At 36.1% G+C, this 143,069-nt stretch overlaps 13 protein-coding genes and 2 pseudogenes across 23 annotated transcripts; 7 read left to right on the top strand and 8 right to left on the bottom strand.

The window, feature by feature from the left end:
• The first annotated feature begins 7,533 nt into the window (after nucleotides 1-7,533).
• On the top strand, nucleotides 7,534-8,458 carry LOC121234738. Its single transcript, XM_041130816.1, has one exon. The coding sequence runs from the start codon at nucleotides 7,534-7,536 to the stop codon at nucleotides 8,326-8,328; it is 795 nt and encodes a 264-aa protein (XP_040986750.1). The 3' UTR covers nucleotides 8,329-8,458.
• A 2,532-nt stretch (nucleotides 8,459-10,990) lies between these two features.
• On the top strand, nucleotides 10,991-27,903 carry LOC121234734 (serine/threonine-protein kinase BLUS1-like). Of its 3 annotated transcripts, none has more exons than XM_041130810.1 (21): nucleotides 10,991-11,356; nucleotides 13,361-13,615; nucleotides 13,732-13,856; nucleotides 14,007-14,051; nucleotides 14,818-14,899; nucleotides 15,023-15,091; nucleotides 15,219-15,389; nucleotides 15,476-15,541; nucleotides 16,303-16,371; nucleotides 16,494-16,562; nucleotides 16,675-17,033; nucleotides 17,162-17,298; nucleotides 17,423-17,517; nucleotides 17,620-17,655; nucleotides 17,742-17,801; nucleotides 18,518-18,619; nucleotides 18,752-18,803; nucleotides 18,897-18,952; nucleotides 26,785-26,849; nucleotides 26,944-26,995; nucleotides 27,330-27,903. In XM_041130810.1, the coding sequence occupies exons 1-21, from the start codon at nucleotides 11,183-11,185 to the stop codon at nucleotides 27,396-27,398; spliced, it is 2,208 nt and encodes a 735-aa protein (XP_040986744.1). In that variant the 5' UTR covers nucleotides 10,991-11,182; the 3' UTR covers nucleotides 27,399-27,903. The 3 variants fall into 3 exon arrangements, with proteins under 3 accessions (XP_040986744.1, XP_040986746.1, XP_040986745.1); XM_041130811.1 differs by having other exon boundaries at nucleotides 10,992-11,356; nucleotides 16,675-17,024; XM_041130812.1 differs by lacking the exons at nucleotides 17,620-17,655; nucleotides 17,742-17,801.
• Nucleotides 27,904-29,536: 1,633 nt separating this feature from the next.
• LOC121234736 lies at nucleotides 29,537-33,251 on the top strand (annotated as a pseudogene).
• A 1,905-nt stretch (nucleotides 33,252-35,156) lies between these two features.
• Nucleotides 35,157-38,251, bottom strand: LOC121234740. Of its 2 annotated transcripts, none has more exons than XR_005934442.1 (4): nucleotides 37,954-38,251; nucleotides 37,762-37,849; nucleotides 35,758-35,882; nucleotides 35,157-35,167 (listed from the first exon to the last, which is right to left on the bottom strand). XR_005934442.1 is itself a non-coding variant. In XM_041130818.1 (4 exons), the coding sequence occupies exons 1-4, from the start codon at nucleotides 38,165-38,167 to the stop codon at nucleotides 35,818-35,820; spliced, it is 336 nt and encodes a 111-aa protein (XP_040986752.1). In that variant the 5' UTR covers nucleotides 38,168-38,250; the 3' UTR covers nucleotides 35,726-35,817. The 2 variants fall into 2 exon arrangements, 1 of the variants encoding a protein (XP_040986752.1); XM_041130818.1 differs by lacking the exon at nucleotides 35,157-35,167 and having other exon boundaries at nucleotides 35,726-35,835; nucleotides 35,867-35,882; nucleotides 37,954-38,250.
• Nucleotides 38,252-48,157: 9,906 nt separating this feature from the next.
• On the top strand, nucleotides 48,158-49,237 carry LOC121234737 (2-keto-3-deoxy-L-rhamnonate aldolase-like). The gene has a single exon (XM_041130815.1). The coding sequence runs from the start codon at nucleotides 48,285-48,287 to the stop codon at nucleotides 49,092-49,094; it is 810 nt and encodes a 269-aa protein (XP_040986749.1). The 5' UTR covers nucleotides 48,158-48,284; the 3' UTR covers nucleotides 49,095-49,237.
• An 884-nt stretch (nucleotides 49,238-50,121) lies between these two features.
• LOC121234735 (molybdate-anion transporter-like) lies at nucleotides 50,122-53,865 on the top strand. Its single transcript, XM_041130814.1, has 8 exons — nucleotides 50,122-50,421; nucleotides 51,225-51,369; nucleotides 51,450-51,618; nucleotides 51,890-52,160; nucleotides 52,459-52,724; nucleotides 52,829-53,044; nucleotides 53,171-53,279; nucleotides 53,468-53,865. The coding sequence occupies exons 1-8, from the start codon at nucleotides 50,271-50,273 to the stop codon at nucleotides 53,524-53,526; spliced, it is 1,386 nt and encodes a 461-aa protein (XP_040986748.1). The 5' UTR covers nucleotides 50,122-50,270; the 3' UTR covers nucleotides 53,527-53,865.
• A 1,146-nt stretch (nucleotides 53,866-55,011) lies between these two features.
• LOC121234739 (mavicyanin-like) lies at nucleotides 55,012-56,101 on the top strand. The gene is made up of 2 exons (XM_041130817.1): nucleotides 55,012-55,438; nucleotides 55,568-56,101. Exons 1-2 carry the CDS (start codon nucleotides 55,243-55,245, stop codon nucleotides 55,957-55,959), a joined length of 588 nt encoding a protein of 195 aa, XP_040986751.1. The 5' UTR covers nucleotides 55,012-55,242; the 3' UTR covers nucleotides 55,960-56,101.
• Nucleotides 56,102-56,327: 226 nt separating this feature from the next.
• On the bottom strand, nucleotides 56,328-62,291 carry LOC121234732 (oligopeptide transporter 7-like). Its single transcript, XM_041130809.1, is given in 8 exon segments — nucleotides 56,328-57,142; nucleotides 57,239-57,421; nucleotides 57,668-57,923; nucleotides 58,017-58,221; nucleotides 58,224-58,585; nucleotides 61,113-61,210; nucleotides 61,334-61,875; nucleotides 61,980-62,291. Coding segments are annotated over 8 exon segments (2,289 nt in total). The 5' UTR covers nucleotides 62,017-62,291; the 3' UTR covers nucleotides 56,328-56,536.
• Nucleotides 62,292-64,706: 2,415 nt separating this feature from the next.
• On the bottom strand, nucleotides 64,707-65,645 carry LOC121235503 (annotated as a pseudogene).
• A 2,836-nt stretch (nucleotides 65,646-68,481) lies between these two features.
• On the bottom strand, nucleotides 68,482-69,717 carry LOC121235504 (uncharacterized mitochondrial protein AtMg00810-like; the record flags this gene model as incomplete). Its single annotated transcript, XM_041131851.1, has 1 exon — nucleotides 68,482-69,717. A coding segment is annotated over one exon (1,236 nt), but the record flags the coding sequence as incomplete, so codon positions are not given.
• Nucleotides 69,718-78,360: 8,643 nt separating this feature from the next.
• On the top strand, nucleotides 78,361-80,263 carry LOC121235771 (protein yippee-like At4g27745). 4 transcript variants are annotated; one of them, XM_041132168.1, is made up of 4 exons: nucleotides 78,361-78,518; nucleotides 79,136-79,197; nucleotides 79,290-79,420; nucleotides 79,735-80,263. In XM_041132168.1, exons 3-4 carry the CDS (start codon nucleotides 79,328-79,330, stop codon nucleotides 79,960-79,962), a joined length of 321 nt encoding a protein of 106 aa, XP_040988102.1. In that variant the 5' UTR covers nucleotides 78,361-78,518; nucleotides 79,136-79,197; nucleotides 79,290-79,327; the 3' UTR covers nucleotides 79,963-80,263. The 4 variants fall into 4 exon arrangements, with proteins under 4 accessions (XP_040988102.1, XP_040988103.1, XP_040988104.1 ...); XM_041132169.1 differs by having other exon boundaries at nucleotides 78,375-78,518; nucleotides 79,053-79,197; XM_041132170.1 differs by having other exon boundaries at nucleotides 78,388-78,518; nucleotides 79,091-79,197.
• Nucleotides 80,264-81,720: 1,457 nt separating this feature from the next.
• On the bottom strand, nucleotides 81,721-85,438 carry LOC121234860 (serine/threonine-protein kinase WNK8-like). 2 transcript variants are annotated; one of them, XM_041130985.1, is made up of 7 exons: nucleotides 84,885-85,438; nucleotides 84,072-84,109; nucleotides 83,701-83,928; nucleotides 83,388-83,608; nucleotides 83,142-83,299; nucleotides 82,663-83,047; nucleotides 81,721-82,586 (listed from the first exon to the last, which is right to left on the bottom strand). In XM_041130985.1, exons 1-7 carry the CDS (start codon nucleotides 84,963-84,965, stop codon nucleotides 81,847-81,849), a joined length of 1,851 nt encoding a protein of 616 aa, XP_040986919.1. In that variant the 5' UTR covers nucleotides 84,966-85,438; the 3' UTR covers nucleotides 81,721-81,846. The 2 variants fall into 2 exon arrangements, with proteins under 2 accessions (XP_040986919.1, XP_040986921.1); XM_041130987.1 differs by lacking the exon at nucleotides 84,072-84,109 and having other exon boundaries at nucleotides 84,885-85,429.
• A 13,289-nt stretch (nucleotides 85,439-98,727) lies between these two features.
• On the bottom strand, nucleotides 98,728-103,874 carry LOC121234925 (plant UBX domain-containing protein 10-like). Its single transcript, XM_041131067.1, has 4 exons — nucleotides 102,852-103,874; nucleotides 99,862-100,032; nucleotides 99,491-99,694; nucleotides 98,728-99,162 (listed from the first exon to the last, which is right to left on the bottom strand). Exons 1-4 carry the CDS (start codon nucleotides 103,668-103,670, stop codon nucleotides 98,935-98,937), a joined length of 1,422 nt encoding a protein of 473 aa, XP_040987001.1. The 5' UTR covers nucleotides 103,671-103,874; the 3' UTR covers nucleotides 98,728-98,934.
• Nucleotides 103,875-109,289: 5,415 nt separating this feature from the next.
• Nucleotides 109,290-114,111, bottom strand: LOC121235025 (zinc finger HIT domain-containing protein 2). 4 transcript variants are annotated; one of them, XM_041131220.1, is made up of 7 exons: nucleotides 113,905-114,044; nucleotides 113,669-113,750; nucleotides 113,443-113,529; nucleotides 113,144-113,216; nucleotides 112,637-112,790; nucleotides 111,060-111,101; nucleotides 109,290-110,295 (listed from the first exon to the last, which is right to left on the bottom strand). In XM_041131220.1, the coding sequence occupies exons 3-7, from the start codon at nucleotides 113,451-113,453 to the stop codon at nucleotides 109,415-109,417; spliced, it is 1,161 nt and encodes a 386-aa protein (XP_040987154.1). In that variant the 5' UTR covers nucleotides 113,454-113,529; nucleotides 113,669-113,750; nucleotides 113,905-114,044; the 3' UTR covers nucleotides 109,290-109,414. The 4 variants fall into 4 exon arrangements, with proteins under 4 accessions (XP_040987154.1, XP_040987152.1, XP_040987156.1 ...); XM_041131218.1 differs by lacking the exons at nucleotides 113,443-113,529; nucleotides 113,669-113,750 and having other exon boundaries at nucleotides 113,905-114,111; XM_041131222.1 differs by lacking the exons at nucleotides 113,443-113,529; nucleotides 113,905-114,044 and having other exon boundaries at nucleotides 113,669-113,687.
• A 2,469-nt stretch (nucleotides 114,112-116,580) lies between these two features.
• Nucleotides 116,581-118,934, bottom strand: LOC121235980 (aluminum-activated malate transporter 10-like). The gene is made up of 6 exons (XM_041132447.1): nucleotides 118,583-118,934; nucleotides 118,035-118,175; nucleotides 117,646-117,918; nucleotides 117,419-117,549; nucleotides 117,178-117,319; nucleotides 116,581-117,086 (listed from the first exon to the last, which is right to left on the bottom strand). Exons 1-6 carry the CDS (start codon nucleotides 118,932-118,934, stop codon nucleotides 116,581-116,583), a joined length of 1,545 nt encoding a protein of 514 aa, XP_040988381.1.
• Between the last annotated feature and the right edge of the window lie 24,135 nt (nucleotides 118,935-143,069).

Consider the following 143,069-nt stretch of genomic DNA (forward strand, 5'->3'; position numbering starts at 1 on the left):
CAATTTCATGAATTTTTGTTCAAATTGAATTTGAGTCGAGATTCTCGAAACTTTGAATGCAACTTGCATCCTAAGTCATTTGGTTGAAACTTTCTTTTTTAAAAAAAAAAAAACTGAATCATATTCATTTCATTAATGGGTCACATTACAACTTTTGTCTTTTACAATCAAAGGATAAATGTTCTCGGGGACCGCTTCTATCCAGCACTGCTCTCCTTCCATTTGTAATCCCATCTTTGCAAGTTGGTGTGCAACTTCATTTCCTTCTTTACGGTTGAAATCCAATGTTCACTGCCTATTATTTTGCCATAGCTTCCTAATATCCTCTGTAATTTGCTCTCTCCAAGATTCATCTTCATCTTCAAACTTGACAGCATCAATTACTTTCTTTGCATCTCCTTCAAATATCATATCCTGGAGTCTTAATTCTTAGCACAACAGCATAGCCCTCCATAAAGCATTGCACCCTGCCAGAAAAGGGGAGTTTACATCTTCTTGCAGTAAACATCGACGCTAGGACATCTTCCTTATAATGTCTTATCACAATTCTCAATCCCATCTTTTGCTTCCCCACATTTAGGGCCCTATAAAAATTAGCTTTGTACCTATTACCTTCAGGTTTCTCCCAACGACCCCTTCTCACACCATTTCATCTTATTTCATACTTCCCACCCTCTCCATATTTGCGTTATGGTAATATTCAAGCCCTGCAATAGCTATCTACACAATCCTATTTAGACCAGTAAATTTGTTTTTAAAAACATATTTATTCCTTATGTGCCATATGCTTTTCATAATGACCACTACTTCTTCTAGTTTTTCTTTCTTTATCTTTCTACATATTTCTATCCACAACTGTACAAAATCCCTACTACATGTTAGGCACTTGTTAACAAGGCTCTTTTTTTCACGCCACACATCAGTTGCTGCTTCGCAGTTCCATTAGGCATGAATCATAGATTCTTCTTCAATTCGACATATAGGACATTTTGGATCTTCAATAATTCTTCTCTGCCACATACTCACCCTTGTAGGCAGAATGCTACTTGTATTTTTCTATTAAAAAAAAAAAAAATGCTTGACAGCATTAGGAACATCAAGGTTCCACATCTCTTTCCACATTTCACTACTCTCTCCATCATAGGAAGGACCACATTCCCCTGCCTTATTCCTCTGTTGCACCATATGGTAAGCACTCCTGACCGAGAGCTTACCATTTTTTTATGGATCCCATATTTGCTTGTCTGCAGCCCAAGTCGACTAATAAGAATAGTGCATATTACCTTAGCTTATCTTCATTGAACATTGCAGATACTAAGTCTTCCTTCCAAGCCCCTTCTTATTCATCAATTAGATCACATACTCTAGAGTCAGCATGTAAAATTCTTTTGGGTGACTGGACATAGTGAGTGGTAGGTGTGGGTAGCCACTTTTGACCACAAATATGTATATCCTTCCCATTCCCAACCCTCCACAACAGGCCCTCCCTAACCACATCCAGACTTGACCAAATGCTTCTTCATATTAAGGAAGGTGATCTCCCAAGTGGAGCCTTAAAAATCTGGGAATTCTTATGGTATTTCTTCTTGAACACTTTGGCAACTAAAGATTGGGGTTCCTTTAATAGTGTCCATCCTGTTTAGCTAACATAGCTATATTAAAAAGTTCCAGATCTTTAAACCCCATTATCCCCTTAGACTTTGCCATTTCCAAATAGCTTCACTTCTTCTAATGGATCCCCTTATCCTTCTTGTGGCGACTCCATCGAAATTTGGATATCAAAGCTTCAATTTCTCTACTCAGCTTCTTTGGCAACTGAAAGACACTCATTATATACGTAGGGATAGCTTGAAGTACAACCTTTATGAGTACTTCCTTCCCAGCTCTTGAAAGAAAACTATTCTTCTAGTTTTGAATCTTCAACCACACTCTCTCCTTAATGCTTCAGAAAGCATTATATTTTGACTTCCCAACTACAATCGGCAAGCCCAAATACTTCACATAGCTATCACAAATCATTGTCCCAGCATCAAGGAATATCCTCCTGCTCACTTCATTTGTCTTGTTGGAGCTAAAAAATATTGAAGTCTCCTGTTTATTTAAGACCTGCCCTGAGGCTTTCTCTTAGACACCAAGAATTGAATAGATATTTCTCCATTATTCCTCCTTAGTTTTACAAAACAACACACAATCATCTGCAAATAGGAGATAGTTCACTCTCAAGCCACCTCTGCTAATAATAATTCCCCTTATTTCACCCTTCATTTCTGAATCCAATAGCAACTGACTGAGTCCCTCAGCACATATAATAAACATGCAATGGAATAAAGGGTCCCTTTGCCTTGTACCTCTTGAGGGTAAAGAATTCTTTCCAGCTTTGCCATTTACCAGAACTGAGTAGCTTACTAAATAAATGCATTTCATGATCAAGCTATTTATTTTCTCCCCAAACCTAATCCTTCTCAACATAGTTTCAAGGAAATGCCACTTTACCCTATCATAGACTTTTGACATATCCAACTTAATTTTCATGCTCCCAACTCTACCATTTTGCTTTGTCTTCATAGAGTGCAACATCTCAAAGTCAATCATTACGTTATCAGTTATTAGCCTTCCTGGGATAAAAGCACTTTGATTTGAAGAGATAATCTTGGGTAATACCTTCTTGATTATGTTAGTCAGCACTTTTGAAATTAGTTTGTATAGCACATTACACAAGCTAATTGGTCTATAATCCTTCACTGTTATAGGGGACTTCACCTTTGGTATAAGAGCAATAAAGGTGTGATTTAGGCTCTAGCTCATATTACCACCATTTAGGAATTCCAGCACAGCTAAACATGTTTCCTCTCCTACTATGTTCAAGTAGTTTTGATAGAAACCTGCCCCAAACCCATCGGGCCCAGGTGACTTTAGAGCAGACATCTGTTTTAGAGCCACCACTGCTTCATCTACTGTAAACTCCCTCTCCAAACCCCCTTTCATCCCTTCTGTGACCCTGGATTCAGCTTTCAGCACATACTTTTAATATCATTAGCAGTAGGATACGAAGAAGAGAAGATCCCATTAAAATAGTTCTAGAAAGCTTCTTTAATCTCTCACTCTTCATTTACAATCCTTCCACATTAGCCCATAATTGACTTGATAGTATTTTTTCTTCTTCTTTGATTATCACATGCATGAAAGGATTTAGTGTTCCCAAGCCCCGACAGTTCCAACTAAGAATTTTCATTGCACCTGGCAGGGTTGTTGTGCAGCCTCCGCCACTTCATTGATTGCCATATCATCCATAGCACCTCCCCTTAATTTGAGTTTCTTTGATCCCTCTGCTCCCACATCTACACCCTTATTCTTCGTACCACCTCTCTTCTTGCCTCAAATGACAAGAGGGTTTTATCGACATACCTCTTTCCCTAGCTTGATGCTTCCATCTTTTAGTCTTCGTGGTTCCCTGCAACACAATTAGAACCTCCTCACTGCCATCATCTTTTGTCCTCTCCCCATTGCTAATCTACCAGCAGAGATGCTGCTGTCTGTCACTGGAGCCCGAATCCAACTCTTGTTCAAATGTGGGTTTTGACCCATTCCAATTTGCATGTTCTTCATTGCCCTTTATGCCTCCTTTTGCGCCTTTGTAAGCAGTTCTACATCCACCAATAAATAGTTATCCTTCACATTCTCTCTAACCTCCTCTGATCCCCCATTTTTCCTTTCCTTCCCATCACTTTCTGTGCCCTTATAGTTTCCTTCCCTCACATCTGCAAACCTACTTTTCTCCCCCACACTCACATAGCTACTAGGAAAATTCTCTCTCCTCTCCGGCTCTCTAGACTCCTTGGCCCATATTTATAAGCTCTTCTTTTTGTAACTACATCTGCTCGCAGCCATGCCCCGAATTGATTATTTGGCTCCCCCTTCGCCACCCTTTGGCCAGCTTCCACACCACACCCTGTCTCACCGTGTAAGATCCAACCACATTGACAACATATTCATGGCAACTTCTCGTACTTGAGGCTTACCCAAATACTGCTACCATTTACTATGATTGTGCGTCCCCTTGATATTATTTTGTGTAGAGGAATTTCAACTTTCACCCTTAGGTACTGCCCCCACCCAACCCCATCGTCAGGGACCTCCACCTCCATTACCTTCCCTAACAATTTGCCAATTAAAACCCTACAGTCCCTCGTCATAATGCCATTGGTAGGTTATGGATTTGAATCCATAAGACTTCACTTATGAACCTCCACCTGTGTGATTGGGTAAATCCGTCAAACACTTGTAAGATGAATGGATGGTTATCAAATAACCATGGACATCCATCTATCAGCCTTATTTTATCTGCATGGGTCTTGAAAGTGACAATGAAAGTATTGTTTCCCACCTCATGAAATAACGTTGAGTTGCTTACTCTCTAGATCTTAGCCATAGTAGAGGCTATCACCGCTTTCCCGATCACCCGCTCCATACAAACTCTTCCAATTAAACTTCTATCACCTTTCTCCTTGGCCACTTCCACCGATCCCCCTTCTAATTTGATATCAATCTTTCTATTTTTCCGTTAATCGTAAATTCCAGTCTAACCTCCCCCCCCCCCCCTCCCCCCCCACCCCACGCCTTCCACAAGGTCTCAGTAGCTTGTCCTTCTCGAGGTTTAAGACTCTTCCACACCACCTTTGTTTTCACAAGAGAAAACAGAGAGGAGACTCGTAGACAACAATAGCATTTGGTTGAAACTTGAGGATACATTTGCCTAGGTGTCACGTATAGTTAAAAAATAAAAGGAAAAAAATATGATTGAGCAAAACTTGAAAATTTTCCTGAATAATTTCGTTCATTCAAAGCATTAATCATCAATATTCGCACTAGTTGTATCATGTTGGTAATAAAATAAACGAAAAAAATATTTATCTCATTACTGATCATTAAAAACGAAAGTAAAATCAAACAAGTGAAAGATGAATGAAAAAAAAAAAAAAAAAAAAAAACCTTCCGGGGAAATGACCTCTCAATCGTACGAAGTAATAAAGAATTCTTTGACAATACAACTGTTTTAAAATATTTTTAATACTTTTATATATTCTTCTATATTTCTTTTTCAAACATAACTCCAATAAGATAAAATATTTTTAATTTTTAATTTTTAATTTTTTTATCTAATCATTACAACTTTTCGAAACTCTCAAATAACACATAAAATACAAAAAACAAAAAATAATACTATATTTTCAAATTTTAAAATAAGCATAATATTAAAAAACTATTTTTAAACAATTTTTTTAATTTTATAATATTCTTATTCAATTTTTTCTCTCTCATTTTTCAAAATTCAATAAAATATCTTAACTCAAATAATTTTACTACTATTCACAGATGGAAAATTATACTCAACAGCCTTACACCACACACATACTTTTATTTTTTATTTTTTTATTTCAACAGGTATGTAGTGTATGACTGCTGAATAGAAAAACTCTTCATAAATATATTAATATATTTTAAGTATCGAAACGGACGCTAACTAAAAGATTAAGGCCCATTTGGATAGTGAGATGGGATAAGATACTTTTAGATAAAAGTTGAAAGTTTAAGAAAATATTATTAGAATATTTTTTTTAATATTATTATTGTTTTGAGATTTGAAAAAATTGAATTATTTTTTACATTTTGTGTAAAATTTGAAAAAATTATAATGATTAAATGAAATGAGATAAAATCGTTTCAGTATCAGAGCCTAAGAAAGCCGGGGATACGCCATACCAAGATGTGACAGATCATGTAGATGAGAGGAATCCACCATAAAACTCTTTAGAGCATTAGCATAAGATTATGAATATGCAAATGTAAAATTTACATAATATAATATGATTTTGCATTTAGTTATTCCACTCAAAACTTATTCTTACATTGGATTATTCATCTATTAGTTAAAATAATAATAAAATATTATAAATTTAATAATTATTTTTTTCAATTTTTTTGGTTCTATTAGTTTTTTTCCTAAATTAAAGTTACATGGAAATATTAATGTTTTACAATATTAATTTTTTTGTTCTATGTTAATACTTGTTCCTTTACTGAACTTGATGCACTTTGTATAGAGATTGGACTAGAAAAGAAACTACTTCACATTGGAAAAATTGAGAGAAGAGAGAGATGAAGAAAATAATAAACAAACATTTAGTTGAAGTATAGTATTAAGTCAAATATGATCGAAAGAGTTAAATCGCTGTAACTAAAAGTTATTTAGTTTTACACTTTCATAATCTAATGCAATCTGTTTTCATGTTTTCTTAGCCATTTGAGCTTTTTGTATTTGGATTTGGATATTCCAATGCAAATGCTCTTATTACAGGGAATTTGGAGCCTTTTCCAAGTTGAAACATTGAATGAATTAGTTTTGCTCCCCTTTTTGTTCTTATTATTTCCAGCCAAAATACATTGAACTGAAAACAGGTACATCGCATGCCCGTGTGCCATCTCATGGGAGTTGCAAAATATGCAAAAGTAATGAAGTATCATACTATCGACGACAGTTGCCTTTAAAAATAAAGAGCAAATAGACAAAAATCAACCCCCATTCGTGTACAAAAGAAAATAGTAAACCAGCTCAATTCATGTACCTCCCCAGCAACCACACGCTATGTATTCTCTATCAATCCTAGAATAATTCTCAATCTGTGTGCATATATATATATATATAATGATTTTTACAATATATACTTATTTATTTATATTTATATTATTTAATTTGTTATTATTTTCTAATAATTCATCTAATGCTCTTAAAAAGATCTTAAAAAAAAAAAAAAATGCTCTTAAAAAGATGTTGAGAATTTCCGATCCCTCGCTGCTGAACACAATCAACAATCTTGAAATCTTCATATAATTAAATGATGATGATAATTTATAAAAATGAATTTGAAAGAAGTTATTTCAAGTAGTGATTCCTACTGCATCCATAATATTTGTTCTTAAGAAAAATTTTATTCATTATTCTTATACTACATATCACACAATTTTTTAATTTTTAATTTTTTTCTCTTATCAAATATATAGTGTATGAATGATGAATAGAAAAATTCAATTAGCTTAAAATAATAAAACTAAAAAAACTCTTCAACAAAAACTAAAAAATATTAAAAATAAATTAAAAATATTAAAAATAAATGAGGTATATAATATGAATAGCAAAACTCAATCCCGGCCCTCAGATATCGTCAAAGTCTCAAATCCACGTACTCCCCCCCGCCACAGAAAGTGTCGACAAATCTTTAAAAAAAAAATCACTTTCTTTGGCGTATTGTCCGTCCACGATGGCATAAAAGGGCCAAAAACCGTGTGCTCCTCCGCCTCTATTTCCGACGACGAAATCAAAACCGACGGCCCAGCTGGCCATAGCCACCATGCAGAGAAATTGATTGATAATACCCAACCTGGCTGCCCCCCCCCCTCTTCTCTCTCTCTCTCTCTCTCTCTCTCTATATATATATATATATAAGCCGTTCCGTATCTTTCTTGTTCATCCAGAAGATGTGTAGGTCGACGGACTATCACCGATACCTATCTTACGGTCGAGATTGCCGCCTGAGAATCAGAGCATTCTTCGTCCAGTTTTCCGGTCTGAATGCCCGGATACCGTTTCCGGAATCGGTCACTCTCCTCTACCTACCACGAATCAACGAGAACGCGCTCGATGTCGACGGGGCAAGTATTAGACCGGGCTCACCAGCGTTTGTTACTCTGCACCGGGTCGTGACAGCGAAGACGAAGGAGGGGGAGGCAGTGTTCGGGAGCAGAGAGCGGGTTCGGGCCAGCGAAGGGGTGCGGTTCGAGGTGTACCTGAGGGAGGAGAAAGTATTGAAGGGGATTTTTAGAAAAGACGGGGACGACGAGTGGAAACTGGAGTGTAAGTGCGCAGTGGAGGTCGGCGAGGTTGAGGTTTCGGAGGCGGAAGTTTGCGTGGAGGTGGAGGGTCACGTGATGATGAGTGAGAGGGTGGAGATGGTGGTGAGGAGGAGGAAGAATAAAAGAAGGGGTTGTGGATGGTTGGAGGAGATTCCGGAAGAGAGAGAGGAGGAGGAGGATACCACTCATGAATCGGACGGGTGCTGGTGTTCTTGTGGGGAAGAGGAGATCAGTGGATGGGACGGTGGAGAAGTAGGGGAGAAGTGGGACGAAGAAGATAGTAAGGTGGCGGGGATGGAGATGGAAATGGAAGGAGTGAGATGGGCCGTTGATGTGGGGATATGGGCCATGTGTTTGGGGGTTGGCTTCTTGGTTTCTAAAGCTTCAGCGAGGAGATTGAGAAACAGGAAAATATTATGAGGCTTTCGTTTACCCAATTTTGAAAAGCTTTACTATGAATTTTTGGTTTTGATCAATTCTTTCTCTTTCTTGTTTTTAGTCCGCTTGCCATTCTGATCGGATGGGTAAGATTTTTTCAATTCGGTTCTAACTCGAATCATCCTCGGAATCTGGTACTTTAGGCTTGGTCCGATCCGTTCGAGCCTTTGCCTTGGGTCAACAGCGAGCCTTTACCTTAGGTCAACCTTTCGGGCTCCTCGCAAGGTTGCTAGATGTTGAGCTGATATTAGATAAATTTTTTATAAATAATAATGAAGTAAGATGAAAGAATAAGTTTTATCAAATCTATCTAAAATGAATTTAGATAAATTTATATATTAAGATGAATTTATATATATTTATATAAAAGTAATTATAAAACATCTATTATTTTACTATTTGCCTATAATCTTATAATAAAATAATATATTTTTAAATGTATATTTTAATTTTGATTTTGATTTGATGTATTTAAATGATAAAAAAGTATTTTTTTTTATTAATAAGTTCTAAATGAATGGTAGATAGGTTGTTATTGTATCATTCTTTTTATAAAAAGTTAAAAAAAAATTGTGATGTCGTTTATAAAAATATTTTGAATTGAGTGATGTTTAGTAATTTAGGAGTTGTGTGTTTGAATATTAGGTTAGGCTTAAATTTAAACTTAACTCAAAATATCTCAGCTGTTTTCATATTCCAAACACAGTCATAAATAGTGAATTGAGTTGAATTAATATAAGATAAGATGAAAATTAAATAAATATTGTTATAATATAATTTATTTTTATTATTTTTATTTTGAAATTTAAAAAAGTTGAATTGTTTATTATATTTTGTTTCAAAATTTGGAAAAATTTTAATAATTTAATAATTTGATAAAATGAGTTAAGATGAATGGATAATATTTTTTAATCCAAACAAGGCCTAGTCGATTAATAACCTAAGCATGTATTTTAATTAAAAAATTCATACTTTATCCCATCTATGTAGTTAAATGATTTAGATGGTTTCCTATCAATATATCTTTTTTGTTACAAGAGAACAATCTCACTCTAAATTTTTAGGAATTGATTGAAGTAGTAAAAGTCTTGGACTTGAGGATATGTTTTCTCACATCTAAGGTTTTAATCCTCTTAACCGTAAATAATCTCTAGAGATTATTAGAACGATAGATTTTTACAATTGCAAGAAATACCTTATAATGAGTTCGTGCAGCCCGAAATTAGTTAGAATGATGTTCTCGAATACCCGATGCTAAAAAAACAAAAAAACAAAATGATTCTCACTCTAATATTAAAGTAATACTACTTACAACATCACCTGCGTAGCATTTATGTAATATTATTAACGTAGCCATCATGTATTAATTGTAAAAATAAATTGAAGTTTATCAAGTCATAACCTTTAATATGAGAAGTAGTACTAGGTAAAGTGAGATGTACGACATCATTTTATGTCACTATGTAAAATAATTATTTATAAGTTAAATACTGATCTTCATATTAATAACTGTGAATGAAAATATTTAAAATGAAAATATATTATTTTATTTATAATTCTTTTTATGAATCAAATATATTTTTTTCTAAGATATATCTAGCACTTCCATTCCATGAATCCTATGCAGAGTGCAAATAGGTCTGGAAACTAAGATGAGATGAAAATTTTAAAAATAATAATAAGATGGTTTATGAATAGTAATAAAATAGTTATGAGTTATGCTTGGATAGTGAGTAGAGATGAGATAGAAGTTAAAAGTTGAATAAAATATTATTAGAATATTAGTTTTTAATATTATTTTTATTTTAAGATTTGAAAAAATTGAATTATTTATTATCTTTTAGATGAGAGTTTGAAAAATTTGTAATGATTAGATGAGTTGAGTTATGCCTCATTTGGTTACACATATGAGATAAAACGAGATGAAAGTTAAAAGTTAAATAAAATATAATTTTTTAATATAATTTTTGTTTTAGGATTTGAAAAAGTTTGAATTACTTTTTATTTTTTGTTTTAAAAATTAGAAAAATTGTAATGATTAGTTTGAAAGTATTTATATTTGAGTGATATTTAAGAAGAAAATAAGGTAAAGTGAGATGAGATAGAATGAGATGAGACAAAGAAGAGTAATGCTAGATATTATCGTAGAGTGTACAAACGTCGTGCAATCTTATTAAAAAAAAGTAGGATTCATTATTAAAAATCAAATTTTTTTTTCATGCAAATATCGTATTTATTCATTTTTTTTAAAAACAAATTTGCAACACTTGCATCCCATGCTCCAAATATCATTTATCAACAAAAAATATTTCCAAATATCACACTCTATCTAGTAAGAGGAATTTTATATATGAGTTACTATTTACTTTCATACTACATATCTATAAGTTTTTTTTAATAGGATATGAGAATATTTTTTAAAAAATGTGAGGTATGTAATAGTAAATAGTGAATAATTTGAAAAAATTTTTATCTAGTAATGACGTAATATGGTTGATCCATTTATCTAAAATAGTGGTAGCAATTCTTCGAGTGTGCTCGGAAAACGAGATCCCAGTCGTCCATTATGACGATGTACCCACGTGTCAACATCCAAAACACCCAGCTAGACTCCGACACGTCAGCAACCACACCTCTCTCGCGCTTGCTGCCTCACTCTCTCCCATCCGAAGCAGCAGTCCAATCTCTGTCCATCTTTATAGTATATACCTTTTCATGGCGGTCAACGACTCGATATTCCAACACACTCCGTGAATACTGAATTACTGAATCCAGATAGCTGTGGAGAGCGGCTTTCGATCTGTTTAGGCGGGTTCACGAGCTGTATTTTAGGGACATGGGGAAGACGGGAGGTAATCAGAGGACATACTCGACGAATCCCGGTGACTACAAGCTTCTGGAAGAGGTAGGGTACGGTGCGACCGCCACGGTCTACAGAGCAATCTATCTTCCTCTCAATGAAGTCGTGGCTGTCAAGTGCTTGGATCTCGATCGCTGCAATAGCAATCTGGTTAACTTCTTCGTTCACTTTCTCATAGTTTGCTCGGTTTTTCCCTTTTGGAATATTTCTTTACCGTTTGGTTTCATTAGTTTCCAGTGAATTTGGTTTTATATGAGATCTTGCTTAGTTACTGCGATTTGGTTTTATTTGTGAAGTTGAAGCTTGGAGGTGACGTGGATTTTTTTTAGATGAAAATAGCGAGCGATTGAGGTTTGAGGAAATATTATTACTCTTTATTGAAATGGCTCATTTGAATTTACTGTTCGTCTGCTTAGAATTCATCGAGAGCAATTTTTTTTAGAGTATTTATGCCTCAGACCCTGGGTTGGTTTAATTAGGCGGGGGTATTGAGTAAGCTAATAATCTTGTTTTCAGCCTAGAAGCTGTTCTTTTGGCCCTTGAGTCGAGTTATTCGTTTTTTTTTCTCTTTTTGTTTTTCTCTTGAATCTTGATTGTATCCTGGTGCGTGCACGATCCATGATGTGTGCACGGAGTGTAAAAGGAAGATTACACTATAAAATAGAAAAGATTATTCGGTTTGGCAGGAAAACCTACGGATTGCTAATATTTTCAAGGCTTTTTTTTTTTTTTTTTTTTTTTTGGGTTTTGGGTAGAAAAATAGCACATCTTTTTTGTGTTATGATGTTATCAAGGACGAAAGTGCATTTAAAATTGTTCTCGAAATGATAGTAGTAGGATACTTGGCTTGTCGCTTTTGTATCATGCTCACCCACTGAGCCCTCAAAAGTAATATCTACTTTTAATTTTCCACTTATGTGTGCTTTTAAGAACTTCATCAATGCATGCCTGATGTGATTTTTTTGGATGTTGAGATTGGATACTTTTATAGAAAGAAATTGGATCTGTGAACATTGTTAGAGATCTGTCTACGTAGTTTAGTGGTGGAATGAATTTTGGGAAGATTGTATTGTAGGATTTGGGTTACTTTTTTGCCTTGTAGTTTGAGTATGGGTCCCCAAGGTTTAGTTCTATTTCTGGAAATTGCTGAGAGTTTTCCAATGGTCTTGAGACCAAAAGACATCTCTTAGCTCTATTAACAAGGTGATTTTATGGGTCCATTTTCATATGGGCGCCTGTGTTGTGTTTGGCTGTCCAGGAGAAAATTAATAAAGGTCTAGATAGGTTGGATGAATATTTCAGAAAATTGAAAATTGTGCCTGTAGCAAATTCTTGACAGTGCCTGGTTGTGTTTCAAAATGTGTTTTGATGAGATATTTGGTGGCTACATGCTAGGGAAAGTAAGGGCTTTTATGAGGTTTCACCTTGATGCAACGACTCGTCTAGAGTGAATTTCCTAGGGCTGGCAATTCATGTTGCCGTGTCAAGTTTGGCTCATGTCAAGTTGGATTCAGCTTGCATGAGTCAACCCTAACCCTACCCATTTAATTAAAGGGGCCAAATCCCAAACCTAATCTGCTAATTTCATGTCGAGCCGTGGATAATGACAAAAATTGTTAGTTCTTGATGTCATAGAATGGGTTTGGGTCGTGTCAAATTGAGTTAGATCATATATGAGTCAATATAACCCAATTGATTTAATTAATGGATTAAATTCCTCAACCCTTACTGTTATTTTTGTGTCAGGTCGTAGGTCGTGTAAAAAATTCTTGGACCTAGAATTTGTTGAACTGGGTGGTCATTTTTTTTTAAAAAAAAAATGTTACATGAAACAACCTCTAAATGTCAGGGTAGGGGGAGAAGCTTTTGGTTGTTCAGGGGCTGTGTAAGAACTCTTAAAACAATTGCAAACATTCCATTTATTCATTTCTAATAATCTCCAGCAGTACAAATATAAATGCATTTGTTGCCTTTATTCATTTCTAATAGTCCATTTATTCATTCCCTGTCTTATTGTTCTCTCTGACGTTTATAATTTTATTTGGTTGCCTTTTTGTGTAACTTTAAATTGTTTGTCTATTTGGTTCCTTTTTCGGTCAATTACTTGTTCTTCTAAATGGTGTTTTACTTGCTATCGATTTTATTGTTTTGCAGGATGATATACGTAGGGAGGCTCAAACGATGAGTTTGATAGACCATCAAAATGTTGTTAGAGCATATTGTTCATTTGTTGTTGAACAGAACCTTTGGGTGGTCATGCCATTCATGGCAGAAGGTTCTTGTTTGCACCTCATGAAGATAGCTTATCCAGATGGGTTTGAAGAAGCTGCCATTGGTTCTATACTGAAGGAAACTTTGAAGGCTTTGGAGTACCTACATCGACAAGGACATATTCATAGGGATGTGAAGGTCCGTGAATCTGGAACTTCAACATTATCTCATCATATAGTTTGTTTTTGTTCTTTTGTTTTAAAGATATGCCGGGAGGGTTTCAAGGGAGTTTATTTTGATATTTGTGTTTACAGGCTGGAAACATATTACTTGATGACAATGGGGTGGTAAAGCTTGCTGACTTTGGTGTTTCAGCTTGCATGTTTGATACCGGTGATAGACGGCGTTCGCGAAATACTTTTGTAGGGACTCCATGCTGGTAAGACATTGTGTCAATAGGCTTACTCGTTTTTTTAATATCTTATTGATAGGTAATTGATATTTTTAATATTTCTTGGTTTATGATTGTATCTTATGCTAATTTTCACTATCCATTTGTTTTATATTTCGACTTATCTTTTCTTTCTAGGATGGCACCAGAGGTATTGCAGCCAGGAAGTGGATATAACTCCAAGTGAGTTTCATTCCATCTTGTAACTTCATAGAAACATTGAGGGACTTTGAGGGGTTGGGGTTGGAGTTTGTACATTTATGGTGTCACTACTGTTGATTACAGCGCCAAATTGAACTCGATTTGAGCACTGGAACTTATAGCATGAGGAAATATACTTTGCACCGTCCAATTACTAGTAGTTTTACACTTTGTACCCCAAACTACCAAAACTGACATGTATACCCTATGCCCTCCAATTACCAGCACTTGAAAAATAGTATGCTCATCCAATTCTGGCTTTTAAGGTAGATGAAAAATAGGTGACATGGCACGTCTTGACAATTGAATCTTAAAAGGAGGGAGCAAACTGTTTTTTATTATAGCACTTAATGATTGTCAATTATGGAATATATGATCATGCCTATTCTTATGATCAATAAAATCTTGTTTACCGATAAAAAAATGATTGTCATTATTTAATATATTTGACACTACCTACTTATATGTTTAAAAGCTGCTATGGTAGTTTGGGCATGCCCTTTTCTAGGTCATTTGCACTTGGCCAAGAATAGGATTTGTGTTTGGCATGGGACATGAGGCAGGCTTCCATTATGTGTAACCCCAGTAATAGATAGTTCTTTAAACTACATTTCTTCTTCTGCGCCTACTTTTATTGAACAGAAGCAGATCACCTTCTTATGATAGCTGTCCAAGTGTCTTCTTTGCATAAAGTGAAATTAGAAAATGTCTTTAACACTTGGTTGTTTGTTTTATCACTCTTGTACAGGGCTGATATTTGGTCATTTGGGATAACGGCACTTGAGTTGGCTCATGGTCATGCACCATTTTCAAAATATCCTCCAATGAAGGTAATGCATTTTAACAGTTCAATAAGACATTATACACAGATCAGGCATGAGCTTGAGAAGGCTTCCTTGGAAGTGCTTTCGTAAAACACCTCAAATACAACTGACCTATTCTTGTTCTGATAGGTTCTCCTGATGACCATACAGAATGCCCCTCCGGGACTTGATTATGATCGTGATAAACGGTTCTCTAAGGTACTGATGTTCTTTCTGGCTAAAGTAGAAAAATAAATATGTGCTTTGCACTTAGGTAGTTGCTATCTTTAAATCTCTTCCTATTATAGAATGATATTCTAATTGGAGGATTTCCAGTTGTGATCAGTCGTTTAAAGAAATGGTTGCAATGTGTCTGGTGAAAGATCAGACAAAGAGACCGACGGCAGATAAATTATTGAAACACTCCTTCTTCAAGAATGTGAAGCCTCCAGAACTTTCTGTGAAGAAATTATTTGCTGACCTGCCACCCCTCTGGAGTCGTGTAAAAGCACTCCAGGTTAGCCACTATACTGCTGTGATGCAGCTTTCACGCTTTGACATTCTCTGGTACGCTTATCTGATGGATGTCTTCAAATTTGGCAGCTTAAAGATGCAGCACAACTAGCTCTAAAGAAAATGCCTTCAGCTGAACAAGAGGCAATATCACAGGTCATAAGAATACTTTAGTTAGTTTTCTTTCATAATATGTCCATTTGTGAAACATCAATGAACATGATCCAGTAATTATCAGTGACAAGTGCCTCCCATTTTGAAGAATATTCATGCTGCCTTATTATTGTTAATCTGAAATTACAATCTTGTTCCTTAATCTGGAGTTTCCCAGACCATCCCTTCCATCCTAAATTCTCAATCAATGAGAAGCCGTTACATATGAAGAAAGCACCCTTTCTTTCCTTGATTTGTGAGACCCCTAGTCCACAGAAAACATTATGTTCCTGGTAAGTGATAGAATTTTATTTTATTTTTTAAAGGAGTAACAATAATTTAACAAAGAATAACGCCTGTATTAGAGGGTAGGGTTTTCAAAGGAGAGATTTGCTGTGGTTGATGTATGTTAGAACCTCGTTCTCTTATTGTGAATTTGCTCTTTCATCCTGCTTAGATCTGTTTTGTTACAATTTCTGCCAGCTGCTAATAATGATATAATCAACAATATAGGTATCTTTTTTCTTTTTCTTTCTTGGTGGAGTTTGTCATTCATATACCAGAGACTTAATCTCTATTATGTCATGAGTTATTCCCTCTAACTAGAATTAATATAAATAAGTTGGGAAAATGTTACTTTTCAATATAGACAAGTTTCTAAGATCTTACATTCAGCTGTCGGAGATATCTGAACTTTCTAATTTATGCATGTGTCCTTTGATTATTTCTTATCTTTAGTTGTTATTTCTTGTTTAACCCACCAGAGTGAGTACCAACGAGGAGTTAGTGCTTGGAACTTTGATATTGAGGATTTAAAAGTGCAAGCATCACTGGTAAGAAACAGGTTTTTAGTATTTATCAATTATCATGATATTGAATATTGATATGGTATCTTCCCGGTGGTCGTTGTTTGTTAGATATATTTGCCAGCTACCTTAAGTAATTTTTTTATTAGGTGCAAGATGATGATATGCCAGAGATGAGCGAAGAAGATGAAGGCGTAAAGTCTTTGGTCGGTGAGAAGGTATTAGTTTTTAAAATCATATAGTGCATATCATTCTGATTTTGAATTTGGGTGAGTTCTTTTGAAAGTTTGGATCCTAGTGAACTTTTGGTTTCTCGTCTTTCACTGGCAGTATTCACCTGATTGCCAATCCAGTTTGGCGAAATTGAATTTAAACAACAAATTAGTGCAACCTGAGTGCGGGGAACAAACTAGTGGTGAAGAATTACCACAGGTTGACTGCTTGAATAGAAAGGGAAAGAATCTGGAAAGTGATTTACTGGAATCTGGATGCCAAGAGAAAGTTGGTTGGAAGAAAGATGTTTCAAGCCCTGAGGCATCGTCCTCTATGACAGAAAAGGAAATGTTACAGGCCAAGACTAAAGCTCAAATGTTGAAAATTCGTCATACTCAGAGTGGCCCACTCATGCCTGGTGCTGTGCTTGGTCATTCATTATCAGAGAGGGGACAAAGCTCTGAAAGGTTTGTAAGGTCCAGTGCGATGTATTCCATGAAGACAAATTAACCTCTGTTTCTTTGTTTGCTGTATGCTTTAGTCATTTTGGATGTTTTCTTTTCTTTTTCTGTGGATAAGTGGCTCATGGTCAATTAATTACTAGGAATGAGAATGAAATTCAACAATGTACTGAGAAAGCTTACCGTGAAGTACGGCGGGCACCAAACTTTAGTGGTCCTTTGATGCTTCCAAACCGAGCTTCGGCAAACAGTTTATCAGCTCCAATAAAGCCTACTGGAGGTAATTAAGTTATTCAATGTGCACTAAAGATCTTTATTGTTGTCATCAATGTTGCTATTGCTATTAATATTGATATAATACAGGCTTAAAGATTAAATGGCACTAATTGTTTTTCTCTTAATAGGGTTTAGAGAATCTTTAGATGACAAGTCAAAGGCTAATCTGGTGCAAATTAAAGGACGATTTTCAGTAACATCAGAGAATTTAGATCTTGTAAAGGTAAGGTTTATAATGATGACATTTTGCGTCTCTCCCCTTTACCCCCCCCCCCCCCCCCCTTCTCTCTCTCATGAGTGTCGCTAACTTGAATGTGTGTGCTAGGATATTCCATTAAGTACTCCACGTCGGTCCTCTCAGGTAGGTGGCCAATTTTGATTTAAAAATTTTGTTCAACTAACTAATTTGCTTTTTTACTTACTTGGTGTTCTGTTCGTTGGTTTTAGGGATCTCCACTTAGAAAGTCGGCTAGTGTTGGTGAATGGATTTTTGAATCCAAACAGATGGTTTGTATATTGACCTACTGCTCCAACATAGTTCAAGTTTTTATTAAACAGTTATTTTGTTTATCACCACCATGATCTTGTTGGTACAGCCTCTTAAAATCTCTATGAATATGGTAGATTCTCAAAAGAAGACAATGTTTGATGGCCGCGTTTCTCTGTCCTAATTTATGACTTATTTTCCTTTGGAGAGTCCCAAAACAATCCACTTGCCAAAAGTGAAGTATGTGCTAAAAAATTGTCTTAAACTACCCTCATCTATATACATATATATATATATATATATATGTATATATATATATATTTCTCGTCTTAAAAAAAAATCATCAAATTCGTTTTTTACTTCTGATAAAGAGTGACGAATATTTTGGAATTTTTTGAACTTTTCTCCATTTCATTAATGGTTTTCAGATTTTTTTTTTGTTCTAAGCAGTTTTTCAGATTTCTCGCATGGTTTAGTTACTGAATTATTATTTCCATATATTTACACACACACGGGGCCACATAAGTATGATTTTGTCATTTGAAATGTTCACGTTCTATACATCACATTTTTTTATAGGTAAAAAAAATCAATTTTTGTATAGCAAATTATGTTGCCAAATTAATTCTAGCTTCCAAGCAGCAAACATTTTGGAAGATTAAACCCCATATTATGTCAGTTTGATAGTGTTTGTTTCCTCTTTAAATTAGTACATTGTGATATTCTGTGTTCTCAGCCTGTTAATCAGTCCCCAAATGACTTTAGCAACGGCAATTTACCTGCATCACTTCTCATGCCGCACCTTCAGAATCTATTTCAGCAGACTGCAATTCAACAGGTGAAAAAAGCAATCTTAGAATGAGTTTACGATTTTTGGTTTGATTTTGACAATGAAAATTTTATTTTCCTTGATGAACTTAAAATCTCTTATCAACAAATTTTTCATAAAAAAATTTTACTTGTATACCAGGAGCTTATTATGAACTTGTTGAATAGTTTGCAACCACCTGAGGTAGCAGATGGTGAGTATGATACTTCATACAGTTGAATGTGCTTATATTGGAAAACGAGGTATCAAACAAGTTTGTGAGGAACTCCAATTTTTTTTTTATCAGCTTCTCAAAATGGAAAATTGCCCCCACTGCCTCGCGGTTCAGAGAATAATGTAATTGTGAGTTTTCCTGTCTAGTCGGAGACTTTCCTGAAATCATTTTCATTTTATAAAAGGATCATTGGAATTTGCAGAGAATGTGGTTATCATGACCGTAATAAGCTCTTAGCTTTTAATAGCTTTGGAAGTTTGTAGACTTAAAAATTATTGGTACAGGCTATTTGATTAGATTTCACACGTTGTACTTCAATTGCGCCTTCTACAATTTTTAAGGAAATTCCTTTTACTTGTAAAAAATGTGTAGGGTTCACTTTTTAGTTTTGGACACAGGAAAAATAAACGTGTAGGTTCTCAGACTAACTTCACCAAATTGAAGATCCCTGATAATTGATTTTTTAAATATGTTCAGATAAGAGATGTTGATTATTGTAAATATATTTATGTAATCGATTAATGTTATTGAGAGCAATGGGAGTTTTCCTAATGAAGAGCTTCCATGAGTTCTCTCCAAGCAATTTAGCATGAAAATCAAACTAACCAAAATTATTGCATGAGGATCCCTTGGCCAAGGTTGAAATTGAGATGAAAGCAAGTAAGTGGATCAAAGCTGGCACTTTCTATTATTTCATCGTGTGTTGGCAGACATGATTCCATCAAATGTAGAGCATGTAATCAGATCTGGATTTTGTTTTTTCCAGTTATTTAGCCCGTAAGAAGTAATAAGAAATAATTATTTCTTACGGGAATAATTGGAAAAAAGCTTTAAGAAATAATTTGTTATGTGAGGCAGAACAAAACCAATTGCGGGCACTGAGGGCACTCTTACTTTGCTTTGAAGCGGGGGGTTGAAAGTGAACCTTGAAAAATCAGAATTGGTGCCAGTTGGTAATGTTCGTAATATCAGACAACTGGCTAACACTCTAGGATGTAAGGTGGCTGCCCTACCTATGAGTTACCTAGGCTTACCGTTGGAGGTTGCCTTAAGGACTGCAACAATATGGAATACAGTGATCGAGAAGATCGAACGTAGATTGGCTGGTTGGAAGAGACTGTACTTGTCGAAATGGGGTAGGATCACTTTAATAAAAAGTACTCGCTCTAATCTACCAACGTATTTTTTAACTCTATTCCCAATTCCAGTAAGTGTAGCGACTTGGATTGAGAAACTTTATAGGGAATTCCTTTGGGGTGGCATGGGGGATGACTTTAAATTTCATCTTGTAAAATGGAATAAGGTATGTTCCCCACTTCTCGTGGGAGGGCGGGGTATTCGAAACCTAAAGATTTTCAACGGGGCATTACTTTGGAAATGGTTGTGGCGATATAACATGGAACCGGAAGCTCTATGGAAGTCGATAATTGATTATAAATATGGAAGTTGGGGGGGGGGGGGGGGGGGTTTGGTGTAGTAGAGGTAAATGGGCCTCACGGAATGGGGACTTGGAAGCATATTAGTCGAGGATGGGAGGTGTTTTTTCGTCACACTAGACTTGTGTTGGGAGATGGTTTTAGAATAAAATTCTGGAGCAACATATGGTGTGGAAATAATACACTAAAAGATTTATTCCCCTTAATATTTAGGATTGCATGTGAGAAAGAAGCTTCAGTGGCTGATTTTATGGTGATAGCTAGAGATTAAGTACAGTGGAACATCGTCTTAGTAGGGCGGCTCAAGACTGGGAAGTTGGTAGCTTTGAGGAGTTCTTCCGACTTTTATATTCCGTGAAACCGAGCATCTAAGGAAATGAGAAGTTGTGGTGGGTACCGGCTGGTAAAGGCACATTCTCAATTCAATCATTCTATAAGTCTCTCACGCAGGTGCAGAACACTCAGTTTCCATGGAAGAGGATCTGGCGGAATAAGGCGCCTCCCAAAGCAACTTTCTTTGCATGGACAATTTTACTGGGAAAGATCTTGACGATGGATAATCTGAGAAGACGTGGGGTGATCATAATAGATTGGTGCTGCATGTGCAAAAAGAGTGGTGAAATTGTGGATCATCTTTTACTGCATTGTGACGTTGCTAGTGTCAACGGACAGCTTTGCTGTCCACACTTCTTTCCTTATTTTAGCCCACAATTGTTTCCTTATTTCTCCATTCATTATTCTGTACAGTTAGCATACATTATTTGACAGATTATAGTTTATATGTATAGGGCTAGAATCATGCGGGAACTTATTTGCTTTCCATGTATAGCATTCTTGTAAAGTCTATATATATAATATACAGAACTCAAGGCCATTCAATTTCGGCCATTCTCACGAACTTGACATGGTTTCAAGAGCCGTCGACTAAAAACTCAAGCATCTTTTGAATTTTTTTTCTCTTATCTCGGCTTTGGTGTCTCTGTGCAGTTTCAACGTGCACTTCTTCTTCTCAGTGGCTTCTGTGCTAGTTCCGACGTGAACCTTCTCTGTTTCGGTGGTCTCTGTGTTGTTTTTGGGTGTCTCCGACGTCATCTTCTCTGTCTTTCGGTGCAAGTCTATTCTCTGGGTCGTTTTTTTTCTGTGCAACTCTTTCGGTGGTCTCTCGTTTCTGTTTCGGTGGTCTCTATTGGTTGTCTATAGACACGGTGGCCGTCGGTGTAGTCTTTCCTGGTCTTTTTCGGCATCTCTGTGGCTGAGTGGCTCTTGGAATAGTCCTATGTGGCTGTTAGCAGGTGTTGTGCGACGCATCTTGCAGGTTTTGGTTCTTCGGTCTCACGTTTGTTTGTTGCTTACAATTTTTTTTTGGTGCTCTTGCTTCTCGGAACCATTAATATTGGGTGCTATTTGCTTCTCGGCTTTGGTTCTTGTTTGGTTATTTTGGCCTTTTAGTTATTTTTTGGCTTTTGTCTCGGCTTTCATTTATTTACCATGGATTCTGCACCCGTGTGCGTCAAGTTTACGAGCAAAAATTACTCTACTTGGGCTTTTTAATTTGAACTTTTCCTCAAGGGAAAAGATCTTTGGGGCCATATTGATGGCACAGATTGTGCACCTAATCCTGATAAATCCAAGGATCTAGTCTCTTCTCCTTCATGGGCTGTGCTTGATGCTAGGATTATGTCTTGGCTTCTTTGCTCGGTCGAGCCACATATTGTCACCAACTTGCGGCTTCATCGCACCGCACAATCCATGTGGACTTACTTAAAGAGGGTTTATCATCAAGATAATGCTGCTCGTCGTTTTCAGTTAGAGCATGTGATTGCCACATTTCAACATGACACTCTTTCCATCCAAGATTACTATTCAGGTTTTCTGACACTTTGGAATGAATATGCTGATCTGGTTACTACGTATGTTTTTGATGCCGCTCTTTCCATTATTCAGAAACTTCACGAGACCAGTCGTCGTGATCAGTTTCTTATGAAACTACGTCCTGAATTTGAATTTGTTCGTTCCTCCCTGCTGAATCGCTCTCCTGTTCCCTCTCGATGTGTGTTTTGGCGAGTTACTTCGCGAAGAAGAACGTCTTAATACTCAAGCTACTATGGAGCATTCCCATGGTAGTTCAGGATCGACCACTGTGGCTTATGCTGCCCAAAGACGAGGACCACCTATGAATTCTAAAAACTTGCAGTGCTTCTGTTGCAAGGAATATGGACATATTGCTGCCAATTGTCCTAAGAAATACTGCTCTTATTGCAAGAAGGGTCACATTATCAAAGAATGTCGCATCCGCCCCTAGAATCGTCAGGCCAAGGTATTTCAGACTTCTGTTATTGTACCCCTGCAGCTCTTGGCTCTCCTTCCGATGATTCCTCAGTTCCTGCACCTCCTGCTACGAATTACTGCACACCCGACATGGTGCAACAGATGCTGATTTCAGCTTTATCAGCAATGGGGTTCCAAGGTAACACTTCTACTAAACTTTGGTACATGGACTCGGGTGCCTCTAATCATATGACGAATACTCCCACTGCTCTATGTCATGTTCGGCCCTACGCTGGTCAATCTGCTATTTAGACTGCAAATGGCAATTCTTTGCCAATCGCAGTTGTCAGAGATGTCTCTTCTAAGTTCACTAATGTGTTTCTTGCTCCTCAGCTTTCCACGAATCTTATTTCAGTTGGTCAATTAGTTGATAACAATTGTGCTGTTAATTTTCTGGTGATGATTGTGTTGTGCAGGACCAGGTAACGGGGGAGCCGATCGCGAAAGGACCTAAAGTGGGGCGCTTGTTTCCACTATTTTTGCTTGTTCCAGCTTTTTCTTCAGTTTCTTCTATTAAGTCTTTTGCTTGTAATAATGTTTCAGATCTTAGTATGGTGTGGCATGGCCATTTAGGCCATCCCAATACTCGGATATTATCTCATGTATTGAACTCTGGTTTACTTGGTAATAAAGATCGTTCTTCTTTATCTCTTGAGTGTGCTTCTTGCAAACTTGGTAAAAGCAAAACCCTTCCCTTCCCTTTGCATGCTAGTAGAGCATCGCATTGCTTTGATCTTATCCATAGTGATGTTTGGCGACCTTCCCCAGTTAATTCACATGAGAAATTTAAATACTATGTGACTTTCATTGATGATCATAGTAGCTTTACTTGGGTCTACTTTCTTCGCTCCAAATCTGAGGTCTTTCGTACTTTCACTGAGTTTTCAGTGTATGTTGACAATCAATTTTCTGCTTCTATTAAGACATTACGCACAGATTCTGGTGGTGAATATTTGTCTACTAAGTTTCAGGCATTCTTGGCTTCTAAGGGTATTATTCATCAACGTTCATGTCCCTCTACTCCTCAACAAAATGGAGTAGCCGAACGAAAAAATCGTCATCTCCTAGATGTGGTACGTACTCTCTTGTTAGAATCTTCTGTTCCATCCATGTTTTGGGTAGAGGCTCTGAAAACTGCTACTCACTTGATTAATCGTTTACCTTCTCAAGTCCTAAATATGGAGTCTCCTTATTTCCGCCTATTTGCTAAGCAACCTAGTTATGATAACCTCCTTATCTTTGGTTGTGTATGTTTTGTTCATTTACCTCCTCATAAGCGACATAAATTATCTGCTCAATCTGTCTTATGTGCTTTCTTGGGATATAATGTGTCAAAAGGGATTTGTTTGCTACGATCCTACATTACATCGTACACGCATTTCTAGGAATGTTATTTTCTTTGAAGATCAACATTTCTTTCCTGTGTCCTCAGTGCCCTCTTCTTCTACTGTGGTTCTTCCCTCCTTTGAGCAACAGTTCTCGGATCTTCATCCAGTCAGATTTCGCTTTAAACCATGTATTGTGTATACGAGACGCTCCCGCCCACAGTCTCTTCCAGTGGCTCACCCAATATCTGATCCTACCACGCTCCAGATTCAGTCAGTTGCAGCACTTCCAGCGCCTTTGGTACGTCTCTCTCCTCAAGTGTCTGTACCCCCGGATAGGTATGGATTTCCCTCTTCCAGTTCTGGCAATTCTATTTCAGCTCTCACTACTGCATTGTCCAATTTTGATATTCCCACATGCTACTCACACACTGCCAAGCATGATTGTTGGCGACAAGCTATGCAGGAAGAAATTGCCGCTCTAGAGGTCAATTACACTTGGGACATTGAGCCATGTCCTCCCACTATTGTTCCTTTGGGTTGCAAATGGGTTTACTCAGTCAAGGTCCGATCTGATGGATACAAAGCTCGACTTGTTGCACTTGGGAATAATCAGGAATATGGCGTCAATTATGAAGAGACATCTGCTCTTGTGGCTAAAATGACTACTGTTTGTACGATTTTAGCTCTTGCTGCTTCCAGTGATTGGCCACTACATCAGATGGATGTCAAAAATGCTTTTCTTCGGGGGATCTTAAAGAGTGTATTTATATGAAGCCACCCCCGGGATTGTTTCCCTCTCCGATTTCACATGTGTGTAAGCTTCGTCGTTCTCTTTATGGTCTCAAACAGGCTTCGAGGGCTTGGTTTGATAAATTCCGCACCACTTTATTACAATTTTCAAGCAGAGCAAGTATGACACTTCCTTGTTTCTTCGGAAATCAGACATGGGTATTGTTATTCTTTTGGTTTAATGATATTGTGATCATTGGTTCTGATTCTGCTTTACTTGGCCAGCTCAAGACTCATCTCTCATAGTCCTTTCATATAAAAGATCTTGGGTCTCTCACATATTTTCTTGGTCTTGAGGTCCATCGTAGTCCTTCTTCTGGTATTTCCCTCAATCAACATAAGTATGCTAGTGACTTGGTGGCTACAACTGGCCTACAAGAGGCTACTTCTGTTGATACTCCCATGGAATTAAATGTAAAGCTTTGCAAAGAGGAGGGTGACTTACTTGCTGATCCCAGTTTATACTGAAAGTTGGTGGGTAGCCTTGTTTATCTCACCATTACTAGACTGGACATTTATTTTGCTATACAGCAAGTCAGCCAGTTTCTTCAAACTCCACGTCATCTTCATTTGGCTACTGTCTGTAGGATCATACGCTATGTTCACGACACTTCTGCCCATGGCTTATTCTTCCCTGCAAGCAATTCTACTCGCCTTGCTGCTTATAATGATACTGATTGGGCTGGTTGTGCAGATACCCGTTGCTCCATCACTGGTTGGTGTGTGTTCTTAGGTGATGCATTGATCTCCTGGAAGAGTAAGAAGCAAGACAGAGTCTCTAAGTCATCTACGGAATCTGAGTACCGGGCGATGTCTCTTGCTTGTTCTGAAATAATTTGGCTTCGAGGTTTGCTTGCTGAGAGATGTTGCTGAAACCGATCCTACACCTCTACATGCCGATAATACAAGTGCTATTCAGATCACGGCCAATCCTGTCTATCATGAGCGCACAAAGCATATTGAAGTGGACTGTCACTCTATTCGTGAAGCCTTTGAAGCTCGTGTTATCACTCTTCCACATATTTCCACTGAACTACAAATTGCTGATATCTTCACCCAAGGCTCTCACTCATCATCGACATTGCTTCCTAAGTAGCAAATTGATGCTTGTTGATCAACTTGCATCAATTTGAGGGGGGCTGTCAACAGACAGCTTTGCTGTCCACACTTCTTTCCTTATTTTAGCCCACAATTGTTTCCTTATTTCTCCATTCATTATTCTGTACAGTTAGCATACATTATTTGACTGATTATAGTTTACATGTATATGGCTAGAATCATGCAGGAACTTATTTGCTTTCCATGTATAGCATTCTTGTAAAGTCTATATATATAATATACAGAACTCAAGGCCATTCAATTTCGGCCATTCTCACGAACTTGACAGCTAGGGTGCTATGGGTTGAGGTGTTCAACAGGTTAGAGTTAGCTTGGGTTATGCCCGCCACAATGGAGGCGCTCTTGGCTTGTTGGACAAATCTAGGAGGTATTCTAGAAATCAAAGCTGTGGAAGATGGTTCCTATTTGTATTCTATGGTGCTTATGGCAGAAGCGAAATGACAGGATGTTCGAAGACAAGGAGAGATCTTTTGAGGATCTTAAATCTTTTTTTATTAGAATGTTATTCATATGGGCCATAGCTATAGATTTTAATGGTTTAGACCTGACTGAATTTCTTGTTTCCTCTTCTTCATCCTAGATAGGTTTTTTCCTCTTGTATACCATCTTATGTACTTTGGGCTAATGCCTATTCTATTAATACAATCATTTACTTATAAAAAAAAAGAAAAAAATTATATAGCCTATTCAATCACTTTAAGATAATAGATTTGATGACGTGGTATGCATGGTATTAGGTGCCAAAATTTATCAATGTGAAGGCAGAGGTGGGGACAAGGCCCATGAGAGCACCTTTATGGAACCTTGTTTCCTAACTTATCAATTCTAGAGAAAAATCCTGTGTTTTATGAATAACTACTTTTTTTTCTTTGCTTGTCACCTGAAAACAGTTTGACTTGCCTGTCGTGATTAATGGTTTGCTGGGTATTCTTGTCATTTTTCTCTGTATCTGTTCGACAGATTGAACTAGCTGCTTCTGAGAGGGAGCGTTTACTACTTATCAAGATCTCAGAGCTTCAAGCTAGGTTGGTCATCATGTGTACTTCTGATGCGTTTTTCTTTCTTTGTTTTCCTTTTGTGCATGGTTGTTTCTCTTATTCTCTCTCCTCCCCCCGGCAGGATGATCAATTTGAATGATGAGCTGACAGCTGAAAAGTTGAAATATACCCAAGTGAGTAGCTCAAGGGTGTTTATATTTAGTCCTTTCTGTTTCGAGTTACCTGTCTCCGTGTCTTAGGGCTGGGCCTAACAAGGAGTTGTTTAAACATGACAACTCTGAAAACTGGTTGGTTTTAGTTGAAGTGATTTGGCTGTTGACATAGGATTACCATTAGATTAACATAAACCGTAGATATGTTCCTCTCAGCCTTGCTCCATGTGCCACATCTTATTTTTGTTATTTTACCCATTGATAAATACAAAGAGGGTGAGATTGTTGTTGTGTATGTAGGAATAAATTATCAAAGTAATTTTAAGCTTACGTTGATGATTTTATTGCTCAACAGTTGCAATGGCAGCTAAATGCTGCGTCCCGTCAGGAAGAAAATGGGGACAAGAGGGAAGGGGATGCCTGAAACTCAGATATTGTGGTCAGTGTAAGGTAAAATAATCATGTACATCCAGGCAAGATATCTGAGATGCACATCATATGCAGAAAGTGTTTTCCTACAAATTCTTTATCAGTGCCAAAACGGGACTGTTCTGGCTGTCGACAGCGATAGATATGAGCCGAAGTGTGGCAATGCATGTGTCTGGATCACTTTCACCACTGTGTTTAATAAGTTTCTTTAGAGATCTCAGCCACCAAAGATGATGAGCAACAGCTCAAGTCGTTCAGTCAGTTGCTCTCATACAAAGATAAATGAGCTCCTCACGCAATGCCATGTTAATTGTAGCTTGCGAAATTGGCAGCTGATTCTTTTTCTTTTTCATTTGTGCCCTTATAGTTATGGGTGTTAATTTATAATTGACAGTTTTTGTGGTTATAATGCTCAATTGTAATAATAAATTTTTTTATTGTGTAAAATATGACTTATGAGCTTGTAAATTTGGCGATAAATATATTTTTACTTTTTTTTTGGGTCTCCTGGGAATTTTGACTTCGTTACACACACACACAAATATGTGTATTACGGCCAAATAAATTACATTGCTTAAGGTAAGAGAAAAATGGTACTAAATAATTAGTTTGGTCCCGTAATTATTCTCGTTGGAGGCGAATGTTGGAGATTCATTGGTTGGATTGTTTTGAAACATCTATTGCATGTGAATCTCGCAAGAAGATGCAAACTAGGTATGACTATTTTGAGGCATAGTCGATGGATTCTAATCTTCAATCCGGCATAGTTAGATAAGGATAGATGGATAAATTTTGATAAAAGAGAGCATTGATGTAGTCTCAAAAGAGTGGAGACAAAAAGTGACAGATAAACAAGTTTGGAGGAGGGGAAGAGCCCTCGCCCGTTCAGTCATCGTGTATAGCTTATGCCTTGTTTATAAAGAGAAAATATATTCGTAACTGTAAATTGTGTAATCACTGCGTAATTATTTTAAAAAAATGAATAAAATATAAAATTCACATGAAAAAAATTAATTTTTAATAGTGAATCTTACTATTTTTTAAAGCGATTACGTGGCGTTTACATATTTCATGGTTATATGTAGAAGGAAAATTTTAAACACCATACTATCATATCACTTTTATCCCATTAAGTAAGATGTGACACATTTATCACTATTAAATGATCATTTATTACATGCTTCTTTAATAGTGATGAATGTACCACATACGAATTAATATAATTAAAATAGGATAAGAGAGTAGTATAGAGCATTACTCGGTTACAAATGGGCATAAATTGGTCTGACTCGGCACATTACAATGGCTCCGCAGGCATTTGTCTGTTTCCATCTTCTCCTCCGATCTCTTTGCTTGGTTGCCCGACCTTTGCTACTGTATAGACACAACTTAACATTCTACTATGCGTAGGTCTGACTCGGCACATTAAAATATAAAAAAAAAATTAAAAAAAAAAAAGACAAAATACTTCAACACTCTCGATACAAAATCTCTGTGGCTTCTGTCATGGCGTAGCAGCGTGACAGCGTCCAACAAAAATATGTAGAAATGAGTTTATTGTTTGAAAAGATTTTGATAAAATAAATGATAGCTTTTATAGTTGATTTCGTCTTCTTCAATACCATCAATTGATGTATTATAATTAAACTAATTTTTTTTTATTTAAATAGTTAACTTATAAAAGAATTTAAAATATATCATTAAAGTGAAAGAATATTTTACTCATCATCCTTATATTATATACTAAATATACTTTTTTTTTCTCTTAACAGATATGTGGCGTAGAGATAATATGTAGAATAATCCAATGAGTTTAGCATGAATAAAATCAAAAGAAATAAAAATAAAAATAATATGTGATATGTAAGATGATGAGTAGCAAAACTCGTAAAGTAAATATGATAAAATTTAAGATGGAAAAGAACAATACTATTTAAGTAGAATAAAATAAAAAATTAGTAATTGTTGTTACAAGAGAAAATAGGTTGAATAGTAATTTTCTTCACAACAATAAAAATTGTTGTATATTTAAATCAAAACTACAAGGAAAATATCGATTTTTTATTTATTAAATTCTTTATGTTTTTTATTCATCCATTATAATTCCCAATTTAACGTTTCTTAAGAGAAGAAGTTGAGGGGGAAAGTAGAACTGTAGAAGACGCCATCAACGGTTCAAGACTCCAAGTCATGCTCGCACTGACCAGAGGGTTTAGCCATGGGCTTTTTACCATCCACAGGCACCTTACTCGTCATCTCATGGCCACCAACGCTCCCCTGAAGCGCGTCGGCACTCACAACGGGAGCTTCCACTGCGACGAGGCCCTCGGTTGCTTCATGATTCGCCTCACCGATAAGTTCTGCAACGCCGAAATCGTCCGCACCCGCGACATCCAGGTTCATTCCCCGAAATGGTTTCCTGCTTGGTTACCTAGAGATAACGACGGAAATAGACAAGTAAATGGAAAGAATACGGCTGTTTTTTGAATTGGTTGTTCTTAGGATTCTAATGAACTTTTATTAGTTTAATGGGTTCTCCTGCGTAGCCCAAGTCCGGATTTTCTTGGTTAGAGAGAAAACGGTTGAAAAATAAGACGATATAGAAAGAGAAGCTGGAATATTTTTGTAGGAGCCTCTTGTTTGAATCTGCTGTTCTTATGATTTTCGCATTTTTCGTTATCTCAAGGGGTACTCAGTACGTATAAGTGGACCATTGTTTAGCTCAGAATCAAAATGCTCTATCTTGTTACTGAGGAATTTTAGTTCGAAGGTTTCCAAGGAATAATTGGGTTCAATCGGTTAACGCAGAATTAGAAGTTTTGGTTTTAAGGATAATCTCTGACGGAGGTTTGGTTTTAGTGGGATCTGAATGGAGATGTTTTTCATTTCTCTATGTGAATTTAATTTTTCTTTTTTCAATCGTTTTGAGGGTTGTAGGTGCTGGAGGGTCTCGATGCCGTTCTTGATGTTGGGGGTGTGTATGATCCAATTCAAAATCGGTATGATCATCACCAGAAAGGGTTTGATGAGGTTTTTGGGCACGGATCTTTTACCAAGCTCAGTAGTGCTGGTCTTGTCTACAAGGTAATCCTCTGTTCAAGTGCACATTGGTAGTTTATATGTGGGAGATGGAAGTTTGGAAGTATCTACACGGTTTGTGTTAGTTTTATTTGACCTGATTTGGTTTAATTTCTTTTCGCCATTTTTTTTGTTAGAATCCAATTTGCATTTCTTTTACGTTGTTGGCATCTAGCATTTTGGAAAGGAAATAATAGCCAAGGAACTTCAAGTTGATGAAGGGCACCCGGATGTGCATCGGTTATTTTTGGCTGTATACAAGAGCTTCATGGAGGTACTAATTTATATATATTGGGATGGCTGTGCACCTATGGGATAGGATTATTTTCAGCGAAGTTTTGTTACTTCCTGTATTTTGAATGAAGATGTTCATTTAATGCGATGTTGAATATCTTCAAAAAGAAAGGTGACTGATTTCAGATTTATTGCGTGCAGACAGCTTCAGATGTGTAGATTCTTCTTGTTCGTAACTGGTGGCGAATGAAGTGTCCATTAAGTTTTTATATATTCTTGCAGGCAATCGATGCTATTGATTTGGGATCAATCAGTTTGATACGGAGAAAACTCCAAGATACTTGAATAATTCAAACTTGTCTTCAAGAGTTGGAAGATTCAATTTGGATTGGATAGACCCTGATCAATCACCTGAGAAGGAGAATGAGGCCTTTCAATAAGCTATGTCTCTGGCTGGCCATGAGTTTTTAGATGTGAGGTTTTTATAACGTTACTGGTTAAGCTTCAATTTTGTTCTTTTATTCGTTAAATTATTTACTTTACCATACACCTGCAAAAGCATAGAGATTAAAATGGGCCATAGTTATTGAATTTTTTCTTTGATGTGTTTACACTTTTAATTTGACAGCCCTCTCCTACTCTCAGAGTGTTAGGTGTCATGCAAAATCATGGTTGCCAGCGAGGTCAATTGTAGTGGAGTGTCTTTTAGCAAGACAGGATATTGATCCTTCTGGAGAAATTATGGTTTTGACTAGATCCTGTCCTGTAAGTTGGCAATGCTTGTCTTTCTCCTTGCCTACACAATGTTGTTAGTCTAAAGCTGCTTCATACCCATATTCTATTCGATCTGCAGCATGTTTCATCCGTTTGATCTGTCATATGCCACATACTGTTTTTTTCCTCTCTGTTTTATGTTAATTTATATAATTTGTTGTTTTCTGTGTCTTTTTTATCCGGTAATGGGTAGAGAAGTTTAATAGCTACTACATTTGGATTGCCCTTAATTTTTCTTAAATAAAGCATGTTGCTTAGGATATGAGCTTCCATGTTATGGCAAACAATGGTCTCTACATTACTACATCAATTACATACTTTATGTTCATAATCTCTAATCTGGTTTTATGTGCTACAGTGATTTTTCTTGAATAAAAGCATGCTGCTAAGAATATAAATTACTCTATTATGTCAAACAATAACATATGCATCAATCATCATGTTCAGAAGACTTTAATGTGATTTTTTGCCTTGCAGTGGAAGCTTCACTTGTTCGAGCTTGAGGAAGAGATGAAGATTGACCCTCTCATCAAATATGTTGTCTATCAGGTAGTTATACCTATCTTGTGAAATTTTTATGCTTTTTTTGGTTTCCTGCAGACAGATAGATGGCTTTGTTCACAGGTAGGTTTGTTAGGATGATATTTTTCCTATCATTTTTTTCAGAAATGCTATTCATCATTCTCTCATCATCTTATTATGTAGCATCAAATGATTGGAGAAGTATCTGTTACTTTTCAGTTATCTACCAATCATTTGATATCATATTAGGGGATGATGAAAAGATGATGGTTAAAATGATGATAAATGATATTTTCCCTTTTTTTCCATATCAAGTTCAGAGATTCTGTCCTTATAAAGAGGCAAGTAGTTTTTCTCTAGCATGGTAATTTTTAGTGTATTTTTTTTCTTCTAAACGTAAAGCCTGGAGCGCTTGGAGTTAGAGAGAGAGAGAGAGAGAGAGAGAGAGAGAGAGAGAGAGAGAGTTTGGGGAATTTGTTTGCGTAATGGTGTTCTGCCTCTTTTTTTTGCACGTGACTACTTTCTGAGTCTCCTGGTTACAAATATCTTTAAAATGAAGGTTGCTATAATACGTGTCAGGCATACCCTATTGAAAGTGATGTTAGTTTTGAGTAGTGCAACGGTCCCAGCGGGGCACTTTTCTGTTGTTTTTCTCAGATTACTCTCTCCCTACCATCAGTAAGGATATCAAATAAATGTCACTATCTTTTGAACATCTTGTTTAGCAAGTTCATTTTATTCCAGTTTACCGACCTAAATTTTATGTTTTTCCGAGGAGACTTCTGAATGTGTATATATTGCAACACAATCTCCAGGATGACAGGAACAAAACTTGGAGAGTGCAGGCAGTAGCCGTGTCCCCTGATAGGTTTGAGAGCAGAAAGCCTCTTCCTTCTCAATGGCGAGGACTAACGGATGATGAACTCTCGAGGAAGGTGGGTATTCCTGGCTGTGTTTTTGTCCATATGAGTGGGTTTATTGGTGGGAATCGAAGTTATGAGGGTGCTCTGGCCATGGCAAAAGCTGCTTTGAAGCTCTAACTGAAGAAAAGTGTTCTAAGTCAGTGATTTTGTTAGTTCGGATTCTGAGAGATTTTTGGCATTTCTGCGGGATCTACCTATTATTTTTTACTCTTTCCATTTTATGTGCCTTGGGCAGCAATTTTGTAGTCCCAACTCCAAGTGGTTTCTCAGAGCTTGTTTTGGGATGCATTTGGAAGATTTTAGCGTTTGGTTAATAACTTTTATCCATTTCCGATTTCAGCATATATAAATAGCTGTGTTTTCTTACATAAAAACCAACGCAGGCCAGTGTTCATCAGCTTGGAATGACCAAAAAATCAAATGCAGAATACCTTAACACAATAATCGAATAGCCAACAATAAATGATAAATTGATCTCAAGGGCAAGCCCATAACATAACCGGTGGGCCGGATTGAAAACTCATTTCAATTAATCTCATCTTTTCATTACAATTCTTTTAAATTTTCATACAAAATATAATAAATAATTCAACTTTTTCAAATTCTAAAATAATAATAATATTAAAAATAATATTCTAATAATATTTTATTCAACTCATCTAGAATCATCTCTGAATCCAAACAGAACAAGTTATTAAGAGTTATATTGCCTCTTTTATACTTAAGCTTCGTTTGGTAAGTAAACTCATCTCAACTCATCATTATAATTTTTTCAAATCCCAACATAAAATATAATAAATAATTTAACTTTTTCAAATCTCAAAATAATAATAATATTAAAAAATAATATTCTAACAATATTTTATCAACTCAACTCAATTCAACTCAACATTCAAGCGTAGCCTTAGAAGAAAAATTATAGACATAAATCCTACATTTCTATACACCACTTAAAAATATGTAATTTTACTATTTGAACCTCATATTTTCTTGAGCATTAGTATTCTATGTATATGCATATGCAGAATCATATATTTTGCATATTCATTTTGCCATTCAAGCAAAACTTTCAAATTGGCTTATGCATATTTGAGACAAAATAATTATTAATTTTTTTCTAAAATCAAATTTTTTATATATATTTTGCGATTAGCATTCACTACATACATTTGACATTAATAATAAAAATGTAAAAAATATAATAAAATGAAAAAATATATATAATATATTATAATAATAAAATGAATTTGCAGGTGAAGATTTGTTGTGTTGTTGAATAAGGGAGAAGAGGAAATGATTGTGAGAATGAGAATGAGAGGAAAAAAATAATATTTAAAATATGTTTTGTAGAGTGAATAGTAACTCTTCAAATTTAGATAAATATTATTTATAACTAGCTAAATATTTAGATATATATATATCTTCTATATATATAAGTGGCTATTTAACGGAGCCTAACGGAAATTCTTGTTTTCCGTTAGTGCTCTGTTAAATCATCGTTGGTGCTCAGCTGATTCCACTGATTCAGCTTGCAGAGCAACACCTGACAGCTGATTCAACCTGCAGAGCAACAGCTGATTCCTGTTTATGCATTTGAAAGAGACTTGTCATTAACAGTGCAGAAAAAGTACACAGGAAAACATAAAAAAAGTTGTTCAACCCAAATAAAAAGCATGCAATGAAAATACATGAAAGTGATGCACTGCATAACTGAAAGCAGGAAAATAATAAACTCAAAATAATCTAATACTCAATGGATAAAGTGGAAAACTGCAAAACTGAGCTTTCACATCTTTGAAGTCTGTTTGTTGGCAGTGTGGCACGCCAATAAACAAATGAGTAGAATTTGTATGAGGAGCAAAAGCAGAATTTGTTTAGTCTGCATAATATGGAATTTTTTCCTAGCTAACATGAGTATATGAGTAGTTTGTAAATCACTTTTACCACTTTCATATGTCACAGTAGTTTCAAGATAATCAACATATTTTAAACTACTAAGCTTATCTAAATCAAATAACCAACAGGAAAACATAAAAAAAGTTGTTCAACCCAAATAAAAAGCATGCAACGAAAATACATGAAAGTGCTGGACTGCATAACTGAAAGCAGAAAAATAATAAACTCAAAATAATCTAATACTCAATGGATAATGTGAAAAATTGCAAAACTGAGCTGCAGAGCAACAGTTGACAGCTGATTCCACTGATTCAACCTGCATAGCAACAGCTGATTCCTATTTATGCATTTGAAAGGGACTTGTCATTAACAGTGCAGAAAAAGTACACAGGAAAACATAAAAAAAGTTGTTCAACCCAAATAAAAAGCATGCAACGAAAATACATGAAAGTGCTGCACTGCATAACTGAAAGCAGAAAAATAATAAACTCAAAATAATTTAATACTCAATGGATAATGTGAAAAATTGCAAAACTAAGCTTTCACATCTTTGAAGTCTGTTTGTTGGCAGTGTGGCACGCCAATAAACAAATGAGTAGAATTTGTATGAGGAGCAAAAGCAGAATTTGTTTAATCTGCATAATATGGAATTTTTTCCTAGCTAACATGAGTATATGAGTAGTTTCTATGTCACAGTAAAAATAATTTATTTGAAACTAAGCTTAACTAAATCAAATAACCATCATAAACAATGCTTCCTAAAAAATAATTTATTTGAAGTCAGTTTATTGGCACCTCAAATACACTACTGATATGGAATCTTTTTTCTAGCTAATATGAGTATATGAGTAGTTTCTTTGCATGATCATGATCATGAGTATGTACATATACTATGATTGAGGTCGTGTCCTCATGATCATGCTTTACCTTTGATAAAAATGCATGGAACCCAACTGCACTGCAGTTTATGCATTTGAAAGGGACTTGTCAAATTTGCTGCTTTTCTGTCATCCAATTTGCTGGTGCCTGTTTACTGAGAAAGCAGGTTCAACCTGCAGATCAGAAAAAGTAGACAGGAAAACATAAAAATCTTGTGCTGACATATCTGCCAAATTATAAAGGATAAAAATAATAAACCCAAATAAAAAAATACAACGAAAAAACATGAAAATAGTCAACTGGTATAACTGTCAAAACCTAAAGGAGAACTGCAAAATTGACTAAAGGATATGAAAAACATGAAAGTGGTGGACTGACATTACTGTGAAAACATAAAGGTGAAAAATAATAAACTTAAAATAACCTAATACTCAGTGGATAAGAAAACAAAAGCTGCCAAAGAAAACAAAATAACCTAATATTCTGGATTAAAAGATAAGAAAAAGTAGGCATACAACAAAGAAGCTGCCAAACAAAAGCTGCCAAAAAACAACACTGCCAACAGGAAAAAAATTGCACGTTGTGATTTTGTGCCGTTATCAGGCAGCCATACTTTCTTAAAAAAAAAAACAAAAAATTCATGTCAGAAAGATTTTTAAGGAGAAAGATAAAATAAAAATGTACACAAAAACTGTACTCTTGCTGAAAACAAAAGAACATATCCATGCATATTTGATAGTTTTTTCCATATATGGTTTGAGAGTTTTTTTTCCTTGTGTCTGGCTTGGTTGGTTTTGCAGTTTTTACTTGGTCTTGGAGTGGTCGTATGGGAGGAGGCGAGACATTGCAGTTTATATATAAACATAATGTCTTTTGAGAGGCCAAACTTAACCAAACCCAACCACATATATGCAGCCTCATTTCCAACTAACCAAATTCTGATCTTTGCTCCTCATACAACTTCACTTCCAACTAAACAAATTCTGATCTTTACTAAGGATCAAGCAAATTGTCATAGGTAAATAAGAATCAAGCAGATTCTGGTCTTCTCTTCTCTTCCATTTTTTCCTTTTACTGTTTTTTTATGTTTACTGCTGGTTTTTACTGGTGATGATTTGTTTTCAGCTGATTTCCCAGTTCTGTGAGGTGTTCTTGGGTGAGGATCAACTGCACATTTCTAGCTCTTATCTTAGTAAGTGTATGGTATTATTTATTTCTTTCCATATATTTGGGATACGTCTTTTTGTAATTTTAAAAAATATTTATTACTTATGAATTTTTTGTTTTTAATATTGGCAGGGAGATTGTGAGCTGCCCGTACTGCAAAGGTAAGTTTGCGACTTCTCATAAGGCATTTTCTTTTTGTACTTAATTCATTTGTCATGCAGTTTATAAACAATTTATTTAAATATATTAGTTTTTTTTTTCATTTTATTTTTTGGTAGTTGCTGCTTATATATTTTTGAATTTGTAGTTGTCTCTCCTCAACATCATGAATTCCTATACACTTCACTTAGCAACCTAGATTGTTTACTGAACTTTATCATAAGGCCTTTTCTTTTTGTACTTAATTCATTTGTCATGCAGTTTATAAACAATTTGTTTAAATATTAGTTTTTTTTTTCATTTTTTTTTTGGTAGTTGCTGCTTATATATTTTTGAATTTGTAGTTGTCTCTCCTCAGCATCATGAATTCCTATACACTTCACTTAGCAACCTAGATTGTTTACTGAACTTTATTATATTTGTACAACTACCAAATTGTTGCCAAGTTTTGAAAAAAATTACAAAGTGCACTTTTTAAATGTTAGGGTATTACACAAATTCGTGCTGCTTTTGCTGTATTTGTATGTTCATGGATATTCTTCTATTAATGGCTATATATACAGATTTCACCAGTTAACAACATATAAATAATTACAAAACCCTAATAACACAAACACAATAACAAAAATCTTAAATTAAAATTCCTAATAAAATAATTACATAATATCATCAACCAGATTTAGATTTTGAAGTATTTTAAAAAAAAAAAAAAAAAAAAAAACTTACCATGGGAATCGAAGACAAAGGGTGACGTGAGGCCGACGGTCCGCGCGAGGGTGGGTGAGTTCCGGGAGATGGATATGGCGGCGCAACCCTAATAAAACAATTAGGGTTTTTTCATCAACCAGATTTAGATTTTGAAGTATTTAAAAAAAAAAAAAAAAAAAAAAAAAAAAAAAAAAAAAAAAAAAAACTTACCATGAATCGAAGACAAAGGGTGAGGTGAGGTCGATGGTCCACGCGAGGGTGGGTGAATAGCGGCGCAAGGTTCAACAACAACAACAAGAAGAAGAAGGAGAAGAAAGAAGAAAGAAGAAGAAGAAGAAGAAGAAGAAGAAGAAAAAAAAAAAAGAAATGGCAGAAGGGAGGGGAGGATTCGTGCGACGCCGTTTCCGAAGGGTTTCGGCAACATGAAGAAGAAGAAGAAAGAAGAAGAAGAAGAAGAACAAAGAAGAAGAAGAAGAAATGGGAGGGCTCGGGCTCGTGCGGCGCATTACAGATCGGAAGAGAGAAATATGAAACCGTAGGGTTTCATTTGATCTGTGCAAAAACGACGCAGTTTCAGAAGGGCTAGGCTCCCCTTTCTCTCATACGGGCTGGGCTTAAAATCATACCCACAAAGCCCAATTCAAATAGATCATTATATAAAACCACTGTAAGGCTGGGCTCCCATTTCACTCATACGGGCTAGGCATAAAATCATACCCACAAAACCCAATTCAAATAGATAATTATAAAACCACTATAAAAAGCCCAAACTCAAAGAAAAAAAACAATACCAACAATAATAATAATTAAATCAAAATAAAAGCCAATAATATATAAAAGACTATCACAAATTATATTTATAATTGTAAAGTAAACAAACACTTCGCAATTTTTAAAAAAATAATAAATAATTACAAGATTTATATAAAAAACATTAAGTTTTTAATAACAGATCTTCCTCTTATATAAAATAATTACATTACATTTAGACACTCATAACGGTATATAACATTACTTTTACTTAATTCAATTTGGTCTTTCATGTTTTGTTTTTGATAAATTATATATGAGTATCAAATAGATAAATTTGTCTAAATTTTTATAAAAAAATTATATATTTTAAAAAAATTATATTTTTAATATGGTTCACTTTTTTTTATAAATGACTTAGGTGTAACTTATCTATTTGGAGCCAAGATTATTATCCTTTAATTTTTCGTCAACCTAAAAAAGAGGCAAAGAATACATATCTTTGTTAGTTGAAAGTGAGCTTTATTGGACCTACTCAAAGAAAAAAAACAATACCAAGAATAATAATAATTAAATCAAAATAAGAGGCAATAATATATAAAAGACTATCACAAATTATATTTATAATTGTAAAGTAAACAAACACTTCGTAATTTTTAAAAAAATAATAAATAATTACAAGATTTATATAAAAAAAATTAAATTTTTAATAACAAATCTTACTTTTTATAAGATAATTGCATTACGTTTAGACACTCATAACAGTATATAACATTACTTTTATTTAATTCGATTTGGTCTTTCATGTTTTGTTTTTGATAAATTATATATGAGTATCAAATAGATAAATTTGTCTAAATTTTTATAAAAAAATATATATTTTAAAAAAATTATATTTTTAATATGGTTCACTTTTTTTTATAAATGACTTAGGTATAACTTATCTATTTGGAGCCAAGATTATTATCCTTTAATTTTTCCTCAACCTAAAAAAGAAGCAATAATATATAATAATTATTCATAATAATAAATAAAATGAAATTACAGAGGCAATAATAATATAAAATATTATTTAAAAATTGAAGTTTATCTAATATATATATTATTATAATACAGAAGACCCAATTCCAAGAAAACATCTTAATCCAAAATATACAATAAATAATTATTTATTACTCTATTTAAATGTTATTCTTGTTATTTAAAATGTTATTCATGTTATTTTACGTTTTGAATAAAATACTAGAAACAAATTTTAAAAACGGTTTAAATTTTTTTTCATCGTTCCAAAATGTTTGCAAAAGACATATTTGAATGATCTTTTTGTGCTTATATGTGTGTGTATGTATACAATATAATCAAAACTTACAATATCATTTGTGTCTAAGCAGGAATTATCCTCCTTATCAAGAGATCTAAATATATAAAAGATTCAACTATTCGTTACAAGACCTGTAAGTGCCTTTTTATATAATATATATTCCTTTCTTTGTTGGACCCTGCTTGCAATTTTTAGTCGATAGTTACTTTGTTGGACCCTGCTTGCAATTTTTAGTCGATAGTTACTAATAGAAATTTAATTGTTTATAGCATTTAAAATGCACTATGGATGTATGTATTTCGCATTAAGTAGTTATTAATTATTCATTTAGTTTTGGTTGTGTGGAACAGCATCCAACGTTTCGAAGAATTGTTGACTTCATTAACATAATGAGAAGTGGTAAGATTGTGTTAGTGAGTTATGTAGTATTTATTTTTAAATAATAATATTAATTTCATAAAAGTTAAGCTTAAAAAGTATTTTTTGAAGATCATGGAAAATAACCAGCAAAGAAAATCCCGTATAAAGATTTACCAGAAGAGAAAAAGGAAGAAGTCCGTAGAAAACAGAGAGAAAGATATGCTAAAAAAAAAGTGTCTAGAAGAAATTCTATTCAGTTAAAAGAGCCAGCTTCATTTAGGGATGATCAAATGACTACGTCAATTGATGGACCTTCAAATGATGATGCCCAACATATAAACATCATTCAGGACTTCAATGTTCTACAAAAAGTGTCAAAGAGACAACGAGTTTTTCGTGTTGATCCTGACATCGAAGAATCGGCTTCATCTCATAAAGTATGCGTTCCTCCTGATGTTAATGTCTGTGTGGTTGATTCAGAGGCGACTTCATCATTAAACAATGTGACGAATCGTTCTGATTGTCCGAGTGATTCTATGGATTTCTTGACACGTAAATCAGGAAACACATACATAGATGAAACAACCATCTCTAATCAACTTTTGATTCAACAGGTTTTCCTGAAATTATTTTTTTATTTTCCTTAAATTGAGCAGTCTTATATTATTTTTCATTGAAATCTGGAAACATCATATTCAAATAGGCTCCATGTGTTGTTCGGGAAGAGTCAACCTTTGAAACAAGTATACCGCCACCATGTAGGGGTAAGAAATAAGTATAATTATACTATTCGTTCTTCTGATTCTATTATCAACTCTTGCCACTCTCCCAATAGTGTCTTTAGTTAGATCATTCAAAGAATTCAATGGGTTTACACCTATTGTCTTGTGTTTATTTTTTAACTTAATAGGTGGAAGGCATCGCCGCTCTGTTGGACTTAGACAATTATTACAAGTCGTGCCATCTGAAGCATATTCTTTGCCATATGTGCCTTGTTGCAGACATTGTAAAGCAAAAGGTTTCTATCATGAAACAAAAGGATTTTGTTGTGCTGATGGGACAATTTCTTTGGTCACAAATGATGTCCCTGATTAGTTTTATGATCTTTTTACCTCCGACATAGATGAAGCCGTGCATTTTAAGACTTATGTTCGTACTTATAATAACAAGTTTGCCTTTACATCTTTTGGAGTTAAATTCGATAGAGATCTTTGCAGACGGAATAGAGGGATTTATACATTCCGAACTCAGGGACAGATCTATCACTATATCAATGATTTAGTTCCTTTAAACAGCCGTCATTCTTATCTCCAATTGTATTTCTATGATACTGAGCATGAATTGGAAAATCGCATTTCTGATTCAGACAGAATGAATCCATCAATTATATCTCAACTCATCGATATTCTTCCCATCAATCCATACTCTGTGTTCTTTCGGTCTCTTGGTGATTTGCCAAATTTGGAAAATCAAGTAATTCATATAAAATCAGATACTGGCCTAGATCAGCGTGTATTCAATGCCCCGACATCTTCACAAGTTGTAGCAATATGGGTTGAAAATGAAGATGCAGATCAGTTGGGAGGACGGGACATTTGTGTCTTCAGTCATTTTGGTGGAAGTCATATAGTTCAGTATTATTTTGGCTGTTATGATCCACTTCAGTATCCACTGTTATTTCCTTTTGGGGATACTGGTTGGCATCAAAGCATTCGTAGGGTGAATAGAGGAAGTGTATTAATACGTGATGAAACAGCTCAATCAATAGATCCTCACCAATCAATGTCAGTAGAAGAGTTACTTACAAGAGAACAACGAGGTGAGAGTATAATCTTAATCTTCTTATTTTGTACTTAGTTTGTAGACGTCTAATTTTGTAATATTTCATTCTTCTTCAACTTTTGTAGCATTAAACAGAAAAATAAAGGATCCCATTGTTTCGTGTCGTGAATATTATTGCTACAAATTGCAAATCAGAGAGAATATCAGATCAATTTTGTTGTTGTCTGGTCGTCTATTGCAACAATATGTTGTTGATATGTATGTTAAGATTGAGACGTCATGATTAGATTATTTTCGTGCCAAACAACAACATATTCGATCTGAGTTATATCAAGGTATTGTCGATACCATTACGCTTGGGGAAACTAATGCTTCTAATATTGGAAAACGAATCATTCTGCCTTCGTCATTTATTGGAGGTCCAAGAGACATGCGAAAAAGATATATGGAAGCAATGGCTTTAGTTCAACGTTATGGGAAACCAGACATTTTTTTAACAATGACATGCAATCCAAACTGGCAAGAAATTTCAAATGAATTACGCCCCCATGAGAAGAGTCAAAATCGGCCTGATTTGGTTGTTTGGGTCTTTCGTGCAAAATTAGAAGAATTAAAGGATCGATTATTCAAACGGCAGATATTTGGAAAAGTCTCAGCATATGTTTATGTTATTGAGCACCAAAAAAGAGGGCTTCCACATGCTCATTTTTTAATTATATTACAGAGGGATTGGAAACTCTATGCGCTTGAATCTTTTGATGAGATTGTATCGGCAGAAATACCTGATAAAAATGTGAATTTGCACTTACATAATACTGTTGTCAAGCATATGATGCATGGACCATGTGGGGTGCTGAATCCAACAAATGTTTGCATGAAGAAAAATGGTTGTTGCAAAAATCAGTATCCAAGAAATTTTGCATCGGGTACGACTGTTGGAAATGACTGTTTCCCAATATATAGGCGTTCTGACAATGGAATAACTGTCAATGTGAGAGGTCATAATTTGGATAATCGCTGGGTCGTTCCATATAATCTATATTTGCTTGCAACATTTGACTGTCACATTAACGTCGAAATTTGTTCCACGGTAAAAACAGTCAAATATCTATATAAGTACATTTACAAAGAGCATGATCGTGTTGCTTTTAATTTGGTTTCTGAACAAAACCATCAATAAATTGATGAAATTCAACAATTTCAATTGGCCCGATGGATTGCTCCGCCTGAAGCTATGTGGAGAATATATGGCTTCATTGTTAATGAAATGTCTCCAGCAGTGTATAGCTTACATTTACATCTTGAGGATCAACACCAAGTAACTTTTCGAGCAAATGAAGACTTAATCAACGTTCTCAACTCTGATCGGTCTGCAAAATCGATGTTAACAGAATTCTTTGCATTAAAGCGAGTGAATGAGAATGCGAGGACGTTGTTGTACAAAGAATTTCCAGAATTCTATGTTTGGAACCAACAATACAAAGAGTGGACTTGTCGAAAAAATAAAACTGTTATAGGTCGAATTGTTACAGTAAATCCATTTGAAGGTGAGAGGTATTATCTACGGATATTGCTAAATCATGTAAGAGGACCTTTATCATTTCAAGATCTTAGGACAGTTGATGGTGTTGTGGCTCCAACATTTCGTGAGGCTGCAGCTATGCGTGGTTTGCTACAGAGAGACAACGGTTTAGAAGATTGTTTACATGAAGCATCTGTATATCAAATGCCATCCAGTTTGAGACGGATTTTTGCAATTATATTAGTTTATTGTAATACAGCCAATCCGAGAGAACTTTGGGAACGTTTTGAACAAGATATGTCAATTGATTTTAGGTCAACTGAAGATTCTATGTTCAATGTAAGAATGCAAGTTTTGCGCTCAATCTCTTTTACACTTGAATCAATGGGAAAAGACATTAATTCGTTCCATCTTCTTGATGACAATATTTGTTTCGATGAAGACCAATTCGAATCTAGGGAAATTGATGATGAATTGGCTGTTGAAATTCCAGAAGAAGATATTGCTGCATTAGAAATCCTTAATAGTGAAAAACAACATGTTTATAATGAAGTTTTGGGAAAGGTTTTTTCAAATAGAGCTGCCACATTCTTTATTGATGGCCCTGGTGGGACAGGGAAGACATTCCTGTACAAGGCACTTCTAACAGCAGTAAGATCAAGAAAATTAGTTGCTCTTGCAACTGTTTCATCTGGTGTTGCTGCATCTATCCTTCCTGGAGGTCGAACAGCACACTCACGCTTTAAGATTCTATTAGATACTGATGAACATAGCATGTGTTGTGTCAGTAAACAAAGTGCCCTTGCAAAGCTGTTGCGTGTAGCAAAGTTAATTATATGGGATGAGGCCCCAATGTCAAGAAAACAACACATCGAAGCATTAGATAAAATGCTACGAGACATTAATGATTCAGAGTTAACATTCGGTGGAAAAGTTATCCTTTTTGGTGGAGATTTTCGCCAAGTTTTACCTGTGGTTCGTAAAGGAACAAGACAAGAGCAAATAGACGCCAGTTTGGTTTCTTCCTATTTGTGGCCTACATTCATCAAGTTTCATTTAATTGAAAATATGCGAGCGAGATTGGATCCAATTTTTTCAGAGTATGTGTTAGAATTAGGCAACGGAATGCCACCAATCACAGTTAATGAAACTATAAAAGTTCCTGATGGCATGCTTATTTCGTATGAAGATGACTGCACTTCTTTGAATCATTTAATAGATGTTGTTTTCCATGATATTCATGAATATTCAATAAATATTTCAGCTATGATGAATCGGGCCATATTAACACCAAAGAACAGTTATGTTGATGAAATAAATGCATCACTAATTCATAGGTTTCTTGGTGAGCTTAGACGATATTATAGCTTTGATGAAGCAATAGATGCATCTGAACAGTCAATCATGGAGGATTTCTTGAATACTCTAACTCTAAATGGACTTCTTCCTCATGAATTGTTACTGAAGATAAATTGTCCCATCATGCTGCTTAGAAACATTAATCCTTCAGAAGGACTTTGCAACGGAACACGCCTAATTTGTCGGGCTTTTGATCAAAATGTCATTGATGCAGAAATCGCAGTTGGACACCATAGCGGAAAAAGAGTCTTTATTCCAATGATCCCATTCTTATCAAATGTTGATGAAAATAGTGGTTTTCCATTCAAACGAACCCAGTTCCCTATCAGATTAAGTTTTGCAATGACTATAAATAAGTCACAAGGGCAAACGTTGGATTTTGTTGGGATATATTTACCTCAACCTGTTTTCTCACATGGTCAATTATATGTGGCTTTATCAAGGGCTAAGACTACATCTACAGTAAGGGTTTTAATACGGCCAGTATCGACTGAACGATCAGAAAAGAACTACACAAAAAATATTGTGTATACGAAATTATTAAAATTAGCATGTTCAGATTAATATTATATAGGTAATTATTCAATTGTATAATTTGAGTTTAACTACTTAAACCAAACTACACATTTAATAGAATTCTCTTTTCTTTATGTTTAATATTGTATTCTTGATATATTTATTGTATTCTTTGATTTTCTTTGCAATTTTCTTTTTAAATATAGTATTGAGTTTATTACACTTACATGTTTAATATATTTGTATATGAACAGCTTTAAAGATGAGGACGATTTATATATCGATAAAAGATATCACTCCAAATACAAGAAATTGGAAAATAAAAATGATCGTGGCAGACAAGTCACCCAAGCGAACAGGGCAACGCTCACCAGTAAAGTACCAAAACCTAACATTGATTGATCCAGAGGTATAGATAAATGTTGATGGTGTTCCTTTCATTTAATTATTTTCTTGTAACACATTTAAAAAAATATTATTTTTTTAAAACACAAAAACAATTTAAAATTAAACAAAATTATTATGCTCAATTATTCATAAAAAATTTTTGTTCGTTTCAATTTCTTATATTGTGCAGGGAAATCGAGTGCAAGCGACAATGTTTGATAAAGATATTGATTCACAGGATGATACTTTACATATTTTTCAGTCATATTACATCAGTAATGCATACGTGAAGCCACTGGATCCAAAGTATAGAATTGAAAAATATGAATACCAATGGATCCTAAATTCTAGAACAATAATTGAGGAAGTTCTGAAGGATGAAGAACAATTGGAGCCACCAAAGTATCAACTCATTCCGTTCAATGAATTAGATGCTTACAAAAACTCAATTGCAGAAATAGGTAATTGACTCTTTATTTTAGAATATTTAATTATCAATTTATTAAAAATTTAAATCTCATCTCTCAGATATTCTGGCTGTTGCAATCCACATCAAGCCATGTAGAGAGATAACTTCAGCGCATGGACCAACAACTATTCAGAAAATTTATGTCATTGATCAAAGGTAAAAATATATTTTTGGTCGGTCACTATATATAGGTAATTATGTTTCATCATTTATTTCTTACATATTCTGTTAATTCTTTTTTTATTCTAATTTTGTAGCTTAAACCCCATATGTTTAACTATATGGGGTCAATTTGTGCAAGATGAATGCAAAAAAATATCAGAAATGATAAAGACAAAGCCAATTATACTTGGAACAGGAATAAGAGTTAGTTCTTATAATGGTATTTTTAAATATTAACAATATTATATTTTATTTTATATTGTATATGTTTGCGTTAATTATGATCTCTATTTCCAATGAAGGATTGTCTCTTTCATCGCGTCCAAAAAGTAAATTTGTGATCAATCCTGTTCTTCCTGAAGCAACTTCATTGCAAGAGTGGTAATTATCACAAATAAGTCATTATTTGTTTCATGCCACTTGAATATTGAAATCTTTTTATTTTTATTTCTTATGTCATATTTGTTTTTATGAATTTTAAGGTCAGTGATTAATGACTTATTACTTGAAAGTATTATTGCAAAAAGCTTGACATACCCGTCAACATCTCTGTCTTCTATTGGTATTCGAGAAATAATCAAGAATTGTGATGTTACTGAGATCATCAAAAGTTTACAACCCATGCAGGTAAAATCCTATTCTTTGTAACAAATTCAAATATTTATAGAATCAATTCACCTAAAAAATTGTTTATAATGTAATGTAGAAAGCAAGATTTTGGATAAAGGCAAAGATATTTGTGGTTGACTTGCGCCAAATATTTTTTTATATGTCATGCATTGGCTGCAATAAAGGAACTGGGTATGATTACAATGATACTTTCCTTTGTTACCATTGCAAACACTAAAGCATTTCCCAGCCACGGTATGTATCTTTCAAATTTTTTGTTTTACACAATAAGTGATGTAATAGATTTAATGTATAACTTTTGTTAATTCTAACTTAAAATGACATTTCTATCAAATTTATAGTTGTTGAGCATATGTTGAACTCGACGATGGTACAGGAAGACTGTCTGCTGTTATGTTTGGTGAAGTTGTAGAGCAAGCATTTGGTTGTTCGGCAGTTGAGCTTATGAAGCACACTGGTGATGTATGTTTTCTTGTTTTCCATTGTCTTTATCATTGTGAGCAAAAAAGTTCATCTTAAAATTTTTAACATGTTTACTACATTATCTATGAGCACATTGAGCTTTATATTAAAAAACTATTAAAAACAAATTATAACAAAAATCATTTAAATTGATTTTTATATACTTGTTTATTATGCCAATTTTATTTTTATTTATAACATGCATAGTAATTTAATTAAGAACATTGCATTCAAAGATTTGTGTTAATTTATAAGACATCAATTTTTAGCATATTTGTTCTTTAAATTTTTATTAATCATGGAAACCTATTAAAAATTTCTTTTACAGGAGCATCTACCATATATAGAAAATCTTGTAGCAGAAGTTTCGCAAAAAAAAATGGATGATTGAACTTTTGGTAGATTCTAATCGACTCAACCAACAGCAACACAAGAATTTCAACGTCGTCTCTATTGATGCAGTACAAGATGACACAGAATGATGTATCACAGTAAATATGTGTTGGATTATGTTATATTCTAAACTAATATTTTATAAATATCGATATTTTACTGAACTAGGCAAACGTGCTTTGCACGATATCCCGACCCAATATATATATATATATATATATAAAAGCTAATATAAATGAATTTAACCTCATATAAATATAATTTTGCATACGTATATATAGATCAACGTGGACAAGGTTTGGTTAAGATTAGATTGCGATGTGACTCATCATCAAACAAAATCTTCAACAAGGATGAGTGGCAATCGAAGCTAGAGCAGGCCTAACTGAGCAGTGAGCACTCCAATCACGTCTCTTTATACAACTCCCATGGCCTCCGCCACCCCCAGATCCCTCAAAGCTCGTCTCAACAACGGTGAAGGGCCCTTCTATGGCCTCTTCCTCCTCAGCTTCTCACCCACCCTCGCCGAGATCGCTGGCCATGCAGGCTATGACTTTGTCGTCGTCGACATGGAGCACGGCTCCGGTGGTATTTCCGATGCCCTCCCTTGTCTGCTCGCCCTTGCCGCCACTGGTACCCCTGCCATCCTCAGGATCCCCGATAACTCTCCCACCTGGGCCAAGAAAGCCCTCGACTTAGGCCCTCAGGGCATCATGATTCCCATGATTGACTGCCCACTTTCCGCCCAGCAAGCCGTCTCCCATTGCCGATACCCACCCGCCGGAGTTCGAGGAGCAGCCTACCCGATCGTGAGAGCCTCCAAGTACGGTATCGACGAAGATTACATAAACAAGTGTGAGAGCGAGCTCTTGATAATGTGCCAGGTGGAGTCGGAGGAAGCCGTGAGAAAGGTAAAGGAGATTGCTGCTGTTGATGGGGTTGACTGCATCATGATTGGGCCGTTGGATTTGAGCGTGAGCATGGGGTACCTGGGGGACCCAGGAAACGGGAAGGTGAAGGAGATAATTAGGGTGGCGGAGAAGGCGGTGCTGGAGACGAAAGCCGAGAAAGGAAGCGATGGCGGGCGTGCAGGAGCTTATCTGGCTGGTTTTGCAATGCCACAGGATGGGCCTGAGGAGCTTAAGAAGCGTGGATACAACATGGTGTGTGGTGCTGTTGATGTGGGCTTGTTCAAGTCTGCTGCTGTTGAGGATGTGAAAAGGTTTAAGATGAAATGACTTCTCATGATCACTCAGGACCCATCCATTTTCTTTTCGATTTCCTGTTTGGTTTTGGGTTGTTCTTGTTGTTTTGTTTGAGGGGGAATAGATGAAGAGATGAACTATTGATCTTACCTTCAAATAAAGTTAATATTTCATCATGAATCATGTCCTATAATGACCTACCTAACAAGAAATCTTATGCATATATTGGTCTGTTAATTTGTTTGGTGAACCTTTTCATGAAAGAATATTGAGACATGACAAGTTGGACATGTTTTACCGTGCAATGCTCCTGACACCTTTACTTCTGAGTGCACATAAAAGGATATGCAGGTTGCCTTTCAACAACAATATGCATATTGTCTCATTATTAATATGTATTTTATATATTTATTTCATAGCTGAAAACATAAATCATGTTTATTTATTCATTTGATACATTATATAGCATAAATGGATCTAATATAGATCCGAAATGAAATGCTAACACTTGTTCCTTTCAAATCTTTGTGATCAAAATCTATATAATTCTTGACCATGTTGCCAACAAGGAGGTGCTATACGTGATAAACCATACATAAATGTTTAGTATATATTCAAATCACATTAGTATTGCATTAAGTAGAAGATTGTAAGTAGTGAATTAAACAAGCTATATGGATTGGATTATGAGATACTCTATTTGTAACGAATCTTTATAAAAGACTAGTCAATAATATAATTAAGATTCTTTAAAATCATTATAGAGGGCTAACAACGCAATTTGGAGTATTATATCATTCTATCTAGGTGCATTCTAATTAGATATTAAAGTCGGAACTAGATGTTTATTTAAATTACTTGTTATATGGTGAGATTATAAATTTGGATTTACTCTATAATAATGAAAGAAATACCTTAACTAAGAAATATTATCTCATTTTCATTTTAACATTCCAAATTCCAAATGAGGCATTGACCAAAGCTAAACTAGTATTTTGTTCTTTTATTTGACGTTGGAAAAATGGAATCCCGGGAAATCATGAAATCGAGTGCCAAATTGCCATATTATTTCCACTAAAATGAAAATCCACCCGAAACCATGATAATGACCTTCGACGACAACTTTTTAACTACACCACCCATTTCTTCTTCCTCACCTTCTGCCACTCTCTCTCTCTCTCTCTCTGAAATTGATCTGCGAGACTGCGAATGGAGCTCTTCTACTTCTTGGTGTTCGGTGCTCTAACGGCAGTAGTGGCAGCGTTGGAGCTGAGCAAAACTGGCAAAGATCGCATGAACACTTCCTCTGCGTTCAATGCATTCAAAAACAACTACATCCTCGTTTACTCTCTCATGATGGGTACGCTTTAGATCTGAACCGGCACTTGTTCTTGTACCTCATATGAGTGTCCTCTATTCATGCAAAGATTACTGTAATGTGGTCCTTCTTCTTATTTATCCATGCGGGTTTGTTCCGGACTATTGGTGTTTTTGGCGATGATTATTGGGTGAGTCAATTCTGTTTGCAAATTCTTGATCTAGGATCCTTTTTTTTTTTTTTTAACATTGCAAATGTGTGTTTTCTCTCTTGACACAGAATGGAAAAGAAAAGAAAGAGAGAAATATGAGAGTAAATTGTCCGCCAGAGAAATGATAAACCTGCTCAAGTTGTTTTGGGCTCAGTTGAGAGAGTCTTTATTTATTTTTATTACGAGAGATTCACTATAGTTAATAATCTCTATTTCTTTTTCTCTTTTTTGTTTCTTGTTTGTTTTTGTTGAATAATGTTCCAGCTCAAATGGGCATTAAAGTTTTGGGCAGTAATCATCCTAAAGAACTTGCTATTTCTTTCATGAGTACGAATCATCCAATTGTTTTCTTATCGGGAGAAACCCTTGGCCATTGATTTGTCGTTGCTTCTGCCTTTTGGCACTTCTTCATATTAATTTACATTTATTAATACTTTCGTTGGCATGTTTCCTTTTTGAGTGGTGCCGAGATCTGTTGGCCGTAATGAAGCTTACTCTATATATTCTTGGGAAAGTAGTTGAGGATCAAAAGTTGTCACGATAATTGAATTGCTTGAATTGACGGAGATTGCTGATTTTGGAAATTTCAATATTTTCCATGTTTTCCTGGATCTAATCAAATTGGTGGCAACAGCTGGGGATTGGTTGCAGGGTCCATATGTTTACTACCTTTACAGTCAGTATGGGTTTGGAAAGGGGGACATTGGGCAACTCTTCATTGCTGGGTTTGGATCCTCTATGTTGTTTGGGACAATTGTTGGATCTTTAGCTGATAAACAGTAAGATCTCATATTTGATGCATTTTTGTTTTACTTTTGATCCTACGACTAGTTTGTAATCAATCACATGCCAAATTCAGGGGTAGGAAGAGGGCATGTGTTACTTACTGCATAGCTTATATTCTAAGCTGCATCACTAAACATTCTCCTGAGTACAAAGTTTTAATGTTGGGACGTATATTGGGAGGCATCGCCACTTCTCTTCTATTTTCAGCTTTTGAATCTTGGCTTGTTGCAGAACACAATAAGGTGCGCCACTGCTCTGATGATGATTTAAGCTCTGCAGATCAAATAGATAGAAGTATTAAAGCATCTGGTTCATTCTCCAAAAATCTTGATTAACATATCCTTGTGCTGTTTTTGTCGATTCACATGTGTGGCTTGGACCCTGTCACTGATAAGATCCTAGAAGCGATATTTCCCCTGCTATTACTTTCTCATTTTTATAAAAGCATGTGACAGTTTAAATGGGCTCTTCTATGTTGCTATTTTGGGTCATCACGTTACCTGTTATTTGCAGAGGGGTTTTGAGCAACAATGGCTTTCAATTACATTTTCTAAGGCAATATTTCTTGGCAATGGTCTGGTTGCCATTGTATCTGGGTTGTTCGGAAATCTTTTAGTTGATACATTGGGATTTGGCCCTGTTTCTCCATTTGACGCCGCTGCATGCTTTCTGGCAATTGGCATGGCAATTATAATGTCATCATGGAGTGAAAACTATGGAGACCCTTCAGAAAACAAGGACTTGCTTGCCCAGTTCAAGGCTGCTGCTGTGGCCATTGCTTCTGGTGAATTCCTAGTCTTGTATTTTCATCCTATTTTAATCCTTTATCTTTTGTTATGAAAAATGAATTCATTACATTTCCATAACCTAGGATGGGGTCTGGACTAACTCTTGGGAACCATTTTGGATTATTATCCGCAAAAATTGACCAATTTTGGTTTGTCATAGTCATTTTGAATGAAAAATTAAAATATTATGAAGATGCTTTCATTATGGTCGATCCTAATTTTTCTGTGCCTTTTCTCTACTACTCTTTTCTCTTTGGAATTTCATTCAATGTTTATGCTTCCATATGGGATCAGATGAGAAAATCGCATTACTGGGTGCTATACAATCCCTGTTTGAAGGCTCAATGTACACCTTTGTGTTCCTTTGGACTCCGGCTCTGAGCCCAAATGAAGAGGAGATTCCACATGGTTTCATTTTTGCAACATTCATGTTGGCTTCAATGTTGGGAAGCTCCATTGCATCTCGACTGTTGGCTCGTTCATCTCCCAAAGTTGAGAGCTACATGCAGATTGTTTTTGTAATCTCATCAGCATCCCTTCTGCTTCCCATTTTAACCAATGTATGTTGTAACTTCCGATTCCTCTAACTTCTTTCTACATAGAAGTCCCATATGTTTTTCCTTTTCTAAGATCTTGTTTCTGTGGAAATAATTTGTCCGAACAGTTCTTGATAGCACCTTCCAAAGTGAAAGGTGGAAGTATCTCGTTTTCTGGTTGTATTCTGGTTGCTGGCTTCTGCGCATTTGAGGCCTGTGTGGGGATATTCTGGCCATCAATGATGAAGATGAGGTCCCAATACATTCCTGAGGAGGCAAGAAGCACCATAATGAACTTCTTTCGCATTCCTCTGAACATCTTTGTGTGTGTTGTGCTGTACAATGTGAGTGGCACTTGCTCTTTTATGAGATTGGATGCACAATTTGAGCTTGGATGATAAGTGTACCATGCTCTATAAGTGGCATTCTCTTTATTACTTAATAGCATTTGTATTCTTTCCCTTTCGAAGGTCGATGCATTTCCCATGACGATCATGTTTGGCATGTGCTCAATTTTTCTCTTTGTGGCTGCTGTACTGCAGCGGCGGCTCATGATGATTGCAGAAAGCCAAAAGCCAAGTATGTTCTGCAATTTCTATCAGAAATATATCATTCTGAGTTTAGAAAGTGCTAAAAAATGATAACATTAGAAGTTTTAAGTATTACATGTCTTGCACCTAGAAGCTGTAACTTCATGATTTGGAGTTCCCTTTTAAAAACCCTTGGTTTTGCGATATGATCATATGATGATATGTGTTTCCTCATAGAACCACAAGACTGGACGGCACTGGAGAGGTCCACAGAGGCAGAGCCATTACATATCTGATTTATTTGAAGAACAAACTCTGGAAGTTTTGATGATTAAAGCCAGCTACATTGTCTTATTTGGAATTGGTGGATGTGCATTCTGATTGATGTTTGCTATCCAATAAATAAGGAAATGGAGAATGTGGATTGAGTCTTGATAAGAAGGCATAAAGATTTTCTGGGGAGCAACCAGCTGGTGGCCATGACATAAAGAAATGAATAGGTAAAAGAATGGTATAGTCAGTACTCTTAGATCATGCCTTCTGCAATTAATGTATATTGGTGCTGCATAATCGCGGGTGTTTCAGGATTCAAGGCATTTGCCCTAGTATATATAGTGGTGATGGTTTCTCAGTCATTATCATTCTACATTTTTTTCTGTTCTTAATTTATTTTCATTTTTAATTATTTTTCTCCCCCTTCTGTGCCTCGATTTTTGTTAAAAAATGATGCCACAAAAAAGCAACTATTGTCGCATGTTCTTACCTCACCTGGGTAAATAGATATTACCTGGAATTCATGATAGTTACTTTTGATTGCTTTTCTGTGGGTAATGCAACAATGTTTTCCAATTATAAATTTGCTTGTAGATAGTAATGATGATGGAGAGAAGAGGATGATTTTATAGAATTTAGAAAGAACCTACCAAATTCGTCTGTATAATTGTTAGAAAAACTTCCATGAAATGGCCATTATACAAGTAATTGTTCCCTTGTAAATTGAAACAAAAAGGTAAAGAAAGGAAAAACATATGAAAATGGAGTAAAAAATATGGATTCGAATTGATTCATAACTAACCAATGGTCCATGCACAACATCTTCCCATTTACTCGAGCCTTCTTTGACGTGGAGGTCATTTCTATTCCTAAAATCTCGATCGATTCTTTTAACAAAGAGGAATGTATATAAAGCACTACTAAAGGTGAAGCCCCAAAGTTCTGTGAAAGTCATGCTTCTTCATTAGACTTTACCTGAAACACAAGCCGAGTTTCACGCATTTGCTGTTTTTCCTCATGTCAACCAAAGTACTGAAATGAGCTTTTTACCCTACCCGAATGGTTCGGATTGGGTCGGTTTAGATTTTCCTGGCCAAGTCGGGTCGGCCCAAAAGTTTATTGGACGGGCCAATTGTGCAGGCCTAGGTACAACTAAGAAGGGGCCTGGAATTTCAGTCTTGCCAGCTGATTATAGATTGAAGCTAAAATATGCTATTTTCTTCAAAATTGACAGGATTTAACCCCAGTCGACCAACCATGTGAGGGGGAGGGGGAGACAGGCTGCACAGCTATCTCGTCTTCTCCACCTGATGATGACATTACAAAAGAGAATCTTGTACCTCCTAATGGTATTTGAGAAAACATCCCAAGTCTCCTTCCAGGCTTCCACCTTCTGTCCAAATTTACATGCAAATTCTGAGCTGCACTCAACTGGCCCACGTGCTAATAATGGCACCATGATTGATTTCTTTCTCATATTTTAACCTGCTTGAAAATCAGTTAAATTTCCACATCTACCCAAAGTCTTTTGGGTGGGTATAAACGCAAAATTCAAAAGGAATAATCCAAGCAGATGCTTTGTCCTGCTATATGGGTCTGAGTCTCTGACCGTCCAACGTCAGATTTAAAATCTCCTTCAAGTCGTTGCCTTTTGCTAAACCAATCACGCTAAAGACACTCGAGCCAAAAAGCTTCAGCTTCCCCAGTGATTTGGGAAAGAGAGGGAGTGAGAAGTTAAGATGGCCACCAATCTTGGAAGTACCAGGTACCCCTTCCTGTTGGCCTTTCTGTTCCTTGTATTGTTGCAAACCAGAGTCTCGTGTTACCAGTACAAGGTTGGAGATTTAGATGCTTGGGGAATACCCACTTCAGCAAAACCACAAATTTACACACAATGGTCCAGGTACCACACCTTCAAAATCGGAGATTCTCTCTGTAAGTTTCTGATAACCCTCTTTCTTTCCAATCCAGTGTGCATCCATAGTTTCTCATTCCTAAACAACAAGATTGAATAAGTGGTCATATTGTTCATGTTCATACTCATTTCCTTTTCTATTTATTCAGTGTTTTTATACCCACCAAGTCAAGATTCTGTGATACAAGTCGGGGAAGAATCCTACAACAGCTGCAACCTGAAAGATCCAATCTTGTACATGAACAATGGCAACTCTCTTTTCAACATCACCGCCCATGGGGAGTTCTACTTCACCAGTGGAGAGCAGGGCACCTGCGAAAAGAAGCAGAAGCTCTACATTTCTGTGATTTCAGGCAATGGATCTGCATATTCTCCTTCCTACGGTCCCAGCGCATTGCCAGAGACTTCATCCTCTTACCCCACTGTTTTTGGTGCAATCCCACAACCGCCTTCCTCTTCCCCTTCTCCTCTAAGCTATCCGGTCTTCATGGCTGCCCTCACCGGATTTTCTGTATCTGTACTTGTCGGCGGCATCATGTGAGGAACATAATTTACTCTTTTTCAGATCCCAAATGAGTAAGATTCTTTTATATATGTTCCACTTGGTATTATTTTTTCTTCGGCATATTGGTTAATATTAAATTTTTGGGGTAACAAATTTAATTGGAAGATGTAGTTCTAAATGTTACATGTACTTTTTTATGAATTCCAAAGAAGAGAGCGATCGAGAGCATCAATAAACTGTAGAATTATCAGTCTCTTTTGCTCTTTTTAGAAGGAAAGGATCGACACCCAGGTTCATTATTGAATGATTGATTCATTTCATTGTTTTTAAAATTACGAGTAAAAAGATCGATTAAGAAAACAAGAAATAATTTAATTTTCAGACAAATCATATAGACTAATTTCATACTTAAGCCCGAAACAAATTCTGCGTTTATTCCTCGTTTCACTTTTACATCCAATTCATTAGAGGCCAGTTCTGTTGCATTAACCTCGTATAACATTTGAATTTTGGTCACCGACTTTCTCCGAGTTGATCAAGAATTATATGTATGAATTGAACTTGACAGAAACTACTACATACACAGAAAACAATTGGTTTCTTTTTCCTCATCTCAGTAAACAACAGGGCAACCTTCTACCACAACTCCTTTGGCGGTTGGGCAGGAAGCCAAGGGACACCCATCAAGGTCGTTTCCCCACCAACTGAGGCTAATGCCCTCCAACCCCAAGCAAAAATACAGAAGCACCCCCATAAAGGCAAGGCCAGCATCGAGTGCCCCAGACAGAACATAATTGTGGCGCTGCCACCAATCCGGCATATACCTATAGGCCACAAATCCAGACAGAAAACCTGCGATAACCCAAGTAGTGTAGTTTACTGCAGTCGCCGGCGGCATACTTCCTGTGGCCCCGATCAAGACCGGCATGTTGATGAGCCTGATCCATTCTTGTTGTGGGAACGCCTTCGCTGCTAACCAAACAAGAATAGGAGCAACTGCTCCACCTAGGAAGAACCAGTTGACTGCCTCGTACGTTCCCAGGTCCCCAAAGATTCTGCGAGGTCCGATTAAACCCCATATCACAGATGCATCGTAGAACACAGTATCACTTGGGCATGTCCACACCGAGGATGTGTCCTCGCATATGTCGGGAATGGTTTCCATCAGCCACCAAGCTGTACTGAGGTACACCAATCCAGCTATAAGGGTTCCGACAACCTAAGTGGAGGTTGAGAGTCATTAAGAGTGATGCATAGAAATAAATTTGGAGGAAATAGGGTTAACAGTGATGGTTGATATTGATGATTAAGTAACCTGTGCCATGAACATTGTTCTGGGAGGGATTTTCATGTAGTGACCGAGCTTGAAGTCTTGCAAAAAGGTTATGGCCTGTGTCATACTTATGTACCCGTACACCTTGAAGCACATGTTAGCAACGGGATATCCCGGGTAGATATACCCAATTATATATTCTGTGATGATGTTCAGGCCTGGTGTCTGCATCAGAGAAAGAGGAATGTAATCCCATTGATGCATGCAAAGATACTTAACAATAACAATAGATGACAGGGAAATGCAGCCCTCCAAGCTAAAGGGCACGCTGAGAATCTGAGTACTAGAAAACATAAGTTGGTCGTTTGTTCAACAGAAACAGTTGTCAACATTTCTATCTTCTCAAGAGCAATATGTCGGGGTGAAGTTCTGGTTTCAAATAAGTGTCCAAATGTGAAAAGGAATTATTACCTGATTTGTAATAGCAGTGATGATTCCAATTGGAAGAGTGAAGAGAATGGCAATACCACAGGCAAGCAAAACGCCCCACCAAGGCAGCTGAAGTTGCTCATTGTAATACTCACAGGCAAATATTGTCAAAGCGATGTTTCCTATAAGAATAACCACAAACCACCACTCAGGGACTTGCCTATACTTCCTCATGAGTTTTGTGTGGATATCCATTGATTGCTTTTGAAAACTTGATTTGCTTTGCTCCCATATTTCTCTGCATTAATTCATAGCTAAAACATAAACTTCAAAGTGCTGCCTCAGCCGGAAAAGATGGACATGATAATATTTCATAAAACTCGTTACGTACCTTCCATGGAACAGCGCAACATGTGCAATTGTAGCAGTAAGTGCAGCAAAACCAACACCATATGTCATTGCAAAAAACGTGCTGAGGTAAAGAGGCCCTTCACGTTCATAGGCCTCAAGGTCAAGGTGGAAATTAGAGTCAACGATGGATGAAATGTTGTACTCTTGGCCAGTTGAGGTGAAGAGATCGTCAGAGAATATTGGAAGGTTTTGGCCTTGTAGACATTGAGCCAGTAGCATAAGGGGGTCAAAATGTACATGACAAAAGCGAATCCTGCAGCAACATTTGCTGTGGCAAACCATGGGCTTGCAAGTGGGCTTCCGAGGTAGGCAGAGATGGTGGACCAGTCAAGCCCAACGGCAGCGATTCCAAGCCCATAAAGACCAGAGCCGAGCTGTTGGGCCAGGACTGATTTAGGGAATATCCAGCATATCCAAGAGAGGGAAGTTAACATTTCAAAGAGGTAGCCTGGGAAGACATAGTAAGCAAAGCTACACATGAAGGCAATCAAGAAGAATTGGGTTCTAGTCATTCCACCTTTCTGCCGTTTTTCTTTCTCATGTAGAGCCCTGCAACAGCACATGTATTGCTTGATTAGTTAATCCAAAGCCCACAAAAGAAAGTTGTTTTTTTTTTATCTATTTTTTTTTTAAGAAATTAGTATAGTAATTCAGATTTTATTAACCATAAAAAAATAGTTAATAGATGTTGTTTTCCACATTAGATGTTTTTTTTTAATCTCTGATCATATTTGCTATATAATACATTCTAAATAGTTGTCATTAAGGTGGTTAACACGTAAAGCCAGATAAAATGTATCATATCAATATAATTGAAGATGATAAAATTTAAAATAAATTCAAAATTATATATATATATATATGCAAATATTTTGATACATTTGGAAACTCCGACCATCTCGATTTGATTTTGAAAACCTTGTATATAATTTGTATCTGTATTTTTTTTTTCTTGATCTCAATTAGAAGTATTTTAAAAGGTAATTTAATAAATTGATATGATTTTATGTATTAGATTTTATTTACGATAAAAATAATTTTATAATTTAACAAATTATATCATCTAATTATTTTTTCGTAATTTATTTATAGTTATTGTATTTTTTTACAAATATATATACAGGCATTTTTTGTTATAAAAAAAGAATGGAAACAAATGTCTGACACTTTTGACTGATTAGTACAGCAGCAGCTACAGCTACCACCGTTGTTCCAGTAGAAATGCTGCAAGTTGAAGCCAACTTGAAATTTTGCTTCGAGAAAATAAGGTTCGGTTTATATTCACAATCTATCTCAATTTATCTCATTATTATTCATTATTATTTAATAATTTTAATTTATAAATCTCACTACTATTCACAATCCATTTCACTATTATTTACAATTTATCTCAACTCATCTTCAAATCCAAACTATACCTAAATCTACCCGATTGAAAGCTCCCGACACTTCAAATAAATCTAATACGGATGGCAGCCACGGCTCACAGCTCCCGTGAGAGCTACCGTTAGTCTTAGAATTTTTTATTATTATTTTATTCATATATATATTTTTTAATACTTTTAAATATTTTAAAAAAATAAAAATAATTATAATATTATTAAAAAATACATCCTTAATTATTAAATAAAAAATAATATTAAAAAAAATAAAAGCAGGAGATACCAGCGTTAACCCCAGCAGAAAGTGTATCTTCCCAATCCAATTTATTCAATTTGGTGCAAACTTCAGTGTGCGATGGTTTGGAAGCTACGAGAATTTAAAATTCTCACAATTTTATTTTCTTACGTCCCTTAAATATAAAATATTTTTTTTAACTTAATAAAATATCTATTTTAAAATTATTTTACTATTATTTACAAAATTCTAACAAATCTATAAACATGCAGTTCAACCAAGACTTGAAAAACAATGAAACATACAGCACAACCATGACTTTAAAAACAGAAAAAAAAAAAAATTGAAAAGAACGAACTCTTGAGCTTGATGTGTATATATATATATATATATATATATATATATATATATATATATGGATTCAATGTTAAAATAGTTTATTTGGTTTGGTTTCAAGATATATTACTCCCTAATTTTTAGAAGTAAATTTTTTTATCCTTAAATTCTCAATTTCGATTGTTTCGTTATAAATATATATATTAGATCCACTTCAGGCCCTAAGGCCATCTATGTGGCTCTAAAGCGGCACAGTTCAAATAATTTTATCTCATCTCATTTTATATAATTATTATAATTTTTTTAAATTTTCATGCAAAATAATAAATAATTTAATTTTTTTAAATCTAAAAAATTATATTAAAAATTTCTATTCTAACAACATTTTATTTAATTTTTAAATTTTATCCCATCTTATTTCATCTCATTTTATTTATATAACCCAACGAAAACTAAGTCAAATTACTTCCGTAAAAAAAAAAAAAAAAAAAAAAAAAAAGTTACCTCTAATACAAATGTCACGTGTAATATGTTTAGCAACGTGTGCTTTCGCGTGTCACAATAAATAAAAAATAAGAATATTTAAAAATAAAAAATAAAAAAGAACATTTCGATAGTTCTCATTTGAAGGCCTATCATACACAGCTAACAGCCCTTGACCAACAGGTAGACCAAAAAGTAAAAACTCCTCATCTACAACGACGAACAGACTAATTTTAAGTAAAAATTCAATGGCAAGAATCGAACCACGAATATGCACTATTCGAGAATTTCTTGGCCCATACTTTTTCGAGCTTTTTATATATTTTCACACGTTACATTATATTTATTTTTATTTATTTTTTTAAGTTTTATTCTTTTAAATTAATTAAAATTTTCTACTCATTATTCATATATATTTGATATAAGAAAAAAATAATAAATAATTATATAGGATAACCATTCAATGGTTATGACCATTGCGTGCGTAAGATGAATCCCTTCCTAATGCAACCAAGAACTATCTGGCGGCTCTTATCCCCATAGTGGCAGCCCAAGCTCACCGGCAAGCTCGGATATCAACCGGAAATATGACATATTTACACCGGAAAAAATGAGAACTACAAAAAAAAGTGAAAAATACCTGAACAATGAGACTTGAACCAAATTTGCTGGCCACCACATAGCCGCCGGCTCCACCAGGTACCTCCTGAATATCCCAGCCCATCCAAACCCCAACACCTACCATTCAAACCCCATAAAAACCTGATGAATATGTATAACATAAATTAAAAAAAAAAAAAAAAAAAAAAGGTTAGATCCAGAAGAAGTTCCCAAAATAATAATATTGCTTGAAGAACTAACCTGAGTCGTTATAACAACAAGCAAAGACACGAAGAACGTGATGTGCTTCTTATAAAAAACTTTGACGACAGTAACAACGTGAATGGCATAGACAGTCCCAGCGCCAGAGTTGGCAAAGATTGTGATGAGAACATGCTCTTTGACATTGAAAGGACCAGGGTTCAACGTGAACTCCCAGCGGCTCCCTTTGAAGAAGACTCGGTCTGTGATCTTTGCTGCCATTAATTGGCCAAGAGGCACCACAGCGATCTGCGCTGAAATGGCTGTGATTGTGAGCGGTTCAGTGCGGTACCAGAAGAACTGGTTGAGGAAAGATAAGAGAATGCATGAAAGGGCCCCTAAGACCCACATTCGAAACGTGAGTACCGGAAGGGACGGGTCGTCTGTGGTCGGTACAGTTAGAGCAACCTGTTTGACGGGTGAGTTTTCTTCCTGTTCTTGCTCCTCGTCAACCTCGGATTTGGCTTTGGATTTGGCTTCCATGGCTTGTGATGATGATGAGGGTACTGCTGCTGGGTCATGATCTTTATCATCCTTCGATACTGAAGTACCAGGTAGATCAGAAAGAGAAAAATTAATTGAGAACAACTAAACCAAAAGAAATGGTAGAGATTAATGTGGAAAATTATATGAGAAAGAGGCTTACTTAGAGGAGCACTGATCTCAGACGACGATTCTTCCATGGTTTCTTCAAAGGTCCCCAAAAAAGGGAATCTGTCTACCAAAGAATATTATCGAGTGGTTTTTGTAAGTACAGTAGAGGTATCAGAATCGAGGCAAAAAGGGATTGTAATGGTAAATAGGAATGGTAATTAAATTCTTCTGGGTTGCAGTTTTTTGGTGGAGTTATTGGCCCATGATAATTAGGTCCGTTGTTGCAGCTGCTGACCACGTCGGGACGACCCTTTTTAATTGATTGATACCTCTATTTACCCACGTTGTGCTGAAGGAACCATATTAATTATGGCTAGCTGGAGCCTTGCAGCTATATAATTACTAGCTAGTGGTCATGTTTAGATTAACAGAACATGAAATTATCTGTATTTATATTAAGTTATCTATTTATTCTCTATATAATAATAAATATTATTATTTTTTTATTTAAAAAAATTGAAACAAAAAAGACAAGAAAAAGAAACATCAATTCATATGCACCGCAGGCTATTAAGAGTCTTTCGGTAATACATGATTCTTCATTAAATTATACAAAGGAGCTACATGTTAAATGATTAAGGATCTTAATGACCTTTTAGTAAAACATGATTCTTCATTAAATTTTACAAGAGAGATACACGTCAAATAGTTAAGAATTTTAAAGACCTTTAGTAAAACATGACTTAACATAAAAATAAAAGAAAAAAGTTGACAAAAAAATAATAAAAATTACTATTTACAATTAAATAGTCACTTATTATAATAGAATAGATATATCAATCTTGTATAGCGGATTTTCGAATTATAATTTTAGGAATGCATTCATTTTAGAATAAACAAAATGCACTCTCATATGCGGAGGAATTGGATATATACTGTTAGTACTATCTCTAATTATGTATATTTTCATGATTCAGTGGATCTTAGAATATTATCATATTACAGATCAATATTGTCGTATATGGAATATTCTTAAGATGTGATATTTTGACTAAGCCTTAATTAATTAATGCATTTGTGTTCATGTCCCGATTATATTTTCTTATTTACTATAGGACTATTCAACTATAAATAAGCTTTTCATATACATTGAACAAAAACACTTTAAATATACAAAGTTTTATGTGTATATAGAATAAACAAAATGCACTCTCATATACCAAAAACATCTGGCTTGATTGGCATTACTCCAACTTTCAAAATAAAAGTATGGAGTTCGATACCCTCTTCCAAATCTAAAAGAAAAAAAAAATGCACTCTTATATATGCAGTGGAATTGGATATTTCCTGACATATACATTGAAACACGTGACGCTCAATATACATCATGCGCGTAGATATATAATATGTAGTGTAAAGGCATGCAAATATTACTCAAGCGTTGAGAATATAAACTACCACGAACTATAGTCCTCGAATTGAAAATCAAGCGTAACCAAACGGGAAGGTATACTTGTGCAGAAACCCTTCCCACTTTATCTAAGCTAACTTTTGTCACAGTTCCAACTACAAGTCCAAAGGGAGAAACGAAGACTTGGGGTTGGGGATATACGTACGTACCTACCTGGGTAATGGGAAAATGGCACCAAAAGTCCCAAGAACTTCTTTCAAAGTCCATGCATGCATCATATGGAGCCACGTTGCTTATACCATTTGGACAATGCTAAAGCTCCCGACGGTGGCTCTACTGGACTTTAGTATGTATTTTTTAAGTTATTTTTTATATAGGTGTTTTTAATATTTTTAAAAAATAAAATAAATTTAAAACATCATTAAAAATATTTCTTTAATTAGAAAGTAAAACAAATCATTAAAAAATACTTTTTTAATTACGAAATAAAATAAAAAATTATTTCTTGATTAAGAAAGTATTTTTTAATAATATTATCAACTTTTTTTTATTTTTCAAAATATTTAAAATTTTTTAAAAAAATTATATAAAAAAATAAAAAAACACATATATAATAAAACACACGATAGAACCCAGCAAAGCCCCTAGCGGGAACTCCAGTATTATTCATACTATTTCCATTTGTTAGGGCTCGGATGCTGTGTTTGGTGGCTTAAAAGATGTCAGATGTGGATACGATTCTCATCTTTTCCTATCTGTTTCCTAAACATTATTATTAAAAGAAAAATCATAGTAAGTGTTATTATTTTAAAAAATAAATAAATAAATATAAAATTCATGTGAAATAAAATTAATTTTTTAATAATAAATTATATTATTTTTTAAAATAATTATATAATATTTACATACTTTACGATGGTATATAATATTACTTATTTGTTTTTATATTTTCTCAAATTCAATAAAATATCTTAATACTGCAGAATAGATAAACCTTTACGTTTAACTGTTTAAGCCCTTGTCAAGAACTGCATTTTCTCATCGAGATTATAAACAGAAAATTGAGAAGAGACTTTTCATCTAACTGTTGCTAAAGCGGATTTAGATCATTTCCTACCCCGTTTTTGTTGACCTCTGGCAACAGTTAATGCACAGTGTAAGAAGAGTTATAAGTGATGGTTGGCCCTCTAGTGCTTAGCTGCCGCCCTTTCCATCTGCCTTTTTCTTTTTAGGCCTCATTTGATTATGCGATGAAATTAACTCATTTTATTTTATCTGATATGTTTATTATAAAAATTTTAAATTTTCATACAAAATATAATATAATTCTTCTATATACCATCCTAACATACAAGTGGCATGCAGCTGTTATCGCCACGTCAGATTAAAAAAAATAATAATAAAGGAATGCCTCTCAAATGTTTTGTGAACTTTTAATGGCAACCCAAAATATTTCATAATGAATAGAAGCTACCTCATCTCTGCTGAATGCTCAACAAAGAGACTAAGCAACTCATTAAGAAATGCCACCACCCACTTCTCCGCTATATCACTATTTGGGTCCAAATGAGAATCATCCTCGTAAGGTGAAATATAAGGAAACTTTTGAAACTCTTTCAACCAACCTTCAATCTTCCTCCTCAACCTCAAACCCTTTGAAGGGAAAAGTGGAAACTCGATTGCTTCCATTGGCTCCCCAAAATAAACCAGTCTCTTAATATCATTTCTCTGGACCATAGACAATACCTTTTCCTCGCTCTCAACCGTCAAACACTTCAACCCGTCTCCCATCTCCACAAACCTAAAAGACCCATTAAGATTCATTTCCAAGCACCTTAAAAAATCCTCAGGCAAGCCTAAATACCATTGCATTCCCTGGATAATCTTTACAGGCAAAACTTTACCGTTACTCATCAGAATCAACCTCTTCAACCCTATCCTTAAAATCATCCCTGCATTCCTCAAAGACCATTTTCTCCTCTTTATCAATCTCGATAGCTTCTGAGTTAGCCTGAACCAAGGTAAGTTATATTGGGGACCCGTATACTCCTAAAAAATTGATGGGTATTGCCTCAAGAAGCTCGCAACCTTCATGGAAACACCCAACTGTAGTCCCCTCTTGGAGACTTGAGAGATTGGGCTGCACCCATTAGGGTCTTCGGCTATGCAGTTCTTCAAGGAAACAATGGGCTTGAGTTGTATGGACCCATGGATGTGCTCGATTGAGTCAGAGTACAAGTCTTTCTTCCACTTCATGTACACATTTACATAGTGGGATTTATGGGTACGAGTATAAGGAGGGTTTAGGGGTTGGTGTAGGAAAAAAAGTTCAATTTTTTACAGGAAGAGAGCAGCTTTTTAAGCATGAAGGAAAATGGGCTGCATTAGGGTTATTTCTCTTCCATTTCGTATTTGAGGAAGAGAAACATAGAGGGGAGGGAAATGGAAAGAGTGAGAGTTAGATCTGGGAATATGCAAAGAGGAAAGAAATTGTGTCGTTTTAATTTCTCCACATCAGACATGTTTATCTCGTGCTTGCACCAAGCGACTGTCTATAGTTTTTTTCTATAATAAATAATTAAACTTCTTCAAATCTTAAAATAAAAATAATATTAAAAAATAATATTTTAATAATATTTTATTAAATTTTTAACTTTTATCTCATCTCATCTCATCTATATAATCATACAAAACCATTTAGAATAATGCTACGTACAATCATAAAGTGCGTAAGTGCTGCACAATCATTTTAAAAAATAATGAGGTATACAATTAAAAATTTAATTTTTATATAAATTTCATATTTACTCATTTTTTTTTAAATTTAATTTCTCTTTTATTCTACCCTGTTTTTTATCCAAAAGTTTTGGATGCGCACATTTCCAAGCACTCTTGGAAGCCATGCATGCGCCATCCTCCTCCTTCGATCCCATGCGCTAATTATTCATCTTAATCATATCTGTATTTATTTATTTAATTAATGCCTGTGGGTCCACACTATATTATTCACTGGGGGATTGATATCATGACCAAACGTGATATTCCGATCATGCCTGAAATTATAATTCTTTATTGATTTAAAAAAAAAAAAAAGAAATTATATTTTGATTAACATGAAAGTATCAGTACTATATTCACGTACATCGATCAAGTCGTCAAGAGGAACAAAAAAAAGTGTGTATAAATAAGGAGGTGTGTGAATGGTGATGATTTTTAAAAGGGATGCATTTATTTATAATCTTCCAAAATTGGCTGGTCCATTTTTGTATAGCTCGGAGCGACCTTAAAAGACTTATATCCATATGGTAATAATTATTATAAAAAAAATTAATAATAATAAAATGTGAAAATAATGCAAGAGACAGTTTGTTTGTACTTTATCATATGGGTCGACCATGATCAGTACGTTCTTCTTTGGATGTGGACATTAGTGAAGGTGCCAGGTGGGTGCCAGCAAGCATCCTGATACCTTAAAGCATTCTTAATGAATTAATTAAAATTAAATCTATTAATTATTTAGTTATTAAAAAACAAATTCTAAATAATTAAAATTTAGGTATAGTTACATTCAAAATAATTTTCAAATTTGAATGTTGCTATTCATAGACCAAATTCTTATTTTCATGAATTATTTCTCTCTCCAACAAACCAACATGTCTAATTTTTAGAAATGTTTGTTGAATAGATGCTCTCTTCAAGTGCACGAGTTCATGGATACTTTATCCAAATTTGATAAAAAAAAAATATAGTTGAATGAGAATGATAGAAATTAATAAAATATGATTAAATAAAATAAAATAAAATAATAATGAATAAATGGATAAATTAGAAATTAATTATTAATTACTCATATCTAGCTGTATAATGAATAAATGGATAATCTAATTTGGAAATTTGATGTGAATATCTAAAGTCAAATTCATTTTATATTATTTTTTATTATATAATGAAAAAATAACTATTTATAAAAAAAAATGTACTTTAACTTTAGTTAATCTATTGAGAGTGCTCTTACAATAGTATTTATTACTTGTAGATCAATTGTTTAAATAATATTAGATATTTTAACTTTTTTTATAAGCAGATATTTTAAATTTTATTTAATGTATCTTTTTATTATTATTATTTGAGTTCTTCAAATTTAATTAGTATCTTAGAATCATAACAAGATTAAAATAAAAGAATCACAACATAAATAATATTATCAGCAAAGACAATGAATATAGGAGTTAATGGATCTCGTTGCACGTGCACAGTTACTTTTATTTTAGCAATTGGTTCCTAAATCATTTGGTTACACAGTGTGACGCTCTCAGTCTCCGCTCGGGACTTGATGGAGACTGAAGCATCAGGACATATAGCACAAGGCTATATACCCTTCGAACATGACAATTAAGATGCAATGCACCTAATGACAACTAGCAGTATGCAGTATATCACAGCGGAAAGTCTACTTTAGGTCAATAAATAAGACAGATAAATAGTACCGAAGCACATAAATCTCAAAAAAAAAAAAAATTCATAAAAAGTCATCAAAAGACTTAATTGTTCCAAAAGAGATTCCCAAAATGTGAGACCATTACATCAAATGTCTTCAAAATAAGTCAGTCATCAAAAGAGGTTCCATATTTCAAGTCCTTTAGTGAGACCGATCCTACTTGGCTTTGTCCTGATTCGAAATCCTCCTCAGTTGCTCAAAAAACTACAACACCTTAGTGATGAATCGGACGGCAATTTCCAACCTTCCTAAAAGCAACGACTCCTAAGAGACCTCGCATCTCTGTGGAGACTCCTTAGGCATCTAGAGCGTTGGTCTCTTGCGTTTCCTCATTACTATCCTCTTGGGTTCCTATTACAACTTTTACCATTCTGAATAGGGGAATTGTAGTGAAAATTACAACAATTAGATTTCGAGAAATCTCAATAAGTAAACAAATAACATATAATATGAGAATATTTGAAATCCTCCTTATCTTTGAGAGGTGAGTTGTATTGCTTTATATAAAACTTTACAAATTGTGTAACCGAAATACAAATTAATTGTTGTACAATTAAAAAGGAAACAATACAAAAATAAATCTCCTACAATCACGTTGGTCAACTTTGACATGTATGAGAAAATTGTGATTGAGGAGTGATATCCTCAACACCCCCCGCAAGCGAAGCGTCGGATTGGATCGGACGTAGAGGTTGGATCGAAAGAACTCAAATAGAGGACGAGAAACACTCTTAGTAAAAATATCAGCAATCTGTAAATGAGATGGGACATGTTGGGTGCGAAGTTTGCCAGCCACAACAAGTTTACGGAGAAAGTGATAGTCCAATTCAACATGCTTAGCCCGTTTGTGTGAAACCGTATTGGAGCTAAAAAAAATGCACTTTTGTTGTCACATAAAAGAAGAGGCTGCTGAGACATGGGAACTTGAAGATCACGCAGGAGATGTGTGAGCCAAATAAGTTCAGCAACAGTGAAGGCAAGGGCACAATACTCAGATTCGCAGCTGGAACGAAAGACCGTCGGCTGTTTTTTAGCACTCCAGGAAACCAAGTTATCACCTAGATAGATAGAATAACCAGAGGTCGAACGGCGAGTATCAGGGCAGTCGGCCCAATCAGTATCAGAATAGGCAACGAGAGCACCAGGAGAAGAGGAGGGGCGGAAAGTTAAGCCAAAGTGAATTGTGCCCTTAACATAGCGGAGGATGCGCTTAACAGCCAGAAAATGATCTTCAGTGGGGGCATGCAAAAATTGGCTGACAGAGTTGACAGCATGAGCAATGTCGGGCTGTGTGATAGTCAAGTACTGAAGTGCTCCAACAAGAGATCTGTAGAGAGTGGGGTCGGAAAACAGAGAGCCATCGGCGGACAAATGCTGAGAAACAACCATAGGAATGTGGACAGGCTTACTGTCAAGTAACTGAGCTCGAGAAAGAATATCCCGTGCATATTTGAGCTGACTGATAAAGAAACCATCAGAAGTTGGAGTAGCTTCAAGACCAAGAAAATAGCTGAGAGAGCCCAAGTCCTTAGTGGCAAACTCTGAATTGAGTTTACAAGTGAAGCTGTCAAGAAGTGAGGAATTGTTGCCTGTAATAATGATGTCATCAACATAAAGAAGCAGATAGATAATATTCGACTTCTGATGATAGATAAAAAGAGATGTGTCAGCACGACTGCAAGAGAAACCAAGGTGAATTAGAAAAGTGCTAAAGCTCTGAAACCAGGCACGAGGGGCTTGCTTGAGACCATAGAGAGCTTTCTTCAGCTGGCAAACATGGTTGGGGAAGCGAGGATCAATGTACCCTGGAGGCTGCTCCATATAAACTTGATCAGTGAGAGTACCATTGAGAAACGCGTTCTTGACATCAAGTTGACGAAGAGGTCATTTCTATGTCACAGCAAGAGAGAGCACAACGCGAATAGTAGTAGCCTTGATAACAGGACTGAAGGTATCGGTGTAGTCAAGACCAGGTACCTATGTATAACCCTTAGCAACTAGACGGGTTTTGAGGCGCTCAACAGATCCATCGGGCAAGTATTTGATTCGAAAAACCCATTTAGAGCCCACAATGTTGGTGTTGGCAGGCTGAGGGACCAAAACCCAAGTATGATTATTTTTCAGTGCATGAATTTCTTCATCTATAGCAGCAAGCCAATCAGGATTCTTAGCAGCAGATTTGAAGCCTTTAGGCTCAGTCGATGCAAGGAGAGCGGGAAGAGGACCAGAAGTACCTAAGAAACTGAGATTGGCCGGATGACGAGTCTTGAAAATGCTAACTTTAGCTCTCGTAAGCATAGGGTGAGTGCCCATCGGAATCACGGCAGCAGGTATGGGATCCATACTGGACTCAGGCAGAGATGAACTGGGAGCCGAGTGCTGCAAAGAAGGACCTGCAAGAGAATCAGGAACCTGCAAGGACTCATTCATTGGATCAGTACACATAATACATGGATTGGACCCAGATTGAGTAGTATGTGGGGAATAGGCATCAGAAGGAGAGGGAGGCGGATCGATATGGATAAGGCTTGGTTCGAGGAAATTGGAAAAATGAAATGAGGATATGGGTTGGGCCTGAGAGGTAGTAAGGGAAGGAAAATGAGTTTCATCAAATTGGGCATGGCGGGTAATATAAAGCCTAGAGGTAGTGGGATCGAGACAACGAAATCCTTTGTGAGAGGAACTGTAACCCAGAAAAATACACGGGATGCTGCAAGGAGAAAATTTGTTAGGCATATAATCACGCAAACAAGGGTAAACACGACAACCAAAAGGATGAAAGTTTTCATAATTCGGAGAGTTACCATACAAAATCTCAAAAGGTGATTTACCTCCAAGAAGCGGTGTGGGCAAGCAGTTGATGATGTAGGCTGCAGTGCTGAAAGCGTCAACCCAAAAACAAGGAGAAATGTGAGAATGAAAAAGAAGTGTTAATCCTGTCTCAGTCACATGACGGTGTTTTCTTTCAGCACGACCATTTTGGACGGGTGTATATGGACATGAGAGCTGATGGTGAATGCCAGAAGAACGAAGATGGTCTTGAAAGAAATTACTGGTAAATTCAATACCTCCGTCACTTTGGAAAACTTTGATACGAGCAGAGTATTGATTTTTGACAAATTTTTGAAATTGAATAAAAACATTAGAAAAGTCAGATTTCAATTTCAAAGGATAAAGCCATGTGAAGCGAGAATAATCATCAATAAAAAGAACATAATAGGCAAATCCTAAATTTGATTTGATAGGGGAGGGACCCCATAGATCGCAATGGATAAGATCAAGCACTTTGGACAACCTATGTTCATTATGAGAATAAGGTAAGCGATGACTTTTTACAATTTGATATGTACTACATATTCTAGGAGAAGGCAACAAAGAGGTAAGATAAACCTGTCCTTTTTTATTTAATAAAGAAATAATAGAATGATTGACATGTCCAAGTTGTGCATGCCATAAATCATATGACGCATGAAGCGATTTATTTTTAAGGATAGAAATAAAGGCAGAATTGCCTCGCTCGAGCACATATAAGCCTCCATCACGCTTGTCGGTTGCCACCACCTTTCCTGTTTTGCGATTCTAAACAGTGAACAAATTTTTAGTAAATGTAACAGATGATGGAAAATCATATGTTAATTTACTAATGGAAAGTAAATTTTTGGTGAGGCGACGTACAACTAGGACATCGAGAAGATGAAGATTTGGGGAAGGAGAAATTTTACCGGTGTGGGTAATGGGTAGTGACGCACCATTCCCAACAACTACACAATCCTTACCCATGTAAGTAGTGGACTGGTCCAATTGAGAGTGATCCATGGTCATATGGGCCGAGGCCCCTGTATCCACAAACTAATCGGGGCCCATATCTTCATTGAGAGAGCAGGAGCTTGTAAAGGCTTCGGCAAGTTGAGCAGAAGGCTCACTTCGAGCTAGCGTTGACGGCAGCGGTCGGCATAGTGGCCTTCAAGCCTACAAATCTGGCACCATGGGGGACGACGTCCTTGGCCTGAGTTGGAGCGTCCTTGTCCACTGCCATGCCTATGCGTGCGACCTCGATGGTTGCGAGAAAAACCACCACGATGGGTGGAATTAGGGGTAGCTGTAAAAGTCGCAACAGAGGATGGAGAGGAGTCCAGAGACTTCTAAAAAATCTCAAAGCTCTCTGCTTTGGAGATTAAATCCGCGAATGTAGGAAGAGGGGTTTGGGCCATCTGTGCGGTAAAGAAGGTCGAGAAATCGCTGCCGAGCCCACGGAGGAACCAGTGCACCTTGTCGGTGCCATCAACGGGACAACCAATTGCATGAAGTTGGTCACAAAGTGATTTGAAAGCACGAGCATACTCGACAACAAATCTGGTGCCGCGTTTCATTAACTGTAAGTCATCTTTGAGGCGTAACTCTCGGGCCTTAGATTGATGGCTGAATGTATTCTCAAGTGCGAGCCATACGTCGCGTGTAGTGGAGAGGCCAACCACCTCAACCATGGCTTCCTCGGTGAGGGAGGAAAGCAAGAGACTGAGAAGGCATTGATCAGTAGCCTTCCACGCCAGATGTTTGTCACTTGGTGTGAGAGAGGTGGCAGTTTCAAATCTTGGGGGCGGCACAAGGGTGCCATCAACATAACCCAATAATTCTTAACTCTCAAGAAGAGGTAGGAGTTGATTTTTCCAAAGGAGATAATTTGAGGAAGAAAGTTTGATAGTTATCATGTGGATTAAGGTGTTGAAGGGAGAAGGGTGGGAGAGGTTTCAGAAGCCATGAGATAAAAAAGAGAGGATTAGTGGGTTGCTAAACCAGTTTGGCTCTTGATACCATGAGAATATTTGAAATCCTCCTTATCTTTGAGAGGTGAGTTGTATTGCTTTATATAAAACTTTACAAATTGTGTAACCGAAATACAAATCAATTGCTGTACAATTAAAAAGGAAACAATACAAAAATAAATCTCCTAAAATCACGTTGGTCAACTTTGACATGTATGGGAAGATTGTGATTGAGGAGTGATATCCTCAACATAATAGATATCGTAAGCATATGTAAGCAAACTTAAAAATGAATGCATGAACATGAGACTTTATTTATGCATTGAATTTTTCAAAAAGAAAATATCGTGTATATCATGACTTTCATAATCATTTCTTTCATAAAACATCTTTTCAATCATTTTCATGCTTGTGAGTTCGGGTTCTTGTTCATATATCATAGCATAACTTTGAGTTCAAGGCCTTTCTTGACTTTAACTTATAAATGGATACATCATGGCTTCCCTATGCACCGTATATTCTCCGTTAGTTACTGCATCAACTATTGGTCACTTTGATCAAGGTGACTACGTCTTACTTTTAATCATTCATATTACGTCAATTCGCTTTTTGCTTTCATCGTAGGGCACCAACTAGCTTTAGGTGCAACCCTGCTCCGGTATCCTTTTCTTTTAGGAACCATTCAAGATCCGTCGACTGTATTTCGTCGACCCACAGGTTACCACTCTATTTTAAACACTCCTGAGTGGACAGAGAAGTTCCATTAGGACATTTTTTTGTCCTAACCTTTGGAGTCATGACAAAACTTTTAAAAGACTCATTTTCTTTTTAAAGACTTTCACAATCCCAATACATGTGACATGAACTATGAAACTTAAAACTTCCATGGGACACATGAAATGCCAAAACTTAATCATGACTATATAACAAACAATCATGCATAACCTTGTACATTTCGCATTACGGCTTGAAAATATTAGAACATGCAACTATGTTCTTTTTCATAAATTCTGAGGCATTCGAATTGGTTTTCAATCATTAAAACTTCAATCACATAATATTAATACTTCATCCATGATCATGGGCAAGACCTATCAACCTTGAAATATACATTAGACCAACTTTTTAGGAACTTAGAATCTTATAATGCGTTTAATAAAACTTTATCAATGAACATGCATTTGTAGCTGAAACATACTTATGGAAAGGCAAGTATTTTATAGACTTAATCATCTAAAAGATTCGGTCATATAACAAATATTCATGAACGTGTTAAGAATTATGCAATCCGAACCTTAAATGTGGCCTTTCATTCCATTTTCATGATATGAACTAACAACCATAAACCATTTCAATCATATATTGGATAATCATACAAGGAAAAGATTATATCACATGGAAAAAGTATCATTATTTCAAGTACCAACTTGCAACCAAACAACAAACGAGTTCACATGACATATACATAAAATATTCAAATACAAGTTAGAGATTTACTTACAAAAAATCCAACGTCCAATAAAATAAGCAAGCTAAAAAATATAGTAACAAGGTCATAAGAGTCCATTCTCTCTAAACCCTAAACCGTGCATTAGTGAGTATTGTGCCCTCAACATATTTCCAAGAAATAATCCCTCAATGTTCGGACCTCCCTTCCTCAAGTCTGAAGCTGGCATAAAAAAAAACAAACCTTAGTTCATAAAAACACTATAGCCATGGCCTTCATTCTCAAAACATCATGCTTACGATCTTAAAGCAATGAAGTTGAGTTTGTATTCTTTTAGAAGAAAACAAAACCCTAATCTGGCCGAGTGTGTGCATGAGTATGCTCGTGTGAGAAACTTCACAAGAACCAAAACTATATTCTTCTTGGTCGTGGTTGTGTGTGTGTGAGCAAGTGTTCATGGTGAACTTAGTCGAGTCCTAAACTTGCTTCATTTGGCCGTGTGTGTAGTGTAAGGAAAAAAGAGTGTTTTTGCTTCTTACCTTGCGTGACTCCCTTCCTAGAAAGTATCATCTAGCTTTTCTTGCACATAAAATGGTGTTTGGAAGAAGTGAGTGTAATGTGAATGATGTTTGGATGGAAAGAAAGTGATGGAAAATAGATAGTGTTGTGGCTGAAACCTTCAAGAGAATTTCACCAAGTGACTACAAAAATACTTTAGGGTTTTCGGCTCCTTTCCCTTATATAGGCATAAGAGACTTCTTGAATAAGCTAAACTTCCTTGCATGGATGCCAAGTGGCGCTTCACCCATTAAGCCTCTTCCACTTTCCTATCTTTGGATTGTATTGGGAAGCAAATGCATCTTTTTGGATAAGTGGGGTGGCCTCCTCAAAACCAAAGCTCCACTTCCCTTTTTGACATTCATTTTGTGTCTTGGTTCATTGTATCTAATGGCAAAATGGTCAATGGTCATTCTTCAAGTTAAGATCTTCCTCAATCATCTACAAGTGTGCATGTGTGTCATGTGGTGTATGAAGAGTGTGTAAGTGTGGTGGCCGAAAAGCTCATCTCCTTCCCAAGAAGATATTTCTTCTACCAATGTCTTGGACATTGTGTGATTGGTCATTGTGGGTGGCAATGCACAAGTCCCTTTGCCTTAGTCATCCATCTCATGGGTTTCCCACCAAGATTTCTTCTAAAAACCCTAGGCATGTGGCTTTCCATTTCCCATATAGATCTTGCCCCTTCCCAAGACAATACATCATCTCTTTCCCTTTTGCATGCATGACACTTGGCCATATCTTCTAAAAATCGAAATCCTCCCCCACTATGGTTGTCGTGCATGGCCTCTTGGCCTTCCCTAGGCTCCACTTTCCATACCCTTATCATTTTCCTTCTAGAAACCTCCCTATATTAATGACAAGTGTCACAAGACCTCTTCTTACAAGCAAACTTTCTTGCATGCATGACACATGGCAAGAAGGTGGGTGATCCTCTATGGTAGGCGTGCAAGGCCAAACCCTAGACTCTCTCACCTCTCTTCCCTCAATTTAATCCAGATTCATCAAGTCCTAACTATAGGCTTCATTGGATGACATGTGGTGTCCAAGAATTCAGGTTGGACGTGTGCCCTAACTCTATTGGGCTTAAAAACCCTAATTCCCTTATAGAGGCCAAAACACTCATGGGCTTGGGCCTTTCTCAAGGCCTTAGATACCTAGTACCAAACCAAATTTCTAATTGGGTTATTCCACCTCTCTTTGCCCAAATTAATAATATTTAATAAAATTTTATAGAAAGCTTAGCAAAAATCTTGGTCGTCACGTACAGATAAGATGAAATAAAAGTTGAATAAAATATTACTTTTTAATATTATTTTTGTTTTGAAATTTCAAAAAATTAAATTGTTTATTATATTTTGTATGAAAATTTTAAAAATTTATAATGATTTAATAAGATGTAATGATTTGTATAACTAAACGAGACCTCAAAGTATTGGCATTAGCTTAATCATGCCATAAAATCCTGTTAAATGGATAATTTGAGTTCGAATTAGCTACATCAAATTAGGCAATTTCAAAATATTTTAACTTTTTGATAAAATACTTAGGATGGTTCAACAAATTTGCTCTTCACTATAATAAAGCCATATTAATATTTTATTCGATTTTGATAGCCGCTACATTTTTTATGATTTATTTCTCTTTTTCCACACTTCCTCTCTCATTTGTCCTCTCATCCAGCAGAAGTCTTCTCCACAAAATATATTTTATTTGATTAAAAATTAACATATAACTAGTAGAACTGCAAAATACGTTAAAAAAAATTAGATAACAAAATAAAATAAAAAAGTCTGAAATTAATAATATTTTATTATTTTATAGAATTTAGATAGATAATCTAACATGAAATTAAGTTTTGAGTGAAATAAATAAAAGGCAAAATGTGCAATATTAGATAAACTTTAATGCTAGTGCCAAATAATGTCCATTTCAGCAACGAAGTATTGAGATAGGGATGTCATATATTTTTTTTTCCTCTCTAATCAGATAGGGATATGTCAAAACCTCGTACAAATTCGATGTTTTCACTCTTTCTTGAAAGAAACACCATCTAGTAGAGGTGAGCACTGACTTTGAATTTGTCCGAGTCTAAATCCAAACTCCGATTTTGATTTGTGTAGGTTCCAATCCGATTCTGACTTTGGAGTTGGAGTGGAGTTGGATTTAGGCTTTCAGTTTTGAGTTATTTTTAGCTTCATATTTAGCTCATTTTAAAAAAGAATTTTTTGTGACCTTTCAAATCTCAATTTTTTCAAAAAATCTAAAACTAAATCATTTACTACTAATTTACTTCCATATTAATATCTAACTTTTTTTTTATAATAGACTTATATTATAGTGTCTAATTACATGTTATCATACTATAGTATTCTATATTATTTTTAGTATCTAATTATATGTTATTATTCTAATGTCTAACTTATTTCTAGCTTAATTGTATACTAGATTTTCTAGTGTCTAATTACATGTTATTATATTTTTATAAATTAGTATATGTGTGATTAATTATTGTACTAGATTTATTTAAATACTAGTGTCTAATTTATTTCTATACTTGATTATGCATTGTAGTAATACTATGATATTTACATATACTAAACTATCATTAGTCTATTTATATTATAGCATAAGTGTATTATTTTATAAAAATTAACTCATACTATTATATTTTTGAATTTAACTATATAAGTTCTAGTTATAATACTATATAAGTATACTAGTATATACGATAAATATATAGATAAATACATATTTTTATAACATATGTACAACATTGAAGTTGGATTCAGAGTCAGAGTCGGAGGGCAAAGTTAGAGTTGGAGCATCAAGTCGAAATCAGAGTCGGTCCAGCGACACCTCCAACTCTGACTCTGACTAAAAAATTAAAAAAAAAAAATCAACTTGTTTTGTTGGAGTTGGAACAGAATTAGAGCATAGCTGGATTCATAGTTAGATTTTCAGATTTTTGCTCAGCTCTAACACTATCCTCCAATTTGATCAAATATGTGTAAATTCTCTTTATTTCCCATAGTCCACAAATTCAATTTATCTTAGAAAAAACCTATTCATCATCTATTTTTTCATTATTCTTTCATCATCCATGATGTGACATTAGATAATAGGTTTACAAGTGAAATATAATAAATAGTTTCCAATAATCTTATGTCACATCATGAGATAATAGGAAGATGATGAGAATTGAGATGATAAGTAGCATTACTCTTGTTTATAAAAAAATATCTTTCAGTTTTTGTCTAAATTTGAAGATTTTGGAGTATAAAAGAAATAGACACGTAAAATAATCATGTAATGTTTATTACTGTTCATATGATTTTGTTTAACAATATTAAATATATAATAAATATAATATTAATCTTATATTAATAAAACACTCTTAAAAAGCCTGTGCTAAAGATAGTTGAATAAGTGCAAGATTTGATGTTGATATATTACTGAATTATATATCAAATTCTGTAAATTTTCAAAGATAATTCTCGAGGGAGATATCCACGCATCATTATAAACACGACGACGTTACAGGCCCAGCTTGTCGGTGGTATGGAATGTAGAACATCCCGTGAAAATCCAAGGAATCTCAGAAGCAACAGAAGATGCCGTGACGGTCGCAGATGTTATTTTGGGAAAATTGGACAGTTTCATTCGACAGAATACTGGGAAAACAGGAAAGAAAAAGAAAGAAAATAGTAGGCCCAAGTAATTTCAATAGTAATGTGATGTCAAATAATAATATTCCTATGACCCCCAGAGGCAACTTGTCGTCTTCTAATCAAAGAACCCACCTCACTCGGCAACCTGCTCAAAGAGAACAACCTTAACACTCACTCTCTCTCTCTCTCTCTCTCTCGCTTACTAGAGTCATCAGCACAGACCCATCATGACACGGTGACCAGGTTCGTCGAGGAACTCTGAAAATCTCCGTTAATATATGCAAAACTTATTGTATTGGCTGATCTGGGCATTGATTATCAGTTCATTCATCACTTCATACTGCTTACCATTCCACGAAATTTCTTGGAATTTTAATGAATCTTGTGTTTTTTCCTTAACTTTTTTAGAGGTGGACCTTTACATTAATTGCTGGGTTTTTACTTGTTTGGTGGACCTGATCCTGTCTATTCTTTAACATTCAACGAACTTTCGGGCAATTTTAACGAGTTTTGGGGGTTTTTTGTCTATTACGTAGGGGTGGAGCTTTATCTTCTTCTCTCTTTTATTATTTTTTATTTTCTCTAAATTCAGACCAATCATATCCTTGTGTGGTTCATTGTTGAAGACTTAACTACTGGTTTTTGCTTTTTTTTGTTCCTTGATCCCGAAGAGCCTCTAATTCTATTTTTTGTACTTTTATTTTTGAAATCAACCTTGCCTTTATCAATACCCTTATGAATGATTTTCATTTTCATTAATATATCATAAATTGTTAGCATACTTACTGGTCGGACGCCATTATCTCAATGTAAAGTATGATCCTAGACATTATCACCGCCCTGATTGTCTCTGAGAACAGATATTACGCCGAAGATTAGCTGATCGGAGAAGAAATTGTGCCGTTCCTCGGTGGTGGAGAAGGTGAGCTTCATCTTCCTGTAACATTTTGAATCGTATATTTATTTAAGTGATTTTTTGCATTCTTTTTTATGCTTTCTTTAATCCTAATTTAGGATAGCAATAAGCGGATCGGTGTCAATTGTTATCCTCGATGGCAGAGTTAGTTGGGCCAAGGTTGTACAGTTGCTGTAATTGCAGAAACCATGTAGCCCTTCACGATGATGTCATTTCTAAATCTTTTCAGGTGAGAACCTAATGTTGGTTTTGCTGTGTCTTTAAGCTTTTAGCGTTTATATGCCCTTGTATGTGTATCAGTTGACTATTTTACCGACCGAGAATTCATTAAGTGGCTGTAAACAATGATATGGTGAAGATGAATCAAATCAAGAGTGAAGATAACTCATATTTAACTAATGAATGATCTGGTTTGTGTTATTGTGCTCCATGAAGCGGAGGTTGTTTGCACTTATCCATGTCTGTAATTAGATCATTTTGTATGTGATTTGGCTATGCTGCTATGCCAAAACTCGATCCACATTTTTCATTTTTATGTTGTAGGGGAGAAATGGTCGAGCGTTTCTGTTCTCCCACGCGATGAACATTATGGTGGGACCAAAAGAGGACAGGCACCTCATGACAGGTCTTCACACTGTAGCTGATGTCTCCTGCTGTGATTGTCGTGTGGTACTTGGTTGGAAGTATGAAAGAGCCTATGAGGAAACTCAGAAATACAAGGAAGGGAAGTTCATACTTGAGAAGTCGAGAATAGTCAAGGAAAACTGGTAGCACCAACGAAGTTTTAGTCTCATTTATCCTTATGCCAGTTTAAGAGGATTGAATTTGATGCCTCGACGAGGATTATCTTGTCCAGAACATACTGATCAATTGAAGATGCTAAATTATTGTTCCTTGCTGTGCATTCTACTTGTGTTTTCTCTGTAAATTGTATTTAGAGATCATCAATTATGTGGTTGGTAAATCTGTGATTCATTATGTGGTTGGATTTCAATTGAATACATAGAACCATTGTAATCTAGACGTGTCTCTGTCATGGATCAAGAACACTGAGCATAATATGTTTGAAAAACTCTATATATCATTCTTCTAATCATCATACTCTCAACATCCCTTGATGTGACATTAAATGATTGGTCTACAAGTAGAACATAACAAATAGTCTCTAATCATTTAATGTCACATCGTAGGATGGTGGGTAGCATTACTCATAATTGAATAGGCATACGGTTTCCATTCAATTTATGAGGATTTCAGTCTACCGCTTTTTCCATATAGAAAGACAGTAATGATTGTTTTATTTGTGTGATACTTAAATTATGTTACAACAGAACTCATGACATACCATGGTAATGTAAAACCCATGATATGCTTTTCTTCAAGTCAAATGTGGAAAATTACATTACCGTGTTGTAGAGCTTTTTGATATGCTTATCTTCAATTTAAATGTGGTCAGAGCTAAAGTTGGGGCAAATCATCCTATGTGACTGACAAGAGTATATGATGATGAATGCATGGAAAAAGCATCCGAGGGTATGGTATTTTGTCTTCATCCCTAACACAACTTACGGATACTTTAAAAAGAAGAGAAATGATATATACAAACCTCAAATGCATAAGCCTCATATAAGTCCTTTATAAAAAAGTGGACTCTATGGAAAAGTGTGAAAAATTCGTTTTTTCTTAATGGGTCCACATTTTTATAAAAAGTTTGTACAAGGCTTGTATATTTGAAGCTTGTACCTAGCATTACTAGCACATCATGAATATGTTGCTAATTGGTTGATCTGAAGATACTGATCTCCAGTCAATAAGCTGATTTTTAAATTGGGATAGAACTATGACGGGAATGTTTCTGCGCAGAGCTCCTGGGTATATATCACATTGTGTTTTAACTGAAGAAAAAAATTACCTCAAATCTCTGTAAAATTTCAGAGAACAGCACTCGTGAAATTTTGATTTTCAGTGGCTGTTTTATTCTAGTGGGTTTGATTGAGAACTCCAAATGATCGTCTTTGCTACCAGGGGATGGGTCCTTTTATGAAGAGCCGTAATAGTACCTGTGGTGCAAAACGCCAGTTATCAATTCTGGTGCAATGCTACAACAATAATTCTCCTTGATGGCTATGCTTTTAGCAACATAATAAAATGCAGCATTTCCGTATTGAGAGTGCTCGTTGAATTAAATGGTGGGTAAGGGTAACCATCAAGCAGCTGTAGCCTGCTAGAGTGATGTGGGTCATGACACTGAGGTGGGAAAGAAATTCCATTGAGGACCGCATACTGTGTTCATTCCAAGCAAACGCAAGCATCAAGGTCTCACAGCACCTTGATGTTAACAGAAAGCAGTAGACAGCAGCTTTCAACTTTAGGTTTTGAAAAGTCAGCATCGTTGTCGTCAAGTAAACTACATTTCATGTTTCGATTCAAGTAAACCGAGTGTAAGAAAAATTGAGAATGGAGAGAGGTGGGGTGGGGGATTGCTCCTCTCACAGCTTTATGGAAAATGAACACAATATATCAAATTGATTGACATCTTAAAAAAATGATTTCCATGTATTGCCACAGAGTGAGAGAGAAAAAAGGCTATCAACAAAACTGAGGAAAAAGAATCATAGCAAAAAACAACAAATCAAAAACAAAAAATCGCATAGATCAAATGACAGATATTTTCTTCTTGGCCATCCAACTCGTTTTGGCATTTTCTATTGCTTCCTCCCTCATCCTCTGGAGTTCAATTAAACGTTGGTGATACTGCGTATCAATCGCATCCAGCTCCAGCTTCAGCTCATCACACTGATCCTTGTCTGCCAGAGATAGTGAACATATGCTCGACAAGCTGAAGTCTTTTGACATACCAGAACATGAATTAATAAAGGAGGTTGCAGATTTTTGTGCAGTCTCGTTATGCTCGCCATGATCATAAACTCTATACTCTGAATTAAACCCACCACACCGTTTTGAACCTTTATAGGATCCATCACAACTGAAATTATCGGACTCTAAACCACCACTATCATTAGAGACATCTGAAGCCATTGAGACACCATACTCGGCAGATATATCTGAAACAGTTGATTCTTGATTGTCTTCATCTTCCACACGTGGGAGAACATGATGCTCAAAAACTGCATCTGCAGAAGCCTCTACTGTCCCAGAATTTCCCCCAATCTGAAGTACAGTAGAATCACCAAATGAACTATTTGATTGAGATGAACAATTCCCAAAACAAGCTTTCCATCCAGGTACAAGCTTTGTTATCAAGTTGTCAATTAACTCAGAAATGACGGCCACATCTTCTTTTGACAGATCAAGTTGCTCAACCATCTCCTCAGCTATTAATATTGTAGTATCGGAATTGAGATAAAACGCAAAATGGATGTTTCTCACCTGAGCTGTTAAAACAAGAACAATATATAGTTAATGCTAGAAGGGAAAGAAAGTAAATTATTCAGCAGCGCATTTACTTACCATGGGGATCAGCAATGCGCAGAGTAAATGAAATTGTATTGTCATCAATTTTCTCCCCTCTTAACTTAAATTCATTATTCTCAGTAAACCTCTGAAATTCCGGAGTAGAACAGCCAGAAGTTTTCATACTACAGCCAACAGAACCCTTGTTAGAGTCTATATCCATGGCATGAGATTCAGGCTGTTGTGAGTTCACCAAAGTGGGCAAATTATTGGACAACAGCAGCGAATCACAATTGAGATCCTTTGGATTTCCAGTTGCAAGGAATGGATCTTTCAACAGCTCCATTGCTGGCAATCTCATAGATGCTGGAACTAGACACTTCTCTATGAACTGCTTGACTTGAGGGTCATTCACTTTACTCAGAGAAGCAGGCCTAATGCCCTATAGGAAAGGAATGTCAAAAAGAAAAAAAAGCACAACAGCCATTTTTAAGAAAAGCTAGAATGAAACATACTGCAGGTAGTTGCCAACTTACAGAGGTGACCTTCTTGTATATTTGAGCTGGATTTTTGCATTCACCATATGGATATTCACAGGTAACCATTTCTAACATGCACATGCCAAAAGAATATATGTCGACAAGATCATTGTATTCCTCTTCATAAAGCTCGGGAGCCATAAATTCAGGAGTGCCTGTGCAAAAAAGAAAAAAAGATAACAAACTGCAATTTACACAGTTAGGCCAAAGTCATAACACTTTCAGAGAAAGGGATGTCCATACCAATAACACTTCGGGCAGTAGGCTGCTTCAAGACAGTTGCCAATCCAAGATCTCCAATTTTAACTTTTCCATTGTTACCATTAACAAATATGTTGTCACATTTCAGGTCTCTGTGGATAATTGGAGGATTGTGGCCATGCAAATAGCTTAAACCTTGAAGAACCTGCCTAGCCCAATTCTTGATGGCCTTCATATCAACATTCTTATGCTTCTTTCGATATCTAGAACACAATGAAACCATGTATGCTATAAGTTATCATTGAACCCAAAAAAAAGTGAAAGAAAATATGGCTAACAGCACAAAAGAACTCACTGTCTCAAACTCCCAGAAGTGAACAACTCTGTTATTAGGTTGATGGTCTTGCTCTTATCATCAACCCAAGAATTATAGAACTTGATAATATTTTCGTGTTTCAAAGATTTCAGCAGATGAACCTCCGAATATAATCTTTCCAGCTGCTCTGGTGACTGCAATACATCATCAATGTGCACTTGGTTCCAAGCAACTTCTATTCCATCAACTTCATCAAATGCCTTGTATCTACAAATAACAAGGGAACCACAGGACATTTTTTTAAAAAAAATAAAAGCAAATTTTCTAGTTTGGAAAGCCACCGACTTTAGAAACTAACTACTACAACCAGAAAGAAAATAATTGATTAAGATAGGTTCTAAGAACCATACACAGTCTTAAAAGCTCCTCTCCCCAAGACTTCGTTATACTGAAAGAATAGAAGCAATAGAAATAAACGTTATCTCACAAAATCAAATAGAATAAACAATTTGACTCAACACAGCATGCAAGATACTAACAATGCCTAGGGAGTTGAGACCATATGACTACAAGTAATCACAATATCCCTGCCGACATAAAATTTTCATATTAACAATTTAAAATCTACGACAATTAATGGAAACAAAACAAAAAGGACTCTTCCATCTGAATTGGATTTCCCAAAATCAAGATTGTTTAATCCATTAATTTCATTTTATATAGACTACTATAAAGATTTACCAAATAATTTGAAAAAAAAAAGAAAAAGAAGAAGAGAGAAATAAAAAGCTAACAATATTATATTGTGAGTAGCCAAGCAGGGATTATTACCGACGAAAGCACGCGTAAAACAGAGTTGGATTTTTTTTCAAGTGTTTGAAATACATTATTTGATTAAAGACGTATACTAATCAATCGCAGTCATCAAAACCCAAAAATCTTAAAGCAAATTACTAGCAAAATGGATGTCGTATCAAATCCAGCTAACTTTTTAAATGAAAAACTACCAATAGAAACATAAAGTGCTGTTTGGTTGCTCAGAAAATAAGGGAAAAGATCATGTACCAAGTAGTCCGCTCAACGAAGCCAAACGAATAATTGGCCACGGAAAATTGAAACAACGAAAATCAGAAAATCCATAATTTTAAGTTCTTTTCTTTGCCTAATAATTTTATTGGAAAAAGGGACAGATGTTGAATTCAAAAACCCAACATTACCCATACCCGCACGTATCTTCCGGCAGGATCTTTCTCCACAACATCACCGTCCTGAGCCTCGAATTTCGGACCCGCACCAAAGTCCATTGCCAGAAAAAGACGACGAATTGCAACACGAACAGAAAAAAGAACGAGAATCGAGAAGACAACGAGCGAAACGCTATCAAAGGATCTGGATCCTGAGTCCAAAAAGACGAAGAAGAAAAAGAAGAGGCTTTTCCGAGAATGCTTCACAGGCCACCAAATACGAATCGAAAGCTGATTTTCGGAAGCGGGATCGGCACCCGACGAGCTGGAGCTGCAGCGACGAAAACGACTTCGATTCCATGGCCCTACAGAGCCGCTGGGCGATTAGGTCACACGTCTTTATACTAATCCCAGATTCGTCCATCCAACTATTATCTGCATGTTTAAACGCACCAATCAAACACTAGAGAGCGATTTGAGAGGGTGTAGGGATTTATATCGAACCTCAAAAGATGGGAATCGGATTATGAACCGGGTAAGGACGAATCGAGCGATTCAACAAATTGATGATAATTTTAAGGAAAATGATATCAATTATCACGCCTGAATTTGCCCCACTCAATTTGATATTTTATTTTATTTTTAATATTTTTTATTTAATAATTAAGAAAATGATTATGAATGTATTAATATTTTTTATTTTTTAAAAATATTTAAAAAAAAAAGTAAAAAAAAAAAGTAGAAATTGCATTAGGGTGGATGCTAGTGATCAAACCTAAGCAGGCATGGTAGTTAGCACTACCCTAATTTTAAATTAATATTTTAAAATATTAAAATCATATTTAATGCAATTCAAACATTTTATATCATCTATAAAAATGTATAAAATATAAATTTATTGACTAGTTTTAATAAAAATATTTTACCAATCTAAATAGTTTTAATAAATATATAATTAACGCATTTAATCTTAATAGTCAATTTTTTTTTGCCTTATATAGGAAAAATATAAAGACCACTAAATTATAAACATATGAAAAATATAGTATTTTATTCACAATCATAGATTTAATATAAAATACTCATTCATTTTCTTAATTTTTTGTTCAACTAAAAAAAATAAAGAACTACATTTTTATTTTCAATTTGTCTACAATTTTTATTGAATACAATGATGAAAAAGTTAATATATGTTTAGTTATATCATATTTTTGTACAAAAAATTAAAGAACAATCCAATTGTTAGACAACTTAAAAATAAATACAATTTTAAATCGATTGCAGTTCAAATCAATTTAAAATCAGTTAGAATCGATCTAAATCCATCAATTGAAGCAGTTTAGTCAACAAATCAAAATATTCACTAAAATCAGTTCAATTTTGACCGATTTAATTTAAATCGACATCAATCGAATCGTTTTTTGGACCTTTGATTTATGAGATAATCTTCCCGCAGGCACCACCGGTCTCCCCTCAAAAACGGCATCTAATAATATTTTGACACGTCTGCACTCCATTTACCGTCTATGTGATCGTGTTGGAGCGGATTGGGAGAAAAGAAATCAGACTCCCGTATCCCTCATTTCCTTCCTCTCAATCTCGCTCCCTTAGGAACAATCCCTCGAGTCCTAGCCGAATACCCCCTCCCTTCGAGCCACAGCCACGACCCATCCTTCCATCCCGTCGAGCCACAACCCCACCCCATCCTTCCCTCTCGTCCGAGCCCTAGCCCTAGCCCCACCCTCTCTTTCCCTCCCATCGAGCTGTAGCCCCACCCCCCTATTTGATTTCAGGTTTCTCTCTCTCTCTGTATTTGCTGAAGGCGTATGGATCCTTTATTTTGCAGAAGATCTGTCTCGTTGTGTCTCGCTGCCCCTTTGAACAAGGTAATGGTTCTTCGAGAACAATTTCTACTTCGAGTAATAGAATCACAAACTTGCCGAAACGTGGTTGTGGTTCTTTTCTGGATTTGGCTTCATGTGCTGGGTTGTTTATTTAATTTTTGAGTTCTTAATTAGATTTTACTTGTTCCCATGGTGCTTAATGGATTTGGGATTTTGTTTCCAGCATGTCTAGGTTGGCTTGATGTATTTCGGTTTATTTTTCAAATGGCTTGGCTTAATGATGACATTGTGAATATTGAGGATTGAAGGGTATGCTTCGAGAAGATTTTATCTAGTTGAACAGGACAGAAGGAGAACAACGGCTGTCACAAAGAGTCTCACTCACTCCACTTAAATGTTTTTACCATTTTTGAGTGTCTGATTATTTATGTGAATCATTATTTTCGAAAGCATATGCTCTAATTGTTTGTGTGAATTAATACCTTCAAAGATATGCAAGCAGCATTATCAAGCATTATCAAGAGGTTTTTTAGAATACGATAAGTTATTGGCACATAGCTGAGCTGGTTGTTGTTTTGTGTATTTTTTGAATATTGGTTTTGTTATCGATCTATTGGTTAATGGGTCTTTATGTCTTCTTTGTTTGAGGATTTTGTTGAATATTACTCGTATTATTGCTGTAATGGTTGATGGCTTTTCTATTTTTGTTGTTAGCATGAAACTAGGGAAATGTACATAATGTCTCTTTGGTCAGCGTTGGGTTTCGTTTCCTCAAGTTAATTTTCTTTAAAAAGAATCCCCAGAGGGAGAGTATAAACATTCGAGGTTCTTATCTACTGATAGGTGGGGTTTGTTGGTTTCCTGTGTTGAATAAGTGGTTATGAGAAGCTTAACAAATTGATACCAAACTGTTAAACCCATTTAGGACTCAGAAATTAATACCAAACTGTTAAACCATTTTAGGACTCAGAAATCATGCATTTTCATGGTCTCCTTGCATACCAATGTTCCAGTTTTCCAGTTTCGTGTCATTTTAGAAGTCATTGTGGAAGGGTCTAAAAACTCATGTCATTTTGGAAGTCATTGTGTCATTGTGGAAGGGTCTGAAAACGAGAATAATTTTCTAGTTTCATTGTGTCATCGTGGAAGTCATTGTCAGTTTCAACCATTGATTGTAATAATTTTTCAGTCACATGCAACAAGCAAAACAAGAATGTATTATCTGAGTATTACAGCTGATGCTATCAAGTTGTTCTTGTACTGTTCTTCTGGCAGTTTCAACTATGGAGTGTACTTAATTTCTTGCACTGTTCTTCTGGCAGTAACGTGATCTAGAATCAAGCAATATGAAATACGATGATAGCAGTGGTAGTTCAAGTTCTTAGATGCAAAGGCCATTTTGCTACTGTGGGATGCCATCCAAGCTAAGGATTTCGGGCAAGGCTAACAGTTTTGGCAGACGATTTTACAACTGTCCAAATTATAAAAGCAACAAGCAATGTGAATTTTTTCAATGGATTGATCTTCAAGTGGAACTAAACACATGTTGCAAGATGACATTGGACCTAGCTCAAAGAAGGAACGACAGAGTAAACCAAGAACGTATAATGACTGAACAAGCCAAATTTACCGCTATGGAGAAGAAGTATAAGAAAGCTTTATTATTATTATGGTGCTGTTTTGCTGTGATTTGGGTTGTAATCATTTTGTATCTTAGTAACAATTATGGTGTGTTGTAGGCCATTTCTATCTTTTGCAGTGTTGTACATTTGGAATGTAATGATACTTATATTTTAAGAAATGTAATGATGCTTAACTTTATGTATTCCAGAATCTGAAAATTCTTGCTTAATCTTGACATTTCCATAATATAGACATAACATTTCCATTAAATCATGAACATAACAACATTAACTAACATGATCCAAAATCTGAAAATTCTGCTCAATCTTGACATTTCCATAATAACGTCATAACATTTTCATTAAATCATGAACATAACATTAACTACCATGATCCAAAATCTGAAAAAACAACTCCTTTACACTTCCCATAAAATCATGAACATAACATTAATTGAGCATAACATAACATTAACTTGCTCCATTAATGAACATAACATAACATTAACTTGCCATAATTACACTTCCCATAAAATCATCAACATAACATAACATTAACTTGCTCCATTAATGATTGAACTATTTTGCTCCCTCCATTAATTGAGCCATCACCGCAGTCCTCCATTAATTGAGCAATCACCACAGTCCTCAAATTCTTCACTCTCATTAACTGTAACATTAAAAAAAAAACAATTACACACCAATTTAAATAGCATCATCACGTTTGAAGCACCAACTTAAACACCAACCAACCTCATGTTTGAAGCGACAGATCCAAGGTTTGAGATATGTTCCCAGTTGTATTTCCAAGATCCCTACATAAAATATAATAAATCATAACCAATTATTTAAGTAGTGATTAAAACACAAAATATGAAAAACAAAAATTTACATTTTATAAACAAACCTCACTGAAGGACAGTTGTTCTTAGCATGACCCCTAGTTGTTTGAAGAGACGGATCCAAGCTTGAAGTCTTGTTCCAAGTTGTATTTCCAAGATCCCTACATAAAAGATAATAAACCATAACCAATTATTTAAGTAGTGATTAAAAGACAAAAAATTAAAACACAAATTTCAAAACTTTATAAACAAACCTCAATGAAGGACAATTGTTCTTAGCATGACCCTCAGTCTTGCAAATGCTATAACGCATTTTCTTCGTAGTTTGAGTTTCTTTCGGATTTTTTGCTCTCAACGATTTTGGTTGGCCTTTTGTTGGCACCCGTGGAGGATCCAACAAAATTTGTGTAAAATTTGATACAACTTGTGATCTTAACATTTGTGAATCAGTCAGTGACATGTTTTCACCTTCTGCTTTTTCTTTTCCTTCAATTTCTTCCATCAAGAGCAACTCCTTGTGGACCTTGTCTAAAGCAAGAGAGAGATGGTTATATTTATGTATTGATTGTGATCCAAGTTCTGCAATATCATAGAATTGTACATCAACTTATTTTTTCTCATGGTTGGATCATCCTTTGTCATTACAACTCTATCAGAATTTGGTATGTCAATAATAGCCCAGCTCTTAGCATTGATGCACCATCTCTCTAGAATATAATGATGTGGCAACATATCTAATTTTGATTTCCTCCCAAGGACACATAGAATATGCCTATAGAGAATCCCCATAAACTCAAACATATGACATGTACATATTGCCTTCGCTTCTCCACTCTCCAAGGTCACATAATAAGTAGGTTTATCTTTGTCATTTGGTGCGACTCCGTAAATCTTACTTTCACCCTCTTTATCAACTTTGGTTGATTTGTACCGTTGGCTATTGAATAGCTCATCTTCGAAGATCATAAAAGACTTCCTTGTATAGATTGAGGCTGCATCTTCTTCAATTTTCCATAACGTTTTCATAATTGCCCGTGTTGATTTGGTTCGCACGTCCTTCTTTTTTTCTTTGAAATAACGTGCATCTAAGGTTTTCTTGTATTGATGCACAAAGTCACTCACCATCGTGCTCGAACGAACATAATCTTTAAAAAATTTATTCATACTTTCGCTCCTTTGAGTTGTTGACATACCGGCACAAAACGTTGTTCTCAAGTAAGCCGGAACCCACTTCTCCCTTCGGTTGTAAAGATTTTGCAGCCAATCATTATCTATTAGACCGTACTTCGCTAGTATTGCACTCCATTCATGCTCAAACTCATCCGTCATTATTGTCTCATGGATACAATGACGGAACTCATATTGAAAGTACGGAAACTTGTTATATACATGTGCCAAATGTTCTGGAAATTTTTGTAAAATATGCCATAAACACAACCTATGAGTTGTGTTTAGGAGTACCTCACTAATGGCCTTTGCCATCGCCTTGTCATCATCAGTAATTATGGTTAAAGGGGCACGCCCAAGCATTGCCTATTGCCATGTTCTCAATAACCACACATAGGATTCGGTTGTTTCATTAACTAACAACGCACAACCAAACATTATAGTTTGGTGATGATAGTTAACTCCTGAAAATGGCAAAATGGAATTTTATAGATATTTGTCAAGTACGTCGCATCAAATGTAACAACATCTCCAAAATATTGATATGCTCACATTGATCTTGCATCAGCCCAAAAGCAACTGCCCATACATCCATTCTCATCAACTTGCATGGAATACACAAAGCTAGGTTCTTTACACTGTCGATCAAGGAAGTAGGCATACAACCTTTGTGCATCTCCTTCTTCAAACAATTTCCTTCTTTTATTTCCCAAATAATTCTCGACGTCATTACCAATACATCCAATATTAAAATCACCACTAGATTCTTTACTCAAAACTGGCATTATTTTTCTTGTTGGTACACCAGACTCATTCAAAGTCATAATGAGTTTTTTTTTAACACGCGTCACTCCTCTATGTCCACGAAGCAAACTAGTACTTCTCGGTGTAAATAGCTCATGGTTGTGTTCAACGATGAACTTGAATACTGTCCACTTCTCACCATCCTTTTTTATACACATTGTTGCTTTACACCCAATCTTTGTCTCAGCAGATTCAAGAATTTTTCATTCTTTTTGTTTCTGACTTTCACGCCGAAATCCCTCCCTTGAGCAAACACACTATACTAAAATTAGTTTTCTGTCCTCTTTTGATAATCGAGTATGGTTGGTCCTCATTGCAAAACATTTTCGTCTTGCATACGCCTTGTGAAAGGCTTGGGCGTCTTTTACCTCATCGAACTCCTTCCCAACAAATGGCTCAAAAAGATCACTACTTAAGCTAGAAATCATATTTACAGAATCTTTATCTCCCACATTATCTCCATCTTCCACATTCACTCGGTCTTCCACCGCTGTTTCTTCCACATTCACTCGATCTTCCACCCCTCGATCTTCCACATTCACCCCATCTCTAATATCCACTCCCTCTTCCACATTCACTTCATCTCCCACATTTGGCACATGTAGCACATTCATATCACATTGTTGTACTCCAATTGCAGCCCCGATACTATCATCTTCAACTTCTCGACAATTTCTACTCATTATTATCTCAACTTCATCACTATCCAAACTTGATATAAAATCATTCATCAAAACATAAAACAATAACAAAAGTTAAAGTTGACAGAAAATTCTTCACTTGAAGTTAGAGGTAATGGTATTTTGCTCAATAGTGAAGGAAAATATGATCTGTCATCAATTATGATCAGCTACTTAGTCAAACTAATTCCATTCACGTTCTCTTGACCCTTTCCATTTATCTATTGTGTTTTGTAAATTAATATATGGTCTCTCATTAACCACACCACAAGAGGAAATAGACAATAACAGTTTCAAGTTCTTTGTGCATTCTTTGTTTCCTCCAGATAAACTACGACAATGTTAATATAACCTCTTTTTCAATTTGAGGTTTTTCAATTTTTTTTCTTGCAGAAACTTCAATCTATCTAAATGCATAACATCAAAATGCGATTGAAACTCAGGAAGTAAAAAAAAAATTAAGTAGTCATCTGAAAATGCAAACCATGTGCGACGGCAGGGCTGCAACTGGCTGAAGGGTGCGGCGGGCTACGGTGGGCTGTGATGGGTTGAGACGAGTTGCGACGGCTGAAGGGTGCGACGGGCTGAGACGAGTTGTGACGAGCTCCTAAGGGCTGAGACGGGTGCGACGGGCTGTGGAGGTCCGGGTTGCGATGGCTGGCTGCGACGGCCTGAGACGAGTTTCAAAGGGCTGTGGAGTGCAGAAGGCTTGAGACGGGTATCGGCAGCGTGGTGGGCAGTGGGGATTCGGGAGGAAGTGCAGAGGGGGAAAACAAATCGTGTGAATTTGATTTTTGCTATCCTACAGTGTGGTTCATGAAAATAATGTGAGGGTTGCTTACGTGTATAAAATTTATTCGTTGCCGTTGAAAGCCCGAGAACGACTTACCCATTCTGAAGAGGAACTGTTGATTTATATACACAGAGTTGGGTAAGGTGAAAGCGGACGCACTGTAAAAGTAGTTGAAAGAGAGGTGTCCCAAATGGATGAACAACTCCGAATCCTAATCATATTCATCAACGGCTTCTTCAAAACTTTTATTTTACTGAAGATATATTTGGATATTGGATTATAAAATCATGAAAAAATATATATATTATCTTTTTATCATCATCATCACTATATTTTTTTTATGTGACATTAAATAATAGGTTCACAAATATAATGAATAGTCTCCAATTATTTAATATCATGTCATAAAATGATGAGATGATGATAATAAAAAGAATTGTGAATAGAATTACTTTAAGTGCTTAAAATTATAAATTTTATTTTATTTTTAATTATTCTATTTATGAGCGGGTGTATAAAACACATCACTATACATATTATTTATATGGTAAGATTTTATTTATAATATTTAATTTTTTTTCATATCAAAATTATGTCATCCAAGTGCTTTTTTAGGTATATTATTCAAAGCAAATAAGATTTCTTTTATTTGTTGTCATTTATTTTTATTTTTATTTTTATTTTTGATAAAGTCAACTACTTTTATTACTTGAGTTAAATACATATCCATTTATTTTGGTTATTGTCTCGGGCAAAATATAAAATGGATCAATTTATTGTGTTTCCAAATTTCTCATATTCTTTGAGTTTTGTAATAATTCTAAGATTTGGTAGTGATACAATGACTATATTACAACTCAAATACAACTTCAAATTAGATAATAGATACCTAATTTCTTTCACTTCAATTCAAAATTATGGTCAATGCAATAGCTTAAAATAAATTAAAAAAAATTAATTTTTTTAATACTCAGTTATAGTATAGTTTTTTAATTTTTATTTATATTTTGTTTTATTCTTGTTAAACTAAATGAATTATTCTACTCATTATTCATACATCACACATTTGGTAAGGAAAAACAAATCATGTGTAGTATGTAGTGTAGAGATTATGAGTAAAATTTTTCTTCAATATAAATACTTAGAAACTACTCAGTTATATGAACAATGCCATGAACAATACATCATATTGCCTCCCAATTTTTTCTCCCGTGCATATATCATCATTCATTAAGTTGGAGGGATTGCATTAAAACATATGTTGTGAGGAGATGAGAAAACCTGAGGAGCAGTCCGGCTGCTACCCCTCGTTAAATAGCCCTCCAATGGTTATGTGCCACGTAAGTAGTTTATAGTGCTTAGTCTACGCTTGCATACACCTGATCAGAGACCCATACAGCCCCCCCCCCCCCTCACTCCTTTGTCTTCCATGCCATCCCACCCCACACTCATCTCCAACGGCGCTCGACCCAGACGGTGGCAAGGACGGAGCTCAACCTAGTTCCACCACCACCATTCTTTTGCCCACCATCTCCGTCGCCCAAAACTTCCATCGCCCGCCATGTTTTTCTTTGATTTGTCATCAAATATTGTTAAGGAAAAAAAAATCCAAGTAGCGCTCATCAATATCCATACCCATGGAGGACAACGAGTTTGACTTTCATAGAGAGCATGGGGGTTTTCTGGGCGTGGCCGTGTCGGCGAGGGGGACATTGCTGGGTTTTGGTCAGATGGTGGTTGTGCGAGAGTGGATTATGGTCTGCAATATTTCTTGGTGACTCGCGAGTTTTTTATTTCTTTTCCAAACTAGTGTTTTACATTTCAAACATGAAAGTCTACAGATACATTCATGATCTATATATATTTGAAAATGAAAAATATTACACATTCAAGCATTCAAAATCTCAGCTCCTTCCCGCCATGAAGAATATCCAAAACTCTCTCAACTCGGTCTCGCTGGGTGGAAAGGCTTCTAACAGTCAGTTCACTCCATGGTCATGAAGGTCTCGCCGGATCATTCAGTCTGGAAGAGATTTCTTTCTTGTGAGGGGGCCGAATCGATTTGGGTTTCGTAAGTGGAGAGGGGGGCTTTGCCATGGGTTGTGGTTTGTTATTTGTGGTTTCCATCGAGAGAAAGAGAGGGTCAACACTGGTGTAAGGGTTCCGAGCATTGGACCTGCCCATCTGGTATTAGCTTGACTGGAGTTTTCTGCATCCAGTCTTGGGCAGTGGGCTTGGTGGCAGTGCAAAGAGACCTAGACGGCACTGCCCAAATAATGATTTCTGCCTCTTTTGCGTGTGATGATTCTGTGTGTTGAGGTGTAACTAGTCTATTGTGTTTTTTTCCTACGTGTCACTGTCTCAATGGATGGCTGCTCTTCTATCTACAACAACCCAACCATCATGCAATGCTTCTTGAGAGGAGATACGATATCAAGGAGGCTCACATTGTTTTTACTATACTTAAGAGTATGGTTGAAGATCTTCACTCATGCACCCTCTATAGTCTCAAATGAGTTGATCTTATGACTGGTCAGTCTTCCGATGATTGAGTGCCACGTAGGCATCTTCACTAATTGTAGGATGTGCCTCCACTGCAGAGGATCGATGACGCACGCCCTCCCTGATCTCATCCCCTTCCTCTTGCCCCTCAACTTCTCCTCACTCCGAATCCACCATTTTCCCATCGACTCCACTCTCTCTAAGTTCTCCTCCGCCGTTCTTCCTCAAATTATTGACGATGCCGATCTCGGAGACTTTGACGTCAATGTTCCGTCTTGGAGTGGAAAAGCTTGCTTCGACGAGAATTGGCTTGTCCAAGTAAAACGGCCAGATTACTATGTGATTGTTGGCAAATTCTACTGTGAAAATCGTGTGCACTGAAGATTTTTCTAGACTTTTTATGTGAAGTTGTTAGGATTTGGTTATTGAAAATAAAAGTAAGCTTAAGCTTGGTTTAGCTCAATTTGATTCTAGAAGTGTTTTTTTAAGTTTTATTTTGTTTATTGTGGAGTTTTTCTAAATCGTTTAATTCTGTGAATTTGACTGGAAACTCTAAATTATGTCTTTTAGGGCCGAATTAGTAAATCGAGATTGTAGAGCGAAACGACGGAGAGAGTGGCAGAGAGAGTGGGGGCGAGAGAAAGGGGCTGAGATCAGGGAAGGTGGAGAGAGTTTCGACAAACAACGAGAATTTGGGGCGATTTCGTATACTGGAACTTCGACTCCTGCGGCTTGGACGATGTGTGTTTCAAGACTCTTGATCTGGTGTTCGGGTGTGATGATCTTAAGTTAATTTGTGTGTAATTTCTGACGTGGCTAACTTTCATTTGGGGGCTGTTAAATACTGTATAACAGACCGACCGCTCCAAAGCGGGCCTGTTCTCAAATAAGGATATAGATAGGAGATCATAGACAAATTAAAGACCAGCTTCTTGAGAGTTAAAAAAAAAAAAAAAAAACTCAAGATTCTAAGATCTACTTCTCAAGTGGAAAACAAGGGTTAACAATTTTTCGAAAAAGGATGAATATGTGAATTTCATGTGCGTTTTATAGTAGCACATGAGTTCCAAGCTTCGAAAGAAAATAAACTAAGTGGTAGTGGATAATAGATCGACATGAGAAATTTAATTATAAGACTCGTGAACGGCGATGATCGGTTTAGCGAAACTCAGCTTGATTGTTTTATAAAATGAGATGTTTGTAAGTAAAAATTACGATAGACTGTAAATGATAAAATCCAAATAAAACCCAAGTTAACTCATATAATCTTATAAAATTTTTTATAGGAAACAAATTTAAACTCAAACTGAGAATATTAAGTATACAAAAAGATAAAAGAAGTTTGTTACAAATGCAATACACATTTAAATTCTTGTGAATTTAAACATTAATATGTATATACATATATAAATTTAGTTACAAAAATTCAAAGTTGGTTTACCAAAATATATAAATAAAATTATAAGATATGGTGTAAACTAGAGTTTTGCTACTTATTATCCTTACACACCACACATCACATATTTTTTTATTTTATTTTTATTTTTTTTAGTTTTATTCTTCTTAAACTTATTGAATTCTTCAACTCATCATCCATATGCCATATATTTGATAAGAAAAAAAAATGTGATGTGTGGTGTGTGAAGATAATGAATAGAATTTTTTTATTGAGAATAGGTCAATCTTGAGAGACAACCGGTGGGTCTTGCAGAAGTGTAATTTCAATGGGAGTATCGCCTATAGCTAAAAAATGATGCAAGAGGATATAAAAAAAAATGGGAAAATCGGTTTAATTGGTCCAGTTTTTAAGTTGTCCGGTGCAGTATTGGTTCTTAAGAATTAAAAAATGGTCCAAAATTAGTGAAGTTACATATTTTCATATTTTGAAAATCGATTTAAACCGAACCGAACCGATATATATTCATAATTTTTTATATTATATATAATTTCTTACATTATATTATATCAATAATACTACGTACAATCATGAAGTGTGCAAACGTCGTGCAATCGCTTTGAAAAAGAGTGAGATTCACTATTAAAAAACTTAATTTTTTTTTCACGTGATTTCCGTATTTATTCACTTTTTTCAAAGTGATTGCGCAGCGCTTGCACACTCACGACTGCAACTATCATTTTTCAAACTTTAATCATATAATTAATATAAAACCAATATAACATAAAATTTTAATCTTAAATATTAATATAAAATTACTTTTGATATATAATATATATATATATCAATGATAAATATATTTTTGGCATAATAAATTATAATATATATTCTTTTTGTAAATACATTTTTACACATTTGATCATATATACTCATATAAAGAGTCTAAAACTTATATAGATTATAGTTAAATTCAATACTATAATAATATATGTTAATTATTATAAAATAATATACTTATACTATAATATAAATAAACTAATAGTTTAGTATATGTAAATATTATATTATTACTAACATAAATAATCCGTAAAACTAGAAAAATCGGACCGAAACCGGAAGTTCTGATTTCGATAGTGAATCAATTCAGTATCAGTTCTTTAAATTTCAAGACCTGTGTATATTGGTTCGATTCTAAAAAATATACAAAACTGGACCGAACCAGACCAGTTACACCATAAGGCTAAGGATGCTTGAGACCTATTCTCTCTTGGGTCACTCCATTTGACCACCTATATATATATATATATATAGTTGACCTGATTATTGGTCGTACTAATTCTTTTTAAACGTCTATATACCACATGCTATTCACGTTATATAATTTAATTTAAAAGATAAATTTTAAAATAATAGAGTCCACTTTTTATAAAATCTTGTGCGAGGCTTGAACATTTTGAACTTGTATATATCATTGTTCATAATTATAACTATTTTCTGAGTAATCGGTAGCTTCTTGGAGAGGGTAACCTAGACAGACGTGCATCAAACACAAGGTTAGGGATAAACACTAACTTATATTGTTTACATAATTACAACTTAGGCCAATCCTTATTTTTTTACTTTTTCAGATAGAGGTATATAACTTAGGCTAATCCTAACCAACATATGATACGGCTAAGCGAAATAAACTAATTAAGATAAAATAAACACATAACTACTAGGATTCAAACTTTATAGGACTTTGTTGATTCATTGGACTCTTGTGCATTATTCATTCCTTTTAGGACTTGAAAAAAAGAGTCTGGATGTCGTTTGGATTCGAAGATGAGTTGAGATGAATTGAGATGAGTTGTAAATAGTAGTGAGATAAGTTGTGAATAGTAGTGAAATTTGTGAGATGAGTTGATGAATAGTAGTAAATAGTAGTGAGATGAGTAAGCAGCTAAACAATCCACCTGCCCAGCATTTCACCCAAGTTTCCCATGCACCATGTCAAATGACCCCAAACATAGACATCAGAGACATCTCAGAAACCAATTAGATGCTTCGGAAAATATGAAAATCCAAAAATTATTATTCAGAGTCGGACAAGATTTTTGAGTTAAAAAATTCTTACTGCTACCACCGTGTAATGTTCTAATGTATCAATAATCAGCAGTAGCTTAATTTAATCTTTCAATTCGACATATGTGCAAAATCAATGTCTTATATAATTTCGAACAAATTTTCCACTTAGGGCCATCTGCTTCAGTGATTATGCATTGAGGGGAAAATAAACATCCACAGAGACATGGCAACCTATCTTTATCTGATTGTATCCATGCTAATTAAGTTAAAACAATAACAGAGAAATACAACAATCAATCCTACTTGCGGCCCATATCTGACTACATTTTTTTTTTTCTCATATTACTTACTTCTGAAGAAGTTCCTCCTGTATCAGTTCAGCTCCACAAAAAGGCTGGCCTGAGGATGCAATCCTGCTTCATTCAATGTCAAAGACAGTTTCTCTAGGCCATAAATGACCCGAGGAAAGTTAGAGACAAGGCTATAATTCTCGACTTCTAAACAGCCCAAAGAATCAACATAGTCATATAGAGACTGAATCGTTGCAGTACTGTGAAACCTCCTCTCCTTGCGTTCTCCAGTAGGAAACCGCACTAGAACCTGGTTTAAAAACATAAAGCACAAATGTACATCAGGTTTGATAAAAACTTTAATTTTCATGCCCAAGCTACCAACAAAAGGTATTAAGAAAACGATATCTGAGGCCATACACGAAGTGCAAAATGCAAAGAAGTTAGACAGTAATGCTTCATGTGACAATTCAAAAGGAAAAGAAAGACTATTACCAGGCAATTTTGTTGTAATAGGAAGTTATAAAATTTACAATTGATTTAACAAACATATAATGGTACAAGAAAATTTGATGGAAAAAAAAAGGGTACAAGAAAAGCATGAAGCCTATAAAAGTATTAGTTCAAACTCGGCGTACCTGTGTAACATTAGGTCCTTTTTCAGGTTCAGCACCAAGTGACAAGGCTTTCTCATGCCGCATTTTTGCTAATGCAGCCTCTTTCTCTGCAGCTTCATGTGCAGCTCTTTCACGAGTCTCTTCTTCCTCCTTGCGTTTCCTCTCAGCTTCAGCAGCTTCTCTTTTGAGACGTTCTTGCTCTTCTCTCCGCTGGCGTTCCCTAGCCTGATGCAACATAAAAAATCAATAAGGAGCAGTGAGAAAAACAATGACAGTTCTTTCTAAAACAGAACTCTTTGCAGTGTGGAGCCAGGGAAGGAAGAATTCCATCTGGCCTACAGTAAACTCCACAAGAAGACGAGCAAAAACTCAAAGTTAAAAGAGTTGCATACTTGATCAGCTTCAAGTGCTGCTCTGTAAGCAGCATCTTGCTCCTCCCTTAAGCGCATGTTGTTTCTTCTTTCTTCTGCATCAAGTCTTGCTGCAACAAGAACAGGAGCACTTTCTTCAAGAACTTTCTGTAATATCGTGAGCATTTCTTCAGGAGATTTTGGTCCCTCAACCTGGAGAACATAAAAAACATAAATGGGCAAGTCCGACATATAAAAGAAAAAGTTGTCCCCTTCAGAAGCAGTGAAGGCTAAGAAGGTAATGAAAGGATCATGATAATAAGGCAGATAGTGAATATAAAGTTTGATGAAAGCAGAAAGCCCAGTCATCCCACCAATTAAGGAAAAGAAGATCACTTGCATATAGATGTTAAGAGAAATTAATATTGGCAGCAAACACCATCCATTCCTGACCAAATCTATGGAATAGAGTGTACCCACATATGCATTTAATCATTCATAACAACATTCAAGTTCATTATGATATGTACAACACCCAATACTGTTAAAAAAATAATATCACAAATTCTGAGCATATAGGTTAAGGCAGAGTGGTTGTCTTAACACCTGCAACAGGGTCGTTGGCTCAGAGACCCCATCAGACAAAGAACAATGAAGTTTAATGCAGCCATAGAATCGTGCTTCTATTTTCCATTACAAGTTTGCCCTTAAAATAGATAAGCGAGGGCTGGCTTACTTGGCTTCCAGCAGTAAGACAAAGCGAGGGAAAATTCTATATAATAAATTGTTTGTTGTCATACATTTTTCTCATGTGAAATAATGGAGCATCATGGCAGAAGAAGAGCAGTCATACTTCTCCATCAGACTCCTATGTATGAACAAAGATATAAGAGGAAAATACACTTTCCACCCTTCAAGTAATAGACGTTCTATGCTTGGTACCTCAAACTCACAAAACTGACACAATGCACCTTTAAACTAGCAAAAAATTGCAATTTGCACCCCATTAAACTAGCACTTTCCAAGATTATGTCACGTTATTTACCTTTACCCATTTTTCATTCATCCCAGTGGCTAAAAACGAATGAGGGTGACGTTTGTTAGTTTTCGGTAGTTAGTGTGCAATATGCCACTTTTAGTAGGATACATCCTGTGTATTCGAGCTGTCTTTCCTTTATTATCAATAAAATTTTTGCCGTCTATAAAAATGCCTCTTTTAGTAGTTTGGGGTATAAAGTGTAGACCAATTGTTAGTTGGAGGGTGGAAAGTGAATTTTCACTGAGAAATAAAGGGCTATTAAAAAGAACCAACCTGTTTCTGGCATCATGTCCATAATGAGCACATTAATCATAGGTCAAAATTCAAATCCCCCCTCGTATCGACACCATGATCAACATCATCAATATTGCCACTATACAAAAGTTTTTTTTTTTTAATAGTGTGCTGCCACTATCCATATATTGTTTTCCCTAGTTTTTCCCCTTCTCCCAATTTCAAACCCATATTCACCACTATCGACAATCAATCCTATACCTTCTCACTCCCGTATCATGCTCGTCTAATCTGACTAAGTCAGCAAAATGTTTTATTAGTGAATTCCAAATTGCATTGGACAAAGAGTTGATCAAATTAGTATAGCATAGAAAAATAGGCGACAACAGCAATCTAAATCAGACAAAAAATAGACGTAAAAAATAACAGGGTTCCAAAATATTCAAACAATACATTCTAGGTTTTTAATGGCCTAAATGTACATGATTTTCTTGTTTCTTCTTTAGTGACCTAGATAGGTCTTATCTCTTGTATACCTTCTTGTGTACTTGGGCTATGCCTATTTTTATTAATACTACCGTTTACTTAAAAAAAAAAAAAAAGGTTTTTCAAAGAAGGTTGCAAGTGATTTCACCACAACAAAGAAAATAAGAAGCCATAAGGGTCACTCAGACTCTGCTCGACTGCCTTGGTCCCTTAGAACTCTGGAAAGAATTGAGTCAAAAGATCGACAAAATAAAAAATCAACGAATGGAATTCACCAATCATTACTTTTCCTTATTGGATTACATCCATTATCTCAATGAATGGAATAAACTGATCCGCTAACAGAAATATTTTAAAACCTAAATTTTCCTTACAAACATCAAACATATACTACAAGCTTGTGAGGAATCTTCATGTTGTAAGCCTTGTATTGAGGAAACTCATTGAACATCTTATTTGTGTACATTCTGGCTAAAGTTATCAAACCAGAGCTTGCTCCTTGTGTCATTGAATGCAAACTTACACCATTGATCCAATGAAAAGTCCAGAAGAACAATAACACAGAAAAAAAAAATAATAACCGAAATAACAAGATGCAAGTACAATTGCTTCATCTATTTACCTGTAAGAAAACGAATGTTGGATGAGTGGTTTCTAAAAAGGAAACTTCCGAGGGTGCGGTGCACAGGACTGGGGTTTACTCTACAGGGGTGGGTCCGTAGGGCCTTGCCTTGGAGAGGTTCCCCGACATAAAAAAAATAAAAATAAAAAAAAAGGGAAACTTAAATGGAATTCTTTATTCAACAACCAATATACCTTTTTTGGGTCTACTGAACGGGGGGTAACCTTCCCTTACATTAACAACCCTCCCACCCTAGTATAGATGAAACTTGATTCCAGGTATCCTATCCAATGAAAGGAAAATGTATCAATTTGGATCCACTTTCAGCTGCACACAAGACTTGATTCTTCTTTTCGGGTATCCTTTTCAGAACACTTGTTTGTTATCATCCAAAAAATTAATGCTGAATTTTAAGAGGTCTAAGCGAAGATTCACTATCGTTTGACGTATACTGTGTATGCAACCATTAGATTCAGTGGGGCGCACTCAATTCAAATTCTATATTTGACCAATGAGTGTAATTATGAAAATAAGAAGAGCGACAAAGATGATTTTCTCCCAAGTAAACTCTCTGGACTCGGATACCACAAAGTTCCACTGGAACTTCAATACCTCAAACCAAGACGAAATATATGCTGTAAAGAGGGGTACCTGCTGGAGCAGCGCAATCCTCTGATTTGTAGCCGCCATAACAACGGCACAGAATGGAAACCGCGACGCCTTCAAGCTGTTACTCATCTTGAACCCTTCGCTAGCCCTAATACTCCCTGCCCATGGGACGAAGTTCTCGTTGACGAACACCGCCAAGGTCTCCGAGCACAGAGTCTGCTCGCAGAACAAAGGCGAGTCCGGATGATCCGGCGAGTGCAAGTACACGAACATGAGCTTGAACTCGTTCCTCGACCTTTGCAGCGCGTCCATGAACCCCTCGCTCACGAAATTTGGCCTCCTCGACCCGTAATCCCTCTCGAAAGCTGCCACGAAGTCCATAGCCTCCGATGCCGCCGCCGACAATGGAACCAACCGGGCGGACTCCCCTGTCCGGCCCGAACCGGGGCCCAGCCCGATCATTCCCATAGAGTACGAGATCACGCCACCCGCAGCCCATAGTCCGAGCCCAATCGCGCCGGTAATCAACCCCAGACTACCGGAAACAACAGAAATCGGCAAAGTAACGAGCTTCCACGCCAAACCGGGACCGGCGACCGCGTTCGCGGTCTGTTCCAATCGTTCGGAGACTTCTCGACGCGGTTCTAAATTGGAAGACACTGAACCGCGGAATCCATCCCCTGCGACGGTTGTGGTTTCCGCAGAGGAGATATCCTGCGGTGCGACGTTGGTGCTGGTGATGGAGGAGATCGCGAGCTCGAGGTCCCAGCCATGGGCGGCGAGGATCTCAGTGCACAAATCGGGATCATCAAGGCCCGTGATGGCTTGGAAATACGCCAATTTGTCGGCTACATCAACCATATCTGATCGGAAACACGTCAAGAGGCGTTTCAATTGGATTTCGCCACTGAAATCGATGGCGATAATTGTTTGACAGGCGGAGTAATATACAGAGAAACCTGTCTCTCTCCGAAATTGAAGGAAAGGGACTAGGAATTTTGGTGAATGATGGCCAATGGGGGTTTAGTCTCGCACTGTTATACACAGTTATACGGACACCGACGGAGTGGAATCAATGGATCATATAGTTATGACGTAATATGGGAGCAGCGACTCTTTAGAAGCAGCTATTTTGTACACTCTACGTGACATCATCTAAATTATACATCTTTTATATATCATCTAAACCGGGCTGAGAGAGAGATGATGGATGAGAGGTGGAAAGTGAGAGAGAGGTGGAGGGCGAGATAGAGAGACCGAGAGAGGTGAAGGGTTTGGCTGGCTCAGAGGTGCTCGGGAAGGAGTCGAGGTAGTCAGGAGATGTGCTCGATAGGGCTAGAATCGACGCACGGCGGCGATAGGGCCGTCGGTGGCCCCGAGCTCGAGCTCGTGTGAAACCCATTTTATTGGTAGTTTGCATGTGTGCGATAGAGAGAGAGAGATAGAGGATCGTGGTGGCTGGGTCTGCGAGAGGTGGTCGCAGGTTTGAGGTGGTGGAGGTGCGGTGGTCTGGGTGGCCGCGTACGGCAGCGCAAGTGGAGAGAAATGGTTGAAACCCATTTCGGTTGGGTTAGCACAGGGGAGAGAGAGGGTTGCGCATGGAGGAGATCGGTAGTGGCTGGCTTGGTCGTCGGCGTGAGGGAGAGTCACCAGTGGTGGTGATGAGGCTGGGCTGGGAGAATCAGGCCAGAGGAGAGAGAGAGAGAGAGAGAGAGAGTGAGGAACGAAAAGAAAGAAAAAAAAAAAAGGTAAGGATCAGAAGCAGCCACGTAGTGTGTGCATTGTGTGCACAGTTACAGTGGTTGCTCTGTAGCACTTCTCGTTAGTTATATATAGAATAATGCTCCTACACACTCATTTTGCCTTAAATATTTTTTTACTGATTAAAAAAATAACTATTAATGTATTGATATATTTTTTTAAATATTTGAAATAAAAGTAAAAATAAAAAATTACAATTTGCACTAGGGGCACACCAAGTGCACAAACTGAGGGGCATGGTAGCACTATCCTTTTAGAAAATGATAGATAGAGATTCATTTTACAATTTTTTTTTTATATAAGAGTAATGCTATCTATATATAACATTTTGACCTCACTTTCATCCTATTATATAAGATGTGACAAATTTATCACTAATAAAGGATCATTCAAGGGTGATAATTGTGCAATATCTTACATAGTTAAATGAAAGTGTGATAATAGTGTAGTATATAAAATTTTTCTTTATGTAACTATGTTTTAAACAAATGGTATTTTTGTACAGTAATATCGTTTTACATAAATTTCTTCATTTTAAAACATATTATATAAAAGATTATAAAAAAAGTTGTGCATGTTACTCATTGGTTTTTGGGGGGCGGACTACAGAATTCACCCTCACTCTTTCAATGGTCATTAAGGTTTTTATTTGGAAAGCATGTCACAATGGCTTACCAACAATAGCAAGTTTAGCAATAAAAAAGGTGGTTGAATATGATCTTTGTCCCATTTGTGGTTTGTTTTTAGAAGATGCAGTTCATGCCCTTTGGAATTGTATTGCATTTGGGGATGTTTGAAGTATTAATTGTCGAAAAATTCAGAAAATGAGTAGTTGGGAGTTGGACTTTCTGACTCTTATGGACAATTATTATGGGGAAGATTTGGCTTAGGAGGAATGTTGTTATATATAAGAATTTCTTCCTTCATCCAACTATCCATGTTGGGCTAGCCATGGATCAATTGCAGGATTTCCAAAATGCTAAGATGGAGAGGGTGCATCAATGCATTTTAAGACAGCCTGAATAGCAAGGGTGGTCACCACGTGAAAGGCCATGGGTTAAGGCAAACTGGGATGTAACAGTTGACAAAGAACACTCTCAGATAGGTATTCAGGTAGTGATAAGGAATTTTCAAGGGGAGGTCTTGGTAACTATGAGAGAACCTGCTGTTTTTTGTGCAGACTCTACTTCAGTAGAAGTTAGAGCAGCATTGACTGCATGTATTTTCTCTCGTGATTTGGATTTTGATAAAGTGATACTAGAAGGAGATGTTAAGCTAGGGATGGACGCTGTAAATAAGTCTCAGGAAAATTTCACCAAGTATGGGCATATTATGAAAGAAATCAAGCTAATTATATATGGGTCAGCTCCTTGGAAGATTTACTATGTTAAGAGGGAATTCAATCAAGTGGCACGTTTGCTGGCAAAGAATGCCTTATTATGTAATTATGCGTGTGTAAATAAGGAATTTGTACCAAATTGCATTCATGTGATTGGAATGTCTGAAATGGTTACTGATTAATGAATGTAGTTGTTTTTCTTTAAAAAAAAATAATATAATTGTCATTTGGATCTACCTCCGAGGAATTTACGTTGGCAAAATTATAAACACACTGTTAGGTTGTATGCACCCTTACCTTGAAAAGAATTTCACTTTTCTTTTTTGTAAAACAATTAAGAGATGTAAATCATCAAATATAGGGTATTTTGTCTTTTAACAGCCTGTAGACTTAATGTTAACGTTGTGTTTCGTACGCTTTTAGGTCGGGTTCCAGCAACTTGGATTTTGGGTCTTTCACCTGCACACTTAAAAAAACACAGAGAGTGGGAGGCCTTGGTGAAGGCCGAGGAGTCTTTGATACTTAAGTCATTATATCTCTCTAGTAATTAGTGCGTGAGCTTAAAAGAATAAAATAGAGTTCTTCATACCTAGATGTCGACTTTTATACTAGGTCTTTGGGTGGGGACAAGTCCTACCTGACCTCGAAGAATTTATGTCACTTCAACTGTTCACTTAGTCAGAATCTTTTAATGCAGCGTGACTCCTAGGACAGCGTCATTAATGCGGCGTAGAGTCTAGGGAGTGGGGCCATTAATGTGGCGTGGCTCCCTGACTCACTTTATCCTGCTGACGTCCTTATTAAGACCCTCCATGCATGTTGTCAAGAGATCGAGGGTTCTTTGTATCTCTCGCCCACCTGCTTGCGCAGGTTCCCGAGAGTTGGGTGACATCAGGGGGTGTCAGGGCAGTGAGCCCCATCTACCCCTACCGTCCTCTTTTCCCATGCGTGGATTTCTTCATGGGCGGGTTTTGCTCATGGGTCGAGTACCCTGTAGAGGCCTACTAACTCCTCTTAGAGGAGGGTCTTTGGGCTTAATCGGGCTCTCTGACTCACTCTCTCAGAGATCCCTCGTATGCTTGTTATACGGGCCAATAGGAAGGGAAGACCCCCTTACAGTTATTTCGCTAATTCTTATTAGACTAGCCCGATGGGAATTCCTTTTTACCTCTTCGTGTTATTATTTTCCCACAATCGCTACCGTCGAGATCCTCTTCCTTAGAAATGGGCGGTTAGTACTCTCCCTGCTCCTAAGAACCTTAAGCCTGCAAGCCTTCTGGTTTCTCGCAGATTTTGAAGGGTACGCGTCGAAGGTGGTTGTGTACCGTAGCATGTTTTCCAATGGCCTTAGACTGTCTTTCTGCCTTCCAATTCGTGATGTGCTAGACTACCTACGTTTGGCACTTGCCCAACTCCACCAAAATGCATTAAGGATCCTGGTATCATATTGCATCACCTAGCGGCGAGCGCTGGAGGAGGCAAGCTTTGAATACCCTAATCTCACTGTTCGCGAGTTCCTCCTTACCCACAATCTTTTGAAGCAAAGTGGCAACACATGCAGTTTTCGGTCCATTCAGACATTAGCTCGTTTAGAGCCGCAGTATAACAAGGTAAAAGGGTGGAGTTGGTGCTTTTTTTTCTTGACCAGCAAAGGGTGGGAGTTCTCTGTTGGGGTGATCAACCGACGCGACTACCTCATTCGCGCCATCTGGGGGTTGTGGGTAGGGTTGAGCACCGATTCAATCGGAGTCAGTATGTCCTAATACTGACTCCGACTTTGACCACTGTAGACTCCGCTTCGGCAAGTAGGAGTCAAAATCAGAGCGAAGTCAAACCCATAACCACCTGACACCCAATCACAGATATGAGAACACAAATTCACAATCACTCAATCAATGAATCACAGATCACAAACAACCAATCACATATCACAACTAGCAACCATGAACCACCCAATCACTGAAGTCATCCAAAAAACAAAATCAAAATGCATATGTAAAATTAGATTAAAACCAAGAAATTAAACCCAAAAAAATTGACACAGATCGAGACTTAAGAGACATGAATCGAGAGGCAGAGGGTATTGGTTGCTCCGATTCCATATCTACATGCTCTGTCATTCGATCGGCTACGCTCGATGGTGTTGCTTGTTCTGATGGCTCTGATGTCTTAATATCCTAAACGAAACCATAGATCTTTGATAGAAAGTGAGTGAGTGAGTGAGTGAGTGAGTGAGAGAGTTCAGACGGCGAGATGGAGTCAATTGACGGCCGCATGGCTGGAGAAAATAGAGAGAGGCGATAACTGAGTTAGGACCTAGGGTTTAAGAGAATCTGAGATGAAAATGAGAGTGAGGTCATGCGTGGGGGCAGGGTTGGGTAGAAAAGTAGTCAGTGTAGTCAAAACGATGCCTTTTTTCTTATAAAAACGACACTATTTTGGTTGGGAGGAGGGGACGCAAAGAAAAAGTGGTCAAACCAGCGGCGCTCTTTTGACTAAATTTGGGTTGGTAGCATGTTTTGGATTGGGTTGCTCCGGTTTTAGGCTTTTAAATCCAATTTTTTCTTATTTTGAACTTTTTTTCTCTGAACCCTAAACTAAATCCTATTTTTTTAAACCCTAAATTTAGTTTTAATATTTGTTTTAGCCCTAAGTTTTTTTATTTATAGTTTTTATAATTATTAGTATTGATTATTAGTAAATATTAATCCTCTAGTGTTAATACAAAATAAAAGATTAATGATTTAAAAATCATCTTAGCTCAAAGTATTTGAACGACGCCGTTTCTTAAACTTTGCAGGCCAAGATTATAGGAAGTTAGGAACGCATTTAAAACTGTTAGCAAACAAGTCTTCTGTCAAGAATGTCATTATCAAATTCTTAAATCCCAATCTTTTTAAAAAATAATAAAAAACAACATCAAAATAAAAATAAAAACACCAACGAATCTTCAAAAAAGATAGATTAGCTGGGGTATAGGCTAATTATGCCCAATGCACGATAAATAGCAAAACAAAAAATAAAGAGGAATACCAGATTCAGTCTTGAGTCGCGCAAACGCCATATACTTATTTTAAAAATGAGTAAAATCTCCAATTAAAAATTTAAAATTTTCATATAAATTTTATATTTATTCATTTTTTTACGCATCATTCTATAACTGCATATATCATTTTTCTAAAATAAAATAAAATCCAAAAGCCAATCCAGTCTTTGTCTAATGGCAAGCATCCATTGATTCCAAAACACTCATTTTTTCCCTCTACTTATTTCTCCTTGAATTTTTTTTTTTTTTTTTTTGTCAAAACGTACTTCAAATTGGCATAATCAAGATCTTTTTTTGAGAAAGCATAATCAAGATCTTTAGCACTCTTAGCATGTAAAAAGTTTCAATATTCCTTTCATATGCGTGCTTGATTCGGATGACGAAAATTTTTCATATACATTTTCAGCTAAGAAAACAAAAAGGTAATAATTCACCTATCCTCATAACATATGCTATCACTTAAGTCTCTTCAACCAAAACCTTGCCTCTGGTTTCTTCCTTATTGTTCGTTTTCACAGCTTGCTTACTGCCTCCATAATAATCAACTGCAGAGCTTTTCTCTGCACCTAAAATGGCTGCTAAGGAAGACCAAGCTTCACCCGGCTGCTCATGGACCCAACACATCATGAAATAGATCTTCCTCCCGGCAAGCTTGAGCTTACTCCTAATTTCCACCCTTGTGTACTTTTTGGGTTTCTCCGACTTCAGTTCCTTCTCCCCAGTCTGAATCAGCCTCTGCAGATCACAAAGCGAACACACCAAAGCAGGACCCCCAAGAGAGAGTAGGCTTATCACATCTTCAACAAGAGCCAATCCAAGTTGCAAGCCACCCATGTGTCTGTAAGCTGGAGAGCAAATTTGCTCCAAGCAATGAGACAGAGCTTCCAACACAGTTTCTGGTTGCCTGCCTTGACCCAAGACAGAGGAAACACTCAACACCACCATGGCTGATCCTATGGCATCTGATTGCCATTCTCCGTTGTATAGTCGAAGTGCAAAACAGTAGCTATATAAAATGTCAACCAGGTGAACAGCCAACAATGGTGATGGCTCTGTGGAACTAAGCTTGCTAATTGGAAGTAGTGGACTTTCGGGGCCAGGAGGAATCTCACTTGATTGGTTACCTTCTAAATCTTCTTGTGGTACTACCGATGCTTCCTGCTTGTCAAGTGCCTGGATGAGTTGAGTTCCTTCCTGACTGAGGGATATTGTTCGTGCAGAAGGCTTCAACCACCATGGATCCCATGGCTCAATCATTTTACTCAGTTCCCCTGATGCGAGCGCTCTATGGAACTGTTTCTTCTCTACTGCAGATAAATCATCGAAATTAACTTGATCTCCTGCAGAGAAGAAAGATAAATGAACTCTAATGAGTAATTACTAGATAGTCTTAAAAGATGGACATGTGGTACTCCAATCCTAACATAGGAAGCCATATCATTAAGGCCTCGTTTGGATGTCGAGATGAGATTAGATGATATGAGAAATCTATGAATAGTAATGAAATGGTTTGAGTTAATATGTTTTCTTGTGTTTTGAAAAATGAGAGAGAAAAAGTTGAATAAAAATATTATTAGAATATAATTTTTTAATATAATTTTTATTTTGAAATTTGAAAAAGTTGAATTCTTTTTTGTGTTTTGTTTGGAAGTTTGGAAAACTTGTAATGATTAGGTAATGACTGGATGAAAAAGTTGAAAATTTGAAATTGAAAAGTGTTTGTGTTTAAGTGATATTTGGGAAGAAGATGAGACGAGACAAGACGAGACGAGATGACTATCCAAACGAGGCCTAAAAAATAGTGCTTATACAAGTAATTTTAATGGCATGACATGTTGTGATAGGATTGGAGTATCACATCATCCATACTCCAGGAAGATAACCCTACTAATTTTCCAACTCTCATCTGCTTTACGCAATTGCGCAGAATTTCAAAAACATAATATCCAGAAGAAATACCAGCTGATATTCACACTCCAACTACGACCTAAGGAGTGCAGGGATCCGCTTATTTGGCAATGTGTACTCAGAAAAGAATTGAAAGATATGCAAGCAATTAAGGCCTAGCAACTAGAAGACAAGGAGAGGATAGACAGGAATGTACCGGACAAAATCCTTTGAATAATCTCTTCAGACACAGTTGAATCTGCCCATAAAAAAAATAGAGAGAGCAGAACTTAGTCAGTGCCTCTTCCAAACAATCATTCAGTTTATCGTCCCAAAGTTGCTACATAAAGAACAAAAAGGTGGAGCTATTTCATTTTACCTTGAATTCTTAAGCATATATGCATTTAAAATAAAATTACCCATGTAGTCAATTTGCAACCATCAAAGCATCAGGATGCCATCAACCACTACTTGCAATTCTTTACTCAACCATCTTATGTATATTTAACTGCAGTTAAAACAAGCTGTAATATGAATCAACTGAAGCTATACAATCAATTTGGCTGTTCACCAGCAGAAATGATCACTTTGTTGAATGGTCTCTTTGTTTGTTTTATGTTTTAAATGTCCCAAGTGTTGATGATGAGGATGAATTTGCAGGCCAAAACCAATAGTAGAGACAAGACTTAGTCAAGCTTATAATAGTATCACTCCCTACAAGTAGTGAAGGCCTTGGTTTTGGGGTATTACTCCCTTCAAGGTCCAAGGTTCAACACCTCATAGGTGCAAACAATCATTTAGGGCCACACCTCCTGGTGAAAAGCTAACGATTTAACCAATTCCGTGTAGGGAAACTTCCGAGGGTGCGGTACACGGGACCGGGGTTTACTCTACAGGGGTGGATCCGAAGGGCCCTACCTTGGAGAGGTTCCCCAACATAAAAAATAAAAAAAAACCCACAGTTGTTAGGCTTTCTTTTTTTTTATTTTTTATATGACATGATGCCTCAAATTTGTGAAACATTCTCCCTCTTGGGCGATGTTCATTAGGGGCTCTTTATTATGGGCTAGGCGTTTTCTCTTGTATACTCCCAGTGTACTTGGTTATGCTTATTGATATTAATACATTTTTACTTATAAAAAAAAAGGCACAGGCCTAAACAAACACCCCCCCCCCCCCCAAAAAAAAAAAAAAGAAAAAGAAAAGAAAGAATGAGTCAAATGATCCTCAACTTCAACTAGCAGCTGTTATTTTATAACAAGGAATCCCGAATACTGCAAAAGCGACATGTCTTTTACCTAGTTAAACCCCGGACACATGTAACATGTCTCCATCGCAGGGACAAGTAAATCATCAGCTTTACACCGATGAGATGTGGCACCTAGAAATTGGCAGCTTTTTTCTCATCCAATGAATTTTTTCGAATGAAATTCGAAAAAATTGTAGAGCAAACATTGTGCTGACAGCTTTGTAAGCTCTAGCCCAGACTTCCTTCACCATACATAGATCCTCTTTTCTGCATTTAGTCTATATCCTTCCCTGGAACATGTATGTTATGATAGAGCCTAGGAAATTTTAGATTCACATGTTTGCCATTTGGGTCCCCTATCACTTCAAGTATACTATATTGCAGATACATATTTTAACAGAGTTTCATGTCTAAAATATTCTGTGACAATTGATAACAGCCAACTTCACCAAAATTGCAGGATAACCCAACAATCTCAAGGGAAAATAAAAAAGTACAGCTAACATGGCATCTTCATCTACTTATCACAGAAAAAAAAAACATACCATCCTCATCCATGCTCTCTATTTCCTCATCTGAATGGAACCGCTTCAATATGTCTAGCATTTTCCGTTTAGTTTCATCATTGGACTGCATCTGCCGAAGCTCCTCAACTACATTTTCTCGCATGAAGGACTCAGTGCATCGAAGACTATGCGACTATTAGAGAAAACATTTGGATAAGAATCAACAAGGCACAAAAACCCACTTGTTCAGCTATATGCAAAGTGATGAGTAGCATCAGGATCCCCCCCCCCCCCTTTCTCTCTCTCTCTCTCACTCTCTCTCTCTCTCTCTCTCACACACACACACACAAAGCAACTCACAAAAATCCTAATTCAAAGGTAAGCATATATCTGACTTTCGATTTAAAAGAAGGAAGTTCTACAAAGCAAAGATATCCAAGAAAACAACAAACAAACAATCCAAACAAAGCCCTGGCCTTTAAAAAATACGCTGCAATGCTAAACGCAGACAAAGTCACGCAACCAGCAGGCATCAATTCTGCATACCTTATAACAGTGGAGGGAACAGTACCGAGAGTTGCATCGAGGGCATGTATATTGTGAAAATTGCTTCTGGCACCTGCTTTAAAGAGGGGGAAACACATGAATAGTTGAAAAACTGCTGCAGACTAGTTCAACATAAAATACAAAAAACTTGAGCAATACAAAAGGATACGTTTATAGAAATCTCTTATTCATTTACATTATTTAGACAGATTCTCAAATTTCTTTAAAAGACTGCACAACATCAACATTACTTCCCGTAACACTTTCTTCACTTACAAAAAAACATTTACTTATACTACCTTCCGAACATAGTACACAATTTTGCCACAGATCCGCTCCAATTTAACTTCTCCTGTTAATCTCAGTCTATCTCAGTGTTCAAGAACCTAGAATGTTCATCCAACCATAAAAGGGCAACCGCAGCCCAGCTCAGTCGGATGGCATGATTCAGAAAATGGAAATAAGAAATAAATTGACTAATAAAGAATTGAAACGAATAAATCGTGAAGATCTGAAGGCATTATCCTGTGAAAAAAAAGGGCCTTTACATCCCAATAAGAGCATAGAGCAACCAGGATGAACCAAATGGTCGAGTCTAGTCCAAAAGCTACAAATTTATCACCTTTTAAAAGCTAGCGTCACATAAAAATAAGAATGCCATTGAACACTTAGATGACTACAACACTTAAACAAGCAACCAACAAGATCATGAAATTCCGAACAAATTTTAAAATCGAAAGAAGGTTTGGAGAGGAAAATACACGTGGCAAATTATCCGGGAAGGAGGATTCAACGATGAAGAGTTGGAAGGTTTCTCGGAGGTGAGGATCATCTCCGCCATAACTCAGAAGCTCGGTGAGCAGCTCAGCACCAGTGAGACGCAAGTTGCTAGGGTTTTGCTAAGTTGGATTGTCCGCGTTTCGATTCTCGAACTCGTGTAGCGTTGCGAAAGCTCTGGAAAACAGAAAACTTGACTCCGGTCAAAACTCATATGTTCCACCGCTCCAGTATTATAAACCCGTTTTAAGTCGGAGTCGGGCTACTTGCCGCCCATACCGCCCCTCATTTTTTTGTTTTTTTTTTCTCATTTTTTTTTTACATTTTTTTAATATATTTAAATATTTTTAAAAAATAAAAAAATATCCTAATACGCTTAAAATTACTTTTTTTAATCATTAAACAAAAAGAAAAAAAAATTTGACAAATGGTCAAATGGAGGGAAGGTTAGGAGAGCAAAGTAGTTTTTTTTCCTTTAAAGTTGGGTCGTCCTACGACTCCTACCCAAACAACCAAATTAATTTCCATTATCTCAATGATGCATAGGAAGAAATTGGAAATACCAAAAAAAATACCGAATGATACTTTGCTTGGACTCTAGAATATAGCAGATCTAAGAAAAAATATATCTAAGATTCGAGAGAAGAGACGCCAAGGACATCTGGATGAGAAGGATCTGGTGGCAAGGGACAATGGTAGACGAAGTCGAGGGGAAGGGATAGTGACGGCCGCACGGCCGGAGAAGAAAGAGAAAGAGTTATGATCCTAAGAGTTAAAGTTCTAACTAAATTAGTATTCAACAGTCTTAAAATTTTTAGATCAATGGTTGAGTTTTTAACAATTACTATCAAAGCAGAGACTATGTTACCGGTTCAAGTTATGGAAGTGGTGACCTCTAGGTTAGATTAAAATGTTTTGATACTATGTATGAGCATAGTATGAAGTTATTATATACTGATTAAATGAGTGAAATTATCAAAAGGGAAATGGCTACTACCGAATTAGTATCGATAGAGTAAGTCACCGTGAACGTCGAATTAGGAAGCATGGTGAAATGTTATGATTTTAAGGGTTAAAAATCTAATCAGATTAATATCTAATAGTCTTAAGACTTTTGGATCAACAATTAAGTATTTAACAAATAGAGAAGTGGCGGTTTAAGAGTTAGATTGAGAGTGAGTGACGTCGTAGAGGGGACAATGGTGACCGACAATCAAGGGTAGGAGCAATGACGGTCGCACAGCGGGAGAAGAAAGAGAGAGAACGACAACACACGGGTCCGAGACTCAGAGTGAAATTAAGAATGAGTGGCTAGTGCAGTCGCGCGAAGGAATCCTAAGTTCTAACCAAGGTAAACGATGATGTTTTTTATTCTAAAAACGATGCTGTTTTGATCAAACAGGGCTGGGCTCCTTCGAATTTGGACCTTTGGGCTTCTACATACGCTCCCTTTTTTAACCCTAAACCTTGTTTTAAGCTTTTCTTTTTCATAAACCCTAAACCAAACTCTTTTTTTAACCCTAAATTTAATTTTATATTTTGGTTTAGCCATAATTTTTTTTATTAATGATTTTTATAATTTTTTTCAACACTAAATTTAATTGTAATTAGTATTGATTATTAATTATTACTAATATACTAGTGTTTAATTACATATTATTATATTATAATTTTACGTGTTATTAACTTATTATACTATACTTATTACTATACTAGTGCCTAATTTATTTCTACACTGAACTTATACTATAATGTCTAATTGCATGCTATTATACTAGTATGTAACTTATTTCTATATTATACTTATACTAAAACATGTTATTATACTATTAACTTATTTCTATATTTGATTGTGTATGGTAAACTATAGTAATACTACTATGATGTTTACATATACGAAACTATTAATCTATTTATATTATAGTATAAGTATATTATTTTATAAAAATTAATACATACTAGTATAGTATTGATTTAATTATATAAGTTTTAGACTTTTTATATAAGTATATATGACCAATATATAAATAATACATATTTTATAACATATCATGTATAAATCGGAGTCAAAGTCAGATCAGTGCAGAGTCTGTCATAACATAGCTCCGACTCGGATTTTTGCACAGCTCTAGTTGGCTTCGAAGATAATGCGAGGGAAAATTCTAGTTTAGCCATGGGATGAATGAAAAATGGGTATAAAGGTAAACAACGTGACACAATCTTGGAAAGTGCTAGTCTAATGGGGTGCAAATTGCAAATTTTTGCTGGAAAGTGTATTTTCCTCTTATATCTTAATTTGTTCGTGTATATATATATAGGAGTCTGATGGAAGAAAAATAAAAACTTATAAACTTTTTTATTATATTAATAATTATTAACAGTAATCCCCAGGTAAATTGTCACCATATCGTCCTTGACTGCAATGACTTTACTTCCAATCTGGTCCTTAGCTCCGGTCACTTGTTGCAGCGGCCATACTCTCAACAATTATATACCGCGCAGTACCACCGGCTCATGATTTCTTAATTCCTACGTACATTAATATTTATGCATACTGAGCCCAAGACAAGATGATTGTGGGTCTCATATATATTCCCTTCCTTAATTTTCTTCTAACAGTCACTTGCAAGGTTTATTTTAGTAACTTTAATTATAGGCACTCAGATCCGTTGAATCGTCTTCATGGTTTCCTTATCTTTCTGTTCATGACGGCTTGGTAAAAAATGGTTACTCGGCTGAATTTTTTTGCCCTTGTCATTGCCTGCAGGCGAGAATTCAGACAAGTCTGACAGCTCTTCAACAGCCTCGACGATGTCATTGATCCGTGCGGCAATTTCAATCAATAAAGAAGCTTGTGTTACCAGTGGAATACTCTCCATCAGTGGCATTAATGTAACCACTACTGTTCTTGAGGCTGCCTCTATTTTCTTGTTTTCTGGAATTTCAGCTTCCATGTTTGATTGGGGACTGAATAACTCAGGAAGGGATTTTAAGTCAGTTTGGAGCTCTTGAACTGCGCTGTTCAAATCTCCAACCAAGTAATGGATGTTAGGGGATTTCTTCATGGTCTTGATAGTCATTGCTAGCTCTCTTATGACACTTGCAGAGTTGGAGCTTACTTTCAAAGAATTTTTGCTGATATGCTTCTTTATACACTCTGGGGCCTGTTGGAGTTTTTGCATTAGTGATTCTCCACATGTATGCATGCAGAATAATATTATATAGGATTACTGGAACTTGGGTTGTAATTACCTCATGATTTTCTGAATTGATGCAACCATTGAGAGCCTCTATGCAATAGGCACAGCTGCGCATTGATGCCCCAATTTTGATGTACTGTCTCCATGGATGCCGAAAGTAGAAGCGGCCATGGGGTGGCTCCCATCTAGCAAAATTAGCCTATGAAAAGCAATGCCCATTAATGATTTTAGTGAAAGATCGATCATAAAACAAAGTTCAAAACATGAATATATTGCACATGGTCCTGTCAAATTATACCATAGATTCTTCTGCTGCCTTCGAACTTAGAACACATTTATAACCTTGCAGTTTCTTCTGACATTCCTTATCATAATCAGTACCATCAGCAAGGCTGCAGCCACCATCTTGGAAGTATTCGGATACACAAGCTGAATATTGTCGTAAATATAGGTTATGATCAACAAGAAGTGACATGAATATTATAACAATTAAAAAAAAAAAAATGTATTTGACAAAGTACTGACCACCTAGGGAATCAGAAAGCTTGTCCATGTTACGAGTTATTAGAGTATAGAGCTCTTGACCAGCCCAAATGGGGCAAACCAGCATGCTTACGATAATGCACAATGAAGTGCCAATAAGAATTGTGGATATTCTTTGATGTGCCAGATCAAACAATCTATCCACCCGATAACCTGATACTGAAACAAAGCTAAAGGTAAGGATGAATATCATGGCACCATAATCAAACCGGGCTTTCACCGAAGGAATGAATCTTGAGAAGGTCGCTGCAGAAGCTGAAGAAAAGATCGATGAATAATCACGAGTCAGCTAACTTATCTAGATTCATGCATGCAGCAAGAAGAACCCAATATTCACGGTTATCAACTTTAATTAATTACGTAGAACAGACCTAGTAGGAAAACTGAGACTCCAACAATTACAGGTTCAAATCTCTCTCCCGATTGACTAGCAACCCAATGAACACCAATTGCAAGAAATCCGGCAAGACAAGTCCCGAACACTCTGTTCAAACATTTACAAAGTGTTGCACCTGTATTTCATTGATCAGGCAAAGTCAATAAACTGCTATGCTAGTCAAGCAAGTTGCTTTTGTATAGTGAGTGAATTTTAAGCACACAAATCTGCGAGGAAACCAATATATTTAATTTATGCTCATCAAAAATCTTTTTATTTTCTGAATTTGAGAGTCTCAAATGGAAGAAATTAGATAAACATAAAAAGTGATCAAATGAAGAATATATACTATAAGATCCAATATTGCTTATATCTCTATCTGATCTTTCGTACGTACTTCATGAGGTTCTTAAATTCGATCAATAAGCTTTGAACAGATTTTTTGTACATGCAAGAAAAAGTAGTCAAATGGTGGAACATTGATAAGTTGTACAAGCATGACATGGGTGGGTACTGACTCTTTTAAGGGTTGTGAGTACTTACCCACAGTGTTCTCAAACACAACCACAACAGTCATGATTGCCCACATAGCATTTCCTCCAACACCTTCGTACAGAGGCCTCGTATAGTAAAATAGCGAGACAACAGTGAGTGCCATCCCCACTTTTAGACAATGGATCACTTTTCTGGGATCATCTACCCCTAAGTCCCACGCTTTCTGAGAAAACTTGCACACTTTGAAGGCCAACCCCACAATAAAAAGTTTTAGATCACCAAGCAAGCTGAAATTGCTGCAGGCTGCAGGCTTTGCCTCCGGAACCAAAGTCTGTGATGAGCCATCGGCCACCTTTATCCTCCACTCCACTCCATTGTTTACTTCTTTCTCAGGAGCCATCCTTATGTTAGCTACGAGAATAAAGAAGAAAACTTGATTGCTGATATATGCTGATCAAGTCACGTAACAGATCAAGCTCTGGGACAGTGAGAAAATTAGGTAGCCAGGTAGCCAAGAACCGTAATGGCATGCAATACATGGAAGGTTAGGCTTGGACGATGGAGCTGGCTTGGTGACCGTTGAAGTATTTATACAAAAGATCGAAGTATTTAACATTAATTCTTACTGCAATGAAAAATCGAGTATATAATATTTCCTATGACGTGAGGATACTTTTGCTTTTTTCTGTTCTGTTTTTTAGGCCGACATTGCATGGAGATATAATGGCCAATTTCTTATAATTTTGGGGTAGGTAAGGTGGGAATGTTGGACTTCTCTCTCTTCCCCCGCATAATATTTATTCTCATATCAAGATTCAAGACAGACTATATATATATATATATATATATAGCCCTCAAATATATGTACCATGCATGCACTACTACTATTTTGCGAAGAGAAATGTTATGTATCAGTTATTATTTATTTTCACATCTTATATTTATAATTTTTTTATAGGAAGTGAGAGTATTTTTCATAGGATATAAGATAATGAATAGTAATTACTGATAATAAGAATTTTTCTTTTGCAAATCTTTATTTTGTTAAAAACTTCAAAACATGAAAAGCAACATTTAATGAATGCAAGAGAAAATCACTTACACATCAAATATCATGATCACTGGCTAATACAAGCATGAGGGACGTCAAATTATATTATATAGTTGTTTCATATTAAGTACATATACAGTACTGTCAGATGGCCTTTAATTTTGGAAGGAAAATCCAAATATAATTAAGTTTTTCCTGAACTTTGAGGACCTTGCTTTAAGGAATGGAAATGAGGCAACATCAGTTTTCACTTCTCCTGCTAACCTTGCTGATCAATTCTTCCCCAAAGCTAGCTAGGTCAAATTAATTTGGATGGTCCTCTTAAACTTGTTACACGTCTCATCAATTGTTTTTCTTTTATTTTCTCCCCTGAGTACGTACGTAACTCTCAATTGCATTCTAATTGTTGCAATTAATTGATTAAATTTCCATGCAATTTCTTTAACAATAGTTGCCTGATCATTTCAAAACTTTGTATGAGCAGGTGACATATGCGTCCAACTAACAATATAATAGTTGGCAAAACGACACAGAAGTGTGTGTGTTTATATACATGACTTAAATAATAGAGTATACCACACTCTGTTCATATTTTAAACCCTTATTCCTCCTTTCTTCTAAGTGGATATTCGATTGGATTCCTTTCTCATCTGTCTCCCATGAATATGAATATTTTTGCAGAGAACTACTGCAAAATTATATATAGCATTCTTATTATATCATGGTACGTGTCATATGCATTGGTGAGGTAGCAGTTCAGTGTTGTGAAACCAACGATGACAAATTAAAAAATGAAACAACAATCACATGACACAAAATTTACGTGGTTCGGCAACGTGCCTACATCCACAGAGCTGCAGGGATTTTATTCCAAAGCATATTACAATCACAAACAGTAAGTTAAAAGAGACTAAAGAGTACCACTCTACTCACAATCTCAACTCTCACTCTCTATGGTTTTTTCACTCTCACAATATGCTCTCACACTTTTGTCTATTTTGTTCACTATGAATTGCTGAACACACTCACAAAAAACAAACATTACATATATATAGTGAAAAACAACGCTGAAAATCCTAAACGGAAAAATTGGATTCTTTGCTCGAGCGTAATGTCGAGCGTTCCTCGAGTGAACAACAAATTGGACATTGGCCTGAGCGGTCTGTCGAACGCTGCTCAAGCAAACACTAGTGTTAGTGCTTCGCTCGAGCCTACTGTCACGCGAGCCTTGAGCGAATTCACAGGTTGACTTTCACTCAAGCACACCTTGAGTGAACTCATGGGTTGAGTTTCACTCGAGCCAAGGTCGAGTGGCAGTTGAGCAAATTCTCTGTCTTTGCCTTTTCTGCTCACAAATCAGGCTTCACATGCAACCCACAAGCCCTATCACCTCTGTAACTCACAACTCCCGTCTTAAAGCTAGAAGACACATTGAAATTGAGTCCGAATTCAGTCTCTTACGTGCATCGCCCTCAGTCAGCACATCCACTGGGCGACTCACAACTCTCATTTCACTGGGAGTATCTGGTCTTGAACTTACCCTGACAACCTTAGCCAGCTTCCCTAGGCTTACATAAGGAACAACAAAACTGGCCCCTTTTTACTTCCACATCTGATTCACGTGACCAAGCTTGCTCTTTTGTAATCTAGTATTTTTCTACACATCATGGGATCATGATGTCAAATACAACGTGTTAGATCTTTTACCATGTGTCAAGATCAGCGCACCCTTAATGATCTTCCACACTCCTCCAAAAAATGCTACTGCATGACCGCTGTCATCGAGCTGTCCCATAGAGATCAATTTTTTCTTTAAATCTGGAACGTGTCTGACTTGCTGTAAAGCCCACACACTCCTGTTCGGAAGTCTGATGTGCACATCACCTACTCCTACTACATCTAGTGCATTTCCATCAACTACATACATCTTCTCAAAATTATCAGCAATATAGTTCTGCATGATCTCTCGACGTGAGGGACTACGGAACCAAGCCCTTGAATCCAATACCCAATCGTCAACCAAACCGTGCATTGCAAGGATTAGAGCATTCTGTATTTCTTTAGCCACCGCGTTCACAACGTCATTCTCAACACTTTCCTAATTCCGGCAGTCTCTCTTGATGTGGCCTGGCTTGCCACAACTCCAACAAGTGACTACTGCCCAGATCTCATTTTGCTCCTGCCTCTATTCTTAGAGTTTCACCTGTCATATCTCCTACCCCGATGGTCAACGTTCATTGCCAATCTCGAACCCGAGAACTCACCAAACCCTCTTCTGCATACCTTTTCAACAAGAATCATGTCACGTACGTCATTGTAATTCAGTTTCATCTTGCTAGTTGAACTACTCACCGCCATCCTCATGGCCTCTAACTGTCTAGTAGCGAAGTCAACATATCAATGCTCTGATCTCGTTATCAAACTCAATCTCTACAGAAGACAATTGATTTGTGATCGTATTAAAGTCATTCAAGTGTTGGGCCACAGACATACCTTCTGACATATTCAGATCAAACAACTTCTTCATCAGATGCACCTCGTTATTTGTCCACGACTTTTCATACATACCTGACAAAGCCGCCATGAGATCCACCATGGTTCTCTCCTTAATAACGTTGTGCGCCATTGTTCTGGACAAACCCAACCAAATAAATCCTAGAACCTGTCGATCCAACATATTCCACTCAGCATCGTCTATGCTCTCCGGCTTCTTTCCCAATAGTGGAAGATGTAGTATCTTCCCATAAAGGTAGTCCTCTATCTGCATCCTCTAGTACCCAAAGTCAGTGTCTTCAAACTTCTCAATCACAGGTGCTTTCAATATATCTCCAGCCATCGTTCTCCCTCAAACCCAAATCTTGGCTTTTGATAAAAATTATTGTGAAACCAACAACGACAAACAAATAAAACAACAATCACGCGACACAAATAAATTTACGTGGTTCAGCAACATGCGTATGTCCATAGAGCTGTAGCGGTTTTATCCTAGAGGAGATTATAATCACACACAGTGAGTTACAAGAGTACCACTCTACTCACATAATCCCAACTCTCATTCTCTAGGACTTTTTCACTCTCAAAATATGCTCTTACACCTTTGCCTCTTTTGTACACTCTGAGTTGCTGAACACACTCACAAAAGAACAAACATTACATATATATAGTGAAAAATGGCATCGGAAATCCTGAACGGCAAAACTAGGTTCTTCGGTCAAGCCCATCTTGAGCGAACAACCAATTGATTATTGGCTCGAGCGGTCTGTCGAGCACTGCTCGACCAAACACTAGGGTTAGTGTTTCTATGGAGCCCACTGTGCGTGAGCTTTGAGCGAACTCATGAGTTGACCTCACTCAAGCGCACTATCAAGCACCACTCGAACGAACTCACGGGTTGAGTTTCACTCAAACCAAGGTCAAGCGACAATCAAGCGAACTTTCTATCTTTATCTTTTCTGCTCACAAACCAAGCTCCACATGTAACCCAACATTTAAGTCATTCAGTATTGGTCTGATCTCCTCCGGCCCTACAATGAGAGGGAGAATTAATTGATATATGGTACCCTAGCTAGCTACTAATTACATAGGCCTTAGTACCCATGTCAGTTTTGTAGCTGTCTTAGAATATCATGTCCTTATCTTTTTAAATTTGTGTCATTTAACAAGGTCCATTCTTGAAAACCTCTTGGAGGTTTGCTTCATCTGACTACATTCCCTAATGACTGAAAACCTAAGCAGAGACTCAATGGCCGGCACATATGATCAGCATCCAACAAGGAAATTGTCCATATATAAATCTGGCCTATACCTAAAGAAACTTTTTTGCAAGTTGGCGAGGAGGACACACCCTCACACGGTTTGAAAAGGGTTAAATTTAAATTTTTAAACAAGTTCTTGCTAGTCAGCATTATACCAAGTACATATTATAACTAGCTACTAAGAATGACTAATATCTAAATCTAACAAAAATTTCGTTCACATCGTGAGCAAGTGCGCATGCACAAGCATCATGTACATGAAAAAGGGCAGGAGGGACGTGGTGAACTAACATCATTATACATGGCAAACCCTCTCTCTCTCTCTCTCTCTAGAGAGAACCGAATCAAACTGTACTCTCCAGTACTCGGTTTCAACTAAAGTGGGGATCCCTATATAGCTCTAGCTAGAAACTTGAATATTGCATGCATCATTTTATAATGAGAAGCTGATCAAAGAATCTAACAAAGTGGTCCTGATCCTTTCCCTAGCTAGCTAGCTGGCAAATTAGGTCACGAATAGGCCAGACCATCCAAATTCATCTTTAACAAATTAAAGTCGTAGTGCATTATGGTTTTGAGCTCCTGTTAATTACCCTTCAATGGAGACAGCACTTATCTCCTTATATATATATATATATATATATATATATATATATATATATATATGCATGCTGGAGTACTACTGCATGCTAGCTACAGCCTTTCCCCACAGCCGCACACTCTTGAAAGGCCAACTCAACTATCAAAAAGCAGCTGCACATTCCCTATCATCATCTCTCTTATAAACAATATCATGATAATCAAATGCTTAATATATAAACTTTTACTTCTAAATTAAAGGCTTAAAGTAAGTAAATATATTATCAGCATGCACGAGGTAGCTAGGCACATTCACTTTTGTATAATCTCATGTATATCTATCCATTATAGCTAGGCCAAGAGATTATATATAGAAGTAAATTCATAAAGTAATGATGTCGGTGCTTGATATATGGTATGTTAAATGGTAAATTTTCTGTTATATATCTTAAAATAGATCTAATGAATCATGTAAAGCACGTCAGTTTATAAATTTACTTTTATATAATCCTTTTATGTGTGTATATATATATATACATATATATATATGTACACACGCGCGTATGTTACACTTCTGACCATTTTAAAACTTGATTTGATTCTGCACTGCAGATCACAATATTAACGTATACTACCCGGCCAAAGTTAAACCCAAACGTGGAGCAAGCACCACCACATGCGGCCATAAGGATCGATGCTATCATAGGTTAACAGATGAAATCACAAAGAAAAGGAAATTAGTGCATTACTTGTTGCATGCCTAACTTTTTGTTTTTTAATATTTATGAAAAGAAGTAGACATGTATGTACCTAATAACTGCTTAACCTAATGGCAACTCATGATATACTAGTGCATGATGACAGCTTATTATATATTGTAACGGACATTTAAATTAATTAAGCACGTATATAATTTATTTAATGCAGTATCTATAACTGTATATATCAATTCAGGCGTGACAGATCGTGAGATGTTAGGCAACATGCATGCAAGTTGGTTATAATAAAATACATCGATATCGTGATTGTTAAATTTTGTTAAACAAGAAGTTCTCAAAAATTGTATATAATGATTAATGGGTATTATATATTATTGTATTGGCATTTTTTTTTTCTTTTTCTTTTATATATAGTAAACTTTCGTTGCTATATATTTACAACTTGGAATAGGTCGATAGCTGATATATTCATCCCACAAGGCTTTAAACTCACTGAAATACTCAATAATAGTTTTAGAACCTTGAGAAATAAAACTAAGGGATTTTCCAGAGAGAAAACTCTCAGACCATCACTTCTAAGATATCTTGTCTTTAGTTCCTCCCAAATATCCAAAGCAGTTGTAAAAGAAAGAAGGCTATCACAAATTTCTTTAGAAATTGAGTTCATTAACCATGATAGCACCAGATTATTTGCTCTTAGCCAAGCAATTCGAAGCCTAGAATCAGTATCAATTCTAGGTTGAAGTAGAGTTCCATTAATAAAAGAGATTTTATTCTTGATAGTGAGTGCAATTGAAATCGATCGACTCCATGCAATACAGTTCTCACCTATAAAGATTTCAGACACAAGAAGTGCTCCTAGATTGTCAGAAGGATGAAGATAGTACTGGCTCGAGGAATCATCACAAGGATTCGGCATGAGGGATTAGTCATAGAAACTCTCTCAGAAGAATTTTCAGAAGGTATTTCAGAGGTTGACATAGAAGCAAGAAACGAGAGAAAAAGAAATCAAGAAGCAAGAAGAATGAAAGATTTCAGCGGAAGACTTTTCAATCTATACTCTTCTAATACCATGTAAAATTCTATAATGTGTAAAACAGAAGACTATATGAATGAAGACTTGTATATTCTCATTACTTTCATGATCATAAAAGACTGTACAAAAGGTCAATTTATACACTTCATTTACCCAAGCATAACTATAACAAACTTAACCAACTTAACTGTTTATTTACAATTTTCAGATGAAGTTTTCTATTTGGCTTCTAGAGATTTTAACTCTAATTTCTCTATGTGATTTTCTATATTCCAACAGTTATCATAACAATATATGAAAATACTGTCTCGTTATGTTTTTTATTTATAAAGGAAAAAGATAATTGTTCCAAACAGCAAGTGCATATTAAGGCTCCTAAAAGCTGGGTTAAATACTATAGTAGTTCTATCAATTTTGGATTTTGGACAAATTGGTTATTATACTCTAGCTAGTCTTGTGTTTTCAAGTACTTTGACTATTTAATCTTAGTGCCATCATTCTATACCATCATCCTATACTGTTATTTTCACTAAGAGAAATGCTCTAGATCACACAAAAAGATCTCACAAAAATAAACTTACAAGCTGACGTGACTTAATATAGCACATTAGATTGTAAAGATACTATTATTGAAAATAAATATAACATATCATATGAAATCGTATCAATTTGTGAGTTTATTTTTATAAAATGTCTTTATTACTATAACACTTCTCTTTCACCAGGGATGAGGGCAAGGGGGCGGGGCCAAGGCTCTGACCCAAAAGAAATTTAATATATATATGTAATCTTGTATTTAATTTGTATATCTTTCTTAAATTTATATATATATATATATATATATATATATATTTGTTCTTGTCCATAATTCATAACTAGTACCGGCCAATGCTCTTAAATGACCAGTCTTAAGGGATGTTTTGCAAATTGTCAACAAATTTTTAATAGATTTTTCTTATATTTCATCAAATTAGAATTTGACCTCATTTAAAATTTTATGGTAACACGAACCGAAAAAAAAAATATGGTAACTACATTTTATTTTCCTGTTTTATTTCAAGAAATTAAATTAGAATATAATATTCACTTTAGGTTATTTCTATTTTAAAGTTTGTAATTAGAAACATATTAATAAAAAAAACTCCACGTTCACTCAATAGCTAGCTACATAGTATACAATTGCACTATTTAAAAACTTTTAAATATATGACGTTACTGTTATACATTATTTAGCAAAATACAAAACTTAGTTTCTTGTTTACATATATTACCTCTTTCTTGTAATTCCTAAATCGTTTCCATAGTTCAACCTCTTTTCATAATTGCAACTTATAAAAAGCATAGATATAAAATTACCGGTACTATTCATGCAAGACTGTAAGTTTGAAATTTTTTTTTTTCAACTAGCTTATTTGTTACTCACTACAAGAAAAACCTTCTTTCCCAGTGATTTAAGAATCGCTGGAAATGAAATCGCTGCAAATGGTACTTATTTGCAGCAATTTAGGAATCGCCGTATGTTTTAAACACCACATGCCGAATTTGGTTCCTGACTTAACTTATTCCCTTTTTTGCAAGGATTTATTATGTATTAGCAATGAGTTTGTTCGCTGGAAAAGTTTTTTTACTGTTGCAGCGATGTAATTTACGTCGCAACTTATTGTGGGCACCAAAACACGAAAGATCTTTATTTTCCCCCAATCTTTTTCCCCCCCCACCACGCTTGTTCTTCGATCTCCACTTCGACGAAACCCAGACCAAAACCGAAAACTCATTTCTCCACCTGACATTGCAGTTGGTCACGGCTGTTTGCGATGGACAGAAGGCTACCCGAAGGCTTCACTGCTGTAACTACGTCGTTCACCTTCGGAGTCCCATTTTCCCACACCCTTCCCCCCTAGTTCCTCTTTCTCCATGGACAGCCCACTTGCAAATCCACATTCCTCGTAACCTAGCTTGCACGCGGCTTTCATTTGAATGTTAATTGCTTCATTTTCGAGCCGTTTCTTGCCCCTAGAAAGTCGTTGCACAGTGTCTCCATATTCGGCTTGGAGCTAAGTTTTTGGGGCTTCATTTTCCTATCGACCGAGTCTGGTTTCAGGGAATATATTTCATTTCAGGTATATTTTCTTGTCTAATTTTTCTATCACAGAAACCTTCATGCATAACTTTTTGGGCTTCATTCCCATGTTCTTCCTTTTAGGTATAATTTTTGTTTGTATAATAATTTTTTTACACTATCAATCTCTGTTCCTGTTCTTCCTTGAGGTTTAATTTTTGTATATCTGCCTTTTCTATATGTGATGGTCTAAGTTGTAGATATTAGCAGCTGGCAAAATTCGCCAGTGATATTGAATAAAAAACAGAGCCTTTCTCTTGTAGCGTTTATGACCCCTTTTGGGGAAAAATTCACTTGCATCTGTTAGCACAGTACTGTTCACAATCTCACTGCATAATCAAGATCATAACTTCAAGAGGCACCCCGCATGTATAAATTTAGTTATAGGGTATTTCGAATATGATCATCATTATAGTTGTCTTTTTTGTAGTTTATATTGGTATATCTATGTTCTTGCTAGTTGGGGGGACTCAAGTTCTTTCTAGTACTGGTCAATTAAACAGCTGAGCAGAAAAAAAAAATTTCTGGTTTTTCAAGTGCTATAATACTTGTCAATACCTTAAGCTATCGAGATTCTCTGTACTAAATATTGAGGTATAATTAACATCTAAAATTTGAGTGCTATAAATATATATATATATATATATATATATTCAAATAGCTTGAAAACTTGTTTTGAAAAATTTCATGGAAATATAGAATTAATTGGTCTTAAGGTATCCACCAGTACTGCCATCTTTTTATTCTTTAGTTGGGGGAAGTTAGCTAGCTAGGGAATGTTGGCGAGAAATGATCTGCTTATGATTTACAGGCCACTAACTGATTATCTGCATGCTCAAGATTAATTTATCTTACAATATAAAAAGCTTTACAATTAATTAATTTATCACACCAAACTATATATATATAATATATACATACATATATATATATATATATAAGTGGGTATGTATTTCAGTTTGTATGACAACTGTTTGTAATTTCTGTTTGTGATCAACCAAACATTTATCTTTGTATATGATCTATAAACATATACTTTTAAGAATAAAGTTGTACTAGGCTATTTGTGTTATTACTTTTAAGAATGAAGCTAAACTATATGAATCAATTATCCCAACATATTTGTGTTATTACTTCTAATATTTAGTCTATAAAGCCACCACCCGGCCATTTTTGTAATTACTAATTAAATGACAACTAAATAATATATAGCAAAGAGTTAAATTTATAAAGTAAAATATAATACATCAAACAGAAATAAAAATCTTGTTTAAAGTTAAAATTTATTAAAGGAAAAATAATTTATACAATTAAGTTACTAATTCTTATTAATTAAATTTTGAAGGCCTTTAGTAATTTCCAAACACTTGCTTTATGTATTTTCTCAAGATAGCCCTTTTAATTTGGGATGTTATAGAAATAATAATTCCTAATTGCGGGGTTGTCCCTCTCTCCACTTAAGCAAGATTTGTGAAGTTTCTAAATTTTAACACAGACACAAAGAAGTGTAAAAAAGAAAAATTATGTAGTGTCGTACGTACACAGAAGATCAAGTTGCTCAGCTAAAACCATAAAAACTGCCACTGAAATAAGTACAAAGAAAAAGGATATATAACCTTATTTATTTTCCCCTTCAACCCCATCTTTAATTGTTATTGAAAATTCTTTGTCCTGGTGATAGTATCATTGAGTCATCAAACTGAGCTTTTCTCTCCCAAAAAGTTTCCCACTTCGTGCCAAAATGCAGGTTTTTCCATTCTTCCTTTGTCTTGTAGTTGGGAAGATACTTCTTAACCTTACCTATCAAAAAAAAAGATACTTCTTAACCTTGATGCCGACATTATAACAAAACTGTAGTATATCTTTGTTTTGTACATCAAGCATCTCCAAGGAATCAAACGCCACTTGAATGCAAAAACCCAAGTCATGTGTAGAAAACATCTTCATCTTGTGTAACTGCGCGCAGACATTCTGTCATCCCACCTGTAATTTATTTTACAATAATAATGTACTCTTCATCATCAATATATATGTATCGAGATCATAAGATGTGTGTATGTAATAATTCTAGAAAGTTCTCGTCACATCCAGATGACCTATGTTCCAGAATGACTAATCAAGGTTAAAATTGAAGTCTCTTCGAATCATTATAAAGGGCAGAATTTAATTATATAATCAATATGAGACCCCATCCATTGCCTTTCTATACTTAATCTCGACAGTATCTTGATTATAATGCAACTCTATATGGAATTAATTATGCAGTATTTAAGAACATGATGACTTACTTGTTTCGGTTCATGGGGCTAAACAAGGACAAGTCCTGTACGTAGTAATGTTTCGTTTAAGAACAATGTCCTTGAAAACACAGGAGTTGAAGTCTGAGATATGGTATATTCTGGTAACTGATTGAGTCGCGAGGCCATTCTGATATGCAGGCTAGCTAGGTGGTCATAACTGCATGCATGTAGATCATTATCTATAATTATCTGGCGGAACAGTACTACTCTACTCTTTAATAGATGATTACGATCATCACTCACACTTGATCTCAATCATACAAGGATCCGGCAGCAAAATCAGCTCATCTTCCAAACTTGGCAACCTGCAATCTTGTGTACAGCAATAAAGATAGCAGAGTCACTTTCGGTTTATTTGTAAATATTTGACAACTATTTCTTGCCTTATTTGTAAACCTTAGCAGTGTATAAATAGGTACACTTTTGTAATACATTGAGTGAGCAAATTATAAAACACCAACGTGTTTCAGAATTCTCTATATGGTATCACGAGACAGCGTTCTCAAACGAGTTTGATCCTCTTCTTCTTCCGCTATGTCTTCATCATCTTCTTCCACCCCCTCTGTTACACATTCCACCAACCCCAACTCCCATCCTGAAACTGCTATCATTGGCATCAACGCCACTGCACAGCTGCCTTACAAACTCACCTCTTCCAATTTCCCTGCATGGCGTGCCCAACTCGACTCACTAGTTGTCGGGTATGATCTTCACGACTTCATTGATGGCTCCCACCCCTATCCACAACTTGGTGCCACTCCATCTGCTGAGACTCAAGCCGCTCGCAGCAGTTGGATTCGTCAAGATAAACTCCTGCTAAATGGGATTTTTGCATCGGTGTCTGAAAGCATTATGCCCTTGATTACTTCTTCTAGCACTTCAAGAGAGGCCTGGCTTCAATTGACCCGTCTCTTTACAAATCGCTCTCGTACGCGAGTTATGCAACTCAAGGATAATTTAACGTCCTTGCACCGTGGCTCCAAGAGTGTCACCGAATACTTGCAATAAGTCAAGTCCACTGCTGATGAGCTTGCACTTATTGACTCTCCTCTCACGAATGACGATCTCACCCTCTACATACTTAATGGACTGGGATCTAAGTTTCGTGACATTGTTGGTCCTATTCGAACCCGCGAGAATCCCCTTACCTTTGAAGAACTACATGACCTCCTTGTAAGTCATGAAACTTATCTCAAAAGACTTGAGACGCTGCAATAGACAACCATTGCTACTATCATCAGAAGAAAACCTTTCAGTCCTCGAACAACAAAGGCAAGCCACAACACACCAACAACTTTCGGCACAACCAGTGGGGCTTCCAGTCTCAAAACCATTCCCCCTCGTCACAGAAAAATGCCGTGACTTGCCAATTCTGTTTTACGCCCGGTCACACCGCACTCCAGTCAACATGGCATTTGTCATCTCACTATTGCTCCACACACTCCCGAACAAAACGAAGTGGTTGAACGCCGTCACCAGCACATTGTGGAAACAGGAATAACATTGTTATACCGTGCCAATCTCCATCCATCATACTGGAGCCTTGCTTTTTAGACTGCGGTCTACTTAATCAATCGTATGCCAACTCCTCTGCACTCACTCAAGTCTCCATTCGAAGTCCTTTTCAGTGCCAGACCCAACCATCTCAAATTTAGGATTTTTGGATGCCAATGTTTTCCATGGCTCAAACCTTACTCTCCTCACAAGTTGACCTCCAAATCTCGGCCCTGCATCTTTGTTGGATATTCCACTTCCCAGAGTGCATATAAGTGTCTTGATCCGGCCACCAATCGCATTTTTATATCTCTGCATGTTCGTTTTGATGAAACCTGTTTTCCTCATGGGAAATCACTGTCTTCATCTCCTTTTACCCAACCGGTACCCTCACTACCTCAACCTCTCATTCTCCCTACCTCGTCAATGACACTCTCAGCTGGTAAAGTCCTCTCGGGTACCTTACTCGATGTAGCTGGTCCACAGGTGCCTTCACAACCTTGCGTTGATGTCCCCCTGCATTACCTTCAGTTGCTACTGATTCCCCATCCACGAGTTCTCCTATTACAGAAACTGACTAGGTTGCTAAAACAAGGCCATCCCTGCCTTTGCGCATGGTGACCCGCTCTACGAACAACATTCACAAGCCCAAGCGTCTCTTTATGGCCACGAAGCGTCCCATGCCACCGTCCATTGAACCCACTAGTGTTCATCAGGCACTCAAAGAACCTCATTGGCGTCAGGCCATGAGTGAGGAATTTACTGCACTTGTTCGTCATGGCACATGGAAGTTGGTTCCTCCCACTCCCAAATAGAATTTAGTTGGCTCCAAATGGGTGTTTTGTATTAAAAGGAAGCCTGACGGATCAGTTGATTGCTACAAAGCCAGGCTAGTTGCCAAGGGCTTTCATCAACGTCCTGGACTTGACTATACTGAGACATTCTCTCCAGTAGTTAAGCCTGCAACTATTCGCATCATCTTGACTATTGTTGTCATGAAAGGGTGGCCTCTCAAACAACTTGATGTTAACAACGCCTTCCTCCATGGTACACTTACTGAGGACGTGTTTATGGCTCAACCAACTGGCTTCATTGATGCCTCTCAGCCTTCTCATGTTTGTCATCTTCAGAAATCTATTTACGGACTGAAACAGGCCCCACGGGCCTGGTATCAAGCCCTTCATGATTGTCTTTGCAGCATTGGTTTTCTATAGTCGGCATTTGAGCCCTCTTTGTTCATCTATAGTCATCGGGACATCATAGCATATTTTCTTATCTATGTTAATGATTTAATTCTCACTGGCAATAACTATATTTTTCTCTCTACTGTTGTTAATGAACTTGGCTCCCAGTTTTCACTCAAGGACCTCGGGCAACTTCACTTCTTTCTGGGTATTGAAGTTCTCCCCACCACACAAGGACTCTTCCTCTCACAGCATAAATACGTGCGGGATCTTCTTCAGAAAACGCAAATGGAGGGTGCCAAAGATGTTACCACTCCCATTTCCACTTCAAGACGCCTTCAGTTACATGATGGCTCACGTTCCATTGACAGCACCATGTATCGCAGTGTCATTGAAGCACTCAAGTACCTCTCACTAATGAGGCCCGACATCGCTTTCTCTGTGAATAAACTTGCCCAGTTCATGCATAGTCCAACTGAACTTCACTGGGTTGCTGTTAAAAGACTATTGCGCTACCTCAAGAACACCCTCTATCATGGGATTCATCTCAAAAGGTCCTCCACCTCTCAGCTCCTTGCCTACTCTGATGCCAATTGGGCAGGGAATCTTGATGACCGAACCTCTACATCGGCATACATCATTTTTCTTGGAGCAAATCCAATCTCGTGGAGCACCCAAAAACAGAAAGATGTTGCTCGCTCCTCAACCGAAGCTGAGTACAAGGCACTTGCCAGTGCCACATCTGAACTTGCTTGGCTTAAATCCCTTTTCCGTGAGCTTGGTGTCCAGCTCTCATCTCCTCCAAAGCTCCTATTTGACAATATTGGTGCTACACAATTAAGCTTAAACCCAGTGCTTCACTCCCGAATGAAACATCTTGCCATCGACTTGCACTTTGTGAGGGACTATGTCAGTAAAGAGCTACTTCAAGTTGCACACGTCTCTACCCATGATCAGCTAGCTGACTTAATGACCAAAGCTCTCTCTCGCCAGCAGTTTCAACTTCTGAGATCCAAGATTGGTGTCGCTGATGGGAGCACCATCTTGCGGGGGCGTAATAGATGATTACGATCATCACTCACACTTGATCTCAATCATGCAAGGATCTGGTAGCAAAATCAGCTCATCTTCCAAACTTGGCAACCTGCAATCTCGTGTACAGCAATAAAGATAACAGAGTCACTTTCGGTTTATTTGTAAATATTTGACAACTATTTCTTGCCTTATTTGTAAACCTTAGCAGTGTATAAATAGGTACACTGTTTTGCTACGGTTTCTCACGGATGTTTGGCACTTCCAAACTCTACTCCACTCTATTTAGATGGTGTAAGACTGAAGGGGATTGAGTGAGTGAGTCTGGGAACCAAACACAGTATTTATAGACGAAGCCTCCATCAAGCTTCGGTGCTACGTGTCCCACGTGCTCAGTTTTTTATGGGATCAGTTTCTACGTTCTGTGAGCGTGATGAATAAGTCAGAGTGGACCCCTTCAAGGGCTCCTAAACTTAAGGATGCTAGAGACTCGTTCTCACGAATGGCCTCCGTGAGAAACAGTCAACATTCTCCCACTTGGTCCACACTTCTAATCTAATATTTCATCTTAAACTCATCGATAATCTGCATTTAAATAATAAATACATGAATCATGACGATAGGTTCTCTAATGACGAGTATTACCTTCCATGCATTACCATGTATTTATTTCTTAAACATTATAATTTATATGGCAACAATTTCTTAATGAATAAACCCTATGTTTATTCTTGGTCCAACACAGATGAATTTTCACAAAATTAAATTCAGGTGCACATCAATATGAGAAAAAAAATCAAAATATTTAAGAATTTCATTAAAATAACATTGTTCATACAATGAAAAATTACATAATGGAACCAAGTCTCATATTCACTACATGATCTTTGAATTTCAACGGTGGCATGCTCTTAGTCAAAGGATCAGCGATCATTAGCTCAGTGCTAACGTGCTCAATGACTACTTTATTTTCTTTAACACGTTCCCTTATGGCTAAATATTGAATGTCGATGTATTTACTTCGACTCTCACTTTTGTTGTTTTTAGCCATAAAAACAGCAGCTGAATTGTCGCAATATATTCTCAATGGACTAGAGATAGAATCCATAATTCTAAACCCAGAAATGAAACTCTTAAGCTATACACCATGTGAAGTAGCCTCAAAACAATAGACGAACTCGACTTCCATAATGGAAGTGGCGGTCAATATCTGCTTGGCACTCCTCCATGATACAGCTCCACCGGCCATCAAAAAAATGTATCCTGATGTTGATTTGCGTGAATCAATATAGCCAGCAAAGTCCGAATCTGAGTAGTCAATTACTTCCAGATTGTTCGTCCGTCTATACATAAGCATGTATTCTTTGGTTCCTTGAAGGTATCTCATTACTTTCTTTACAGCTCTCCAGTGGTCTAAACCTGGATCACTCTGATATCGTCCCAACATTCCCACAGCAAATGCAATGTCAGGTCTTGTACAGACCTGAGCATACATTAGGCTTCCGATAGCAGAAGCATATGGAATGTTCTTCATTTGTTCCCTTTTAAGGTCGTTCTTCGGGTATTGGTTCAAATTGAACCTATCATCCTTCACAATAGGAGCTACACTTGGTGAACAATCCTTCATCCGAAATCTCTCAAAAACTTTATTAATATAGGTTTCCTGAGACAGACTCAAGATACCTCGAAATCTATCTCTATGGATCTTAATGCCAATGACATAAGATGTCTTACCCATATTCTTCATATCAAAATTTTTAGAGAGGAATTGTTTTACCTCATGTAGCAAACCCTTATCATTAGTTGCTAGCAAAATTTCATCCACATATAAAACAAAAAAACAGATTTTACTCTCACTGGCCTTCTGGTATATGCATTGATCCATAATATTTTCTACAAAACCGAATGAAGAAATTACATTGTGGAATTTCAAATACCACTGACGGGATGCTTGTTTTAAACCGTATATGGATTTCTTGAGCTTGCAGACCAATTGCTCGCCATCACTAGAGGGGAATCCTTCAGGCTATTTCATGTAAACCTTCTCATCTAGATCTCCATTGAGAAATGCTATTTTCACATCCATTTGTTGCAACTCTAAGTCAAAATGGATTACTAATGCCAAAATAACACACAATGAATCTTTCTTAGATACAGGAGAGAAAGTCTCCGTGTAATCGATTCCTTCTTTCTGAGTGAATCCTTTAGCAACGAGTCTTGCATTGTATCTCTCAATATTGCCCAATGAGTCTTTCTTTGTCTTAAAGACCCATTTACATCCAATGACTTTTACACCATTAGGCAACTCAACAAGATCCCAGACTGCGTTACTCTTCATAGAATTCATCTCTTCCTTCATGGCATTGTACCATAATTCTGATTATTTGCAACTCATGGCTTGTGAAAAGAACTCGGGATCATTTTCGACTCCAATGTTATAATCAGATTCTTGCAGATACACAACATAATCATTAGGAATTGCTGATCTCCTTGCTCTAATAGATCTTCTTAATGTTGTACCAACATCCTCCTGAGAAGTATGTGGTTCAACTTGTTGTTCAAAAGTTGTTGGCAACTCTTGAACTACCTGATCTACTGGAATGTCGTCAGCAGCTTGTGGAACTTCAATGATTGGTCGTTCAACACCAGTTTGTACTTGAGGGGTGCTGTAAACAATAACCAATCTATCACTTGAGGTGGAAGGTTGAGATTCTGATTGATCATTCTCAGAAACTATGTTCCTGGTTTGATCACTCCCACTGATCAAGTCATTTTCAAGAAATTTTACATTTCTTGATTCCACAATCCTAGTACTGTGAGATGGACAATAAAATCTGTAACCCTTAGACCTTCTAGCATATCCAATGAAATACCCATTAATGGTTCTTGGGTCTAATTTCTTCTCTTGTAAATTATAAATTCTCACCTCAGACGGGCATTCTCAAACGCACATATGTCGCAAAATCGGTTTCCAACCTTTCCATAATTCGAATGGCGTTTTAGGAACAGTCTTGGTTGGAACTCGGTTTAATATATACACTGCCGTCTTAAGTGTTTCAGCCCACAAGGATTTAGGAAGATTGGAGCTGCTAAGCATACTCTGCACCATGTCCAATAATGTTCAATTTCTTCTTTCTGTTACACCATTCTGGTCCGGTGAACCAGGCATAGTATATTGGGCAACAATCTCATGGTCTTGAAGAAACTTTGCAAATGGCCCAGATGCTTGTCCATCTTCTATGTATCTACTATAATATTCTCCACCTTTATCGGATCTCACGATCTTAATTTGCTTACCGCATTGTTTCTCTACTTCAGCCTTAAAAATCTTAAAGACATCTAATGCTTCGTTCTTGTTATGAAGCATGTAGAGATACATATATCGTGAGTAATCATCTATAAAAGAGATGAAGTATTTCTGACCATGTGAGTCCATGTCTAGACTACATATATCAGTATGTATGATCTCTAATATGTCTGAACCCCTTTTGGCACATTTCTTTGACTTGTTGGTCTGCTTTCGCTTTATACAGTCTAGACAAGTCTCAAAATCAGTCAAATCTAGAGTATTAAGTACCCATTCATTTACTAATTTTTTAACTCTATCTATGGAGATATGACCTAATCTCCGGTGCCATAATTTAGAGGAATCTTCATTAATAACACACATTTTAGTGCCAGTGTGAACATACATTGAATCATAAGTGGCATTCTTTTGTAAATTAATGCAGTAAAGACCATCAGACAAAGTATCATTCCCAACACAATCAATTTTATTAAATAAACTGAATGATTTATTTGAAAAATTAAAGGAATATTCAAAAGATACAAATCTTGAAACTGAAATCAAGTTTCTAGAGAAACTTGAAACATAAAAGGTATTTTCCAATTTTAAAACAAAATCACTAGATAAAATTAAATAGCAAGTTCCTACAGCTTCCACATGCGAGCCCATCTTGTTTCCTGATAAGATGCTTGCTCACTTCCCACTGGCTTCCTTAGGTTTTGCAAACCCTGCAAATAATTTGAAATGTGGATTGTTGTTCTAGAATCAATCCACCATGTGTTAATATTGACATTAACCATATTAGATTCATAACAAACAAGTGAGGTTGGATTGCCTTTGTCTGCAAGCCATTTCTAAAATTTGACGCATTCCTTCTTCATGTATTCCTTCTTTTTACAGAAGAAACACCTGAAATCTTTCTTAATACCACCTTGGGGAGGTATTTTGCCTTTTCCTTTCTGATTGGCTTGAGATTTTCCATTTCCACGCGTTACGAGCATTGCACTCTCACCCTGTTCCATCATCAGTCTCTCTTCCTCTTGAACACACATGGTCATGAGTTCATTAATTGACCATTTATTCTTATGTGTGTGTTGTATGAGATTTTGAAGGGTCCATATTGATGCGGGAGGGTGTTCAGGATGTAGTGCACCAAGAAGGACTCTGACATTTCAACCTCGAGTTTCTTCAATTGAGCCACATCGTCCCTCATTTGCATGATGTGCTCATGCACACCTCTCACACTGGTAAGCCTTAGGGATGAGAATTTCATGATTAGAGTGCTTGCTAGTACCTTATCTGAAGTGACAAATTGCTCATCAATGGCTTTTAGCAAGTCTCGGACCTTTTCATGCTGATCGACAGAACCACGAATACCAGCAGAAATTCTAGTCTTAATAAACATCATGCTAAGGCGATTAGATTGCTCCCATCGCTCATAAAGCGCGATGTTCGCTGCAGTGCTGGTATCAGTTACTGTTGGTGGTTCGTCTTTCCTAATAGCATAATCTATGTCCATCCACCCTAAATGAAGAAGGACTCTCTCATTCCAAACCTTATAGTTATCTCCCTTAAGTTCAGGGATATCATAACGAGTATCAGAGAAATTTGCAGGTTGTGCAACTGCATAAAGTTATAGATTACATGTTTACATTAAAACTGAAGCCTAAATAAAAAATATCATATTTTACCAATGTAAATCATGCTTAAAAATTGAATCTAATGACATTAAAATTGCATGTGGACTAAAATTTTAATTCAAGTAGATTCAATTAATCTTTATGATAGAATTTTATCAAATTATTTACTAAATTCATAATTCCTGTGAGTAATTTATGAATAACTTGATATTTTATCCAAATTAATAATATAAATATAATAAAAATTCTTGTGGGATAAAATTTATTATATTAAGTATAATTAATTACAATTAACGTCTATTATTCTTTATGTGATCCTAATCAACCCTAATATATAACTTTATTTAATTAAAGATGATGTGGCTATTCTCTAATTAATTAAAATTATATGGATCACTAGACATTAAATTGCATAATACAAGCTTAATATTATGAATTGCATAATTTTAACTTAATACTAACATATTATTATTATGCACAAATATTCTCATAATATAAGCATAAATACTGCATAATCAAAACTATAATATTAACATTTAATTTCATGCCTTTAACTATATACTCATCCAAAATTGCATGTATTAATATAGAGCAAAATTAATCAATTCATACAAACTAAATATGAGCATAATAAATAAATTTGCACAACAATTATCCAAATTGTATATAATTAAAATAAAAATTATAAGCACAAAAGGCGTAGGCCCAAAAACCCACTTTTCAGACCATCTATAAAGGTTGAAGAGAAAAAAAAAAAAAATTTAAAAACTGACCCATATAAACGACATGTCGTTTTTCTAAAATGGAAAACGACCCTCATTGATTAAAAGAAAAACACGCCAACTAAACAACATGTCATTTTTATTAAACTTATATACGACGTGTCATTTTATCGCTATACTAAATGAATGTTGGCCCAACTAAACGACATGTCGTTTTCAACAAAACTGAAAACTACATGTCATTTATCTTCGTACTGGATAAATGACTCCGAACTAAACGACATGTTGTTTTCACCAAACCGAAAAAGACGTGTCGTTTATCAATACTGAATGGACGACTTCTCCCGCTAAACGACATGTCGTTTTCAATGAAGTTGAAAACTACATGTCGTTTTGGTCGTCTTCAACCTCCAGACAGTTCGCAGATCATGATTTCTGGGACCATTTTCACGTCAAAAAACACGTTTTTAATCATAGAAAGTTTAGAAAAACTATTTCTAAATGATTTTTAAACTTCTTTCAAAGAAAAAATATCCAAAAATCAAAACTTAAAATTTTCAAAACTTTCGGCCAAAAACAGAGATGAACATAGCAATATTTTTAATCACCAAAGCAGAGATAAAACCTGGCTCTGATACCAAATGAAAACTCTAAAGCGATTATATAATGCGGAATAAATACTTTTCAAACAAGAATCGACAAGTTTAATGACAAAAACAGTACCTCCAGCCATTGATGCTCCTCACTGTTTTGCTGCGGTTTCTCACTGATGTTTGGCACTTCCAAACTCTACTCCATTCTATTTAAATGGTGTAAGACTGAAGGGGATTGAGTGAGTGAGTCTGGGGACCAAACACAGTATTTATAGACGAAGCCTTCATCAAGCTTCGGTGCTATGTGTCCCACGTGCTCAGTTTTTCATGAGATCAGTTTCTACATTCTGTGAACGTAATGAATAAGTCAGAGTGGACCACTTCAAGGGCTCCTAAACTTAAGGACGCTAGAGACTCATTCTCACGAACGGCCTCCGTGAGAAACGGTCAACACATTGTGCATGGTGTTGTGCACCCCGTAGGTCTACACACCAGGCATCTGTGAGCCGGTAGGACCACCGCCGGCTACAACGATGTCCACCAGCGTTTTTTGTAGTCGACACAATGACCCCAGCCAACATAAGCTTCGTCCACCATAGAGCTCCTCGCCGTGTCCAGTACCTGCAACAACAACCCTCCACAACGGAAAGTCCCCTTTAGATTTGAAACTCAGCCAGCCTCGGATGTTTTTGCTGCCAATGAGCTTCCACGGAGATGAGAAACAATGGGCAAGTTCACTACCCACACCCACTGTTCCTTGCCACCCCTATGGCGAGCAGCGATCTCGCGAAGCAGTTAACTGCCCATGGCGGGCAATGATGCACGGCGAGCAAAGATCTTGTTGCGAGCGACCAGACCAACATCCCTTGGCGGTTAACTTGTTGGAATCTATTAATATTTGGAGTTTACGGGTTTTATTTAGAATTTTATGTGTTGGAATTTGTTCAAGTCATTGCTCATTAAACATTAACGAATAACAACATTGGGAAGGAATTTTTGTATTAAACTGACTATTAATTTTCTCTGTTCCTAGTTCTTTATAATAAAGCTGTGCGTACGTGACTCATCATTTACCCAAAATCAACGACTTATCATTGTTGATTATCTATTAATAAATTTTTATTTATTAATTGAATTTAGTCGCACTTCTAGGAGTTTTTTTTTTGGGATTTTATTTGTTTACTAATTTTATTTGAAATATCATCTCTTTTAACCGTTATATTTGAAATAAGATAAATGATATTTGTAATCATAGAGTACGTTAGTTTCATGCATTTTCTTTGAAAAAAAATAAGTAAATATGAGACTCACATAAAAAAAATTAATTTGTTAATAGTGAACCTCACTATTTTTTAAAAGAGTACGCAGCGCTTACACAACTCATACTGTATTTAGTATTACTCTTGAAATTGAAATTCATTTTTTTATGAAATTACATTGATTAATTGAAAAAAAAATTATAGATATATCACTACACCTTTTATTTCTATTTTCTTTTTCCTTTTTTCCTTCAATCCCGTTAAGAAGGGAAAAATAGAAGAATAGAAGAACAAAGACAGCACCCCTGCTTGATGGGGAAAATGCATGTCACTTTGTCTTCTACTTTTTAATAGGGTGACTAATAATGGATTCCATTAAAACATAATTCCAAACTTTAACTCAGAAAAGAATTGTCGTATGGGTTCAGGCGTTCAGGATTATGATCGTATTCCTGATTAGGGATAATTCATAATTCATAATTCATTTGAGGTGTAAAATGTTAATTTTTAATATTTAAATGTATAATGTGTTAATTTTTATAATTTAAGAGGTAAAATGTGAAAGCCCTATGTCACGGGCAGTCTTATATAGTGACTTCTTCCCTCGAAAGAATGTAAATGAAAGAACAAAGATTAAGAACAAACACAAATTCAAGAACTGAACCAAGATGGAGAGAATTTCCGAGGAATTCTCAGAACCTCCACAATCACCCTTCAATGTCTTTCGATGCAGAACAACGAACACCTTCCAGCTTTTATACTTGCGGGAAATGTGTTTATTACAGAGCCAAAACTCAACGTTTTGAATTAGTAATAAAACACAAACAATAGAAGCACACCTTCGCTTCCCTTTCTAAGTAAAACACACCGTTTTATGAAGTCTTTTTGTAACAAAAAGCACAATTTTATTAAACCAAACGCCCCGTTTCACGCTAACTTCTTCTTTTATGCTTCTAGTCGTTGAAATAGTTGATCTCCACGACAATCTCCTCCCCTTAAAGCCTTCCCCCCAAAGCCAATTGCCATTTAATCAATCTTCTCTATTTCAGATTTTTGATAGTGAGGATACCTGTAACTGTAAGGCTTCAATGAGACTGGAGGGGTCCCTTCTTTGAACACAATCTGATGATCAAAAGCTCGTGGAGGTGGCAGTCCTACTGGCTACTCAAAACACTGCCTTGAACTCCTCAAGTACTTCAGCAACTTCACTCTGCACTACACTGCCTCCTTTTTGTTTCTCCACTACCACTAACTGCAGCAGCCAAGCACTTTTCCTTACAAAAAAAGTTTTCAATTGTTTACTAGTAGTCCACTTCAATACATTCAGAATTAAGACTTTGTAAGGTCAGGTTGCCCTCATTCACTGCAAACTTCATGGTCATGTTTGTAAAGTCCCAATTTATAGGACCTAATGTTTTCAGCCACTGCACACCAAGAACTATATCACAACCCCCGACAGTCAACACATGAAAAGGCACCAAAAATTTAGTCCCTTGAATCTTTATAACTTCCTCACACTTCCCTTGACTGAGAATTTTATCCCCATTAACAACCTTTACTTGCATATTAGAATCCCTCTCAATCTTCAGTTTTGCTGCCTCAACTACTAATGGATCTAGGAAGTTATGAGTACTTCCTAAATCCACTAGTATCTTTCACAGAATAAGTACCAAGCTTACCAAGCAATCTCATAGCATTATTACTAGGGAAACCAGAGATTGCATGGATCGCAAATCCAAACGTACTCCCCTTGACATAAAGCCTCT

The sequence above is a fragment of the Juglans microcarpa x Juglans regia genome, chromosome 6D (genome assembly GCF_004785595.1).
Source record: "Juglans microcarpa x Juglans regia isolate MS1-56 chromosome 6D, Jm3101_v1.0, whole genome shotgun sequence".
Lineage (NCBI taxonomy): Eukaryota > Viridiplantae > Streptophyta > Magnoliopsida > Fagales > Juglandaceae > Juglans > Juglans microcarpa x Juglans regia.

Bases quoted from the DNA above. Each gene is read 5' to 3' on its own strand.
- LOC121234738 (XM_041130816.1), top strand. From the start codon at position 7,534: ATGTGTAGGTCGACGGACTATCACCGATACCTATCTTACGGTCGAGAT.
- LOC121234734 (XM_041130810.1), top strand. From the start codon at position 11,183: ATGGGGAAGACGGGAGGTAATCAGAGGACATACTCGACGAATCCCGGT. The intron at 13,616-13,731 runs GTCCGTGAATCT...TTGTGTTTACAG, and splicing joins ATATTCATAGGGATGTGAAG to GCTGGAAACATATTACTTGA. The intron at 13,857-14,006 runs GTAAGACATTGT...TTTTCTTTCTAG, and splicing joins TTTGTAGGGACTCCATGCTG to GATGGCACCAGAGGTATTGC.
- LOC121234740 (XM_041130818.1), bottom strand. From the start codon at position 38,167: ATGTTGCCGAAACCCTTCGGAAACGGCGTCGCACGAATCCTCCCCTCC. The intron at 37,850-37,953 runs GTAAGTTTTTTT...TTGTTTTATTAG, and splicing joins CCCTTTGTCTTCGATTCATG to GGTTGCGCCGCCATATCCAT.
- LOC121234737 (XM_041130815.1), top strand. From the start codon at position 48,285: ATGGCCTCCGCCACCCCCAGATCCCTCAAAGCTCGTCTCAACAACGGT.
- LOC121234735 (XM_041130814.1), top strand. From the start codon at position 50,271: ATGGAGCTCTTCTACTTCTTGGTGTTCGGTGCTCTAACGGCAGTAGTG. The intron at 50,422-51,224 runs GTACGCTTTAGA...TGGTGGCAACAG, and splicing joins CGTTTACTCTCTCATGATGG to CTGGGGATTGGTTGCAGGGT. The intron at 51,370-51,449 runs GTAAGATCTCAT...TGCCAAATTCAG, and splicing joins GGATCTTTAGCTGATAAACA to GGGTAGGAAGAGGGCATGTG.
- LOC121234739 (XM_041130817.1), top strand. From the start codon at position 55,243: ATGGCCACCAATCTTGGAAGTACCAGGTACCCCTTCCTGTTGGCCTTT. The intron at 55,439-55,567 runs GTAAGTTTCTGA...CTATTTATTCAG, and splicing joins CAAAATCGGAGATTCTCTCT to TGTTTTTATACCCACCAAGT.
- LOC121235771 (XM_041132168.1), top strand. From the start codon at position 79,328: ATGGCAGAGTTAGTTGGGCCAAGGTTGTACAGTTGCTGTAATTGCAGA. The intron at 79,421-79,734 runs GTGAGAACCTAA...TTTATGTTGTAG, and splicing joins TCATTTCTAAATCTTTTCAG to GGGAGAAATGGTCGAGCGTT.
- LOC121234860 (XM_041130985.1), bottom strand. From the start codon at position 84,965: ATGGACTTTGGTGCGGGTCCGAAATTCGAGGCTCAGGACGGTGATGTT. The intron at 83,929-84,071 runs GTATGGTTCTTA...TGTTATTTGTAG, and splicing joins AGAGGAGCTTTTAAGACTGT to ATACAAGGCATTTGATGAAG. The intron at 82,587-82,662 runs GTAAGTAAATGC...TTGTTTTAACAG, and splicing joins GCGCATTGCTGATCCCCATG to CTCAGGTGAGAAACATCCAT.
- LOC121234925 (XM_041131067.1), bottom strand. From the start codon at position 103,670: ATGGTTGATGTAGCCGACAAATTGGCGTATTTCCAAGCCATCACGGGC. The intron at 100,033-102,851 runs GTACCCCTCTTT...TATGTTCTCCAG, and splicing joins GGATTGCGCTGCTCCAGCAG to GTTGAGGGACCAAAATCTCC. The intron at 99,163-99,490 runs GTACGCCGAGTT...TTTTTAAACCAG, and splicing joins AAGGACCTAATGTTACACAG to GTTCTAGTGCGGTTTCCTAC.
- LOC121235025 (XM_041131218.1), bottom strand. From the start codon at position 113,984: ATGGCGGAGATGATCCTCACCTCCGAGAAACCTTCCAACTCTTCATCG. The intron at 112,791-113,143 runs GTATGCAGAATT...TTTCTCTAATAG, and splicing joins GTTCCCTCCACTGTTATAAG to TCGCATAGTCTTCGATGCAC. The intron at 111,102-112,636 runs GTATGTTTTTTT...TTTTATGGGCAG, and splicing joins AGAGAGCATGGATGAGGATG to ATTCAACTGTGTCTGAAGAG.
- LOC121235980 (XM_041132447.1), bottom strand. From the start codon at position 118,934: ATGGCTCCTGAGAAAGAAGTAAACAATGGAGTGGAGTGGAGGATAAAG. The intron at 117,550-117,645 runs GTCAGTACTTTG...GACAATATTCAG, and splicing joins GCTTTCTGATTCCCTAGGTG to CTTGTGTATCCGAATACTTC. The intron at 117,320-117,418 runs GTATAATTTGAC...TGCTTTTCATAG, and splicing joins AGGCAGCAGAAGAATCTATG to GCTAATTTTGCTAGATGGGA.